Here is a 132618-nt window from a genome sequence, read left to right as displayed (position 1 = left end):
TTAGTACTCGTAAAGGTTGTAGCAAATGGATTCGCTCCGGGCTTGGATAGACATTGACAGATTTATAGAACGAGAGGTGATGCAACATAGCGGCTACAGCAAAACCGCGTCTTGCAGGGAGAAATCACTGCAAACACTTGAGGATGCTTCAGACGTATTGCCGTCTTGCGCCTGCGCCTGTGCTGAGGCTGGTCTCAGCCAGAAAGGGCTTTTGTGTCCTGCCATGTGGGGCAAGATTGTAGAAGCCAATGGGGAAAGGGAAATATACTTTTTCTTTAGCTCAAAACCAGCAACAGTTTAGTAAAATGCATTTCTAATTTTTACAGTACTGCTGCAAAGGCTGCTTTTACCCTTTTTCTTGTTTTGCCTTGCGTTTTCCCACCCTCCTTCCTCCAAGCTGCAATAACCGTGTTGCAAAATGAAGGGAAGACTCACTTGTCTGCTGTTACCAAAGGGGCTAAATTTGTTATACATTATGCACATTTTTCACGATGCAGCATTTTTTGCTGAACTTGCGAGGAATAATGTTACATAAGAAGCCCTGAACAGATTGTTTATAGAAGACTATACAAGACAAATAATTTGAAGCTGTGACTCAAACTGTGTAGCTACAAACCGAAGGCAAGACCAGTTGTGATCAACCAAGTGACAATGCAAGTTTTGTCACAATACCCTAAAACATTGCATCAACTTGAAAATAAGCAGAGATGTCAATAACCTGCTGCAGTCTTCACTAGCAAGCTCACATTTAGCTTCACAGCTCTCTTCTGTCGTCTGACATGACCCGTTCTAAAACCAAAAATAATGTGCTCTACCTTTCAGAATGGCTTATCTATACATGCCACTAACAGACTGCTCCTTCAAGTGTTGTAACTCCTGTCAGTTCTCTAAGTATAGAAGACTACAGGGGGAAATGTGAGGTATTTTCTACCAGGAAGAATGCATATCTGCTGAAAGTTTAAAATTAAAGAAGCATATGATAAAATTCACGACAAGCATATCTTGGAAATATATTTTTACATTGATTGCTTTAGTAGTCTCAGAGCTATTACATTTCTTATCATCTGTCTATGAAGATACATTGGTTCTGGTAGTACCAGTAAAACCCTAGATAATGTTTTCCTGTTTTTACTGAGACTATATTTCACACCAAGTACTTGAATATATCACTCCATTTCTTATCTCAACAGTCTTATTTTTATTCCCCTCTTCACATTTAATTTCAACTTCTTTTTTACATTTGCAGACTCATCAAATCATTCACCTTTGTCAATATTTTTGAGGACATCACTGTCAACATTCCTAATGCAATTCAGACTGGATTTCACACTTTTTGCTGAGGACAATTCATCAAGTTCATCCGAATTGCTTCCAATCTTCAAAATACTAGGCCCACTCATTCAAATACTTAGTGAAAATACTGTAAAAACAGTTTACCATATTTTTTTACTTTTGCTGCCAAAAACACTCCCTCATTTTCAAGTTCAACTATTAAAGTGCTTATCATTATTGCCTGAAAACTTGCCCTTTTTTTACTTCAGTTTTTACCATTAAAGGCTTGGTGTTCCCCATTTCACTAAGGTACTGTGTTCAATTTCCTTGACTAGTGGAAAGCATCTTCAGTTTGCTTGTGACAAAATGGAGTTGCAGTAGTGATTTAGGACTGCTGAAAAACTGCTTTTGTAAAATAGGACACTTGTCATATGAAAGAAAATATGGTTTGAATGCATCTTAGAGGTCAATAAATCTGCTGCTGGCTGGCTGTAGAGATAGCTACCTTGTCTTACAAGGTCCAAGAATTGCTTTTAGTTTATTTCAGTAAGATTGTGGGGGGTGTAGAAATATGGGAGGGGGATATTCCCCACTGATTATGCATCAGCACGTATTGTGCCAGCTCGGTTTTGGATCCCTTGTGGACTGGGTGGACAGTACAATCCCCATGCTGGAGGTTCAGGTTTAAGGCTTTTTGAGTTTCTTAGGCACTGTGTTTGTTTCTCTCCCTCCTGCCTGTCTAAAATTCACATCACTAAAGGAGGCAGGAATTTTGGTTATCCAGCAGCATCTGCCCAAGCTCTTCAGTGTTCTGGTGACATGCTCCTCAGCATTTGTACCAGCTCACTGTGCGGATCCAGTGGCTCAAATCACCTTTCATTTCTTTTGTGATCAAATTGCGTAAATAAACTTGTATGTGTCGTGATCTCATGTGTCAGCTCTCACAGAGATGTACCCCATGCCACTGAACCCCAGGACATCTTGTGTTTCCCAGCACTGGTGCATTGACTGCACTCTGGTTCCCGTGCAACAGCCCTGCACCACTGACTGCTCCAGTTTTAGCACAGAAGAGCTCTTGATCTAGAAGATGCATTACTGCCCTGGGGGAGATCGCTTATTGGAGCAGATGCTTGGTTTTGCTTTTCAAGGCAAAATACGCTGGATGCTGGAGCCCTGGATGGATGCTGGAGGAGGTGCTCCCCACATACATGCTTGCCCCAGTCCCCAGCTGATGGCTCTGCAGGCATCCGCCCAGCTTTCCTGTGCTGCCAGGGGCTCTGCTCCCTAGCAGGGCCACTTTCTGTAATGCCAGCAAGATGAAGAGTGGCCTTGTACACTCAAGTGTTTGAAGAAAATGTGAAATACTGACACATGAAGTGATCAGATGTTTGGGTAACTGAAGACCAGGCTTAAGCACAGAGACCTGAATTCCCTGAAAACTCTCCTAGAACGAACTTTGTGGCAGAAACCTGCGCACCCTGTGAGCTGTACCCAGCCCTGTGGGGTTTGCTCCCATCGCCGGCGTGCTGGGAGAGTGTCAGGGTGCTGCAGCACTCAGCCCTGTTGTCCCCACCTTGCTGGGATGGGGCCCTGGCCCGAGCAGTGTGAGAGCACTCCTGTCCCAGGTACACGTCATGGCTGTTACGTGCATTGATGGGATGGAAGAACCCACCCAGCTCTTCCTCCTGCAGGAAACAGAGGCAGAGGTTGCCTGAAATCCTCTGAGACATCTGCTTCTGTCACATTACGAGTCCTTTTTGTCCCTTGTTGGTGCACAGCTTTATTCTGGAGGTTGGTCCTTGATGAGAGGAGAAGCATCTCCTGATGGATAGCAGGGTTTCCCTGATTTTGCCTGGCTTTCCTAGGTTTTAGCTAGCCGTAGGTCACCTTCCCACTCTTCTGTTGTCGCCCCGGTGCAGACACAGGGAGTCAGAGGCGAGCAGTGCTGTACCAGCGCTGTGCCGGGTGGGATGCCCGGGTGGCACTGCCCCCTTGGGCTGCCAGTCAGAGAAAAATCAGGAAACTGGATCCGTCTCCAAAAGACTTTGATTTTTTAATTTGCTTTTTGCTTGATTTAGCTATTTTCTGAAACAATCTCAGCAGTGAAAAGCCTTTTCAGAATAGAACAGAAAGGTTTTCTTTCTCCTAAAAATGCTGAAACAAGATAAGTTGATGCTGCCAGATCTTTTTGTTTGTTTGTTTCATTTCAAAACAAAATTCCAGTAAAATGCAGACAATTTTGTGAAGTACTTTGATTTCGATGGGTCCATGTATGCTGGCTTAAATATTTTTCCGGCTATCTCCATTTGGGAGAAGCGGAGGGGGGGAAGGCAGACCAGATGTCACACAGTGTGTTGCAGAACCGGAGATCTGGCACCCATCTGACAAACAGCCTTCGGAAGTGTGGGAACATGGTGTGGGTGCGTCCGGGGCTCGGGAAGGGACACGCGAAGGAGGAGGGAGAGCCATGGAAACCTGTCTGGTGACGGGTCCGTGGAAACCACTGATGGCCTGGCTCTGGTACCAGCCTCCGGCACTGACTTTCCAAGTGACCTGAAGCAAATATCTGTGGCCCAGTGACCTGTAAGAAGGGAACAACAGAGTGACCCCTCAGGCCATCACTGCTGAGAATTTAGGCTCTTTAGGGCTGCGACACCTTTTGCATCGTTTTTTTGAACAGCAGCTTGACCAGCGCAGCTCTCATCTAGGTTGTGGGCTCTTTGCTCTATGCAAAGCAAGCAAGAACAGTAATCGCTTGGACCTGTGAGTCTTTAAGACAGGCAGTAGCAGAAGAATTTAAATGCAGATCCCAGCATCCTGCAGGCACAAAAAGAAATCCAGGCTTTGCAAAGTCAAAGAGAAGCAGTTTTGTCCTCCTGGGAGCTACAAAATAGGTTGAGGTGCCAAAAATAACCTGCTACTAGTTATAGATGCTCCAGCTCTTTTACCGAGACATGAAAACTTGAGCTGGGTTTAATACAAGACACTTGTTTAGTGTCACTGTGACCTTTTGCAGATTTCCCACCCCAGCTCTAACCAAATTACAGATGAATCCATCCTGTCACTTCATTGCTTTATTCTGGCTCTTGTGCTGAGCTGGGCTGATGCTGCAAAGCTTCCTCAGTGAGATTCAATTCGGTTTGGTAGCGGCTCTGTTTCCTCTGCGAATTCATTAGTGTGAAAACCTGGTTCCCAAGCGGTGGGTCCGTGTCGTCAGGGACCAGAGAAGAATTGAGGCTCCCATTCTCAGAAACACACAAATGAAATAGGAGCTTCTCACAGGTGGTTTTGGGGCTTGGGGTCACTGCTCCTACTGATTTTTGGTAGGGGACCCAGCTTGCTTAGGACGTTAAACAGCTTCACTCACTGCATCGACAGAGCAGCAAGCCACGTCAAATTTCAGAGAGAAAATACTTGGCCCTCTTAAGAGAGTTACAGCCCGAGGATTTTTCTGAGGGAAATTATCTAAACTGCAAATCAAGCTGGCAATTTCCTCTTCTAGAGACCACTCTGTTGGAGACGGAAAACAGAGGAAATCATCTGAGCAGGGCCACAGAGGTGGCCTCACCCTGGGGCATTCAGGTGCCCGTGGTGCTGGGGCTCAGGGTGCTGGAGTTACGTGGGGAGCGCCCACACAGGGTCTTGCAGCCGGTTCCAAGCCCAGCTCTTCTCGCCCGGTGCCAAGCCCCGCCAGCAGCAGCCGAGCGTGCCGCAAGTCTGGCTTGGTCCCACCAGAGCCTGCCTGAGCCAAGCCGGGGTGGAGCATCCGTGTGTCCCTCCATCCCAGGACGTCCCTCCGGCCCTCAGCAGGAGGGTGATGCCTCCACAGCCCCGTCTGGAGCACGCACAGACCTTCCTGTGCAAGCACAGAGAGCAGCCCCCTGCTCTCTCCATGGAGGAGATTAGAGGCAGGGGGTGAAGGGAGGGAGGGCTGAGATGTGGAGGTCGGTTCTCCTCCTCCTCCCCACCTTTCTCGTTCCAACTAGCACGTATTTCTCATGCTCCTTTCTAGTCTCAGGGGTGCTAGACCCCACTCTGTGTTTTGGAGAAGCCGTGAGATGGACGGAGGCAGGGTTTCAGCTGCGGATGGGATGGCGTGCAGGAACGATGAGCAGTCTGATACTCAGGGCTGGGAGTGATCACATCTCCTGCTCCCTCTGCCCTCAGCGGCACCGGTCGCTCCTGCAGCGCCCGAGCAGAGGTGAGAGGAGAGGCAGCGAAGGGGGTCACTGGAACAAAGAGAGATAAACAAAGGATAATCTTTCCGGCAACAATTCATCATTTAAAGCCAAAGCAGAGAAACAATTTCCCAGCTAGCACAGCATTAAACAGATGGACGAAACCACTTCAGTGGCAAGCAGGTGTCTGAGGGCTCAGAAGATCCATCTGTCCATGGCCACAGGGCGATTATCCTGGGTGGCTCAGGTGTTTCCAAGCCTGGACGGCCAAATCTCTCACCATAGCCACTGCTTTTATTGATTTATTTATTTGCACAAAGGGCCAGCAATGCCTCTGAGGATGCCTGCAGTGGTACAGCCCCTGCCTGAGGAACAAATGCTCTCCAGGCGAATTATTTCCATTTGCAAGATCTCACATCAAGAGAGCAAACATGAGCCATTCGTGCTGCCTTTGCCCCAGCCTCCTCCTCTGTCCTCAGCTCTGTCCTGGTGTTGCCCCTGCTAGAGCTACTATATTACTTCAGTGTCAGAGCATGCAAGAACTGGTTTAGCCTCCTGCTGATTCCCTTGGTTTACTTCAGACAGAGCTCTTGCTTCATCCAGGTCATGTCAGAGGTGGCACAAAAGCCAGCAAGGAGAGGGGGAAGGTCTAGGAGGTGGTCAGCGTTGCAGTCTGGCATTTAGCACATTCATGAATTTTCTGAAGCCAGAGAAGGGGCTGTGGAGCGCTTGGTTAGGTAAAATCCCCAGGTGAGGTTTGGAGGACTGCGAGGGGTTTGCATTGCACCTGGGAGGTGCCGGGCTGGCGTCTGCTCTGCTACACGGCTCCGGTGAGCAGCCCAGCTCCCCTCCTGGGCTGCAGACTGGGCGAGCTGCTGCAGGGCCCAGTGGGAGGCTGGGGCTGCGGGGAGAGGGAGGTGGCTCTGGGCACCTTGCCCTGCCTGGGTCAGGATGTCTCCATCACGGGGGTACAACAGCTCCGCAGCCGTGTGGCATCCAGTAAGCCTGAGAGCATCTTTCCTTTCCTCCTCCACCCGGGAGTTCCACGGGCAGCGGGCAGGTCAGTGCCGGGACAGCCTGCTTGTCTGCTCTGAAACCCTGGTGAGGAGGAGGAGGAGGAGGAGGAGAGCTTGGAGCTACCCAGAGGCGGCTGATGCTGCTGTTGCCGTTGGCAAGCTGTCACGCCGACACCTCGCTGTGCAGGGCTCTGACGTCAGATGCCTCTGACAAACTTTGCTGTCAGTCAAAAGCCTTTTCACAAACAGAGACAGTGACAGTTTGCAATGCAAACACCAGTCCTCGCCAGGCTTCTTTCCCTTCTTTTCTTTTTTAGCACACAGATTTAAATTTTAAGTTGCTGGTCTGTTAAGGCCATTTGAGCTAATGAACCTTCCCATGGTCTCTAGCGTGGTGTCCTCTGCTCTGCCTGCCCACTGCCCCAGCCATCGGGACGAGCCCTGGCCCTGGGGAGCCTCCCTGCAGCGAGCGAGAGCCCGAAGCTTGGCTGCACCAACACCGCAAAGCTCTTGGGAGCTGGGAGTGTGGGAGATGGTGGCCAGAACAAAATCCTCCATCTCCTGGGGCTCCTGCTTAGCGGGTGGCAGAGATCCTGCAAAGGCTCAATTCCTCCTTCTCCTCCCATTCATCTTTCTTTCCTTTCCTGTTCCCCCTTTCCTCCTTGCTGGAGGAAGCAAGGCTGTCCCCTGCTTTGGAGATCCTGGGTCCTCCAGTCTGAGGCTCTGGGGGAAGATGGAGATCATCAGGGTTTAGGGACCTGCACAGGCAGACAGAGCAGGTGGGAAGGGCAGCCGGGCTGGTACCCTTTTCTCCTCCATCCTGAGCTGTGCTGGATCCCAGGAAGTGTAATATTTGCTCAAACATGTTGGTAAATCCCCCCTGTGCTACAGGAGGTCACCTTCCCTAATCTACAATGTCCAATTGCATAACTGAGATACTGAACAAACAGCTTAAATTTAATCTTTGTTTTCTTCCATCTCAAGCGTGGCAAATCAATTCCTGGGCAAGCAGAGCTTCAGCACAGGGCTGGGAACACACACACTGGTCACTTTAACCTCCAAAAGAGCAGAAAAAAATGAGGGAAATAAACCCAGTGAGGGTTTGCTGCCTGCTTCAGCACCTCTCCCTGTCAAACATCGCTCCAGGGCTGGGGTTTCGATGCCTTCAGCAGCAGATTGGCAGCAGAGGCCAGGTCTTACTGCTCACCACGGCACCACCGCCGTGTCCAGGCGAGGTCCTTGGGCAAAGCAGGAGATGTTGTTCTGGGTGTCAGCAGATGGGTGCAGTTTTGAGCAGCCTTGTGTCAGTAGCGTGAGGCGCCAGCTCTCATCTTCCCTGAAAACCTCCCACCCCTCCCAGCACCGACCGGAGCATGGGTCCCCCCCGCAGCTTGAAGACAGCAGAGAAAGGCATGGGACAAGGGGCAGCAGGGCTTCAGCAGTGCTTGGAAGGTGTCCTGGTGGCAATGCAGACGGTGGGAGGCGGAGGGAGGGATTCAGTTCTCTTGTTTCCCTCCTGTTCATTTTGCTTTGGTTCATTAATGACCTTTCATACAACAGTAAGGATATTAATAGGATGCTTCAGTTCCAAATGTCCCCATCTCTCCTCCCTGCTCCTCCTCTCTCGCTACTTTCTGGCACACTGACAGCTTCCTTCACGTTAATTAAAACAAATAACAAGCTTATACATCTCATCAGGGTAATTCAAAAACTAAACAGCCATCTATCGCCTCAGTCACTGTAGATGGAGCAAAACCAGCTCTTTTCTCCCTATCAGTTTCTCCCTCTCACTGTTGGAATAAGGACGTGCTTTAAATGTCCATCCTCAGCCAAACACCACAATGGGTAGGAAATTCTGTGCCTCTGAGCACCCGCTGAGTCCTGCCTGCTCTGCTTCCCTGCCCTGAGCTGCTGTGACTGGTATCAAGCCCATGTCACGAGCTGTCACTCTCCTCTGCATGGTATGGGTGTGCCAAGCGCTTTGGACCCTGGTTAGCACTACCACGCTCTCTCCCGTTCAGCTCAGGGCTGTGCCTACCCTTGCTCTGCACCAATATCTCACTTACTGCCTCTGGCATGCACTTCCCAGGGTGAGGGAGGGATAAATGGTACCTGGCAGGCCGTGGTTTGTGGCTGACCCTTGAATCCAGCCTCCCACTGAGCCCCTCTGCACCTGGGGCTGCAGCTCAGCCCTTCACAAGGCAAACACAGCACAGATCTCATCGCTGCTTACAGCTCATTTCAAGCACCAAGATTCAGGAGTAGACTCATGTTGCCTGCTCCCTTAGTAGAGACTCTCAGTGTGGGGTCCCATCCAGCAGCGAGACGGGGCCAGCATGGAGGCATCCGGGGGCTCAGACCACCCTGAGGGCTGGGAAATCATTCTGCCAACAGATCCCAAGCAGCTGGAGTTTGTCTGGGCGCTTGCGTGGCAGGAAAATACCTCCATGGCTCCAAGCTTGGTGGTGCCAGCGGGCAACAGAAGTGGCCAGCATGGGTTCCCAAGGGAAAGACAGCAGAAATTGGGTGAGGAAGAGCACATACTCATCTCTCCAGGGCTGCAAGGAAGCACCAAATCTCTGCCCCTGGAGGCAGCCGGGGAGCAGGGGGCTGCTCCCCACCCCACAGAGCATCTTCTGCACATGAATTAAAAGCCTTAGCCTCAAACCTCCTAATTTAGCCTGAGTTTTTCTCTTTAATAGTATTCATGGTGGGAGCCATCTGGACCAGGTACTTTATTAGCTTAGAATAATTCAGCTGCTTTGCTAATCTCATCTCATTTCGTAGGGTTTGCTCCAGTTTCCTCGCGGTGCAGCCTGGGACAGGGCAGTGCTGCCGCCCTCCCTCTGCTGGCTGATGGCTGCTGCATCACCCAAGCACCCATGACAGGGCAGCTGCCTCCGTGCAGGTCCCATCCCTCCAAACATGGGCCCACAGATTTATTTAACGTCTCCAACTCTTTGTAGGCAGTCAGAGGGTGACAGACCCACCGGGGTTTCCCACTGGCAAGGGGGGAGGAACCACAGCGGGTCCCTGCAACCCCTCCCAAAGCCTCCTCATCCCGTGGCAGGGGCAATTCTTGGCAGTCCACCATGGGTTGGCCATCCAGTGCCACATCCCACGTCAGGGACCTTTCCCAGCTGCCCAGAAGCCCAGCAAGCCAGGCCATGGCAGCCACTCACAGCCCCAAATACTGGCCATGTTGCAAAGCCATAATTGAGCCCTTATCAGCCTACATGAGTAAATTGCCCTCTATTGAGAGAAACGAATTTGCCAGCAAATTTTCTTCTGCTCTGCCTGTAGCACTAAGTGCTCTGCAAGCTGGTGCTGAGCTTCTTGAGCATGCGCAGAGGGACAGCTCTCATGGACATTGTGTTCCTCTCCTCTCCTCTCCTCTCCTCTCCTCTCCTCTCCTCTCCTCTCCTCTCCTCTCCTCTCCTCTCCTCTCCTCTCCTCTCCTCTCCTCTCCCCCTTCCCTCTCCTCTGCTGGAGGAATAGCAGGAGCCACGTGAATGAGATCATCTGCTCCAAAATTACTCACACTGAATTAATCACCCAGAACGGCAGCAACCGCAGTGGGAGTGAGCCAGGGTCACTGGGGAAGGAGCTGGTAGCTCGGGGAGGGGGAAGCGGCCCCACAGCGGGGATGCTGCTGCCTGAGCAAATGTGCTGGAGGGAAGGGCCCTTGCTTTTCTTTGCTCGCTGCTGAGCTGGGGCTTGTGCACAGATTTTCCAGCAAGTGCTGTGGCAGGAGTTGTGTGCAAATGCCAGAGGGCACAGCAGTGGGCACAGCTGGTTTTCCTGCCCGGGAGGGCATGGGGAGCAGAGGATGCTGGCGGTGTGTGTAAGGTGGTCCAGTGCTGCATCCCTGCGGAGGTCGTATTGCAGTGCTGGGGAAGCAGCAGTGGGTATGTGGGAGCTAGCACCGAGCCTGCTGCGTCCTGATGGAGAGCCTGGCCGCGGCTCGGTGGGGCCGTTTCCCGACAGAGAGCCTCGTCCAGCAGCTCTCTCCATGCAGAGCCAGCGCTCTGCACCACGGGGATTAAGTTATGGCTGATAAAGAGTGCAGCCACCAGAAAACATCAAATTACTTCCCCCTGTCACCATAAATTAGAAGTGCTCATCCTGCTGAGAAAATCAGGCTTCTCTGATATTACTTCTTTTTACAAGCCAGCGCTGAACTAGCTGAATATTTCCCTGCCCGTTGCCTTCATGCTGCCTGGGCAGAGCAGCGGGCAGCGGGCAAGGAGGACGGTGCTGGCCCTGGGAGGATGCTGCAGGCGAGCCCGGCTGGCCTGGGAGCAGCAGTCCAGCCTGGGACAGGGCTCACAAAGCTGTTTGACAGAAACGAGACTTTGTCTGGATCAGCCTGTGGTGGCAGGTGACCACGGGCACGGTGACAAGCAGGACAAGGAGGGCACTTTCACTGCAGTATGTTATCCCCCTACTCCTCGAACAGCGATGTGTCCACGGTGCCCGCGATGCTCTCGGGATGTGCAGCTCCCGGGTGCCCACATCAGGGCAGTGTGTGCTGCTGCCCCGGCTTTCCCTTGGCCTCTCCTGATGGAAAGTGGGAAGGGGAAAAGGTCTTTGGGACCTGGCACAAGCTGGAATTGCCCAGACTGACCCAAGTTAGGAAACCATGTGAATCCCAGCACGAATAAAGCAGTTGTGCTGGGCTGGAAAGGGCAAAGCAGCAAATGGAGGCGGGGAGATTGACCTGTTAAAGAGCAGTGGGTGAGCCAGCAGCACCGCAGCGAGAGGTGACGGGGACAGATCGCCTCTCCTGCCGCTGTGCCAGCCCTGACAGTGCCCAGCCCTGGCGGGGTGTCAGCAGCCTGCACGGGAGCTGTGCCCGCGGGGAGGTGGCACGGCTCCGGCGCAGAGACGCAGCCCTCTCAGCCCACACCAAGCACCAGGCACCAGGCGAGTGCTGGAGCAGCTTTGCTCCTTGGCCGGCAGCGAGACTAGCTGGGAGCCTGAACAGCAGGAAATGCATTTCTTTGCAGCAGAGGTCGAAGTGTTTCTGGTGCCATAGATGTGACCCCAAACACCTCAGTGTGTGCTTAGTGTTTTGCTCCCCATCCCAGACTGCTCCTTCCTTCCCCTAACTCCTGGCCTCTGCGGTTTGTGTAAAGATGTGTGATCTATATCCGTGTTCACCTGGCATAGACCTGCACTCCTGGTCAATAGAACAATGCCCACATGCTCAGGCCTGGCGATAGGAGAGAGGTATTTCCCACAGAGGATCTCAAAGCACTTTGCATTTGTCACCCCACTTACAGAGGTGCAGAGACACGAACAGATTTGTTAAACATCATCCAGCAAGACGAGCACTCACAGCCAGGTAACTGGCACGAAGGACAAGCTGCAGGTAGCTGCTGCGAGGGGACACAGGGGCCAGCACTGCCTGCATCGAGCCAGGGATACTCCATGTTGCTTCCCCAAGTATTTTTGCAGGCAGTGTTGTTCTAATAACATGACAGTACCCGTCACAGAGCAGGAAAGGGATGCCACACTGTTGCTGGGGACAACCAGCTCCATTCGGCTCCAAGCTCAGCTCCCGGTCCCAGAGTCGGCTGCCAGCTGCGTAAAGCCACCTAAATCTGAGACACCAAGGGGTAAAGCATTTGTCCCAGCTCCTGCCCTCTCCGCTGCACCAATGATGCTAACTCCAAATCAAACATTTGTCTGCGCAGATATGCGTGCTGCACACCAAGACACGGCATCGGTGTGTTTGGATTCGTTTGTCGGGTGGAAGATAGATATCTGCGGGCCCAGGCACAGGCGTGAGCGCCCGGCAGCCCCCGAGCCCCCTGCTCCCACGTCCCCCGGCTGCCACAAAGCCACCACACGTGTCCAGCCGGGGCTGCGGCCATCCGGGCACAGACCCCTGCCAAGCGCATTAATTCCCTGCCAGCAGCCCACGGAATGAGCTGGGCTTTTGTCCCTTGAGCTCTGAGGTAATGGGAGCTTGCTTCCCCGAGGGGATGTTTCTGTGGTGCCTGAATACTGAGACCAGTTCAAAACAGGGGTGCTCAGAGACGTGCTTCCCAGCGCGCATGCAGGTGGAAAGGGAGGGTTCCCAGCGAGGGGTGCGTGTATGTGCTCAGGGCTTCTTTTGGTGTTTTTTAGGAACACTGGGAAAATTAGATTGTTTTTTGCCTCCTTTTGGTGCTTTCTGGAAAATTGCGTGCCTTAATGAAATGCTTGTGTGTGAGCTTCAAGTAGTCAGCAGCCCAGATAAGGTCCACATCCATTTTCTTCGTGTTTCACCTGTTTCAGAGAATCCAAACTATTTTTCCAGATTTATGCCCATCACAAAACCAAGCTCCTGTCCCAAAATATCCATAATAAGGTATAGCTGTAAATATAAAGATTTAATAAAACTTGTACAGTAATTTGGCTCTTAATCCCAACCACAATCTCTCCCCTCAAATAATTGCAGTCCCTGCAAGATTAAATTCTCCCTACATATTGTTTGTAAGTCTGATACCTTCTATCGAGCTTAGCCGGGTCTTAAGTTCTTAAATCGTGGCTCTGTAATTGCACATCTTATTCAGTTTGTGATGCAAAGAGTTCCCAAGGAAGCTTTTGTAAAGATTTCTTTCTGTCTGACAGTACTGTGTGACACTTGTATGTGTTCTGCAAGCTACGCAGTGCAGGCAATGCAAGAGGTCAAGGCTTTCTAAAAGCAAGAGGAGGCTGTGGCTCATGTTCTCATTTTACCACTGAGCAGCAGGTCCCAGAAAAATCAGGACATCTGCAAACTGTTCTTGAACTGACTGCTCTGTAAACGATGGAGAATCTGTTCCTCAGGCAGAAAGGGCTTGGGGGAAGGTAGGGATAGTCACCCCCTTCGCCCTGGGCTTCAGTTTCTTCCAGTAATTAGCAAAATCCCAATTCACATCGGCTAACTGAATAGATGTTTGAAGTGTGGGCTACAAGGAGAAACAGCCAGTGACAAAGAGAGGTGTGAAACTGAGGAGATCTGGTGCAGGGCCAGCCTCTCCCAGATGACCTTTGGCAGGTCCTTTGATCCTCAGCCCCCCTGGAAACGCCGATAAGGAGCCGTCCCTCTCCCCGCTCTGCGCAGCCCCTCGGGGTGACGCGTGTGACAGTGCTCCTCGTCCAGCTGGGCCTGCGGAGGGAAGGATGCAGGGGCTGGGGGTGGGATGCTCACACCGCCTGTTTTGTTCTGGGCGCTTCCTCGGGCCAGGCACAGGCAGCGCTCCCTTCGCAGGGCTTAGCTGGCCTGGTGCAGTGCGGGTAGCTGGCAGGACAGGCCGGCCACAGGCAGGGCTCAGCCTCCCTCCTCTGCTGCTGCTTTCTCCCAGCCCTCCCTTTCCCGGGGTCTCGTACAGGAGCCTTTTCCTTCCTCCGAAGGTTCAGGAGGTTTCAGGATCCAGAAGCACGTTGCTGGGGCTCCACAGGGATGGCAAATTACTATAAGAGGAGCCTTGCTGGTGAAGCTCAGTCTTAATTCCTCGTCTGGAGCAGGAGGTTTTGTCTGTATCAGAGAGTGCCTGTAACGTGGGCTCTTCTCAAAGCAGCTGCTGGAGAACAGTGAGAAAACACAACCTCAGCACGGAAAAAATATCCCTCAGCTTTATTGCTCTTTGCCTGGAAAAAAGCAGAATCCTGCGAAGAAACAGTCACTGCGAAGGACCAGCTGTGTTGGTTTCGTCCATCCAAAGCTCTGCTAAACACCCAGTGCTCTGGGGTTCGCTGGAGAAATGCCCCGAAAGCTGTGCCTCTGCAACAGGCAGGTCCTCTCTGCGTCTCGCTCACTCAGCAAAACGTCACAGCCAGGTTATATTTAAGTCCTCAGCTTGAATATCATTGTCATAACTTCCCGTGCGATCTGCCTGGGCAGTGTCATAATTAATAGTGCCCTTGCTCAGAGTACAAGTGGAACATGTGATGGCTCAGCTAGCTATAAATCACGACAGAGTTTCCATCTGGTCCAGCATCTATTTATACCTCACCAGCCCCAACTAACTTTGAAACTTGGGGCTGGTGGTTAAGGAGAAAAATTGTTCTTGAAAAGTGTGATGGGATGCGCAGCGATGTGGATGGGAAGGATGAGATGGCAGCGGCTGCTCGCTTCTCTGCAGAAGGAACCGCGCAGCCCGGTGCTCCAGTGGGCACCAAAACATGGCTCCAGAGATCAGGTTGGTCTTTGAATCAGTTAAACACCAGCTGTGAGGTCCCAAGGGAGACACAGAAGTTCAGGGCTGATAGTAAGCCCCGCATTCTAGCACACATCACCTAAAGCCAGACGGCTGCCCGCCTGCCCCAGGCACTGCCAGCCATGGCTCTGGTCCCATGTCTCAGCCAAAGCCAGTGGCTCTGCTGGACCAAGGGGTTGTAGACCAGGTCCAGCAGCACCAAGCAGAATGAGCTCTTTGGAAAAGCATCTATGGATGGTGGGACCAGGCTCTGTGGGGTGAGGGTCTCCTCCGTGAAGAAGCCAGTTCCACCAGGCTGATTGCACTTCACTGTCAGCCACACCAGGCCAGCCCCACAAGGCTGATGCCTCGGGGTGCTTCTAGGTCCAACTCCCCAGTCGTGTAACTGATGCTCTTTCAAAAATCAAGCTGCTGTCAGGAGATATTGGGGGACCAAAGCCCAGCATGAGCCAGCCAAGGGAACCCAGCCGAGTCCTGAGAAAATGGCACATCGTCATCCTGCACACATCGAGATTCCTTCAATCTGGGCACAAGGTTGAGCCAGGATGCCTTGGGACAATTTGAGAAAGGTTCTCAGCAAAGACTCCAGCACTGCCTCCCTTAGAAAGCACGAAGGTTTTTGTCCCGGTTAAGAGACCTGCAGTGCCACGTTCCTGATGCACACATCAGCCCGGCATCAAGCTCACAGCTGCCAGCTGTTGAGTCAAAGAGTGCAGCCTGACCCGGTGCTCGACTGGAGAAGTCTGAATTCAGCAGGTTTCATCCTGCTCTGAGGAAAGTCACAGATATGAGGCTGAAACCACCGTGGCTTGGTCTCTGCAGGTACCGCAGCCCCTGGCACCGCTTACCCGGCGCTGCTCCCGTGACGGTGGGTTCTTACCAGCAGCTGAAGGCCACAGCTCCCTGCTCTGTCCCTGAAGTATTTTGTGGTGCATTGCTCCAACCCATCTACATCTTCCTCACCCTGTTCTGGGGCTGGTTTGGGCTCAAGTCCTTACATGCCATTCCAGCAGCATTCAGGTGCGGCTGCAAAAACTTACCTTGGGACTGGCACGGGGTATAAAATGGCCCAGTGCAAAGAGGCCAGCGGAGGTCCTGTGGGCTCTAGCATGAGGGGCTATGGCTGGGTCGCAGCAGTGAGGGGTGGTACGAGGAGTACCTGGGCCAGAGCCTCCCCTGGGCAGACCCCCAGCTCCGCAGGGCAGTGGAGTGGCTGGGGAAGGCAGGGTGCATGGGGGGACCACGTCTCTCTCTCTCCGTCCATGCTGGATCAAAGCCCCAGCAAGGGGCACAGTGCAGAGATTCTGTGCTGTTGCCTTCCTAAAAAAGAGTCCAACTGCATGCCTGGTTCTTTGGTACCCACCTCCCCATCCCTCCCTCCCTCCCGCTTTTTGGCTCTTTTGCTCCTGCAGCAGTATTACTCCTGGAGTCCTGGCTGGCTCCCAGCTCAGGTAATTACACGCTGTCCTCTGGTATTTGAACAGGATATTTGTTCTCCTTGATTTCCCGTCCTACCCGCCTGTGCCGTGCTGCAGGCAACCTGTCACCCCGCGTGAGTGTATTTCCCTGGCAAAGGCAGTCATCCCAGGGTGGCCAGCTCCAGCACTAAGTGAGCATTTTGTAGAAGTGGGATTATGTAGATGCCTTCCCCAGGGAGCCCATGAGATGCTGTAGGACCACCTTGGCCGGACACAGTGCCCTGTACAGGTGTGGAGCTGCAGTGCTATCCCCATCCCCACCCCATTCAGCCTGGATTACAAGCTGAGAAAGTCTCCAGCCCCCCTGGTTGCTCTTTAAAAGGCTGTTTGTGGCTCACACCACATCACCTCTTCTTGTTTGCTGTAAACTTTCTTTTATGTTTAGGCTAGCTGTTTACGGAAGGGATCTCCAGCACTTACAGCACATACCTGGCAGGAGGGTAAGAGAAACGGGGTCAATGCGTATCAGCCCTTCTTTAAAACCAGCCAGGAGATCACAAACAGAACAGCAGCATTGAAACCTTCATCTGCACTCCAAGAGCTCGGCTGTAGCAGGCCACCGCTGACCCGGAGCTGGGGATCCTCCACCCGCCTGTGGGCTTGGTTCCACCACACTCCGCAGCAGTAAGAGCAAGCTCCAGGGAGGAAAAAGTCCTACTTTCTAGCAGATCAGATCTATTCTTGTGCTTTACTGGAGTCCCTGTAAAGGAACCTCACAGAAAGTTGGCAACAGTTTGCTTCTTTCTGCAGAGTCTCTAGAGCAGGGATGTCTCATTAGCTAAAGGGTTGCAGCACTGCAGGGAGAAAGAAGTAAGTTCTCAGAGAAAAAGTGGAGCACAGTCCTGTTTCCTGAGGGTGGAGGGGAGAAGTCCTGGATAGTGGAACTCAACCCCGTGCTGCAAGAAGCCACCTTTGCCTGTGCTACCTGACCACTGCAGAGCCTGCTAAGCCCACCCTGTCCTCAGGAAGGAATCGGTTTTGCCAGCCAGGCTGGACTTGGCATGAGCTTCTTGATAAGAAGAGTCCTGGGGCTCAATGCCTTCTGCCTTGCGGTGTGCACACAAAGCGATGCAATACGGTATCAGCTCACGCAGCTGCACTCGAGTCCCTGTTAGGAGCGGATCAGGCGAGGGACCATCCTACAGCTGCAGCTCCTTCTGCCCAGCTTCTGCTGACTGCAGCACGGCTCCGCGCCTTGCTGAAGTTGTCACGGTGCTGTCAGGCTGCAGCTGATTACTGTAAAGCTGCATTATAAAGCCACGTTTTCCTTCCTGAGAAGGAATTCGCTAGTAAGCATTTCGTAAGACCGGCATTCTTTTTTTGCAAAGTCTCTGAATTTGAGCTGGGTGGTAGACAGGTGCCAAGCAGCCTGGGAATCAAGAAGGATGCCTGGTGCAGGTTTTCTCCCTGTGCAGCAGCGATAACCCAGAGCAGCTTCTCCCTGCCACCAGTCCCAGCTTCCCAAGCGATGGAAGTGCTCCAAGAGGGTGATTAGGCTGGGCCTGCTGTTTTCTCACTCGGTTCCCACGAGGCTTCCTCGTCCTGATGCTCGCAGGCTCCACTGGCTGACGGCGTCCCTGTGCTCGGGACTGCGTGGAGATATCGCTGTCCCCAGGCCTGAGCCCCGGGGCAGGCAGAGCAGATGGTTGCCTCTGACAGCAAGGAAATTGGGAGAGGAAGGGAGAGAGTGGGGGAGAGTGAAATCTGTGACACCCTTAGTGTTCGTCAGTAACTGTTTCCTCCTAAAATGGCAAATTCCTCTAGCTCTGGGGGAGCCGTACTGGGCAGTAAAGAAGGCAATAGACCATACGTGGAACACTTGCCCTGTATAAAACAAACATTAATTCCAAGTTTTCTTGTGCACCCGTGGGAGGGAGCGGTGTGTATTTCCTGGCCGTGCTGTGGATGGAAGGCAGACTCAGTCCTGCGTCATCTCATGGGGCAACCAGGGGTCTCTGGGCTGCAGAAGATGAGCGAGGTGGGCAGAGGAATCAGCAGTTTGGTAGATCCCTCGCTGGCAGGAGGGTCGTGCTCCGAACCTTCTCGAGCTAACCAAGGTGCGAGGGTTCACACCTGCACGTGCTCCACCAGACCAATGCAGCACGGAGTCAATCGTGTTATTGTGAGCCGGAGCGCAGCCCTGGCTGCCTCCTCTCTTTCTGAAGGTTTCTTCAAACCTTTGGCAGTGAGAAAGCCACGGAAGATGAAGTCGTTTCACCCCCCATGGAGACGGCGGTTGTGTGAACGCTGCGTGCTGGGTGCTGGGCAGACTGGGCAGCCCTTGGCTTCAACCGTGGGAGATGCTCGGGGCCCGGCGCTTGCAGGATGCTGTGCAGTTCGCCTGCTGCATTTCGCAGACCGCACTCGGTACCCCTGCGTGGGGTGGCATTCGTTACCGGCCTCCTCGCTGAGCTAATTTGCAGCGCTGCTTTGCAGAGCAGCTCCGCGTTCCGGCTGTGCCCGGGGACGGCTGGTGGCAGATGGTGTGCGTGCGACGGCGAGGCAGTGCCACATCACAAGCTCTCCCAGACATTTGGCCAGGCTTCCTGACAGCTGCGTCCCACCACCAGGGAGTTCAGCTTTCTGGCAAAGCCAGCTCTCCGCTTCTCCTCTCCCTGTCACCAGGCAGAGCCGGCATGAAATGCTTTGTCTTTGATTCCTCGCGGGTGAGAGGCTCGTTGCTCGGTGGGGCTGCCTTCTGTCCAGGACCAGAGGAATCTGCCACCACGGCAAAAGCCGTGTGACCAAACAGGGAGCAATGATCCCCTGCCAGCCTGGACCACCCCCGTCTGCTGCATCACACCCGGAGCTGCACTGTGTGTTCCCTCTGGTGAGGAATATCTTATTCCCATGGTTTGTGATAAAACACAGCACAAGCAAGCCATAACTGGTGGTAGATAAGACAAATAATGATGATCATAGGAATGGTGGCATCACAGCTTCTTTGGTGCTTCTTCTGATTTTTTACGTTATTTAGATACACATGCAGAGAAGACCACAGAGCTATGACCATATGAAGAAGAAGCGGGCATACAAAGAAGCATCAAAGGAACAAATGACAAAGGACAGCAACACCAGTCCTCTGGAGACTAGAAGAGCGTAACAGCCTGGGCAGGCTGAGCCCACCTACTCAAGAACCCACGCTGTGCTTTGTCTTGCTACGTTCTGCTCCGAAGATCTGTGCAGCTGCAGTGTGAACTTGCCATTGCTGGGCTTTTGGGGCGCTGCTCCCAGGACATTGTCCTGATCTATCACAGTTATAACTTGTTTGAATGCCATTAACCGCAGTGCGATGCGTGCCCACGGGAGGTTCCTAGGCGCTGAGAGGGGGCTGTCCCATCGTGCATAGGTGGAGGCTTGGCTGCCTTCCTGCCTACCATGGGTCTTCCCCAGGACTGAGGTGCAAAATGACAGCTTTGTCAGATGAATGTGGTTTGCTAATGCTGCCGCAGGTCCCGTTTCGTGGCTCCTACGGTCACCAACAAGTTGTAGGAGAGCAGGACTGCAGCCTGTCCGGCTCCTCTGCCTGCCTGCTTTTGGTAACCTCACAGCATCCAGCTGCAAGCCTGTGCCTGGCAGTCCCAACTACTGATGGCTCTGTCAGCAGCACTGCCTGCACCCTAGGAAAAAGGTTTTATCCCTCTGCCTGTAGCTTTGGCTGGAGAAATGAGCTCTCTGTGCACTTTCGTTAGACTAAATGAGAGGAACATTTGAGACCTGGGCCCATCTACAGTACGGGCTCAGAACAGTCAGAGATGCAAATGACAGGGTTTGATTAAGTCCATTTCCCAGGCAGGACAGGATATGGTCCCCTGACAGTGGTGTAGATTTGCCTCTATTCTTACTCAAAGGTCATTAAATTAAGATTTCATGAGACCCCACACTGTTATAAATGTTGCTGAGCTCATTTCCCTCACGGGGCAATGATTTATCTCACAGGCTTGATAAAATGACTAAGCTAAAAAATGTCACCCAGTGTCACTAAGATGTAAGTAAGGTAGAAGGAACAGGAGAAGGACATGATGGATTTTCCTACCAAGGGAAGCATTAATAGATGGCTTCTTCCTGATGTTCTCATTAGTCCCCTTTCATTCATCCTCAGGACCTGCCGAGCACAAATGACACCACCCCTTCTGCACCAGAACGGAGAGGAAATGCCCCTGTGCAACCTCCCTGCCTCCAAAACCCCTGTAGACACCCATTGCTGTCGCACCCTGCTTAGTAGCTGATGTGTTGAAGGGGAAGGAAGCAAGAGATCAGAGTACTACTTCAAGAATCTTACAGTATCACATCCAGCCACGTCTCCTGAAATTTTTTATACCTACTGGCAGGAATGGTTTGGAGGAGGCAAGTGGCAGCACCACAGTGCTAGGACACAACCCATTCTCGCTCCTCATCCAGCAGTGCGGTGGGAAGCTTACAAAAAATGATGTTGTGGATTAATTTGCCTTTCTTTCTGTCTGTGAGTGGGCTGCAGATTCCTCTACTTTCTTCGATTCTAATCAAGAATATTTTTTTTGCTTGAATCCTTACTCCCAGGAATGAATGTCAAAAAATTAGCTTTGTTGCTTAGTTGTGACTGATCATGAATCACATTAAATTGCTTCTGTTCCCTTGTCGGACGTGTTGGCTGGTTCCTGGTATGTGTTATTGAATTACCGTTCTGACAGAGAAGAAGTAGCAACCGAGTAGCAAGTGGGTCCATAAGATCCAGGAAAGAGGCAGATTCGGGTGTGTCACAGGACCACAGCCTTCTTGGTTCCCTAATAATCAGAAAAAAAATCAGAATGTTTATGTGTAGGAGTGTATTAGAGGAGGAAGCAGAGCAGTGGGCTTTGGAGGCCTTTTTCCCTGGGTCTCTGAGCACCCCAAATTCCCAGCCATGTGTTAGGGGTGCATTCAGGGCACTCCCAAGGTACCTGTGCAGTCTGCCTGGCAGACTCACAAAAGGAAGGGCCTGCTGTGCTCACCCCGTGCTGATGTGCCCTGCATGTCCAGCAAGGCCATTTCGCTTGGGTTGTATCTGATGTACCAAGCATGGCACAGCCCATCTGCAGGAAAAAATGGAGAAGAGAAATATGGGAGCCCTAAACTCCAGCATAGCAGAAGGCTTCATACAAGCAGAGATACAGTCAATCATCATAAAGATTTGTCAGAGGAGAAGAGCTAGCCAAGAATGAGAGAGTACAGGCATGTTAAACGTGGTCTGGAGAAGGCCTTGTGGGTATTGGGGCACTGGAGAGGTGTTTGTATCTGAAACACTTCAGTGGGAAGCACCACGAGCCATGCTTGAGCCATTTTCTGTTTCTTTCCTCTGCGTGTGCTGTTCACAGCTTTCTCCTGGGTTGCATGCAGAATCACAAAACCTTTGAACATGATGGCAAAGCAACTCCATGAAGGCAGAAACAGTGGGCACAGAACAGTGTATGTCTGTATAGAAACTTGCATCATTGCAGCTTGCTGAGCAAAGCCACTAAACCACAGATGAGGAACAGGAAAGGAAAAGCAACTTGACATTGCACCTTTATCTGACCCACCATGCGCAGATCAAATGGTTACATTAGTTTGACAAGAGCAGAAACACTTCTTTATCCTGCTCTTCCATATTGTTACTCTGAGGAGCTTGTACATGCTGAAATGTTGGCTTTCTCATCTCACTTTACTTTCCTGTGGTGGTAGCAGTGTTGCTGTACCCTGGTGTAAGGTAATAATAAATGAAGCAAGACCAATGTTGTGATGAAGAAGCTCTTCTTCAGATCTATCTGTCGAGATTCCTTATTTCCTCACATCATCACGGCCATAACACCTCAATACCTAAAGAAGGGCATATGTGCTCTAAAGCGTGCGTTCTGCTTTCCGGCCAAATCAGTTAGTCTGCTAGAAGACCTCCTCTGCCCTGCACCGCTGAGTTTGCCTTTCCTCTGCCCACAGCCGATGGGTTGCAGGTCTGAGCATGGCTCTGGACATCGACTGGCTGTGCCAGGCTCATGGCAGTTTTGCAGTGCTTTCTGCAAGGAATCTGGCAGAAAACTGATTTAAAACAAAAAGACACATGCTGTCTCAGTTCCTGGGGCTACAACTACAGATGACTTCATTCCTTGATACATTTATATTTGCAAAATGTTTAGATATGCCTTTCTGATGGTTTTGTTATCCCTTTGCATCTCTAACTCACCCAGCTTGGGGAGCCATCTTCTGCTATTTTCATTTAATCGTTTCTTTACCACTGTTGCTCCTTTATTGAGGGCTTTTGTGTTCCAAGGCAGCTGGCATTAACACAGATAATTAGATAGTATTTTGGCAATCCAAGGGTAAATGCATTAACACGTTCCCATGTACTCTCCTGGCCTTTGGCTGATCTGTGAATATTTGATAAATGAATCAGGTCTGAAATAAAGATGTTTTGCAGAACCAGGCAGATCTTTAATATGAATAGGGAAGTCTCAGCTGGGAGTTTCAAGAAAGGCTCAGGCTGTTAAGGGCCGCAATTCTTATTCCTGCAGGATTCACCTTAGGCAAGAACCTAACAGAGTCACAAAAGAAGCAACACCCCCAGTGTGTTTTTCTGAACCTGGATAGTCTCAGATCAGCTGCAGGATACTGGCCAGAGATCTGGTGACAGTTGGTGGTTTTCTGGGAATTTGAGCAAAAATTCAGCTGTGTCTTCTCTTCAGCCTTCAATGCAGCCTATTCCTTTTCATCCCTGCTGCTCACTATTAGCCCTGGGCAGAGGAAAGAGTGTATCTCAGCCCAGCAGAATGCCAGGCTACCAGCAGACAAGATACAGTGCCGAAAGAAGCTATGTAACTGTGGCAGTCTTTTCTGAATCCATGTTTGTGCCTGCTCTGCTCTGAAGAGATGACCTGAGGCATACTGAAGTCCAGCAGATGACCCACAGCAGACCCACTGGCTCTCACCCACGCTGAAGCCTCTGGCAGCCAGTTGGGTAACTCCCAGAAACGTCCAAATAACATCCAGGCCCACAACGTCAAAATAACAGCATGTTACACTCCTGGGTGCCCTGCGGTCTCCAGAGTACACTTGCTCATTGGTAATTTTTTTTTTTTCTTTTATATAAACACTAAGAAGAGGATCAGTTGTCCCTCATTCTTGCCTAGGAATCCTGCTGAGGAAATTCGGGTGGCCCATGATCAGCCCACTGACTTTTTCTTGCTCTCCTGGAAAGTGGGACTAACCCACACTGTTACAGAATCACAGAATCACAGAATGTTCGAGGTTGGAAGGGACCTCTGTGGGTCATCTAGTCCAGCCCTCCTGCCGAAGCAGGGTCACCTACAGCAGACTGCAGAGGACCTTGTCCAGGCGGGTCTTGAATATCTCCAGACAAGGAGACTCCACAGCCTCCCTGGGCAGCCTGTTCCAGGGCTCCGTCACCCTCAGAGGGAAGAAGTTCTTCCTCATGTTCAGACGGAACTTCCTGTGCCTCAGTTTGTGCCCATTGCCCCTTGTCCTGTCACTGGTCACCACTGAAAAGAGTTTGGCCCCATCCTCCTGACACCCACCCTTCAGATATTTGTGAGCATTTATAAGGTCCCCTCTCAGCCTTCTCTTCTTCAGGCTGAACAGCCCTTGTAGGAGAGATGTTCCAGTCCCCTCACCATCCTCGTAGCCCTCCACTGGACTCTTTCCAGTAGTTCCTTTTCTTTTTTGAAGAGGGGAGCCCAGAACCGGACACAGTACTGAGAGCTTGTGATGTTACGATGTTCATTAACTGTCAAAGATGATTCATTTGGAGAGTTTCTCCTGGAGTCAAAGGGCAGTTTAAATTGTTTTTTAAAAAGCAGAAGTGAAACTGCAAAAAGCTGACTTGCCCAGAAGACAAACCTCAGGCTGCCTCAAGTGACCACTGTTGCTCGCATCAAGAGGTCGTCATGAAGAAACGTTTTGGTCACGGTGTTCTTCACTTGTGCCTGGGATAAAAATGTGGTCTGCGCTTGGAAATCATACCCTGGCTTCCAAATGCTTGTCACTAGATAAGCATCAAAGCTAAAGCGAATCTTGGTTTTGGATTCTCTTTTTTGTTTTGCCAGATCAGACTGTCTTACAGTTCGGCAGAGAGATGACATTTTGTTTTGTAAATACCCACAGACAGAACTTGAGATTTCCCTGAAAAGCTTTACAGCTTTGTGAAAAAGTAGATCAAATCTAGTAACATATTGAATTTGGTTATGGAAATTTCAGGGAGATCAGTGTGATGAAATGTCCTTATTTTGCCCTTGGGAGAGATGGTACCTTCATTATAACGAAACAGCTTTTTCATATGGAAATAGCAGGTGGCAGGAGTAAAAACAGACTTTCATTTTCAGGGAAACAGACGGAACAATTCCAAGAAAAGTGGAATAGCAGAGCTAGGTTGGAATTGTTTGCAGTTTCATTCTGTAAAATTATTCTACTTTTGCCACGATAGAAGTGAGAGAAGGTGTCACCCCATACCCTCTGTGTTCACCAGTCCGATCAGTATACCTCAAATATAAGAGTCTGCTGTAAGGATCAGAGTTTAAATATAAATTAGGAAGAAATCTAGTTCAGTTGTTTGGGAAAGCTCTAGAAAGCCTACCCCAGAGCTGCACACGGAACTTCTGGGGAGAAAAAGCAATTAAGAGCACTGAATATACAAAAGAATCCTTAGTGCCGGTGTCAGAGAAAACTGAACTCACAGCTCTTGGTGCTGTGATTTAGTAATCCTTTTATCAGACCTATGCCATCCTCTGAATTATTTTCCAGCTCTGACTGCTGGTAAGCATTTTCTTGGAAGCTGTGGACTGTTAAACTATTAATGGTCTAGTGGCAGGTGCTTATTAAAAAAGACACCTTGAACCACAAACCAGAACAAAGAACAAATACCCGGTTGGAGATGTGCTACTTCAGAGCTCTCACCCTGACTTGTCTGAGAAAAACGAAGTTTTTGAGAGTCATTTGTGTGGGGAGGTGAAGGAATGGCATCTCCTCTTCTGCAATTGATTCATTGCACACTGGAATTTGAGATTTGGGGCAGAAACAGAAGGAGGGAAATTGTTGTCCTATTTAGGAGCAGATAAAACTCCACCCTATGCTGTAAATTCTTTTTTGAAAGTCAGGGTTTGCACAGGATGAAGGCTACGTTTTTCATGCATTTATTCTAATTATAAAGAAATACTGCAGAGCTCTAGGCAGCTTGTATAGTTCTTTAAGCTTCAGATTTTTAAGCCTTCAGATAGTTCCTATTTAAAAGGAGTAAAGCAAACAACAAAAACCCAGGCTGGACGTTGAAGTATGGCCTGAAACAGATACACATTGCTGGAAGGGAAGCTGCCTTTCCCCAGAGACCCTCAGAGAAAAAAATATCACACCAGGCTCCCCTAGGCTTTATACCAAAGAAGGAGCTCCACCACTCCGTGCATTAAGAAGTTTCTCCCATATTTGCCCTACAGGGCCCAGACTTATCTCAGCTGATCCCCTCAAACCCCCGAGGGATCCATCCTCCTGCCAGGTGGTCTCTCCTTTGGCTGCATCTCCCATGCAGAAGTCCAGCTGACCTGCACACGCTGGGGACTGAAACATTGTTAAAATCTGCACAGACCTAACTCTCATCACAACATGGAGGGGTATTTCTTCCATAGCTGCTTTTCTAGCAGAAACCACACTTCAAAGGCACCAGGAAGATAGCTGGTTGTGAGGAAGCTGGAGCTCTGCGAGCGCCAGGCAGTCAAGCCTTGGAACCGACAGGGGCTTGGAAGATCTCTACAGCAGACTGGTATTAAATACAAAGAGAGAAAAAGAATGAGAAATCAGGAAATGGAACAGTATTGGTATTTCCTAAAGATCAGAGTTGCCCATACAATGAATGCTTGCCATGCAATTTCAAAATATCAAGACATTTGCCTTTCTTTAGGGCTTGTCAGAAACAGCTAATAAATAAAGATCAGGGCTTGGGAAGTTACCTCTTCAAACCTCACTTAGCATGCTGCTTTGAAACTGCTTTTTCTTAAGGTTGTTGAGTTGGCAGCTGTGGAGGGCTTGTTGTGTGTTTCTGGGCTTGAATTTTTTTTAGGTATTACCTGGCATCAGATGTACACGACAACTCTACAGGTCTCAACAGCTACGAAATTTTACAGCCAAATATTCTGTTCCACTTCTGCTTGTTTTTTGCACTGCCGCTATTTATGAGCTCAACATAAATTACCTGAGTTTAATTCATGACCCAGAGCTCAGTGCATTTCCCCAGAAATAGCATTCTCTGTTTGGGACACTACTGCCAAAATCACATTCCTGGAGCTGAATTCCGATCCCATCCAAGACATTTGTTCTACCCGTATTTCCCATCACACTGTTTTGTACTATTTAGGTCATTTATATTTTCATGCTCTCACAGTTACTTATTACAAGTTGCTGCGTTGCTTTGCAATTATGCTCTTAACTGTGTTCTTTAAAGTTACCTTCAGACCTTTAAACACCTTTAAATTAAAATAGCCCTTTGACTTCAGTCCAAATTGCATTTAATAGAAAAGCTGTGCAAAGCCACTTGCATTCCTTGGACAGAAGGAAGAACTGAAAGATGCCCAAACAAAGTATTACTTAGCCTAGCATTTAGCTGGCAGGGACCAGGAGGAAAACCTGCTGCCCTTTGCTTAAAATTTCACTTTAATTAAAGTTAATGTTAATATTAATTTTATCTTATGCAAGATGTTGATCCCCGATCCCAGTTCGGTTGTAAATTTAATTCTAACTAACCTAATTCTAGTTTTAACTTCATCACAGCTGTCTGTAATGTCACAAGCAGGTTACATACAGAGAAAATACAAGACAGACATGAACTGTAGAAATTCTTCCCTTGGTTTTTTTTTAATATGCTATTGCAGAAATATTAATGAAAAAAATACTGATTGTTTCCCTTTTTCGTGTGCCGTATTGCTTCCTTACAAGCCTCCTTCTTACTTCCACCATGTACACTTCCAAGCAGCACCACAAGCAGCACTGACAAATGATGAAATCCTGAATATACTGACCAGACTTCTGCTGGTCACAAACCACTACACTGATCCCATTTGGGATCCATCGCCTGATGCATTATTTAGTGCTCTGTGAGATCCAGCTCTGGAACAACCAAAACATCCAGGCTGTAGACTCCCATACATAGAGCAGAAGAGAAAGAAAATGAGTAAAACAGAAGAAGCAGGAAGTAAAATACAGTTAGTAGGCGACAATTACATTTTGTGAGTGTTTTTCCTACAGCATGAAAGTGCAGCACCTTCCCTTTTCATTCAGAGCAGGACTGCTGGGCAGCCAGGCAGACATCAGTTGCGGGGACAGTGATCACGCAGTGCCATCAACTGCCTGCTGCTGGTACCCACAGCATCCGACACCACCTGCTTCCAACAAAAACGACCAAAAAAAATAACAAAAATTGAACAACTCCTCCGGATTTTATTTCTGAACGGAAGTTTATCAATATAAATACAGTATTTTGCCAGAAATCTCCGGTTCACTTTCCCCGGGCAGGCAGCCGGGCGCCGGAGGGCCGGCACCTTGCTGTCGGGAGCAGCTCCAGCGCTCGTGCCGGCTGCTGGGACCAGCTGATGCCAGTGTTGCTGCTGGCACCGGGAGCAGACCCACCCTCCTTGCTTGGCAACAGGCCATCTGCGACAATGGGTTTGTTCCGCTACTTCTGTTACTGATGCTTAGTAAACTTCGCGCTAGAGAAGCATTTTGAAGACTGAAATCCTCTCTTTGTAGCGAAAGCAGTTGCAAAAGACAGGAACAAACCATCCTTTCACACCTCGGCTGTCTGCAGAGAGGCTTCTTCTGAAGGTGAAGCCTGTCGTAGCCGGGGAAGCGCACTGGTCTCACAGCTCTCCTAATGAACCTCCCTGCTAACGAGGGGTCTCCAGCGCGGCCACGGGCTGTCTCCTTCCTTGGAGCAGGATACTGTGAGTCCTTCCTTGTGGTTTTACTCTTCGCCTGCCCGCAGCTCACTGTGAGCACGCCAACGAGCGAGCTCTCAGCGCAGCCGGTCAGCCCTCCGCAGAGCGAGGGCAGGGTTAACGCTGACCAGCTGCTGCAGCCAGACACACTGGTACTCCTTCCCCTTATTTACCTGAAATGTGCCTCGCTGCGAGAACGCGGAGCAGCGAGCTCGCTACCGGAGAGCCAGGCAGGCCGGTCTCCGTGTTGGGCTGGTTTATCCATGGATCGGGCCTTTGTCTCTGAGATAAAGGCTGCGCTTTCACAAAGTTTTGGATCTGCCTCAGCTCCTTTGAGCTGCATCAAGCCGACCTGCGCTTCCTCCTCTGGAAAGTGACTCTTTGAAAGACTTGCTGCTGTTGCAACGTGTTCCAGAGCTGAGGTTTGGCGTTAGCTCCAGCCTTCACCCTTCTGTGCCTGGAGAAACCGTGGGATGCATTGCTTGTCTCTTCCACCGAACCAGGCATACAAGGACTAGGAAGACGCCGGGGTGAGACGATCTCATGGGGGAATGAACTGTATTATTAACCCAGTCATCTCCCGGTGGCCTCTGGCCCGACGGGGAGCCAGCCGCAGCAGCGGCAGCGTGCTCTGTAAAAGCAGAGGGTGGTATTTTCACCTCTGTGCACGGTGCTGAGTTGCTCTACCTGGACAGCGTGATGGAGAACACACTGTCCAAAAACACCAGCCAAGAGGGATTGCAAGCACTTCAGAGGTGATGATCGGAATTCGATGGGGACAAACAGGAGGAGCAGCATGGAGGGAGCTGGGTGCGCCTCGCTGGAAGTTGGAGGCGTGAGCTGTAACAACACGGGCAGGGCAGTGGCGAGCAGCAAGGTGAGAAGGTTGAGGGAGGTACAGCGGGCAACTAAACAGGCAGGCATCGACAGCACTCGTCTACAAGTATTATATGGGGATACACGTGAAGGGAGTGCTGAACACAAGTAATTCTGCTGTGAATCGGCACTCCCAAGGCCTCAGCAAGAACACGGGAACGGCCCAGATGGAAACCTGGAAAATAGGGGCCATGGAGAAGTTCAGAGGAAAAAACAAGTTTAGCCTAGAAAAGGACAATAGAGAGAGATGGCAGTAACTGATCTAGCTGGATCGGTGTTTGCAGCTGAAGATAACTCGTGGGTGCCAAATAATTTTCCTCCTGACTTTCCAAAGTAATTAACCTTTGGACCGAGACTAAGCAGAAAACTAATGAAGTCCCTTCCATCACCGAAAAGGAATCTGACGGTGACTTTGACAGGACCGGGATTGCATCTGAAAGCGTAAGGGCAGACTGGGCTGCAGGATGCTGTAATGGAACAGGGACAGCGCCTCGACAAGTGGTGCTGCTGCCAACACGGGGCCTGGGAGTGGCGAGGTGCTCAGTCACTTCTCCTCCAAAAGGGTACATGCGTTATAAAATTGAACTCTTTTTCTTGGATTCTTTCTTGGACACTGATGCTCATAAATGCTCATAAAATTTCTACTTACTAGAGTGATTCTAATTAAACTAAAGTAGATCCTTGCTGTTTTGAGAAGACAGGAAAGCTCTAAGATAAAGAGGCTCCTAAATAATGTTATTTGGACAGCTCAGCCTTGGGAGGGCAGATGCATCAAGCTACGGAGATAAAGAGGCACCAAGAGGGCGACAAGACCAGAGCAAAATGAGGAAAGGCTGAGGGAGCTGGGCTTGTTCAGCCTGAAGAAGAGAAGGCTGAGAAGGAACCTTATAAATGCTTATAAATATCTGCAGGGTGGGTGTCAGGAGGACACGACCAAACTCTTTTCAGTGGTGCCCAGCGACAGGACAAGGGGCAACGGGCACAAACTGAAGCAGAGGAAGTTCCAGCTGAACATGAGGAAGAACTTCTTCACTCTGAGGGTGATGGAGCACTGGAACAGGCTGCCCAGGGAGGTTGTGGAGTCTCCTTCTCTGGAGATATTCAAGACCCGCCTGGACAAGGTCCTGTGCAGCCTGCTGTAGGTGACCCTGCTTCGGCAGGGGTGTTGGACTGGGTGACCCACAGAGGTCCCTTCCAACCCTGCCATGCTGTGACTGTGTGACAATGACCTGGAAAGTCGCGGTATGCCTGATCTTAGAACTGAGTTTGCACAGAAACAAAGGTCAGCCGGCGGACACTGTGATGAGGAGTATAAGCCTTCATCTTGAGACCCCCAAAGACCACCCGAGGACGCTAACAGACATGCGTGAAAGATATTAACATACGCTAATTAGTTAGTGGAAAGTCATGAATATGATAATCGTTTCTCGGGAATATAATTAATATGTATAGTGTGATTGTATTTAACCTGAACTGACAGGGTGTTTGGCGCGCACGTCTGGAGGAGAGATCCCCCGTCTGCCCGGCGCTGTAGTAACGAATCCCAGCTTCACAGCCCTCCGACTACCGAGTCTGCAGCTCCGGCTCTTCACGGCGTCGACACCCTCACGCCCCAAGAACGCTCGCTCTCTCCATTTCCCTAGGAAACGCCATGTGTTACGGTTGCGCAGAGCCTCTCCAGCCGAGGAGGACGGCGATTTGTCAGGGACAACGCGCAGCTGGAGGGGGTGTCCGCGCTCCCGCCGGGCCCGGGCCGCTGAGGGAGCAGCGGGAGCGCGCCCGGCTGCCCCAGCGCGCCGCGTGGGCGGGGAAGCGCGGACGAGGCTCGCCCCTCCCCCCTCCCTTCCCGTCGCTATAGCAACCGAGAGCCGGCTGGGCCCACCGGCCCAATGGGGAGGCGGGAGGGGCGGGGCGCGGAGCCCCCTCCCTCCGGCGGCGGAAGGGGCGTGTCGGCGGCGCCGGAAGCGGGGCCGCAGCGCCGCAGGGTGTGTGTGCGTGCGCCGAGCGGCCACCGCGCTCCGAGTCGCCTCGCCCGCCGGGATCCAGGCCGCGGTGCCGCCGCCCCCCCGCCAGGTGAGGGTCCCGGGCTCTCCCCCCCCTCGCCGCTGCGGCCCTGCGGGAGCGGGCGGGGGAAGGCTCCCGGCCTGCCCACCGCCTCCCCTTCAGCCGGGCCGGGCCCGCGCGGCCCCGCGGCGGGGCGGGGCGTCGGAGGCCGCAGCAGGCCGCGGGGGGCTGCGGGGGTGTCCTGCCTCCCCCAAGTCCCGAGTAACGGTGTGACCCTCCCTCGGCTGCCGCCGCGGAGCCCGGGCGGGCGGCGCCGGCTCCTCCCCGAGCGCCCGGCCCGGCCCTGCCCCGCCCCGGGTGAGTCACTCGCTCCCTGGAGGGCGAGGCCGGCCGCGCACACCTGTACCGAGCCGGGGGTGGCGGGTCCCCCCGCGGCGCGGTCAGGGCCGGTCGCGGCCCGCCTCTTCCCCGGGGGTTCCTGCGTTGGCCAGCCGGCGCCGGGAGAGGGGATGGGGTGTCCCCGCAGCCACCCGGCCCGGGGGCTCGGTGCCCAGCCGAAGCGCGGGGCCTCTCGCCGTGAGGGGAGGGGAGATGCCGCGACTGCGCCGGCGGGCGTGGGGCCGCTCCTCTGGGGCCGGAGGCGAGCACGCAGCGGCCGTGAGCGCTGTAGGAGGAGACAAATTATTATTATTTTCAATTTTTGATCGTTTGTGTCCATTTGGGAATAGAGATGCGTTTAGGGAGGTCTCCAGAGGGAGCGAAGGTTGCTTCGAGCCAGCCTCAGGCTGCAAAGAGGCTGGGCCGTAGCCCCAAGCTAAAAGCCGTGGGTTTTATGTGAGGTATGTATGATCAGATATTAATTGGGATGATGAAATGTCAGTGGTGTACAGTCACTCTCTTAACATATGGGAGCAAAAATGTGTCTAATGCAGCAATCACAGTATAAATCGGTTACTTTCAGCTAATTTCCTTGTAGTTAAAATTAACTTTTCTGGTGGTAGGAAAACCAATTGCACATCATGCAGCACTGTAAAGACTAAATTCCTGTGTAACGGTATCAAAGAGTTTGAGAACATTTGTAAGGTTTGGTAACTTCAGTGGCCACAGGAGCATTTGTGTCTTTATGCGTTCACTGCTGCGGGACACCTCAGTCAGAAATTTTAATACTTCTTTATGAAAGGAAAAGCTTGCTTTTATTTTAAAATAATAATGAGACATAAAGTGGCTTAGAAAAGAGAACAAGTAAGAGTGCTGGTGCCTTTTTCACTCTTCATATTAAAGGACTGCAAAAATATAGCCTTTGTTTATCAAATTGGTACCGACAAAGCAATAGACTCGTTGCACAGATGGGCCTAGTGCAGTTTTCTCAACCTCATTATGTCAGTACCGCATGTTCTGATCTCTGCTATTTTGATGTTGAGTCTTTTTTTTTTTTTTCCCTAGGCAGGCCTTTGCCAGTATGCAGCTTTTTGTGCTGCGTGTGAATAAACTCAGATGAGGACGAGTTAAGGAAATAATTATTTGAATAATGAGGTAAAAAAGCTAGTACTCTAATCCATCTGGTATCCTCATACATCCCAGTAAGACTAGGCGTTATAGTAGTGTGTCTTTTATGTGGCTGCTTTTTTTGCCCCGCCCTATAATAGAAGTAATCTCAGTTTATTATTAACAAAAGTAATTTACCTGTGATATGAATACATGAGGTTGGCATGAAGTTTATGCCTGGGGGAAGATTTTTTGGGATAACTCACTGTTTCCACCTGGACTCTAGCCAAAACCAGTTCTGCTAGTTGGAACAAAAAGGTGTTCCCGTGTAAGCGCATCTCACTTTGGAGCTGCGAGCTTGTCCCCGCACGCAGCTGTCCTGTGCGAGGTGCCGCAGGTCTGCAGCAGGGCAGTGCTTTTCAGCCTGCGGTCACGCGTTTAAATGGCCTTGAGAAGAATAAGGCTACTGTCACGAAATTGGAGTTGTCCGTACAATGTTTCACACACGCTGTTGGTATTTGTTGTAGAAATTTCATAATTGTCTATGGAGATGGAAAACCTTTGAATGTCACTTTATTAAAAAATTATATTGGTCAGTTTTAGGAAGCAACAAGTAATGATAGCGGAAGGTGGCTAGAGCGGGTTGAGGCATGGCTTAATAGAATGTTAATTTTATCTGAACATTTGCATCAGTATTTCAGCTGAAGGCCAGGGTGTAAAGCTAATCAGTAAATGCAGAGGAGCCTAAAGTTACGTGATGCACAAGGTCAGCAAGAGTATCACAACTGTGAAGTCATTTTCCCCCTTTCCCTCATTGTTTGCAGTATGTTTTACTGAATTTGTTGTTACACCCAAGCTCTTGGCAGTTCTGGAAGATCTCACTGTTCTTGCCAGTCACGTTCATTTTTTAGTTAATTACTTGAACAAGACGTGGTAGCCTTTGAAGGAACCAAGACTGAGAAACACAGCTATCAAGTCAAGTGCCTAATACTACAATAAAGCAAGGAAGGTTTCATGCACTTCAGTTAGAGAGAGGATTCCTTTCCTATAAAGAAAATCTATTGGGAGTGATGTCTGCTTGACAGTAAATGCCATCAACATCATGCAGATACTTGTGTCAGCATGTGTGTACCTGAATTATGGAGAAGGATTTTCCATTTGTTTTAGAAGTAGCATCTCCAAAGTTCTTACTCTCTGTAATTACAGAGCTGTAATTTGAAATACCACTTACATCATGTGAACATTTAATTTTGGAACGAATTACCCATCCAGATATCAGATAAGGTACGTTCACATATTTTTGGAAGATTAAGCTACAAATTCTGTACCGGTCTGCTGCTCTTCCACTTACAATTCAAATGGACTTACAAAGTTTGTGACTGAGAAGTATGATTGCATCCCATTTCACCAAATCTGGTTTTACATTCATTTCTCACAGTGAAGTGTGCAGGTCTGTTAACCTGCATCTCTGCTTGACTCATTAGGGACGAGTATGTCAAACCAGTCACCTCACTGCTTTCTCACCCGGCTTTTTACGAAGTGGAAGTGTCTGATAGATTCTAATGCTTGCTGTAAAGAGAAAAACAGTACACAAAAATCAATGACTTAATTAGCATCAGAAGAACAGGTCATCGAGAGCAGCAGACTTCAGGCCAACGTAGGCTTATTAGTATTGTCTTGTCAGTTCAATACATTATATAAGCCAGATTTTTTTCAGTGTCAGTTTTTGAGTTCTGCAGGCTTTAAACACAGTACTTGTGATCTGTTTTGGCTTTGTCCTAAACAGCTGATTGAGATTGGAAACAATGAAAGCTACGAAGCAGATGTAGTAACTGCTGAGCAGTGGGATGTAGTTCTTCTCAAGCTCCTGCAGTTTTCTGAAGAACGTTAGCTGTCTGGTTTACTCCTCAGCCGTTACTGAGATGCAAACCTCCATTTCTGTGCGTCCAGCCGCTCTTGAAAGTTCGGTGGGTGTACTGCCTTCAGGTGCTGTTCCTAGGATGGTCTCACCATCCCCTGCTTGCTGCATCTTCCACTGAAAGTAGCAAGGCAGTTACAAACTAATGTGCTTTGGAGGTTCTGACTGCTGCCTTTGATGCTTTGTAATAGGTTACAGAGTCTTGTATACACAGGGGTGAAGCTTTTCTGGGGGCAGGAAGTAAGCACTTGTAACTTTTAGTACCTGCATACATGCTGTTCTGCGTTTGTAAGAGAGGCTGAAAGAGCTTGGGCTATATGGGAGACAGAGGGGAGAAAAAAAAAATTATTTTTTCAGTGTGGGATTTTGGGTGATTCAAATTTCTAGCAGCTGGTACTATTGGCTGCAACCGCTGGCTAGCGGTTGGCATTTCTTACTGTAAGTAGTGTCCAGCCGCCTCTTTCTGGAGGGCTACTAAGTTGTGGCTTGACAGATTCTTAAGAAGACAAGAGTCTTAAGAATTTGAAATGTATTAACACATCTAATATGAGAATCTGCTGCTTAGAACGGGCAACTGTCTGGACCCCGCCATGGCTGTGATCTGCACATCTCCGTTCCTTTTTCCATCATCCCTCTTTCCCCCTTGCCGAGATGGCATGGCTTCGTTAGTGCTAGAATAGATCATTCCTGTCGACCTTCTGTTCGTCTGTGTGTTTTGCTCCTAGCTGCAGGTAACCTTTGTCAGCTGCCTTCTGTTTGTGGCCTAGGCATATTTTTAGCTGTAGGCTTTGCTTGTTTCGGACTGTGGCACACTGATCCATTGTTAGAGCGTGGCTTTCATCTCCTCTGTGGGAGGGGCCAGTCATAACTGATAGTTGCTTCTTTGCCTTTTCAAACATCACTCCTTTCCTTGTATCTTTTTTCCTTCTGGCAAACACTTCCCTCTTTTGGAGCTCAAGCCAGCATAGCTCTGCAAAGCTCGCTCCAAGCTTCTAACAAGGTAAGCAATGGAGAATCACACAAGGATTTTAAGTGTTCCTTTATGCAGCACCCTGTGAATGAAATAGTGGTAGGCTTCCTGTCGATTGCAGATATTTTTGGTGTGGGCAATAATTTTCTTACTGTGTTTAAGTTCTGTTAAATCCATGTTATTGAATAATATTTTGTGTTTCATAGCCAACCTACTAACAGTACAGATGAATTAGTTAAACAACTCAAGCCCCTGTATACTGAACTTTCATGTCAAAACTAAGCCAGCGACATTCTGAGGAACTCCATTTTCAGTAACTAGTTTGAGTTACATTTAAGATGTGCATAAATTAGTTACATTACTGAGGAAAGTTGTTTGAGAAACAACTTGCTAATGCTTTGTGCTGGTATTTTGCCTGTGTAATTGACAAACTGGTTTCTAAATCTCTTTTATTCACTAGGTCTTTATGCCCTTGCAATTCCCTCTGTGATTTTCTTCATGTGTCCTTATATGAACCCATGATGGCTGTGAACTGACTTGCATCTAATGATAAATATGTCAGTGAGCTTGATAAAACAAACTTTGCACCACTTCTAAACTAAACTCTATATTGTTTGTAAACGGAATTCTGCATGGATGACTTGTCTATAAATTAGACCACTATTGGCAAAGTGTAGATCAAAGATAAAAATGACCTTTCAACGGTAAAATGTAAACTCTGTTGGACCTACTTGCCTCTGGACTTCAACAAGCAGGCTTTTCCTACATAATAATCACATTCCAGAAGAAGAAGAGGAGAAGATAAGACGGTTGCAATGGAAATGCTTCTAGAAGCTGTGCAGGCTGTGAGGAAACTAGAACTGCTCTGAAACTGTTTTGTTCAAATGTCCTGTTATTTAAAGTTGGCTCTTGTAACTTAAAAAGTATTCTTCAGTTGTACTTTGTACATGTTCAGATTTTAGTCAGTGGGTGGAGAAATGCCACTCACAAATCACTTCCTGCGTTAAGCACATAGTCTAAGTTTAGTGCTGAGTTAAGGGAATAGTTTACGAGGTTTGATAGACTCAAACAGTGAAAAGTGGGATGGGTTCTCTCAATGGTAAACGGTCTGATGATTTCCTTAGGCTCGTAATACACTGGTAGTGTGATATGCGCTGCAGAGTAGGGAGGAAAAATGCACATCACAAATTCCACTTAGCGCTTTCCATCCTCAGGAGCTGTCCTTCTGGTAAGCCTGCAGAAGCCAATGCTAATTTAGCATAACCCCATGGTAAAAGCCTCTTGGGGAAGACAGAGCCAAATTAATCGTGTCTTACAAGAGCTTGTCACACTGCTACCCCCAGTCAGTCTGTCTTGTTGAGGGCTTCAATCTAAAGTCTGTGTGTCCCTTTTTAATAGGTGTCAGAAGCTACCAGTTTAAATGCAGTGTTTGAAATGGAAGCGAACTGCAGCCCAACTTTCCTTACAAGTCTGCAAGAGGTCTCTTTTCAAGAGGCTGGATTTAGCATTTTGTATCCTTACTGAGCGTCCTAGGTGGATGGAGGCGTTAGGCTAGATCTGCGCATGCTCAAACACAAGCCAGAGTGAGTGTGACTTGCTAATATGTAGCAGGTAGGACCTTGGGTTGCTGGGTTTATTTCAAGAGTGATTGAAGTCTTGATATCTTGGGTAGGTTTTGGTTGGTTGTTTTTTTGTTTTGTTTTGTTTTTTTTCCTAAAGTGGAGTATCTTCAGCTGGAGTGAATGAATAGTCTCATCCCAAAATAATTGTGTAGTTAGGACTCTATTCTTGGCAGTAGGAAACTCTGAGACTGCTCATACACGCAGTGGGAATTTGGGTCTGCCTCTCAGTGTCCTGGTTGAGGATTCAGTATAGGGGCCTGGTTTCTCTGTATAATAGTGTGCTAGGCGATACTTAGATTAAGATACAAACTGAGCAGTGTGTGTGAGATGTTCTTATCACCAGCCTGTCAGACTGGGATCTGCGAAGGAAAGGGCCAGGGAAGAGGCTACAGCAATTGCTTTCAGCCTGTTGGTTCTTTCTAATAGGGCTGTAGATGCTTGTCTAATGAACAGAAGCTTATGAAAGACAACTGTAAGCTTATTTGCTTGTTTGCTTTTTATTGTTCTTTTAGAAGTTTTTTGGGCTATTGGTTCTCAGCCTGGAATCACAGAATCAGAATCACAGAATAGTAGGGGTTGGAAGGGACCTCTGTGGGTCATCTTGTCCAACCCTCCTGCCGAAGCAGGGTCACCTACAGCAGGCTGCACAGGACCTTGTCCAGGCGGGTCTTGAATATCTCCAGAGAAGGAGACTCCACAACCTCCCTGGGCAGCCTGTTCCAGTGCTCCGTCACCCTCAGTCACTTCTCATCTGGACAGTGAGAGTCCTGACTGGGATTTAGGGAGCTCCGTACTGACAAGAATAACAGTCTGGGTCCATCTGAAAGTGAACTTATGCACCTGGACAAATTTTACAGATTAATTTGGGGTGTGTGGGAGTTTGTGAGGTATTGAGGTCCACTTACTTTGATAAAGGCAAAGAAACTTGTTTAAATTCTCTTGTGAACCTGGCCCTAGGTGGTTGAGTATAAGGTTGGTAGCTCAATGACTGAGTTAACTAAGCAAGTCAGCTGCCTCACTGACACGTTCCTTACTAACTTAATTTTTCATTGTTTAAGCTCTTCAGGGGCCTTGTGGTCATGTGATGTGTTTTTCTTGGCTTCAGTTGCTAAACTGCATTATCAGAAATGATAAACAAGTTGTTTCCATGTAAGCAATTAGTTTTGCAGTAGTGACTGTCACGTGGGCTGTCCCATTTGGGTTTTTTTGTGAATATCAATGTTATGTAAAAGGTTTTGAAAACCTGAGGCTGCAGCCATGCTAGCTGTGCAGAGTTGTCCATCATATGTATGTTGATGCATGTATGAGAAAAAACAGTTTTCTGGCAGGAGAGTATAAATGTGCTTTCCATAGTTTCCAACAACTACAGCTTTACAGGGTATGGTTTATTTAAACCCACAGAAACATCTCCCGTAGTGGGCAAAAACTCTGCCGCGTCAGGAGGAGCTGTCCAGTGCTTCGAGGCTCCGAAGCAGTTGCTGTTGTATCGCAGCAGTGGGGAAACAGGCAAAAAACCACCCCCCAAACGAAACTGGTGGTTTCTGAATTAGAATATGCAGTGTCTTCCAGGGTGAGCTGTGGCCAGTATAGGAAAGGGGAGAGATTTACATGGGGAACATAATGATATGCTGTGCTTAATGCCAATAGAAATTTTGCTTCATTTTGAAGAATAATGCTTACATATCTTCAGGATTGTGATTAGTCATATACACATAGAAACTATACATATTTGGCAAAAGATGAAATTTTTGAAAATAAACCCTTCATACTACTTTATTAGGGTTGATAGGTTTCCTGCCTGTTAGTGACTGTGAGGTCTGCTTCACCCTTCAGCATTAACTGCAACAGTGCAGACAATCAAGAGCCATCTTTCTCTATTTTTATTCCCTGTTAATTACAGGAGAGCCATGGATAAAAGTGAGTTGGTACAGAAAGCCAAACTGGCTGAACAGGCTGAGCGTTACGATGACATGGCTGCTGCTATGAAGGCTGTCACTGAGCAAGGGCACGAACTGTCCAATGAAGAAAGGAATCTACTCTCGGTTGCCTACAAGAATGTGGTTGGTGCCCGTCGCTCGTCCTGGCGTGTGATTTCCAGCATTGAACAGAAAACAGAGAGGAATGAGAAGAAACAGCAGATGGGAAGAGAGTATCGTGAGAAAATTGAGGCTGAATTGCAGGATATCTGCAATGATGTTCTGGTAATAATCCAACAGCGAAAATAACAGTAGTTAGTACTGCAGCACACTTCAGAGAGGCTTAAGGAATCTCACCAGTGCTGGAGACACTGCAGCACCTTAGTAGGGGAATAATTTTGCATAGCCGTGTGCTTGGGTCCAATTCTAGCTCTTAAGTCGTCTAGTTTGTTTCTTAGGGAATTTGTTATAAAATAGCTTTTTTTTTTTTTTTGTTAGTAGAAAAAAAGCAAGCAAGGTGATGTTGAAGACCCCTAGCTGCTGGTTACGAGTCACCATGAAAACTAATTTAGATCTGGAGCACTGGCACGAGTCCTGCTAAAAAGCCTACCATTTAAATTATTTTGTTAATGAATGCTGACATCCTGAGGCTTGTTTAGTACCTTTCTGGGATGGAGAAGGTGTGTACTTCTCCCTCCAAACCAGGTTAACTGTTTCTTTAACTTACAGAGGGATTCTTTTTATTGCTGTTCAGTTTGCTACAGATCTGTCAAGAGCAGTTGCTGTCAGCACTGTCAGTCTTTACATCTCTCTCTGAATGCACGTGCTGACTGTGCCACTATTCAGCTTTTCAGCTGGTGTTGCAGATAAAATCAGTTCGTTGTGGATAATTTCACTACTCTGTATAGAATTCAAGTTTGTTGCAGCAAAAGTGAGCAAATTTAGGATAATGTCAAGCTGCTGCTTTTCATTAGCTTGGTTGTGGACACAGGTTTGCATCAGTGTATTTCAAGGAAAATCTCTGCAGTCTTAAGCCCTGATAGCCATTACGTTCTGCAGGAGTGAGTTGTGGATAGCCTCAATATAGCAAGTTTTCTGCTTTCCAGGGATTAGGATACAAGCAGTTTTTCTTTTTTTCTGAGTTTAGACAACAGTAGGCAAAGTGATTAACACATGATTAATGTAAGTCATTGTTAATGTTTTAACAGTTCATGCTTACCATTGTAACAAAGGCTCTGTTTCAGACATTAGTTTAATGACTTGGGGGAGAAAAAAAAAGTGATGTTTCCTTTCTCAGGATCTCCTGGATAAATACCTTATTGTGAATGCCACGCAGCCAGAAAGCAAGGTCTTCTATTTGAAAATGAAAGGCGATTACTACAGATACCTCTCAGAGGTGGCATCTGGGGACAATAAGCAAAGTAAGTAGAGATGAAGTCTCTCATTCTGCTGGGGGCCAAGCAAAATAAAATATAAAAAATACTTGTGTTCTTTTCCCCTAACATGAAGTATTTCTTTATTTTTGCTACTGCTCTGTAGTATTGAAGACGGGTACAGTGCAAGTCACTTTTGAGAAAGACTTCACTGAAATTAATAGAAGTGATTGTCAGACGTTCATCAAACCACTCACATTCTGCTTGTAGCCCCCGACCTCAGTGACTGATTTTCAAGATATTTGACAGTGTAAAATCCTTTCCCTGGAGAATGTGTTTTTTCTCATGGAAAATGCTTTGTTCCTATTACCTATTGTTTCAACTACGAATTTAGCTTACAAGTCACTGTTAGCAAGCTTTCTGCGTGCAAATACGGGATACTGGGTTACTAGGTCCTAAGACAATTAACCCTGAAATGTTGTCCTGGGTTTGGCTGATGAACCCGGGACAAATGTTAAAGTAATGCTGAACTGTGTCTGAGTTCCTGGTGAGTGTCTGATACAGTCCACGTCTTGCAAACTTAGTTTGATGCCATTCTGGAGCTTATTGTTACCCGTTAGCCAGGAAGGGGCTGTTGTTTTTCCTCTGAAACCCCAAACTGAAATACAAAGTTCATGACCTACCTGCTAAATGTTTCCTTCAGTTTAAATAGGTAGTTTAGGTATCTTTGCTTCCCCGTAGGGTTTTGTCTGGATTTATTACTCAGAACTACTACTTCTTCGGCTAGGCTGGAAGTGAGTGTTTAACCACAGTACACTTTGACTTAGGTAGAGCTTATGTGCATTCAGATTGGTTGGAATTTATTTGAATAAATTTCATTTTAAGTCTCTCTTAAAATGTTGAACTGAATTTCTGTATCTCACAGCTTTATCTGAACAATTATTTCTGCCTTAATAGTTCAGCAAGTGGGAAGCTTTTACATCTAAAAACATTGAAAGAATCCTCTGTGCATATGGAATTGTATGAATTTCTGGTGGCACAATAGTCTAGACCAAAAATATAATAGCTTCCCCTGTGAAGTACAGTGGTGTACTGTGCATTAATATGATTGTAATTACGTCTTGCAGCAACGGTAGCAAACTCTCAGCAAGCTTACCAGGAGGCATTTGAAATTAGCAAGAAAGAGATGCAGCCAACACACCCCATTCGACTCGGTTTGGCTCTAAATTTCTCTGTCTTCTACTATGAGATACTAAATTCTCCTGAAAAAGCCTGTAATCTGGCAAAGACGGTAAGCAGACTCTTCATATTGCTAATTTTTATGGAGGCTAAGCAAGATAATTACATGGTTGCAGTAGCACTTTGTAGATGAGTATGCTTTTTCATATCAAATTCCTTAAAAATGCTGTCATCTTTAAACTATTGTTGTCGTAGTGTGTTTTCAGGTAAGTTAGCTAGACTAGCTTAGCTTGAAGAAAAGCGGAGTGGTAGTGCAGTTGATCCAGTGAAAGGGGAGACAAAGTACCTCGTCTTATGGTCATGTAATTCTCTTAGAATGTGCTTGTGTCAAATTTGAAAATGCTTGGATTAATTTAGCACTTCTAAAGTGAAATCTTTACTTAAATTGAACACTTAGCAAATACTTGAAGTGTTGCCTTTGTGACTATGGGTGTAGCCCTCAATGTCCTTGTGTATCTGTGTGTGGAAGTTATCTGGTAGTAACTTGAATAATACGGCATTAGGTGAATCTTTGTGTTCTTAATATGCACTTTCATAATGCTTCATAACAAGTAATGTTTTGCTGTGCATAGCCGCTGTTTTTTAATTAATCTGCTTACATCTGTTTGAAACCTGAGTGAAGAAATAGCGCTCAGCTCTCAGACTTGCAGCATGGGCTTTCGCGTGTAACAGATCAATAGGAAGAATGGTTTTATTAATCTCTAGTGGAACATACCTGGTTTCCTGTGCTGTTTTGATGGTTTCCTATGCTGTTTTGAAAAGAAATTGAAAATATTCCACCCCACCATCAAAAAGCCCTTGTCTTCCATTTTCTTTCCTACTTACTCATGTGCAATACGTAGATCAGTTTAATGGTACCTTTGTCTCTACTGCCTGTTTTAAACTAATGAGGCCTTCATTTTTAATGAAGGTATTGCTTTTAAGTGGTGTTGTTAAATGTGATTTCAAGCTGTGTGAATCATTCTTCAGTGTGACAGAGTGCACTTGCCTCTTCAGTACTCAGTGTTGGTGTGGTAGTAAAGTTGTTCTGGGCTTTCATCTGGACCCCCTGCAGACTTCTGTTTTCCCACCGGTTGTGTAGTGATCTGCTGTTCACTTTGGTCTCCATTGCTCCTCATGGTGGAAAAGAAAAATACTGGAAGCTTTTGTCATGGATTTTGGATAGCAATGTGGCAGGTTTGTAAGCTCTGTGTAAGCAGGAGTGAATCCAGAGAGCAGAGCGTGAAAATGCTGTCTTGCATATTTGTAGGCGTTTGATGAAGCGATAGCAGAGCTGGACACGCTGAATGAAGAGTCGTACAAAGACAGCACTCTCATCATGCAGCTGCTTAGGGACAACCTCACTGTAAGTACCTCGGGGCCGACCGCTGCGCTGTGCCCCGGTGCTGCCTTAGGCTGCCGGACGCCATGGAGCGGGGCTCGACATCGGAAGACTTGGGTGGTTCTGTGCCATCAAAAGCCTTTTCTGAGGCATTAGCTGCATGTCTTCATGGTGCTGCTCTTTGTAATCAGACCAGTTAGACTTGCTTGGTTAAACCAAAAGTCACTTGTTAACCAGCGTAACAAACTCAGCTTTTTTGTAACAGAAAGTGCAGTTTTCTGTTCTCAACAGCTAACTTGTCTTTGTGTTGAGCTTGCAAACTTTTGCTGGCTTTTTACTTGTAATCCTCTGTCTGTTTTCTAAGCTCGTTATTTTTTAGCTTTACTGTTAAGGTCAGTTCTGTATTGCTTTTAGCTGAGAAAATTGCACAGCTACTGGTAATTATGCTGTCTTCCCTTTCCTGACAAGTGTAATTAACTGTGTGCTTTCAGCATAAACATGTGTTTGCATTTTCTTACAGCTATGGACGTCGGAAAACCAGGGAGATGAAGGGGACGCTGGGGAGGGAGAGAACTAATGGCTGTCACGCTTCACTATATGTTCAATGTCACCCTGTATCCTACACATATATCCCTTTGTGCGACAAGCAAAAAGAATAGTACATCGACTTTCACAACCTCAACGTAGCAGAAACTGTCTGTGGGGTAAAAACGGTGGGTTGGGTGTTTTGTGTACTTAAAGCGGAGGTCGGTTATGATAATGGCATTCCCAACTTTCCTATTATGAACATTTACAGTTATGATTACCGTGTTTATATTTTTAACTGAACACTGTGATTATGGGTTTTGTGATTGCAATTGACTTTACAAAACTCTTATGGGTAGAAAAGTAGACATCAATTATGTAACTCTGGCGAGCTTAATTTGGCACCAAAATAGTCGAAGTACAATTCTGTTGTAAAGTTGTACAGAAAGTTATAGAGATTCTATTGTGACACTGGGGCATGGAAGGAAAACGATCCGATGTGTGGCATTCCAGTTAGTAACACGCTATGACTTAGTTGAACAGGCACACTCTGTAGACATGTGTAACCGAGTCTGAGGCACTGCTTTCAGTCAAAAGCTCACGTTGTCGATCCTGTCTTTCTGGGGGTGGGGTTTGTTTTGGGGAGGAGGGTAATGGGGGAGCTAGCAGCTTGATTTCCAAACTCTTTACACTGGCAGATAACTGGGATTTGACTTCTAAAAGCGCTTTCATGCTTATACAACATGCATGACTAAGCCCCTTCCCGCAGCAATAATGTACCCAATTATACCTTAGGTATTCTTCAGTAGTGAGAATTCTTGGTTCACTGCCATGGACTTGCAATAGGAGAAGATTCAATTTTTTGAATGGCCTTATTAGTTTGGATGATACCATGAAGTGATCTGCCACTTCTGCATTACTTTACTCTTAGGTGAATCGAAATCTCCATGGTATTCCCATTTTTGAATTTATCCTGAAAATTTCTTAACTAATCCACTGAGCCATCTTTATGTTCACTTTATTGAGTTTTTTCTCCCATTGGACTCTGTTCATCCTTGACCCTCTCACCTGTTTAAACTCCATTAAAGCAATTTTGGACTCCCACATACGCGCCATCCTTTCTTTGATTGTGGGTGATGTCAGGATGGCGGATGAGACCTGAGCCTGCTCAAGGACAAGTTGCTTGCTTGGGTGTTTGAGAGCTGCCAGTGCTGTTGCAGTCTTCAGCTCCTGTCTGCCATTTTTCGGTAGTACCAGGATCTGGCTCAAATATTCAGGATTTCCCATTTATTGTGCTGGAATGCAGACCTACACATTTGTAACGCTTGTAACTTGAAATATTTGAGCTCCAAATGTCCTCACCTAGTTATGTTTCAAACATGTCCCATTAAATAAAACCTAATAAGACTTGCGTGAATAATGCAGTGGAAAAGATTAGGAATAGTCACCTATCAGTCTCGCGGTATCATCCCCCTGCCTTCACATTCCACTTAGGTATAGGATCCATCTGTTTGTCTGTCCATCTGTCTGCTGAAGAGAATTTCATGCACTGATTTTAAAACTCCCCTCTACTAGCTGAACAAATTGTGCAGTTAATACTTGGCGCTTGATAAATGCAGTAGTGAATGTGGAACCGAGCCTGTCTGTATATCTGGTAGCTCTTTTCGCTTTGTTTTTACTGACCAGTATTCTGCCTAAAGTTTGCTTCTGTGACGGTTATATTGCCTAGCACACACGTGGTTGTGAGAATAGTATAGCAAAAAGAAATACCTGGTTATTGATGTACTAGATTTGTGTATGTCTTTTAAACAGTTCTAGTTTCACCTTACACAAAAATAATCAGGAAAGTGTAAAAGAATTCAAAAGTGAATAATAAAAAAAATTTTATCAGTTGTTTGTGCCTATTATCTTTGCTGTACCTAGTGGCAAAAACAACAAAGGTAGTAAAATCACCACTTTTATTAAATGCTCAGATCTTGGATTGTGTGCGTTGATTTGTGGTCTCCAAATGGTACAGGTACTTCATTACTCGTTGCTTTGCAGAGAGGCTTCCCCCCACAACCTCCCGGATTTGTGGTAGAGAATACTTCTCATTTTTGTTGAGGTCATACATTATCAGTGCAGGACTTCAAAGAAGTACAACTATAAATATCTGTTTAACATGCTGTGAGTCATTGCCTATTGTGTGGTTGAACACACCATGCACGAGAAGGCTGCTGGTTACACTTCGGGGTTTTTCCTGGGGGAATCTTTGCAATGCACACTTGTGAGCGCAGGGTTAGCTCCTCAGCTGGCTGCCTATCAATCATCTGTCTGGTGAGCTGCAGCCGGCGTGCGCGGCGGCTGGCTCGGCTCTGCTCTGCTGCTGAGCACAGCGCACGCTGAGGGGGAGGTGTCTGCCTGGAAGCCCAGTGCTGGAAGAGGTGGGTAGCGATAGGCTGGTTGGTACCAGTCAGACTAAAAGCGCCGAGGAGGTTGGTTAGGGCTGATGCACGTGTCCTTCCTGCTCTCGGAGCCTCTCGCTCTTGCAGTGAGATGATGCAGAAGCGTGCTCTGTGGATAATGTCACTCGGCTTCTTTGGATTGACGCTGCAAAGGCATGATGCCAACATCTAACTAGCTGCTGCGCAAGCACTGATCTGTCCTGTGCCATGGCTGTGAATGGTGGGTCCCTCTGTTGGAGACGGCCAGCACGGCTTCACCAAGGGCAAGTCCTGCCTGACCAACCCAGTGGCCTTCTGTGATGGAGTGACTACATCAGGGGGCAAGGGAAGAGCAACGGATGTTGTCTATCTGGACTTCTGTAAGGCCTTTGACACGGTTCCCCACAACATCTTTGTCTCTAAATTGGAGAGATACGGATTGGATAGGTGGACTGTTCAGTGGATGAGGAGTTGGTTGGATGGTCGCACCAATGGCTCCATGTCCAGGTTGAGGTTGGTGACAAGTGGTGTCCCTCTCAGGTCCTCATCAATGACTGAGCAATGGGATTGAGTGCACCCTCAGCAAGCTGAGTGGTGCGGTCGACATGCCTGAGGGATGGGATGCCATCCAGAGGGACCTGGACAAGCTTGAGAAGGGGGTGTGTGTGAACCTCATGAGGTTCAACAAAGCCAAGTGCAAGGTCCTACACCTGGGTCGGGACAATCCCAAGCACAAATACAGGCTGGAGGCTGAAGGGATGGAGAGCAGCGCTGCCAAGAAGGACCTAGGGGTGCTGGTAGATGAAAAGCTGGACATGACCCAGCAATGTGTGCTCGCAGCCCAGAAGGCCAGCCATGCTCTGAGCTGCATCCCCAGCTGCTTGGGCACAGGGCGAGGGAGGGGATTCTGCCCCTCTGCTCTCCTGAGACCCCCCCTAGGAGTCCTGCGTCCAGCTCTGGAGCCCTCAGCACAGGACAGACCTGGAGCTGATGGAGTGGGGCCAGAGGAGGCCCCAGCGATATCCGAGGGCTGGAACCCCTCTGCTGGGAGGAAAGGCTGGGAGAGATGGGGCTGCTCAGCCTGAAGAAGAGGAGGCTCCGTGGAGACCTGACTGTGGCCTTTCAGTACTTACAGTGGGCCTATGGGAAATACGGGGACAGGCGTTTAGTAGGGCCTGTTGTGATAGGACAGGGGGTGATGGCTTTAAACTAAGAGAGGGCAGATTCAGACTGGATATAAGGAAGAAATTTTTTACGATGAGGGTGGCGAAACCCTGGCACAGGTTGCCCAGAGAGGTGGGAGATGCCGCATCACTGGAAACATTCAGGGTCAGGTTGGTCGCAGCTCTGAGCAACCTGAGCTGGTTGAAGATGTCCCTGCTCACAGCAGAGGGGTTGGACTAGATGGCCTTTAAAGGTCCCTTCCAACTCAAACCATCCTGTGATTCTGTATCTGTAATTATTGCCACTTTGTCATTTTCTTCAGCCCTTATAGACTTACTTGCTCTTAAACCATCTGACAGTGTGCACCGACTCCCAGTTTCACTCGTGCTGGTGACACTGTCAGCTTCAGCAGAAAAAATCCTGGGTCGTGCTAGCTGCCTCTGTTTACAGAGCACTTGTCCTGCCTCAGTTCTTTCAGGTGACATCTCCCATCCTTACTGTCTCTTTTGCAGGAAATTATGAGCCTAGGAGACTGGTCTGCAGCAGTGATGAGTTCAGGGAATATCTTAATTTTTCCAGGAATTAAGTCACTTTGGGAAAGGGCACCCCAGCTGGCCCAGGCACAGTAAGGCTCTGGGTGTGCTCTGCGGGTTTAAACGGATCTGACTGGCGCTGCTGCAGCTTCTGCTTCCTGGCACCGGCGCTCGTCTGACCTCTGGGTGAGGTGGTTCGGGGTGGGAAGCCGCCAGAAGGCTTTCGGGAAGGTCAGGTTTCCCCGGTCTGCACTGCCGCTGACCCTGCTGAGAGCGCGGCATGGGGTGGAGCTGAGCAACCACGCTTCCAGGAGTTCTGTTTTGATGTGGGGGACCGTGGTGCTGCCTGGTGTGTCCTGCCAGGGACTCCGTGGCAGCAGGGGAATCGCCTTGGTTCGTGACATCCAGCAGACCCGCGCAGCTGAAGCTGACCTGAGACGCTGTCCTGCTGCACGACCTTCTGCGCTTCAAAGCAGCAGAGGGAGCGTGACCACGAGGAACGAGCCTGGCCAGCGCACGGAGATGCTGGTGCCCCAGGCCCGGCACAGCCCCGCGAGCGCAGTCGTGGTGGAGAAGCTGCTGGTGGAGCGGCCGTGCCCACCGCCCTGGGCTCCGGCGCCTTCCCAGCCGCCGTTCCAGCCGCCCAGCGAGGCGTTCCATGGCGAACTGTCGCCCCTCGTCCACGCGCCGTCGAGTCCAGCGCTGCTGGGCCGCGACCTCGGTGGATGGAGGCGACCTTGCAGCCCTCGCGTCCCACCCGGACGGGAGGTGACGGCGGGGACCGGGTTCCGCAGCCCGCGGGTCTCAGCTGGGCGCCGGGGGGGTCTGCTGCGGAGCTTGTGAGAGCGTCTGGCGATGGCGGATCTGCACCGGGCCGCCTGTCCCGCACCGGCTCCCGCCCGGGCTCGGCGCTTGAGGAGCGGCCCGGGCACCGCCGGCTCCTGCGCCCGGCGTGGAGGGGACAGCGCCGCGGCCGGGACACGCAGCGCCTGGTCCTCCCGCCTGGCTGGGGACGCGACCAGCGGGCTCGGGAGGGGGAACTGGGCTCCGCGGGGCTGCCGGCTGCGGCCCTGCCCGGGCCCTCCCGGCCGCTCCCAGCCCCTCCCGGCTGGGCGCAGGCCGGGGCGGGGTCTCATCAGCTGGTGGGGGCGGGGCCGAAGCTGGCGGGGGCGGGGGCTCCTCTGGCGGGGGGCGGGGCGGGAGCGGCCCCGCCCCGGCGGCGCGGCGGGAAGAGGCGGGCGGTGGCAGCGGGCAGGCGCTGCACCGCAGAGCTGAGCCCGCCGGAACGCCCGGCGTGAGTGCGGGGCTGCGGGGGGCCGGCGGTGCGGGGCCGGGCGAGCGGCTGGCTGCTCCTGCCGCGGGGCGTCGGCGGCCGGCGGTGACGGGGCCCGGCTGCACCGCACCTCACCCCTGCGGGCTCCCCGCCCGCCTCGCCGCGGGCCGGCTCTCTGCTCGACCCCCTCCTTCCCCCGCGGCCGCCCGACCGGCTGCCCGGGAGCGCTGCCGCTGCCGTCGGTCGGGTGTCTGCGCTCACCGTCGCGCTGCGGCGAGGCCCGCGGCCGGCGGCTCTGGGTTGCGTGAGCAAGGCTGCCCCGCAGCGCGGGTGCGGGGCCCTGCCCTGTGCCGCCCGGCGGCCGCGGGACTGCTGCGGGCGCCGCTCGCCTGCGTGCGCGGTGGTTACGGGCACCTGTAGGGTCTGTAACGAGTGTCTCGGGTCTCCCGAGCCTGAAGGTGAGAGCCCCGAAGACGAGCTGGCAAGCTGCCAGGGTGGGAGCTGCGTTCTGTTTCCCCGGGCAGTGCCTCGGGGGTCCCAAGCAGCGGCTGACGCCTTCGTACCCAACCGCAGGCAGCACGGGGCCGAGCACTGCTTTTCCCGCTCCGGGGGTCTCGTTGGCAAGCTGAGGCGTGGTTTTTCTGGGAAGGGCTGGCTAAAAAGCCACGTTTGCCTGGTTTGAGATGGAGGTTTGAGGAGCTACTGGAGAGGGTCCAGCGGAGGGCTACGAGGATGGTGAGGGGACTGGAGCATCTCTCCTAGGAGGAAAGGCTGAGGGAGCTCGGCTTGTTCAGCCTGAAGAAGAGAAGGCTGAGAAGGAACCTCATAAATACTCCTAAATATCTGCAGGGTGGGTGTCAGGAGGACGGGGCCAGACTCTTTCCAGTGGTGCCCAGTGACAGGACAAGGGGCAATGGGCACAAACTGAAGCACAGGAAGTTCCAGCTGAACATGAGGAAGAACTTCTTCCCTCTGAGGGTGATGGAGCCCTGGCACAGGCTGCCCAGGGAGGTTGTGGAGTCTCCTTCTCTGGAGATATTCAAGACCTGCCTGGACAAGGTCCTGTGCAGCCTGCTCTGGGTGACCCTGCTTCGGCAGGAGGGTTGGACTGGGTGACCCACAGAGGTCCCTTCCAACCCCTGCCATGCTGTGACTCTGTGAGGTGGTTGCTGGGAGCGTGGGCTGCAGCTGTGGTGGCTGCTGGTGGGAGCTCATCCCCTGGCAGGGCTTCTTTGCGCGTCGAAGCGAAGCCGCACTCCACATGCGCTCCGGCTGAGTGGCCAGCTGGAGGGAGCGGTTGAGGAGGAATTAAAATGAAAGTCTCTGATGGGGAAGGACTGTTCAATTTCCGAGGAATTAAATTCCATTTTACTTCTCTTGGGTTTTGAGTTTTGAAGGGCACAAATCGGACTGTGCGGTGTGTTGTGTCCCCCTGGCCCCTCCTTGGGTGCGCAAGGGCTGTGACGTGTGGATAAGCCCAGCTCAGCTTTTGCACCAGCACTGAAATGTCCCCGAAAAATCTGGGAACTGCAGCATTCTTGGGGCATTCCTGGTCCTGTTGCTGCTGGTGGGAAGGGCATGGCTCGCTGCTGCCGTGCAGCCAGGCCTGGTGTGGGTCCACACTTGCTGCCTGTGATCTGAAACCCACAGTCTGCAGCCCTGGGTCTGTCTTCTTCCACAGCTGAGCTTTGTGGTTGACCATGAACGCCAGCGGCCCTGGCTATCCGTTAGCCTCTCTCTACGTGGGGGACCTCCACCCGGACGTGACCGAAGCCATGCTCTATGAGAAGTTCTCGCCTGCTGGGCCCATCATGTCCATCCGAGTCTGTCGGGATGTTGCCACGCGCCGATCGCTGGGCTACGCCTACATAAACTTCCAGCAGCCCGTGGATGGTGAGCTCCCTGCAACGCAGCCCCGAGGAGCTGCCTCGTGACAGGGGCGTGGGGTATGCGAGAGAAGGAAAGGCAGGCGGTGGGAAAAGGGGGGAGCAGTTGTTGAGTGGATGCCTCAGCTGTTATGACTTGGCAATATTCTGCTACTGGTGGGTTTTGGTTGTAACTAATCCCAGTCTGCTCTCGGACGGTGGCGCATCCCACTCCCATCTCTTCTTAGGGACTGGGAGAGGAGGCAGCACCTGGGCTTTGAGCTTGTGGGGGGAGGAAGGTGACTGGCAAGAGTTTCCTCCCTCCATGAGCTGATGGAGAAGGGCACCAAAACCCCTTCTGCCCTTCCCTGGGGCAGCCAGCTGCCTGCTGGCTCATGGCATGAAGTGAGGCCCATCTCCCGGCAGGCATCGCGGCGATAACGGCGCTGCATGGCATGGTACCCGGCGGGCGTTTCATGCTGGAGCGAGGCAGTGGTGATGGGAAGGTGTTGGGTTAGTTGCCCTGGAGACCAAAATCCTTACTGAGTAAATGAGTTGGGCATCTGCCAAACTGGAGCTTGCGGTGAAATGAATGATCCTGTGGGAGTCGGACATGCTTTGGAGAGGGGAAAAAAAAAAAAGGAAAAATAAGAAAATTGAGGAGGGAGTGGTGTGGCTGGAGGGGAGGGGAGCAGCCCCTGCCTGGCCCTGCTGCCCAGGGGAAGCAGAGCTGCCGGTCTCGTTTAGGTTAATGAGCTCCAGTCCAACGGTATCCCTGATCCTGGGTTGGTCGCAGCTGCTGTAAGATGTGAAGGGGATCTGTGTGTTACCCTCCCCTCTCCCCCTGTCTCGGCTTCTTTGCCAGCTGAGCGAGCCCTGGACACCATGAACTTCGAAGTGATCAAAGGCCGTCCCATCCGCATCATGTGGTCCCAGCGCGACCCCGGGCTCCGCAAGTCAGGGGTTGGAAACGTCTTCATCAAGAACCTGGATGACTCCATTGATAACAAAGCCCTGTACGACACGTTCTCTGCCTTCGGAAACATCCTGTCCTGCAAGGTATGCGCTCCCCTGGGCGCGGGAGGAGGGGGCTTGCTGCGGAGCTGCCCCGCGTTCCCAGCAGCGTGCTCCAGCCAGCTGAAATTCGCTTTCTTGTTCTGCTTCCTACAAAACTTCCTCTAAATTCCCACTTGCTTTGCAGCCCAAAGGCCCTGCTGTCTTTCTCCTGGGAATGGGGGTTTTTGCCCCTGCTCCCCTGACCCTGCACGGAGACGTTGTGTGTCGTCCTGTCCGAGCTCGGTGCATCAGTGGCACTCGGGTCTCGGTGAGCCACGAGCTCTGTGGCATCACGTAAAGCACTGAGAGTCTGGCCTTGGGCTTGCCCGGCTCCCTGACCCGCTGCCAGCACCCCAACACAACTTGGGGGGAGTGGGCTGTCGGGAAGGGTAAATGTCCCTGAAAAATGAGGGTGGGTTTTCCTGTGACTTACTCGTGTGCAAGCATGGAGAAAACCAGCGTCTGTCTGTTTTGTTTTTTTTTTTTTGCTTTGCTTTTTTTCCTCCTCCTCACTCTCTGTTTGTAGGTGGTTTGTGATGAAAATGGATCCCGTGGCTATGGCTTTGTTCACTTTGAGACTCACGAGGCAGCAGCGCGGGCCATCGAGACCATGAACGGGATGTTGCTCAACGACCGGAAGGTGTAAGCGCTGGAGAGGAGAGCGTCTCCTCGCTCTGCGCTTGGTCCTCCCTTGCCTTGGTGCACGCTCGGGAGCAAACGCCTGCCCTGCTCGGGTTCCCACCTCTTCCCCTTCTTCTGCTCTCTTCCTGTCCGTCCCCGCTGGGCACAGCAGCTCTGCTGCTCCCGGGGGCAGTGAGTCGCTGTGGTCAACGCTGGTGAAAGTGCAATGGTGGGTTGGAGCTGTTCCTGACGGTGGGGAAGGAGTCCAGCCCTGGGCTGTGTTTTGTTGCTGAGGTGGTGTAACAAGTGCCCACAAAGCAGGGCTGGTCCTTGGTCCTTGGTCTCGGCTGTCAGTGTCAGATAATCTGGGTAGGAAGAGGTTTTGTTGTCCTTCAGCTCTCTGCTTCCACTGCATCCCTTTATTCTCTCCATCCCCGTCTCCACAGAGGCAAGCGGCTGCCCGAAGGGCTTGGGGCTGCCTTGAGGGAAGAGAGCTGGCACTGGTGCCATCCCTTGGGGTCTTTTGGGGTCTCCTGGGGTGACACCCCCAGCATGGGGCTGTGCCCTGTGTTACCACACTCCCCGTTTTGGTGGTACCAAGTGGGGTCTGGGCGGGGGAACCGCAGAGTGGGACATGCTGAAGTTGCTGAATGTGAAGCAGATTGTGGGTTTACAGGTGAGCAGAGCGTGGCCTGAGGTGACGGGGTCTCTCCTGGCCTCTACCGAGACAGAGGTTCCTGTGTCCATCTTCCCTCTGTGGAGGATGTGGAGGGTTTCAGGTCCCTCGCCTTGCTTCCCGCAGGTTTGTTGGGCACTTCAAGTCCCGCAAAGAGCGCGAGGCCGAGTTTGGGGCTCGGGCAATGGAGTTCACCAACGTCTACATCAAAAACTTTGGGGATGACATGGATGACGACAGACTGCGGGAAATATTCTCCAAGTTTGGTGAGTGCAGTTGTTGAAGTGAAATATCCTCGTGTCTGATAAACTGGAGTTAGTGTGACTGCAGAGAAAGCCGGGGAGAGTACTTGACTGAAATACCGAGCCCCTCTCTCGACGGGATCAGACTTCCTTAAGCAGCACGTCACCAAAGGGCTGCAGTGGCTTAAGTAGTCAGGATTACCCTGCAGGGATGGAGGATAACTTGTTTTGGGTGCTCTCCAGGAGAAAAGAGTGTTTTACTTTCTTGGGTAACAAAAGTGGGGTTTTTTGTTTTGTTAGTTTTTGAAATTTTCTTGAAACCAGGGTGGTGTCTGGTTGTAGGAGCCCCAGGAATAAGAGATGCTAAGTCTGAATTTAAAGCAGAAAGGGCTTTTCAGGGTAGTCCGTTACTGGGGGATGTCTCTTGCAACAGGGTTTAGTGTTGTGCCAACGCATGGACCGTAGTGCCCGTGCTTGGCCAGCGCCAGCTCAAGTGACTTGTGAATACCCTGCATGCACGCCCAGTGTGTGCATTCACGTGTGATGGTGGTGAGAACTTCTGGCCAAAGGAGCTGAGTGCCCTGGCTGGAGGAACCAAAAGCCAAGAGCAATGAGAGCAGCATCGCGGGTGGGAGGGATCGCCCTCACCGACACGCGCAGCCCCCGTTCCTGCCTCGCAGCGCGGGTCCCGCTGTCTGCCCGCCCGCCTGGCTCTGCTGCACTGCCACGGCTGTCCGCTGTCCTCGCTGGACTCTTGGTGGCTCCCGAGCATGGTGAAGATCCTTCTTCAGACGCATACTTCCCTTTCCTCTTGCAGGGAAAACGCTCAGTGTCAAAGTCATGATGGACAGCACTGGCCGCTCGAAGGGCTTTGGGTTTGTCAACTTTGAGAAGCATGAAGAAGCCCAGAAGGCAAGAGGCTCCTGGTTGCCTGTCTACTGTCTCAGCCCCAGGCTTGTCCCCTGCCGATGCTTCCATCTCCCCTTAGCACAGGGAACCTCCCCGGCTTCGTGCTGGCCCTGGCAGGGCTGCCAGGACGGGCAGGACCTGGCGAAGGGGAGCAGAGCTGCTGCCCTGCCCTCTCCCAGGGAGGTCTCTGCTCGTGGTGGGGCTGGACCGGGGTGGTGGATGAAGAACAGGGCTGTGGCCGTCAGCTGCCTGCTGTGCTCAGAGCCCTTCCCTCCGCTGGCAGGCGGTGGCCGACATGAACGGGAAGGAGATCAACGGGCGGCTGGTGTACGTGGGCCGGGCCCAGAAGCGGCTGGAGCGCCAGAGCGAGCTGAAGCGGAAGTTCGAGCAGATCAAGCAGGAGCGAGTGAGCAGGTACCAGGTAAGGGGAGAGTGGGATGCTCCGTCCTGCAGGGCCACACTGGGGACGTGCTCCCCCGGGTATCCAGGGGACAGCGCAGGGCTCTCCGGAGCAGGTCAGCGTGCTGGGTCCCTTCTGCAATTAAAAAAGATGCGCACAGGGGTCCGGTCACTGCCTGGTAGTGTCCTGGGAAGCAGTATCAGGAACAAGGAGAGAGATCCAAGCCCAGGGTGATGCTGGCAGGTGAACAAACAGATCTGCTCTTTTCCAGAAATTAAAATATTAGTCTGGAAGTGAGGGAGCTTCCTGAGGTCTTGGAGCAGCTTCATAGCGATGCTCTGGGCACCCTCTTCTCTTGGGGTGTCTCGCTGGTGAGTGGAGCACACGCATGGTCCTGGCTGTTCTACACTGGTGTTATGACAGCTCCGGAGATGTGTTTGTGGGATGTCCCACTCTCGGGCTGAGCTGTGTGTGAAACATCCATCCAGCTTGAAAAGCTGCTGTGAGCTTTGGGAGCCTGGAGGCCAAGCTGCTTTTCTGCCTGTTTGTAGGGGGTCAACCTGTATGTGAAGAACCTGGATGATGGGATAGATGACGAGAGGCTGCGGAAGGAGTTCTCTCCCTACGGCACCATCACCAGCGCCAAGGTGAGGGACCGGGGCTGTCGCTGGGGCTCCCGGGCTCGGCTGGCCGGTGCGTTCAGCCCTGGGAAGTGCATCAGGATTATCATCCTGTTACGGTTCCCTGCTGATGGCTTGTTGCAAGCCAAGTGTGAAGGACATGCCACTTCCACCCCATGCTGTCCTGAGGAGCTTGTTGATGGTGTGGAATGGGACCTTAAAGCCACATCATTCTGGGTATTGCACAGCTGCTCTGTGGTTTGGGACCGATGTGTCACTGATACAAATGTAAATGACCCAAAAGCCACCTCACTGTGGGGAGAGCGGGGCTTTCCTGGCTCACAGGCTGGCGTTTTGCCCCTTGGAAAACCGTACAAGTGTCAGTCTTGCCACCAAGGCTGGTGTCAAGCTTCTCTTGAAGGCCGTGCATACGGGTGCAGAGGGTTGGTCTGGCTTTAAGGTCACCTGCCACAGACAGACGCCGCATGGCCCTTGGGCAGGGCACGGTGTCCTGCTGATCCCCAGCCCTTGCTGGCTTCTGCAGCGTTGAGCACCAGCGCGTTGCTGGTCCGTGGGCTCTGTGGGGCTGGGGCACCGACCCCCTGGGAGATCACGGGGCTGCAGACCTTGGGCTTGCCCAGACCCTGCCATCTTCATTTCCCAAGCCTACTGGTTTTGCCCAAGCAAATCCTCCCCTTCCCTGGAGAAATGTCTCCTTGGAGCCCCCCGGGCACAGCCCCATCCGTCCCAGCCTGGGTGTGGGGGCTGCAATGGGGTGCCTGCAGGTCCCACATGGCCCCCCACCCCACTGTGCTTTGGGTGCTGTGGCGATCTGTGCACTTAGCTGTCTTGTTCTAATCCAATTTTAGGTGATGACAGAGGGTGGCCACAGCAAAGGGTTTGGGTTTGTATGTTTTTCCTCCCCAGAAGAGGCTACCAAGGCCGTGACGGAGATGAACGGGCGGATCGTCAGCACCAAGCCTCTCTACGTCGCGCTCGCTCAAAGGAAAGAAGAGCGGAAAGCAATCCTCACCAACCAGTACATGCAGAGATTAGCCACCATGAGGGCCCTGCCTGGCCCTCTCCTGGGCTCCTTCCAGCCCCCCCCGGGGTACTTCCTCCCCCCCATCCCTCAGGTGAGTCCCCGCTCGCAGATGGCAGCCTCCCGTGGGGACCCGAGCTGGCTGGGGCTGGAGGAGGGGGTGGCAGTTGGGCTGAGGAGCGAACCCTGGTTTGTGCAGACCTGGGTGTGCGCTGCCGTGGGGTCAGTGGTACCGGTGGGGTCAGTGGTACCGGTGGGGTCAGTGCTGGGCTTCCATGTAAGCAGCAGGGCTTGCCAAAGCGCTGGCGGGGTGCGGGTGGTTCAGGCAATGGGCTGGGGTTTTAGTAGCCACCGACCACTCCTCAGAGGAGGGGACCAAGGATGAGTTTGGTGGCAGAGTGCAAGTGTGGAGAACAAGTCCCCTGATGAAAGGAGGGGGGGAGAGAAGGGCTGCAGAGGCACAAAAGCTTGTGGGGAGAAGTGTTGCTGCTGGAGGACATGCAGGCAGGAGGACTGGAGGCTGATCTTTAAAGTGCTCTGGCACGCTGGAGTGTGGCTTTGGCTCGCTTGTCTGCGTGCGGCGGCCGCCGAGATGCTGCGGGTTAGATCTGACTCGGCTCAGCTCCCAAGTCACCTTGCATGATGTGTTCTCCTCCTTTCCTAGCCACAAACCAGAGCTACCTTCTACAGCCCCAGCCCAGTTGTCCCAGTCCGCCCTGCCACTCGCTGGAGTGCGCAGCCCTCCCGGCCTCCCCGTGAGTCCGCCTGCCTCTCCCTGGGGCGTCGTGGTGAGGGTCTGGGGGTCTCTAAAAGCAGCACAAAGCCTGTGACCACGGGGGGCTGCTGTCTGGGGAAGTGTGCGGGGGTTTGGTGCAGGGGTCACGGTGATGGGCACCGGGAGATGAGGCATTAGGGTTGACCCCAGAGGTGAGGTGCTCCCGAGATTTCCCCGGCTGTGGTCACTCCCCCTCCACATCTCCTCCTGTGCCTTTGCTACTGAGAAGGTTCATTAATGGTGCTCCATTTCCTCAGCAGCGTACCCTGCAGCTACCCCTGTGCTGAGGGCCGCCGTGCCGCCCCGGCGCCTGCTCTCCAACATCAGCACCATGAGACAGGCCTCCACGCAGGTGCCCCGCGTGCACCCCCAGGCCCAGAGAGTGGGTGAGTGGGTGAAGGACCCGCCTCGGACATCGCCGTCGCGGCCACGCGTGGGCGAGGGTGCTTGCTGCAAGCTTGGGTCTGCCCCGACCACAGTTTGTGGGATTGCTCGTGGAGGAGTCCAGATGGTGCCCTTGGATGTGGTGGGAGTGGAGCAGTGTCTGTAGTGAAGGAGTGTGTGAATCTGGGGGAAGGTTGTGGTCTTTCAGGTAATGGGGTAGGTCTCCGATACGCAGTTTGGCCTTGTTGGCCACTGGTCCTTGAAGATATTAAAGATGGTGGTGATGATGATGATGATCCTGGGCTGCATCAAGAGAAGCATGGCCAGCAGGTCGAGGGAGGTGATTGTGCCCCTTTACTCTGCTCTTGTGAGGCCCCACCTGGAGTCCTGTGTCCAGCTCTGGAGCCCCCAACAGAAGAAGGACATGGATGTGTTGGAGCAGGTCCAGAGGAGGGCCATGAAGATGACCAGAGGGCTGGAGCACCTCTCCTATGAGGACAGGCTGAGGGAGTTGGGGCTGTTCAGTCTGGAGAAGAGAAGGCTGCGGGGTGACCTTAGAGCAGCCTGCCAGTGCCTGAAGGGGCCTGCAGGAGGGATGGAGAGGGGCTTTTCACAAGGGTGTGTAGTGACAGGACAAGGGGCAATGGCTCTAAACTAAAAGAGGGCAGATTTAGATTAGATATTAGGAAGAAATTCTTCACCATGAGGGGGGTGAGGCCCTGGCCCAGGTTGCCCAGAGAAGCTGTGGCTGTCCCCTGTCTGGAAGTGTTCAAGGCCAGGCTGGATGGAGCTCTGAGCACCCTGGTCTAGTGGAAGATGTCCCTGCTCATGGCAGGGTAGTTGGAACCAGATGATCTTTAAGGTCCCTTCCAACCCCTTACCATTCTACGATGAAGCCACGGCACCCTAGGCTTAGTGCTCAGACTGCGGTGGAGGCTGGGAAAGAACCTCTTGGGCAGAAGAGGCTCTCATGGCTCTAGCCGAACTGCTGCCAAGGCCAAGCCTCCAGTGAAACGTGTTCATGTTAGGGGTGTTTGGAGCTACCACCAAAGAACCAGACCTTGCTGGCCTTGCCATGCCTGGCTGTGCTGGGGCTGTCCCAGTGTCCTCTCCGGCATGATGTGGCTGTGCTCCTGCAGGGCTGGTGACAGAGCTGCTGTCCTGCACGCGGTGCCCAGGGCACTCCTCACCCCGAGAGTGCTTCAACCCCGTGTCTGTCCTGTCACCCCTCTGCCTCTCAGGTGGGTGAGGAAGAGGAGGATGCCCACTGGGGCTTGCAGAGTAGCCCCCTCTGATGCTCCTCCATGGGTGGGCTTTGAGGAGAGGCAGAAGTAGCCCAGGGTGGAAGTTGCTCACCTGGTGAGTGGGTGAAGGTCTGGAGGAGGTCTGAGGGTCTACAGCCCTCTTGGCTTCATGTGATTTAGCCCAAGGTGGTCTTTGGTGTTGAGTGTCTTATCACTGAAATGAGCAGGAGGGCCAGGAGGGCTGTCCTTGGTTTGTCCCCTCTACTTTTAACCCTGTCCTCTCGTTCCTCTGCCCTTGCCTCGCTGCAGGAGGGGAGCTGGGGGCAGCAGCTCTTGCAGTCCCCCCTCCTCGGTGCTGTGCCCATCCTCCAGCTGCTGATGCAGACAGGCGTTTCTGGAGGAGAAGGTGCCTTTGCCAGCTCTCCTGCCCTCTGCAGAGAATCGGAGCAGCCCAGTGGGTGGGATGGCAGTCCTGCCTGTCCTGGGGAAGCTGCCTTGCACCCAGGGGCCACTTTGAGCGTGGTGGGGGGATTTTTTTGGGCCTTCTGGCTGAGCACGCTGCCCTTCTGGCTTCGTCCTCCCTGGTGCAGCAGTGCATTTAACAGGCATCTCCTTACAAATGTTCCCATCCCCGTTGCAGCCAACATCGGGACGCAGACGGTCAGCAGCCGGGTGCCCTCCTCGCCCAGCCTGCCGCGGGGTGCCCCGCAGTACAAGTACTCCTCGGCCGTCAGGAACATCCAGCCGATGGGGCACGTGGTGGCCCCGCAGGTAACAGCTCTGTGAGCTCCCGGCTGCGGCGTGGCCGCCGCAACCTGCACCAGCGCTGGTCCCGCTCTGGGCTAACACGGCTGCTGGCCCTGGGCAGCCCCGGAGCTCTTTTGGACTGGGGACCTTTCCCGGGGGCTGCTGGGGTAACTGGGGCTATGGATCCAGTCACACAGCCGTGATGGCTGGCTCTGGCTTTGCTGGAAGCCAGCGTTTGGATACAAGCAGGCAATGCCAGAGTCTGCGTTGGCAGCTTGGGAGGGTCCCCACTGGGCTTGGGGACGAGGTAGCTCGTGCATCGCTTCGGGCATGTCTGATTGCTCTTCTGTGTTTGCCTTTTTTTTTCCTCCAGGTAGCAGAACCGGCTGTGCACGTCCAGGGACAGGAGCCGCTGACGGCATCCATGCTTGCAGCAGCCCCTCCTCAGGAACAGAAGCAAATGATAGGTGGGTGTCAGGGCTGCTCTGCTGGGGTGGGTCCAGCTGAGGGGCTGCGCGTGTCAGGGCGTGTGGGCTTGCATGCACCAGGCAAAACCTAGCTGCTAGGAGAAGCTGTAAGCCTCTGTGGGATTGCTCTGGCATTATGCTGCTGTAAAAGAAATAAACCCGGGCTGTGTTGGAAGGGTATGGAAGCAGCAAACCCACTCCCTGTCTCCATTTGCTGCCTGGCAGTGAGATGGTGTCTGGCGAAGCTCAGCAGGAGAGGCAGGGCTCCATCCTGCCCGTGCTGCCAGGCCAGATTGCCCTGAACTCTGAGCCATCCTGCGTCACTGCTCTCGGGTGCCGATGGGCAGCTCGGTGGCCATGGGAGCTGGGGTCAGCTCTGCCCAAGAGAGGGCTGGGAGCGGAGTAATGTGGGGAGGGAAGAGGGAGGCGTATGCACAGGGCTGAGGCGCTGTGGTGAAACTGTGCTGGGGAATCTGGCAGTGAAATAATCCATGAGCTGGAGGATGGGATGGCAGGAGAAGGGCAATTAGAATTGTTCCTGGCCAGACAAAGGTGGCTGTCCTCCCCCACACCAGTTTCCCTCCTGGGAAGCATGTCCTGTAGATAGGGCTAAGTCTCCCAGTGGTATGGGGGTGCTGCAGTGGGACTGGGAGTGTTTTGCCTGCAAACGGTGTTGCTGTGACGTGCTGGAGTAGGTTTGCCTGCAAGCAGTGATTTTTTTCCACCACCATCACCACCCTCATATCCCTTTCCAGTTGAAGGACAGAGCTGGGAGGGCAGGAGGGTTTGTAGTGGCTTTGAAAATGCTGGAGGTCTTGCATAGCAGTGATGTCGTCCTGGTGTCTGGAGCAGGTGAGCGCCTCTACCCTCTGATCCATGCGATGCATCCTTCGCTGGCCGGTAAGATCACCGGCATGCTGCTGGAGATAGACAACTCCGAGCTGCTGCTGCTCCTGGAGTCCCCCGACTCCCTGCGCTGCAAGGTAGGAGGCACTCGGTGCCCAAATCGCATCCCAAGGGGACAACTGCCTGCTGCTGGAAGGAAGGGTGGTCATGGCCCGGAAGGTGGGCCAAGGACATCGATAGCCATGGGAAGAGCAAGTAGCTGCTGTTTGTTGAAGTGAAAAATGAGCAGAAAGGGCCCCAGGTTAATGGCACCGCACCCAGCGCCTGCCCACCTTCAGCGAAAGGGCCAGGGTCTGAGGGTGGCTTGGAGGTGGCTGGGAAGTGAGAGGGGAAGAGAAGGGTGGGTGTTGCTGCCCAGAAGGAGAAGGGGAAATGCTCTTTCCTGAGATTAGAAACCAGATAAATGCTGCCTCTCCGAGGCATTTCTTCAGTTTCCTCCTTAATCCTGGTGAATATTTAGCTTTGGTTCCCATCCAAACAGCTGCAGTAAATTGACTGCACGTCCTTGTTGCTCCTTGGAGGCAGGATTCCCTTGTACCCTTTCATGGGCATTTTTGGAAGGAGCATGGGCAGCCCCATCTACAGAGAAGCTTGATTTCTCTCTGGACAGTTCTGACTCCTATAGAAAAGGAGAGATGCCCCAGCATCTTCCTAGGGAAGAGACAGAAGAGGTCTGTCAGCTGATCAGTATTATTGAAGTCTGTTACCTCTTGGAAGTGGGTCTGTGCGGAGGACAGGACCTGGAGTATTGCATTTCTTGCGCAGTGTGCTCCTGTGCTGGAGCAACTCAACTTCTTCCCCCCCTCCCTGTGCTCTCTGTTGTAAGATCGAGGAAGCGGTCGCTGTTCTCCAAGCGCACCAGGCTACCGAGTCCTCGCACAAGAGCAGCGCCGTGGCGTTCCTGCAGTGACCGCGGGTAGGTGCGGGGAGCTGCTGCAGGCGTCGGCACCCGCGTGGGGTGTGCAGGGGGGCCGGTGTCTGACTCTGAAACCAGGGATTGGGGCTCTTGTCCAGACCAAATACGGCTCAATGAGCAATGTATGTATCTTTGACTGTAATATTCCACTTCCTAAATTGCATCCTCCTCTTCCCAGCCTTAACTGTACCGCAGAGACATGGTTCTGTGTGGTATTCCTGTGTTCACAAGGACTGTGCAACCACGAAGGAAGATAGGAAACGACCTTGCTTTTCTGTAGGTCTAGTGGGGACCAGCACAACCTTTCCTGGGATTTCCCAGTGTTTTTTGCAGAACCTTGTCAGCAGATAGCCTGTACATTGTTGGTGGTTCTGTTGGCTTGAGCAGGAGAGCTGGCCCTGCTGCTGAGGCTGGGACAGCCCTAGCAGTTCAAGCTCCCACGTACCCCTTTGAAGATAATAGTTCCTTGACTTGTGTTCACAAGGGAACTGTATGTTAATCCAAGTTGAGATGAATTCTTGTCTGGATGAAACTGTTCCTTTAGCAATCGAAATTGCATATGTGGGTTCTTTGGGGTTTTTTTCTGTAGTCTTGAGGACTGAGAGTGAGCCCTGAGAACGTTGCCTTTGAAGAACAGCAGCAGCAACCCCACCGTGCTTTTGGAATCGTGCCTGTACAGTGACCCTGGCTTGTCTTCAATGCCCCGTCCTATTTTTTTGTGTGTATTGTAAACCTTGCAGAATTGCTTCCTCCTGCACCTGTAGAAAATCCCCACATTAATTCTCTTCTCGCTACTGAAAGCATATTGTGAAATGTAGTGTGGAACCCAGCCTGGTTCAGTTGCCCAGGAAATGACAAGTGCGGATGAATCATCATTTTTAGTGAATTTATTGGGTTCTGTAGTTTTATTTGTTCCTGTAGCTGACACTAATAAAGAACTGATGCTTCCACCCCCAAAGCATGGGTTAGTTCCCTTTGCAGAAAGACAGCCAATACTTTGTTTCATGCCGGTGGACCTGGGTCAGGCTGCTGTGATGAGCGTTTGTAGCTTGTGATGCTGGTGGGACGGCAGTCAGAGAGCTGACAGGGAGGGATGTGTACAATTAAATGAACGAGCTGCCAACCAGCAGGCTCTCCTGATCCTTTCTGACTCTCTAGGACAGCTTTAAGCAAATTTCACACCATCTACCTGAATTTTTTTTCCTTTCTAGCTAGCTGGTTTTAACTTCCTTTTCAAAGGCATCATCTTCCTGTGGTTCTCCTTTTGTAATGGACCCTGTATGCCTGCGGGAATACTGGCACCGAGGGTCTTCTGCTGGTCACCACACCGTGTGTGTCTGTGGTGTGCAGGACCCAGCTTTTGAGGTGTTGGGGAGCAGCTGTTAATCAGAAGCTGCTTCTCCAATATGTGTTCCTGACCAGTGGTTTCAAGGAGCCACTGATGGGTCTGAAGACATTTGTAACTGCACTGCATTCCGCTGGGATGCTCCCTGCTTGCAGGAGGAGCTAGGACCCATTATTGCTGTGTTCTGCTCTCTGGGCCTCTCCTAGAGCATGTCACTGTCATCATCCTGGCCTTAATGCTCTGCTCGTCCTAATTAGGGAAGGAATTTCAGTCCCTAGAGGCCCCTTGGTACTTGAGACTGGTGATGTATTGACCTTACTTGACCCTGAGCTGGCAGGAGTACACCTCCATCAGCACCACCTACCTTCTTTCCATCCCGCTGTGTTGCTGTCTCGGTCTTCCTTCTGTGCTGTATCATACTCTCACTTCAGCTCGCTGCTGAGTCACCTCTCCTACCTCTTGTTTTCCTTCCAGCATTTTAATAGTGTGTCTTACACGTTTGCTCCTGCGTGGTCTGCTCTCCTCACCTGCGCCTCCTCCCTGGGGCTTTTCATCATTCCTTTTTCTTGCCTTTATTTTGCCACTTCTTCCTCTGACCTCCTTAAATATTTCTTTTCCTCATAGCAGATCCCTCAGCCTGAATTGTGCACTATTTAGATATCTCCTTCTCAGAGAGGTGCTTATAAAGGACTTTAACCTACTTAATATCCAGGACCTTCATTTAAGTTGTCGTTTCTCCCAAAGTGTAACCGCCTGGAAGCTTTTATGTCTCTAGAGGAAAAATGCACGTTTGCATGAGTGTAATGCATGTAAGAAGCTGGAACAGAACTGTACAGGTACACTTCATTCAGCTGTTGGCTAGTGTGTCTGCAACCTTTTTTCAGGTGTCACAGGCCAGTTCAGATGTGCCTGTGACACCACCTACAATGCCAGATGCCTCAGCTTGAGGAGCTATAAAGCTAGAGGGAATTCGGAGTGGGGCCAAGGAACCCAGGGAAAGCCTAAGAAAGGATGTGAAGGAAGACCAGGGTCTTGTATGTTTCTCAGAAAAGGTGAAGCTGTGCCTTGGATCCCCATGTATGCTGGAAACCTCTCAGAGTAGCTCCCTGGCTGAACCCCTTGGGGATGTCTGATGCTTTAGGGAATTGAGGCAGGAGCAGCAACGCGAATGTCGTCTGGAGTCTCCAGTCTGGAGCAGTTGCTGTGGCTTTTGCAAGGTGTGGGTGAAGGTGTGCCTCCCACAAACTCTCCAGCTGCCCGTGTGGACAGCACTACCTCTGCGTGCCCGGGCAGCGTCCTGCACAGTCAGCAGCATCGCTGCTGGAACAAGAGAGCGGAGCAGAAGTGACCCTGGGCTTGAAGTAGTCTTGTTGCTGTGCTTGACCTTTGCCTACCTGGTGGTATTGCTGGGGAAGTCTAAGAAATAAGGTACAAAACAGCATTGCTGCTGAGAGGGGAAAGAATGGTGAATGCTGCTGCTCGGAGGCGGTGTAACATAGTTGAACAGTGCAGGTATCTGCTGCTCCAGACAACAGCAGGGCTGTTAAAAGCATAGCTCTTAACTAAGTGAAGCCAGTCTTCCTCCTGTATTGTGATCTTCCTCTGCTTATCTGTGTACTGCTGGCCTCTACTTCCCCACCCTGCAATCCATCACACTGACTCGCTACAAGCTCAGGCAGTGCTGGTGGCAGGACCAGGGGAGCGGTGGTGCTTGGGAGGGAGTGAGTGAATGGAGCAGTCTGTGCCTCTCAGGGAGGAGCTGTTTCAAGCCCTGGCCCATCACAGCTGACAGAGTACAGCCCTGGGACATACAAAAAGCTACTTAATGGCAGGCTGAGATAAGAAGTCTTTGTCTCTAAGGGCATCAGAGGGATGTCTGCTTCCTAAATTCAGTTCAGTGGCACCTGCCTGAAACACTGACTGCTGGGAGAAGTAAGGTGGGAAACAAAGATCTCTGAACCCTGACCTGCGGGCTAGGTTCTAGCTCCTGGTCTACACTGTAAGCTGGCTCAGGTCTAGTGTTGTCCAGCACCCTGACGTGGTGGTTAAAGCACTCTACCCCTGTGCAGTGTGCAAGCAATGGTTAGAAACCCTGATGTATTGTCACTACCTTGCGGAGCAAGGCACTGTACAGCAGCACCTGAAGTCCTCTGACAAAAAGGGGTCCAGTATGAAGTGGCTAAAGTGTTCCAGTTTCCCTATACCATCCATCACAGAGAAAAAACCACAGCTTTAAAGTGAAAATAAACATGGCTTTAATGAGAACTGGCTTTAACAGTTCATAGAATAACTCCCAATGTCTCTTTACCTACCATTTTAAGTCAGTGCCATCAATACCAGATAAGGAGATCAAAAAAGTATAAGCATGCATTGAAGTAGTAAACCAGACCTCAGCTAGGATGTCACTGCATATCCCCCTCTCTGTAACACCCTGTAGCAACTGCTCCAAAAGGCACAAAGGAGCTGAACTGGTTTTTAAAAAAACCACAGAAAAACAACACACAAAAACCCTGTAAAATTCCCAAGCACCCAGAATATCAAAGAAGTAGTGCACAGTGTAACAAGGCAGGCTTAACTTGCTGCTGTTTTCTTAAATGTGCAGACTAATTAAAAGAAAGCTGCTACTGCAAACATCTGCCCAGCCACACTAAGCAGCAGAAATTCAGCTGAGGGCCAGCAGGCACTGAGGGGGAGAGAACAAGCTCTGCCCTGTGCAAGTAACTGTGCCTCCATTACAAGAACAGTATGTGGTGCTCGGGCAACTGCAGCAGTTCCTGCAGCAACCTTATTTAAGTAATAGCAGCACAAATGCAGCAAAATTGTCACCTGGATAAGGACTAAAAAAACCTCTGTAGCTCTTCAGAAAGAGAATGGCCACTTCACATGCATATTCACCAATGCGGAAAGAGTCCCTGAGGCTAATAGTTACAGGCAAGTTGACTTCAACCAGGGAAGTTAGTTAACCTACATGCCTCTCGGGGAGGGGCATTAAAACTGAATCTTAGAGCTGGATAATAGTTTGATACAGATTGTGTGTCTTAACATTCATTGTGCTGGCACAGAACCGGTTGCATCTCAGCAGCAGTGGAAGATGGATTTCAGTAACGATTCTGCATTAAGATTGGTCCCTGTAACTACATCAGCACGGAAAAAGCTTTCTTCTGCAGTGGAAAACAAAGCTTTCCTTGTTGCTTGGTTACCCTAGGCTCTGTTCAGTTCTTGCAGTAATCTCAGTGCAGCTGTGTTCTTTGGTTCAGTTTTCAACAAGCTCTTGATATCAGCAATGCTCGATTTGTAATCCTAGAAGGAGAGTATTTTTTTAAGTGTTAGTACATTGAAAATGCAGTCTAAGGCTCTGTCTTGGTTTTGGCTGGGATAGCATTGATTTTCCTCCCAGTAGCTGATGTGGTTTGGATTTAGTACAAGAATGTTGGTAACTGATGTTTTCAGTTGTTGCTACGAAATCAAGGCCTTTTTCCAGTCTCCCATGTTCAGCTGCTGAGCTGAAATATTCCATACCATAGATGTCAGGTGGAATTTGTAAATGGGGGTTGGCCAGGGGACAGGAATTTCCTTCTCCCCCCCCCCCCCCCAGGGGAGTTTGAACTTTTCTAGGAGTTTGGGTTTTTTCCCTGGAGTTTTGCGAAATCCGTGAGTTCTGGTTTCCACGATCACTGCTTGTGGACTGGCTGCAAATCTGTCATCGGGTGGTGAGAAAAATACATCGTGTATAGTTTGTTTTGCATATGCATTAGTAGTAGTAGTAGCATTTCCTTTGTTGCATTATTAAACTGTCTTTATCTAAGCCATGAGTTTTCCCTTTTGTCCGTTTCTCCTCCACACCCTGCTGGGGGGGAAGGGGAGGGGTGAGTGAGCGGCTGGCTGGTGATCAGTTGCCGGCTGCCGGGTTAAACCTCGTCAGGCTCTTGCTGCAGAATTACTACCCCCAACACAATTAAGCCCGTGACTCCTCTTGTGTAAGTGCTTAAGCACTGGCATCAACGTAGCCATTCTAAAACATGCTTAAACTAGGGCTGCGAAGACAATTTCATCACTCGAGTGGGTTCCAAGTCCAACACCAACACAGTACGTCTTCCAGTACTGCCTAGAGAATCTCTCACCAGACACGAAAACATCAAGCTCAACACAACGTGCAGCTGCTTCCAGCATCTCCAGAAACGGGACCTGGCACTCAGAAACTCACGAGATCCGACCAGCAAATAGTGATGTGAAAGAAAATCCCCCCACTTCACACAGGTCTTGGCTATCTGATGGCAGGTGTTGTCTAGCATAGAAATGAGTTCTACAGGGCATCTCTTGCCCTGATCATGTGTAAACAGGCTTCCAGTCCTAGCCTAAACCCGTTCAAAAACTCCTGACTTACCTTCAGTTCTTTAAGTGCTTGAGCACGCCTGTAGAGCGCCTTAACGTTTTTGGGATCTAACCTCAGAGCTTCCGTGCAGTCCTGCACCGCGTCCTCGTATTGCTTCAGAGCCAGGTAACAGAGCGCTCTGCAACACAGACACCTGGTGAGAGACCGCCAGCTAAAAGCAGCCTCTGCTGCCGCCGCCGCGCGCGTAGCAGATCTGCACGCGTAGCAGACCTCAGCCAGCCCCGGTGCAGCACAAAGCTGGACTCCAAAACCAGTCTTTAGCCTCAGGGATGATGTAGTCTTACTTCCTGAGCTCAAGTTTGTCTCAGTTAAAAGGGAAGGGGGAAAGAAACAGTTTTTCAGTTGGGGAGGATGAAAAAAAAAGAGTATTTTTAAAGTACCACGTTCTGAAGCTATGAACCTGCACTTCGAGGATGCAGGTTCCTGTCCATACCAGTCCAGACTATGCTCTGCTTGCTGCAATTGCCTTAGAAGTACTTCGAGTCTTTAAGTATAGCAGTCTGCAAGTTGTGGTTCACAGGGCAGCAGACACTACTCCAAATAACAGAGTCCTTGCAGACAAGCATTAAAGGGAGAAATCCCTCCGCAGGCCTAAGCTGAGCGTCTCCAAGGGGTTTTTGCAGTACCTGATCAAAGAACGTTACACAGGCTACAGGGCAGACTGCACTTCGGGCAAACACGTGGGTGTTCTTGTTTTATTCATTTGTTGGGGATCAAACATCAGACAGCTCTGCCAGAAGCACCACGGTGGCTTTTCTAAAGGGCCAAGAAGTACCTGGGCAAAGAGCTGAGTAGTACCTGTTGGTGTAGGTCGCACATTCCTGGTTGAGCTTTAAACTCTCACTGTACTTCTCAACTGCTTTTTTATGGTTTCCTTTCTTCACAAGTTCATTTCCTTCTTCCTTCAGAGTTCGGGCTCTCTCTGTGCCAGCAGCAGTCTGGTCTGGAAGCAGCATGAAAGAAGACAGAACGCTATAAAACCGACAAGATCAGCACAGCCTCTCGGAAAGCAAATATCCCCGTACCAGAGGCGAGATACAGGGACATCAAAGGATCCAAAATCAATCAAAGAGGCTGTGGCAGAACCATGCTCAGGTTTCTCCAGGCCTCAGCCCCAGCTGCAGACATGCCAAGCAGGCATGGCAGCTGCTGTGTTCATCACCCTGATGAGCTTCAGGGCTCCGTGCCTGGCCCAGGGGCACGCTCTCACCTGGCTCTCCCTGCAGGGCAGTGGCAGGAGGAGTGTTTGCCCCAGGGGCTCCGGCAGAAGGAACGCTCCACCTCTTCTGGGCAGAAACGGGGACGGTGGGGATTGGCGGGAGGTTCTGGCGCCAGTTCACACCATCCCTCTCTAGCAGGGCTTTAGCCATCCTGGAAGAGACGGCGGGCAGGCACCCGTCTGTCAGCTGCACGGGCCGCGCAGCAGCGGCGGGGACACTTCTTAACCCGGCTCACCTATCAAGGACAGCATCTCCCCACCAACCAACCCCCCTTTATGTGCACCTAAACCCAGTTCCTTCTACAGACAGGACACCGGTGAAAGGACCTTCTTCACGTCAGCAGGGCGAAAAACATCGCAGGACAAGGGCCGGACTGTCCGTGCTCGGGCGAGCGAGAGCTGTGCGTGGAGGGGAGAAGGGCTACAGCAGCGCGTCACCCCGCCAGCGCAGCGGGGCTTAGCAGCGCAGGGCCCTGGGAAAACTTGCAGTTTATTATTTCCTTTAAGCTCCGGCTCCGAGCGGAGCAGGACCAGGCCCGGGGGACGCGCTCCCAGGCCCCTGCGAGGCAGCACGCCCGGGGCCGGGGAGCCTCGGCCCCTCAGCCGCCAGCCCGCGGCCGGGCCGCCCGCCCCGGTACCTGCCGACGCCGTCGTGTGCCGCCCGCGCCGAGCCGTCCACCTGCGCCGCCGTCCGGTAGTCCGCGTAGGCCAGCCCGTACCGCTCCAGGGCCTCGTAGGCGGCCGCCCGCCGGAGCAGCGGCTTCAGCCCGAACGGGGCCAGGGCCAGAGCGCTGCGGCAACGGGAGGGAGCGGCCCGCGGCGGGGTCAGCCCGGGGCGGCGGGCAGGGCCCGCCTCGCCTCCCGCCCCGACCCAGCGGCGCGGGGGGAGCGGAGGAACCCCGGGCCCCGCCGCCGCTCACCCGCTGCAGTCCTCGACGCAGAGGCGGCAGGCGCCGTCCTTCAGGTGGCAGGCGGCGCGGTTGGCCAGCAGCACGCTGCGCTCCTCGGCGGCGGCTTCCCCTGCGCCGGGACACGGAGGGGTTCAGCCGGGACCCGCTGGGACCCGCTGGGACCCGCTGGGACCCGCCCGGCCCGGGACGGCCACCTCCCCCCCCTCCCCGGTACCTGCGGGCTCCAGCAGCGCCAGGGCGCGGGTGTAGAGCGCGGCGGCCGGGCCGTACTGCCCGCGCCGGAACTCCTCGTTACCGGCCCGACGCAGCGCGCTGGGTGACGCCGCCATCGCGCCGGGCCGGGGACAAGCCACGCCCCTCCCTGCCGCAGCGGTGGGGCGGGGCCTGCTTAGACCACGCCCCCCCCCCCGGGGTGGGGCGCTCCCCGCTGGCTTCCGCCGGCGGGCGGAAGCGGCGGCGCGGCGGGCTGCCATGGAGCAGTGAGGGAAGGAGCGGCTGCCCGCCCTGCCGCGCCATGGAGACGGTGCAGCTGCGGAACCCGCGCCGGTGAGCGGCCCCGCGGGGAGCGGGGGTGCTGCGGGCCGGCTGGCTCCGGGGGGGGGCGCGGCCTTCCTGTGGCGGGTGCGTCCCGGGCCCCGGTGCCGGCGGGAGCGGGGCAGCCGGCCGCGCCGAGCGCTTCCCCTTCGCCCCCTCCCGGGGCCGTCGCCATTAGTGCCGGTAGGTTCGTGCCGTGACAGCGCCGAGCTCCGGCGGTGGAAAGGCGCCTGGAACCGAAGCACCGGAGCCTGCGTGAGCGCGGAGCGGGGGTGCCGACCCCGTGCCGCCGTAACGCCGGAGCCCGCTCCGTCCTCCCGCCTCTCCCTGGACGAGTTTCGTGCGGTTTGACCCGCCCGGGGGCCCGGCCGGCTGCGGGGCGGAGCGGGGGGGCTGTCGGTCCGCCGGGCGGGGCCGGGCCCAGGAGCGGCAGCGGAGAAGGGGAGACGCCGGCGCTGCCCCGCGGTGAAGCCGCCTGTGCCGGTCAAGCCAGGAAAAGCGAGGAGCCTGCCGTTCTGTGGGTGCCCGAGGGGCGGCTCCGGGCGGGCTGCCAGGCTGCAGCGGGACCCTCTGCTGCGGGGGTCTGGTGGTTGTGCCTGGCTGTGGGAAAACCTGGTGGTTTGGTTTGTTTTTGATAGAGCGTAGGCCTCGTGGCTGCAAGGAGGGTCGGTCCCTTGCATCGCCACTTTTGGGGCTCCTTGGAAATGGCGGCTTGCATGGCCAAGGATGCGTTTTGTTCTCTTTCCCCCTTTCTCCTCTTCCCGCACCTTCCTCCCTCCCCATTTTCAGGAGGACGAGTCGCGTTCTGTTGCCGAACGCTTATCTTTGGAGGGAAGCTGGTGACTGCTGTCGGAGTTTCACCACTTCCTGAGTGCGCTTCGTTTTCTGCTTCCTTTGCTTCAGGAAGCCATGGTGTGCACCCCGTGCCTGAGCGGCTCCGCCGGCGCGGCTGTTGTGCACACACAGAATAGCTGGGGGTCAGTGAGGGGTGTCTTAGTCTGTTTCTGAAGAAATGGGGGGAAAAAAAATATGTATTTAGTATAAAAATTAGCATGGCCGTGGCTGGAGTTGTGGCCTTTAACAGCAGCAATAAGAGCTTTCAGTAGCAGTTTGCAGTTGCAGACAACCGCGCACGTTTCATTTCAAACAGTGCTCGCAGAGAGACCAGTAAGTCCTGAAAACTCTAAGAAGTTTCTGTGTTTCAAAAGCTTATATGAACTGGTTTGGAGGTTTTTCAGTTGGGTGATTTTTGATGGTGGTGTTTCAGATTTTTTTTGTTTGCTGCCTTCATGTGAAAATGAAAGAGCGCTTCTTTGTGGGCTGTTGGATACTGTTTGTTCGATGGTAAAATACTTTGTTTTCAAAACTTTTTTTTTTATGTAGTCCTCAGCTGTTTCAGGAGGCTTCTTGGTGAATAGCTGTCCGGTGCGGTGGAGGTGGGCTGAAGCAAATGCGGTTGATCTTGTTGCGTTGTGTACGGAATCTCCCTGGAAGTTGTACTGGGGGGAGGGGGCGAAGTGAAGGATCGCAGTACCTAGCGTGTTCTTTTTTCCCTAGGAAGTATTTCAGCTGACTCTTGTTAGCAATGTATTTAAGAGGGATGGACCAAGCAGCGTTAAGATCCTGAAAGAGTCAGATATCAGTTTCCTTTCCATTTTTTTTTCCTGATAGAGTTTTCCTAGTAAATGTCCAGGCCCACAAAGTCGAGATCTGATCTTCTGATGCTGAAAATGTACAGGTGAAATCAGTACTGCCTCTTTCCTCCCAGCAAATGCATTCCACACATACACTAAGGCAGCAGGGAAGATGATGCTCCCTTTTGCATGGCCTTAGTACGTATCCTTCTATTCAACATATTGAACTTTAGCAGGTATGTTCAGTAGCTGCAGGACACTGAAGTGGTGTGTTGGGATTTGACTGTCAACATATAGATCCTCAGATGCATTTCCACGAAGAGGAACTGTAGATTTGTGTGCCTGATCAAATTCTGTTCTCTGTAATTCCCAGTCCTCTTTTGCGGTTGGATGCGAATAATATTTGGTCTTCTGGTCACGTGAAATAAGCTTACTTCATAATCAATTTACTTCATGCTAAGCCTTGCATACATTTAAGCAGTGCTATTTATTCTTCTGTTTCAACAAAGCTGAAACTGCCATAAAATTCAATGTAATAATTTCTCTATTCTTACATACACAGGCAGCTGAAGAAGTTGGATGAAGACAGTTTAACCAAACAGCCTGAAGAAGTATTTGATGTATTGGAGAAGCTTGGAGAAGGGTACGTGTTCTGTTACAACATGCCCAGTGTACGTTTCTCTAAGAACAAATTGGTAATGGGTACGTTTTCAGTGGTCTCTGATTTTTCACTTTTGTCATCATTGAATTACTGCAAAGGTATCTACTAACAGAGCGACAGCATTTGGTTCGTAACAGAGTAAAAAATTTGTTTCTCAAGAGTGGGATATCTGAATCCAACCAGTAGCTTATGGCTCAGCAGCAGGGAGTTAAAACATTGTTGAAAAATGCCAGTCGGGAGTTGATAGGGCTCTGTGGGAGCTCGAGAGGTTTTGCAGATCATCCCTGGTACCTCCTGTGGAAACGAACTTCTGTTGCATTGTGCCACTTGGTAAGGCAGAGCCACTTCGGAACGCTTGGCAAGTGATGTGTTTGGCGTCTTAAGCCATTTGAAAAAAACAAGTTGTGAATCTGCTTGGCTGCTGTAAAGAAGCTGGAAATAAGACAGATAATATCTGACAAGAACGAGTAAACCTCTCTAACCAGAGCTGTAGTTCTTACTGATGCTCAGCTGGTACTGCATGCTACAAAAAGAGAGAATTGTATTTGTTGGGTTTGTATAAAAAGCCGTTCCAAAGCTTTGAGCAGTGTGATGGTGGTTGGCTCCTTTCTGACTGTCGCAGTGTGCTGTGGCTTACTTGTATTATTATAGTGTTTAGAAGCAAGTGCACTAATTATTTACATTAAAATACAAAATATTTTTCGCAGGAGGATAGTTAATATTTTACCTGATGTCTGCACTTGCAAAAAGCAAAACCATAACGTGTGCTGTTTTAAAATGTTACTGTATTCAGTGTTTGTTTAATGTTTTGTTTCATAGTTCCTATGGCAGTGTGTTCAAAGCCATTCATAAAGAAACGGGTCAAGTTGTTGCAATTAAACAAGTTCCTGTGGAATCTGACCTGCAAGAGATTATAAAGGAAATATCCATAATGCAGCAATGTGACAGGTAAATGTATACTGCAAAACCCATTATCGGTGTGCAAAGAAAAGTATTGTCTGTGATCTGGCGTTTAATCAAATAAACGCCATGATGTTGCCTTAAATGTTTTTTAAAAGGCTGGACTTGTACGATCAAGTTACCTCGTATCAACTGAGTCACGTTAACTGACCGTTTGGGTAGTGTTAACCCAAGCAAAGGTAAGACAACAAAAATTTAGCTTGCACCGAGGGAGCACTAGGCTGAGTTGAATAACCTTGCACTTGCTGCCGGCCAAGAACCAAGCGTGTGAGCGGTTCCTGCGGTCCTCCCCACGCGCCATCACTTGTTCAACAGCGGTAACTTGATTGTGTGCTAGAACAGCAGTTCCCTCTCCAAAGGGGTAATGAATTCTAAACAAGTTTTGGTATGGATGTAAAAAACTGTTAGGAGAGGAGTTTGTTTTTTGGTTGTTTTTTTTTTTTTTTGTAATTTGAGACATGTGGATGAGAGCCACTAATGCATGACTGCTCTTGCATGTGCGTAATCTACAGGCTGTCAGCTGCTTGGGTGGCAGAATTGTCCTTCCCAGCCATTTTCTGCCTGTGCAGGTTCTACTGCAGTACAAGCTGTCTGCTGATCTGAGCATCCCCAGAATAACTTGGCGGCAGCTCTGTGGGCTGGTGGATGGCTCTCTGGGTTGTCTTTGCATGTTCCTTATGGGAAAAGATGTTGTAATGACTCGGCTAATGAAGAGCTCTTGGGTGCAGAAGACCTCCTCTCAAAGTGTGTCCTAGGCTGAAAGTTTAAAATATGCTCATTTCTTCCAGTATTAGGAACTTAGCCTCAAGAAACACTATTTTGGTGGACTTCAGGCAGTCATGAAAAACCATTTAAAATAAATGACATTAGCAATATAGTCCCAGTCACTTCACTCTCGCGATCTTGAAATGAAGGTGACTGGTGAGAGACAACAAAATGTAAGTTGTAAAGAATTTGTTCATGAAAAATCTTACTGTGTAACTTTGAAAGCATTACTAGGCATGTCTTTCTTAAAAGAAATGAAGTATTAACATTGTAAGGCTGAAAATGAGACCTTACAGTTATGATCAGCAGAGGGAGTGAATCACTGGAGCATCACACTTTCTGTGCAAGCGTTAAGGGACACTGTGTGATGCGACTGACTTGGTTTTGCTAGGTTTGCAGTTTTTCATTACAAAATATTTGTCAGAGAATAGATTAAGTGCACTGTTGTTCCTTAGGTCCATTCCCATAAAATCAGAAATGGTCTTTCTGTTAGTTTTCTCCTTTACCTTTTCCAGAGGACAGCTGGTTATTCTGATCAATATTCCTTACTAGGCTGTTTGCTTTTTGGGCAGCCAGATAGCTGACTGAGAGAGACAGCCTTAGTTTGTGCTGGTGTCCTAAAATATATCCTGAATTAATTGTAGGAACAGGTAGGCGCATGTGGTAGCGGGGGGACATTCCTCTTGGAGAACACGATAGCTATTTTCCAGCAAACTTTGGACCTTATTTAATGTTTCCATTTGGTTGCAGGTGGCTCTGCAGCAGCTTTACCAGGGACCGCCATGGTCTGTTTCTCATTCCCTTGTGCCACCTTCTTGCTTCCCACAGCACTGACCTTGTTGTAATCCAGTTCAGGGAGCTAAACCAGATTGAAGGCTAATCGCTGCTTATTTCTATAGGATTTATTTTCAGATGGTTTAGCTGCCTGAACTGGCTTTCTGGCAGGTCAGATGAGCACTGCTGTGGGAAAGAGGCTTGGCAGGACTGCAGTAGCCCTGTGCAAGTTCAGGCTGTTTTGGAATACTTTCGATCAGGGTTTCAGTGGCACTTCAACTCTGAATTTCTAAAATATACTTAGGGACTCTGCAGTGTGTTGTGCTTACTCAGTCATGCTGGTTACTGGTATTTGACCCTTTGTTTTCTTCTTGTTTTTTTGCATTTCCTTAGTCCTCATGTGGTGAAGTATTACGGCAGCTATTTTAAGAACACAGACCTCTGGATAGTCATGGAATACTGCGGCGCTGGATCTGTGTCTGATATTATTCGATTACGAAATAAAACTGTACGTCCTTTATCCTTTGAATGTATGGATGGGAAGTGCGGGTGTCCGGCAGCTCAAGGAAGCCGAGCAGTTTGGGCGTAATTCTCACGGTGCTCAGTGCCTGACACAAGCATTGGCCACAACTTGAGATGCAGGTCCTTTGCTCCTCTGAAAATGAGAAAGCTGATTATGTTGGTGGAGTTTTGGTTATCTGGATAACGTTATCAGTGGAGCAGATTTTGATTTGTTGGCTTTCCTGAAAACCCAGACTGATTCCAAGTAACAGACTCTGCTGTGCCTTACTTTGGTTATCCCAGAGTAGGAATTTCTAGTTGAGAAAGTTATCGTGTGTGAAATATGGCATATGTATGCTAGTTTTAATCTAATTCTACTACATAATGCTGCAAGTCACTAACTAATCTCCCATTAGTATGGCAACCTTTAGTGAAGGCAATTAAATGTGACTCTCGGGAAAACACAGACCGCAACACAATAGTGTTACATCTCAGCAAGTGATAGGTTGGCAGTAACTCGTCTTTTCTTTAGCTCACAGAGGAAGAAATTGCTACAATAGTGCAATCAACACTGAAAGGACTAGAGTACCTGCATTTTATGAGGAAAATACACAGAGACATCAAAGCTGGAAATATATTGCTAAATACAGAGGGACATGCTAAACTTGCAGATTTTGGAGTGGCAGGACAACTTACAGTAAGTAAAACTGAGATGGCTGTGTACAGTTCAGTTTATCTTTTTAACCTGCGTGCAGGTATGACATGCTTGTGAAGACTCAGAAATTGTTCTAAACTGTTTTTTAGCACTTCACATCAACATAACGTGATGCTAAACTAGCAACAGATTAGAGCAGAGCTTCCTCTGTGGAAGCTGTTGTGTCTAAGTAATGGTTTGCAATAGCATTTGCTGTTTTCTCCAGGATATTTATGACTTCTGTAAGCACACTTCAGTTCCTCTTTGCAGCCTTCCATATCCCAGCCTTGCTGAGTGTAATAATGTGCATGCGTGCAAGTGGAAGATAATTAGGGTGATAATTCATTAATGAATGTTTGTGGCTAATACAACTGCTGTTGTCTGGATCTTTATCCTTCTCTTCTTCCCAGGACACCATGGCAAAGCGGAACACAGTTATAGGGACCCCATTTTGGATGGCTCCAGAAGTGATTCAAGAAATTGGGTATAATTGTGTTGCGGACATCTGGTCTCTGGGAATCACTGCGATAGAAATGGCTGAAGGCAAACCGCCATATGCAGATATTCATCCTATGAGGGTAAGGACTGTGGCTATTTAGAATGTATTGCTCTATGGAAAGGTTTTGCTGTTACGGCTGGCTGAATAACGTATCAACATGCCATCTTGCTTTTAATTTAGAGTAAATGATTTGTTTTCTGTCAGTTCTTTGTAATGTTGATTAAATGAAGTCTTGGAGAAGGAGAATCTGCATGTACAAGCACAAATTTTTAAGACTTAAAAATGGCAGGTTCACACTGTTTGGGGGCATATAATTACTCGGACAGAAGAGTAAGCACCTGGTGAGAACAGTTGATTTCTTGCTTCTTGATCCCTCTGAGCAAATTTGTGTATAATATTGGCACAAACTCTTCAGAAACAGCAAACTTGAAATGTCTGTTGTTCTTTAGTACCAGTGTATGTTTGTGTGTATTTATGTTGTGTTGTTGGAAAGCTTTAAACTTTAATCTGGAATGCTCTTCTGTTTTCAGGCAATTTTCATGATTCCTACCAATCCGCCTCCAACATTCCGGAAACCAGAGCTCTGGTCAGACAATTTCACGGACTTTGTAAAACAGTGTCTTGTTAAGAGCCCGGAGCAGCGTGCCACTGCAACACAGCTTCTGCAGGTCTGCCTTTTCTTAGGAGGACGTAAGCTCTAGAGAAGGCTTGCTAGGGCAGGCAGTGCTGCGTGTCTGTTATGATGTTGGTTTCATTTCTCGCTGCTTCTGCTCATCACAGATTTTGCTTTTTAATATCTGATTTAAAAATCTTAACACTCAAAATTTTCAGTTGTTCTTTAAGAACCAGTCTCATGTCAGCTCCCCACCTTTGTCTTCTCTGGGTTGTTTTTTTGTTTGGATTTTGGAGGTTTTTTTACTTTGAAATTCTCACCAGAACTGACAAGAAACTGCCTCTTAAAACACTGAAGAGGGGAGACTAAATGAAAATGATTGCTCAAAGTGGTCTAGGTGCAGTGATGATCTGTGTAATTGGTTCTCAACAGCTGAGCTGCTAAGGAAAGAAATAAGTAGTGTTGTGGGAGGGGAATGAGCTCAAGGTCTCACAGCAGTAGTGCCTTTGGAGCATGATCTTGTCTGGAGTGTGGGAGGTCTCCCTCCTGTGCCAAACAGAAATACTGGATTTTTATTTTAGTAATGTATTGAGTTAAACCTTAACTTTGATTGGAAGTAGGCCATAGTAACAGTGTTTTGCTGTTATGTCTTGGTTCAGATGCAGTGCTTATTTGTATTTAAAATATTTTTCAGCATCCGTTTGTTAAAAGTGCCAAAGGAGTGTCAATTCTACGAGACTTGATTAATGAAGCAATGGATATTAAGCTGAAACGTCAAGAGGCGCAACAGCGTGAACTAGATCAAGATGATGAAGAAAATTCAGTGAGTATTTAATACAAACAGTGTACAAAGTCCGAACTCTTGCTGCTTTCATAAGGCTTAGCTGCTTTGGTTTTTGGTTTTGCAGTATTTTGTCCAATTGCCCAAGGATTTGACTTAGTTCTTGAGTTTTCTACTTTATGACTGCTTAACCCGATGCTTGATCCCTGCTCAGTGTTTATATTTGAGTGGGATAGCAAGCATGTATTGCTCACTGCTTAGCGTATAGTGTACCTAGAGACCTGTGGTTGAACAGGTCTACAAAGCAGTGTATGCAAAAGACTTAATACATTTTCCCAGTTCAATTATATTATTTATGCAGAAATGAGAATTTTTCATTGTAGGTTCAGGTCTTAGGCTGCTCTTCTAGCATATAATAATAGTATTGCTTGTGATGCACTGTGATATAAGTATGTTATGTTGTTTTACTATTGTTATGCTTTAGAACTCCCCTTATAGAAACTTTCTACTGCACAAGAGCAACCGACAGAAACCTGAGGTGAGGGCATGGCAAGTGTTCAGAGGATTGCTGTGAATTTAAGTTCGGGCTCCTTGTTTCAGTCATTACAGCATGTGGATATGGAAAGCATGTTGAAAGCTGTTTTTGAGACTCTGCTTGCTTCAACCTGAATAAATGAAATGGGCAGCAAAAGGCATTGTATGCCAGCCTTTTCCAGAGGTTAGGCTTGAATAGCATGGTCCACAGTATCTATGCTGAAGACGTTGTCCATCTAGTTTTGCAGTTTAGGACTGCCTATTTGTTCAGTGTGGAAGTAACTTTACTGGTCATGTTGCCATGGTGTTGATTCTAAGAGTGTTGTCCTTACCTTCTCTCCTTCGTTTCTGACTGATCTGGAGTCCCATTGCTGAGAGACGGTGTCTATGTAGTGAAGCTGGGCGGTCTCTGTTGGCGTGTGTGTTTTGCTGAAGCTTCTCTACTCCGTGTCTGCTAGCAGAAAAGTGTTCCCAAACACTTCCCAAGTGCTGTGGAAATTTCTGCTATAGTCCTTCGTTAAATGATGTGTAGCTAACAAATTTATTACTTCCTCTCACCCACTCATCTCCACATAGAATTACTTTTCCTCCATTAGCATCTTGTGTAATTTTCTCCTGCTCTTGCTATTGGTTTTGAGGTTGGGAAGTAAGTTACAGAGACACCCTTGACACAACAGATAAAATGTGTGGAACACCAGAACATGGAGGGATATACTTCTTTCTTTCAATGACATTGAGATGGAGTATTACAGCTTGACGTGCAAGACCTGTGTTTTTGCTCTAGCACTAATAGAGATCTGTAACGCCGTGGTCACACATAAAGAACTGTGAACTTTATCCTTACAACAAAACATGAGCATCTCGTCCAAGGTGAGATGCCTAGAAACTCTGCTGTAAACGTAGGAAGTGACTTCTATTGTGGTAGCTGGATACCTGGTCCACATTTCCAAGAAACTAAATAGACTGTGGAAATTTTGATCTTGTTCTTCATGAAATCATGGTCACAATATATGAAGCACACAGTCTAATGAAACCGCTACCTCTGGCTAATGTAACTATCTGCCAGGAAGCTTTCCTACTAGGATTTGTTTCAGGAGCTTGTGTTTTCCTACTGAACTCTCTCTTGAGCCTTGACAGCAATAATTCAAACCTCTGTAATATTAGTACTTGTTAACAAATGGAAAGATAAAAAATAATTTTCATCTGAAAAAAATAACTAAATTTTGATAGTTTCATTCCTTTTTAAATATTTTAAAATTCAGATAATTTTTCTTGAGTGCTTCTGAAGTTTGTAGCAAGTAAAACTACCGAAATTTTGAAGACAGACTCCTAAAAAGTAGGGTGATTGTTTTTCTTCAGTGTGCCACGTGAACTCCAGACTTAGACCTGATGCTGTAGGATAACTAATGACTCCTCAGTGAAGTGCACCACTTGAGTTAGGGGCTTTAGATCAAAGGTTAAAACTGGCAACATGAATAGAAACGCTAATGACCGAGTAATCTACTCTCACAGACAGGTCACCAGGTCAGAAATGCAATGCAACTTGCTTTGAGAAGCTTCTGCAGATTATTTATCTGTTCTCGTATTTATGCTGGCAGAAAAGTATGAAGACTTTTCATAACCTGTTTGGAGATGACAGGGAGAGAACTAAGAGCGTAAAACAAAATGTCATTTCTAAGTGTATTTGTAAAAAAAAAAAAATCTCTGAAATAGTAAGACTTGCCAGTGTCCTTGAATACAGACATTCTTCATGGAACTTCACCACTGTCAGTAAAAATGCATTTGTGGCATCCTTGTCCAGGAAGAAGATGAAACTGATTCAGGTACCATGGTGAGGGCGAGTGGAGATGAAACGGGTACCATAAGAGCTGTCAACACCATGAGTGACGGAGCCAACACAATGATAGAACATGATGGCACCTTGGAATCCCAGTTGGGTACAATGGTCATAAACACAGACGAGGAAGAGGAGGAGGGCACCATGAAAAGTAAGGAAACATCTTTAACTTCTAGAATATTACTTAGGACCTAAGGTGAGCTATGATATGCGTTCCCAACCTGCTTGGATATTTTTGGTATGTTATTGTGATGTCCTTGTATAGTAGGAAGCTAAAACTCTTAGATTAATGCCCTCTGGCAATAGAGAAGAGAGACGTCTCCTTTCTAGGTCCAAGTTTCAAGCCACTCTTTAGCCTTGCACTTGGTATAGCTGATGAGTTGTGCACAATTTCCACAAGCTTCTGTGCTGATCAAATACGAAAGATGTGATTCTAGCTAGTGTGGTTTTTTGGTTGGTTCTTTTTGTTCTGTTTTGTTTTTTTGACAGAATGTAGAAGAGGGAGACTCTAGCATAGCATTAATAAAAAAATTTATGTTGCTTTAGAAAGTGATCCAGATGTAACCTGGCATTCTGTTTCAGAACTGATGCATCAAATTAAGGGCTGCATTTATGAAATTACAAATATCTTGCACACTTCAAAAACAGCAAGGCACACAGTAGGAGGAGCTAGCATGTCTCCAGACTTCTGTGTTTCTTTAGTGTTACTTTAATCGATAAGGGCAACTGAATACACTATGTGTTGCTTTTCTGAGATATTCAAGTTGAAATCCATTCCACCCTAAAACACAAAAGGTTACTAAAACTACAAGTCTTGTTATAGGATGTAAGATTTAAAGTGATGTGACTTTGATCCCTGGTAGTCTGTGGAAGACTTCACAGCTTGACCTGGAAAAGGGTTAAAAATATTTTTTTGATTAGCGAGATATCAGGGAGAGCCTCCTTGGAAAAGTATAACTGGAAGAAAAAGGATCTTTTCTCAGTTATGGATTCGCGTAGAAATCCGTTCCCACTGATGGGGAGTCATAGGTGACTCAGCTGGCCAGCATCGATGTTTGTTCGAGGACTGAGGAAAGTGCTGAGCGGGGCCTCAGCATTAGTAAAATACGACCATCATAGGCAAGGCTTGTGCTTCTGGCTCTTGCACTGCTTCCAAAGACTTCCTTGGTCATCTGATTTTTAACCTTTAGCTCTTGTGGAAGAAGAAAACAAATTCTCAGCAGCAGTTTGGAAAAATCCTGCTGAGGAATGTCTGTGTTGAAAGCTTTTCCCATGGGGTGGCCCTCTTGAGCTTGTGGAAAGACACTGTTTTCCCCTAACAGACGAGAGTGAAATTTCAGCAAAACCTGCGTAAAGAATTTTCTGAACTTTGGCAAACTCTGGTCCAGCGCATTAAAAACCAGAGGTGTCAGCCCATGTAGCAGCTTGTGGCAACAAAGGCAATGGGGCGATGCCAGTGGGTGCTGTGGAACGAGGTAGCACTAGCAAGGAGACGATGGATGCTCAGGGTAGCTTAAAAGGTCATGCAAGGAGTGGGACGTGTTGACAGCCTTAAATAAGCCAAGTGAAGTTGCTGTTGCTTTACAAATACACAACACTGTTCGTTTCTCATCGTCAGTGTTCTGCTGGCTGTGGTGCTTCTGTGCTGGCTGAAGGTAGATACCGAAAGTGGTTCTTTTGTTCATCTTCCTGTGTTTAACGTGTGCTTATCTTCTCACCATCTTTTTACGATTGCAGCACTTGTAACTCAAAAGCATCTAATGCTCTATACAAACTAGCGTACGGAGTTGTGAGGAGAAGCCTTTGATAATATCTCCTTTGCAGGGACATACTCGCATTTTGAGTAGAATCAGTTTTGAGGGTGTTGCAGTGTCTCTGACACGGTGTAGTATGTAACCTCAAGAGGGAGCTCCAGAACAAGCTCTGAGAGCTTTAGATCTCTGTGACTAGGAAGCTGAGGTTTTATTTTAAAAGCCCCTCGGACTTCAGACTGCTTAAACGCACTGTTCTTCAACCGCTGCCGTGTAGCAGTGCTCAAATCTGAGCATGCGTCAGAAGTGCTTGAGCAGCTCTGCGTCCTGGAGGAGGCTTTCTGAGACCCTGAGCGCAAGTGGAGTTCGACGCTGTTGTGGCTGTCATGTCGGCAGGTTCGGTGCAGTCAAACCTCCTGAAACCGAGCTGCGCTCAGCGCTCTCTCTGCAGGTTATGCTGCATTTTAGTAACTTTAATTCCAGGAACTCTGATGTTAAGGAAAACTAGTGTACCAGGCTAAAACTTAACTTTTCCATAGCACCTTATTCTCCTTCTTCCCCAGTAGCATAATGGTGAAATTATTCCAGCTGCACAGAGCGTTTTGTGTTTGCTTCTTGGACGCACTGCGAGGCAGTGTCTGAGCAGCTTGCCCTTGGTGTGAATTGCCTGTAGCTCCATTTTTCACCTTGCCATTTCTGTATTCGTGTTCTCTTAATATTTCTTTAAATTGATTTAACTATAAAGCTCATCAACCTGCTGCAGAACTCTGGAGCAAGGTCTTTTTGTAATCTTAAATATAAATGTAATAACGCTGTTTGGAAACCACTGAGTTTGAAGAGGCTTCATTGATTCATATTTTTAAAGTAGTCTGTATTTCATTTGGCAGCTTGTGTTATGACTCAGATAAAAGAGGTTTTAAGTCAATAAAAAAGTTCTGATTTTTTTTCTTGCGTGGCATTAGGAGGAGAATTTAGCTTTCCTAGGTGTCTGGGGCTTTTTAACTGCAGGCTTCTGAGCTAGTGGTCTAACCCTTCCTCCTGATTTAAAAAAATACATCTGTCTCTTCACCAGTTTTTGGTTTGGTTTTGTTTCTTTTTAATGTAAAAAGTGTTTATAGGACATTGAAATACGATGCTTTAGACAGGATTATCTTAGAAATCTCTAGCAAACAGCTTCAAATAGCCTTGAAAATGATTCTGGCATAAATCAAGTCATAACTTTTCAGGCTCAGAGGAGAAACATTCCTAAATTCCAGTATTTTACATTGTAGGGGAAGTTTTGTTTTGTAGTCAATTGAGCTGTAATTCTGTTCGCTTAAATTCTTTCATTTGGCTTTTTTTCTGGGCACTCAATATAAATATTCAGGCAGCATTAAATACGTCACTCTGACATTCTGTTATGCATTTTGAAAGCACTAAAGTGATTGCCTGAAACCGCAGATACTGAATTGCACTGTGACACATTTTACTTATGAATCGATTGCTAACAGATACTTATGGATTTCAGTGAAACTATTCCAGGAAAACTTTGGAAGTAGCTGAAGAACTATAGATGAACAATGATTTGTAATAACAGACATTTCCATTGTGCTTGAGAGCTGGAATAGCTTTTGAACTGTGAATATGTCTGAAATCATATTTTTTAAATTTTTCTATGAGAGAATATATAATGCTAGTAAATAGTGCAGCGGTTTTTACTCTTTTTGCTTTCTCTGCTGTGTTTGCTGTAGGTCTTTAGATAGTGGCAACTTGGCATGTGTTTGTCTCTTCGATTTGAAGTGGAACATATTTTTATAAGAGAGCAGATAAACATATTGCAGTGTGCAAGGAAGGCAAAGCGATCAGCTCCAAGTGAAATAGGATCTAGTTTTTCTAGTACTGTAATCTGTCCTATTTTCTGTGTTACAGTACCTCTTGCTTGTTTAAGCGCCAAATAAAAAGACACTGGAGAATGTAGAACTGCCAACAGTGGTGTGAGCTGGGCTGCCTGGTGCTTGGGCTGAGACGACTGAGGGATTTGGAGAGTGGAAGAGTTGTGGGTGTGGGGGGTTTGTGAACGTGGCGTGCATTCAGCAGGGCGTCTGGTGCAGAGGTAGACCAGAAGCTCTAATAATGCTGTTGCCTCTACCTTGATAATATAACATGAAAGTAAAAATTCCTAATAGTTTGTGAATATTTAAATCAAAATATTTTGCTTAATTCTTATAATACAGTTAGGGGTGGTTTGGATTTTGTTAAGCTTTTACCATGCCCATGCCGCTAAGCGTGCTTGTGTCCGTTTAAAAAGATATTTTCCCTTTAGAGGGGAGATTGGGTTTCATTAGCAAATTAAATGAGCTGAGATGCAAACTTGGCATTTTCCTATTAGAGAAATGATTCAGAGTAAGCTTGTTAGACTTGGTGGCTTTGTGAGACATCCAGTGGGTGACATTTAAGCCTAAACCAGAGGAGTGTTACTGCCAAGACTCCGGAAACTTTTTGTCTGCACTAATTAACCTGTGATTTTTCATGCAAAGTAATGACTGTAAAAGCTGTAACGTGAACAGCGGAATGAATATGGATGGCAGAACGTTTATGTGATTGCGTGATTATTATAGTTGAATAAAGTATTACTGGTATGTAGCTGAGGTAGCTATAGGTGGTGTAAAATCAGTAGTTGTCCAGAAATGTGCAGATGCAGGTTCTCCAAATAGCTAGCGCAGGTGCTGCAGAGAATAGCTCCACATTTTGTCAGGATTTACATCACGTGTATGTCAAAGATATTGGCTGTTTAACCTCTTTTTTCTCCTTAGACAACAGCTCTTCATAGCAGCTTTCCACTGCTTAGTGTTATTAATGTCCAGTGGTACAGTTCTATCTTTAAAATAAATTGATCCATTTAGGCCTAATTGGACCATAAACCACTCTTAGCGTTACGCATTTAAATAACACGCTGTTTATAGAAACACCTCCATTGATTAAATTCTTCTCGAACCGTAAGAAGCATTGTGTTGCCACTCCTGAGGTGTGGAGAATGTCTATCTTCACAGTCTTCCAGCTCTGTTACTTGCTGACTTCTATCTCAACAGCAACCTGGCGGGCAAACTTGACATAAAGAGTGGCCAGCACGGTTTGTTTAAGAATACGAAGTTGTGTGACCATGCAGACAGTATTTCTGAGCGATGGGAGGAGTTGTATATGCTGTCATTCTGTTACTGGGTTTTTGCTGTGGGTTCTGTTTTTTCTGTTTGAAGGGTGGTGGGCTACTGGACTTCTGTGCAGTGTTAGCAACCGAAATAGTGATTCTGTGCAGACTGAAGCTTGAGGAAATGTTAAGTCCGGGATCTAAGTTGGATGCTTGTCCATGTTTGGTTGTCCTGAATACTTGACAAAGCTTTAACACTAAGACAAAGTTAATAATCCGTGAATACTGATGTTTTCAGAGGCACTGAAATTGGAGAAGGAGATGTATGTGTTCAACACAGCTATTTGTGCTGTTCCTAACACTTGGTTATTAAGCACCTCTGCATTTGTCATGGTTGGGGATAGAAAGTAGGGGGATTTTTTTTTCTGGACAGAAGCATTGTCTTAAGGAAGATGGGAATTATGACTAATGGAGTCATACAGGAGGCAATACGTTTCAGGAGACTCAACGACGAGACAGAGTAGTAGTAAATGACTTGGTAAGTATATCTCTGTCCCATACGCATGCATAAATTTGCAAATAGAGGCAAACTGTAACCTACCTGTCTCCTCTAAGAATAAACTCGCTTCCAACTGGATCAAAATAAACCCTGGAGAAAGCTTTCCTCTTGGGCAGGAATGAGGAAGACTCTTATACACTATTATGTTCCTTAATTGCAGACATTTAAAACCAAATTCCCTTTTATCAGCAGACTTTCAAGCTTCAGGAAGAAAATGTTCATTGCCATGTTGTGCTCTGTTCTCTCTAGATAAGCAAATGAGTTTCCGGGCTATGAATAGAAAGGGTGTTAGCAAATGCTGACTGGGTTCTGTGCCACTTGGGGAGCCTGAGCTGTTGCCCACAGCATGCGAGACCTGAGGATCGCAGCCCTGTAGGTGAGGTGGTTTCTCATTCAGATTCCTCAATCTGAGCCAGATGGTGCAGGATGCGAGAAGTTCACTTTTTTCCTGATACACCCTCACATCCCGCTGCCTGTCACGTACTGTAGTTGCTGGATTAAATTAGCAATTCGGGCTAATGAGGCAAAAGACATAGGTGTTCAGGGAATTTCTTTGATGGAGGGAGGAGGCTGCTGTATATTTATGATCTTTTCTGAGTTTTTTCTACAAAAGAGATCCAAAAAGAGGTAACGTGGTCTTAAATAGCTTTTGTTACTTTGAGGATTTCCTCCTCTTGCAGAAAGAGTCCTCAGTTATATACACCACAGCTTTGAGTAAGTGCTGGTAGTGCTGGTACTCTTGTCTTTAGATGACTTTGATGTCTTATATTCATTAAAAGACATTAGTTAGGATACCTAGCATTGATTTTTATGGTGATTTAGGAGCTCCTTCATAATAGCGGGGCCTGTCAGGTGTATTCTGCTTTGATTTAGTTTGAGATAGGCCATAATTATGGGAAGACTTGTCCTCATAAGTTTCAATAGATACGAAGTGTTACGTGGTCTGCTTTTAATGTGAGGAAGTCTCAGCTTGTGTTGCCATGGGGTGAATTCGTTAATGATGGAGCACTTTTTGCTCTGGTTGAATAAATTGGCATCTCTCTGCTCTGCTGCATAAAATGACTCAGTCCTGTTCATACACTACAAATTATGCTGTCCAGCTGCTAAAGTTCATCTGTGATCTCTAAGAAATAGCCTGAAGCAAATAAAACTGCAATTCCATTTGAAATTTAATATTAATGAAGTGTTGCTTGCACATAATCATCAGGCACTGTTTTGTGCATCCTAAATAAGTGTGCATTTTCAGCCTTAAAGTTACGTAATTCAATCTAAAGCAACCAGAGGAGCTTATGAAGACTACTGGGGACTAAGCCTGTTACGTGAGAAGTCAGAGAAAGATGTATGCTTGGTTAGACCAACCAAATGAACGATGACACTGGATATTAGAAGTCTTTTTTTTTAAAAAAAAAAAAAAAAAAGGCAGGGAGGGAAGGTGAATGCTCTAGGGGATGATGGTTAGAGTGCCTGAGAGCTGAGACTTGCTCAAGAACAAGTGTGTATACGCTGGCTACCCATAAACTGCAGTCTGGAAATGAGAGGGTTGATAACTTCAGGAGAACAGCAAGCCTGTCAACAGCAAGGACAGTTGCAAACCAGTTGCTTTACAGTAGAGCTCGATCCTTCTGTGAAAGGGCCTAGATAATCGTGTCTATGATAGCAGAAGACTGTGCTGCTTGTCACAGGGAATGCTTTCTGGCCTTGTGCCTGACAGAAGGCACTGGTAGCTCTGCTTTCTGTTGATGTGAGTGCTCTTCACTGCGTCTCTGCAGGGCTGTTTTGAGCTCCTACTCACTGAGGTGCATCTTCTTGAGCTTTGCGCAGGGCATTCGTGATACTTCCCTAACACAAGTCAACTTAAAAATTTGTGATCTTGTTGCTGCTGACACCTCGTTCTCATAAACACAAGTATTTTCCAGAGCCAAGGCCAGCTGGCTTTCCAAAGATTGCAGCCTTCTGAAATCTTGACAAATACGTGTACAAAATATGCCATTTTAGTTTGATATTGCTAATGCAGTAATTGATGCACTTCGTTGTTGTTGATTTACGTTACCTTCTTTGTAGATTAATTTGTAGCATGAACCCCTGACTGTTCCCAGCCACAACTCTAGCTCCAATTTTTGTGATACAAAGGAGGAAATCTCTTTTTATGGCTTAAGGATAGGTGTTTTAAGTATTAACTGACTTGAGTAAAGAGCACACAAAACATGCTTCTGAGGTTAGCTGACTCTCTCTCATAACAAGCTTTGTGGCTCTAGAGTGTTCACTCAAGGTAGATAATGGCAATCTCTTTCAAAAGAAAAGAAGAACAAAACAAAGATTATTCTGCTGTCAAGTTTTGAGTAGAGAAGAATTATCTTAGAGAAAAACAGAAATTCTAGTTACAGTACTCAGCAAGCTTGTTTAGATAGATAGGACTTTGTAAATCCCATTTTCCTTTTGAAGGCATCCTTTGAAGCTCGTGAGCTTCTGAAAATTTTGAAAAATGAGAGTTAATTTGACAAAATCAACAAAATAAGTGCTTTGAGTTCTGGGACTAGATGATACTGAATGATCTGGTTTCATGGATATTCTTTGCTGCTGGGGAAAAAAGTGAATGTCTTGCTGGTTTAATTGACTGTGCTGTTTCTTCTTTATCATTCTACTTTCTCTGCAGCATCATACGGAAATAGAAACATCTGGGAGACTCTCCATGCCTTCTTTGTCATCTTTTGCTTGGTGTAAGGAATCTGTAGGCTGTAGGCAGTACTTAAGACTGACCTCTTCCATTCCCTCAAGTATTCAGACAGGTGATGGTTTTTGGGAGGGAGCACATATTGTTTTAGTTTTTCCTTAAAACTTGCCCTTGCTGTAGTCTAGCAGAGGAGCGGATCCGGTATGCTGAGGCCACAGGCTGTTGCTGGTGTTGCCTCGCTGGCTTCTGGCAGTGCCCTGCCTGTATCTGTCAGTCTTCTTTTGGCTTGTCTGGGCTGTTTGTGCGTTGGGTAAGGACTGTCCCAGCTTGTGTGGTGCCACATGCAGTTGGACTTTGCTTTCCAGTGCTGAAAGAGTAATACTATTACTGAAATCAGTGGTAAACTCCTTCAAAAATCAAAATGTAAGGGGATACTTGTTGCTCACAACATACAGTATTCTCTATCTTCGCATCCACCAATTTCACATCTTTTTCTGTTCCCACACACAACAGTACTGATGTTCTTTCCGAAACATGACTTTATGCAAGACAGCACTGGGGAGTTTTCTGCAGAGGGCTCCTGCCCTTCACAGCACGGCAGGCTGAACAAGGAGCGGTCCTCCCAGCACCAGTCACTCTGTACAGCTAGCCCAAACCTGCAATTCTGCAGTCAGCTGGACCAGCTCCAGCAGAGCTGTGGTGTTCCATTTGTGTAATTAATACAGCTCCTAAAAGATGACTGCGTATCTAAGTGGTAGACTGTTAATGGCTCCAGGGAGCTCTCGTGGCTCGTCCTTATAAGCAACTCTTTAGGTTCCGAAATAAATGCATGGTGAAGCCCTTCTTGTTACTGCAGGGTGACCTTCTCATGAAAGGCTCTTCTCTGCCACAGTTGTGAGCTCACGTTCTGTCAAATGTTCACATTTTTGTCTAACCCTATAAAACTAGGAAGTTAAATGCTTTTTGGCACAGATGCGTTTAGTGCAGTGTCATCTTTAAGCAGCATCCGCTTCTGCAAATAGCAGTGATCGATTTTTGTCTTCAGCTGCCTGTTATCAAAATCTTAAAGATATAGCGGTGTGATTCTTGTGTTGAATTAATAGCGGATCATCTTTGGAAAGATGACACTGCTGTTAAGTGCCAAGACTGACGAAAAGACATCCAGTCGTGCTGGGATGATAATTGATTTGGTGTAACGTCTTTCTGTCTCCAGGAGCGTTTCTGTCATTCCTGCTGCATACGCACCCCTACTGAGACAACAGCAGCAACTAAAATTTCAGACATCTTAGATCTATATTCCAGATAGTTTTCATTTTGTATTATCTTTTTCTCCATTTTTTGTTTGTCAGTTAGCAATCTCTATTTTAATCAGTTTAAACAAAACCCAAACCAGCAGTCAGTAAAGATGCAGTGTTACATGTTGACGTGTAGAAGTGTGCTAATACTGGTGACTAAATGCTGCCTGCGTTTGCAAGGCCTAAGGTGACCGCGGGGTTGGAGGTGTCTGGCAGCGCGTGCCAAGAGCGTGAGTCGCAGAAGAGCTTGGCTTGGCAGGGACTCTGGAGGGCACTGCTCCGGTTCCCTGCCTGACGGCTGGGACCAAGTGCAGTGCCAGATGCGGTTGCTCAGGGCCTTGCGCACTCGCCGTTGCTCCAGCCCTGCTCTGTTGCACAACCATCCCTGTTGTGAAAACTTTTTTCCTTATGTTCAGCCGAGTTGCCTTTGCTGCAGTTCAGACCGCTCCTCTTGTCCTTTCACTGGGGAGAGCGGGGCTCTAATGGCCTGCTGGGGTGGAAGACCACAGGTGGACCCCCTCCTACCCTCCCCAGGCTGAGCAAAGCCCCTTCCCTGCCACCCTTCAGTGTCCTGGCAGCCTTCTGCTGCAGCCCCCCAGCTTTTCCATCACTTGTACTGGTGGGGCTGAAAATCCAGTTGTCCTCTTCGGGATTATAAACTACCACCACCACTTCATATGCTTCCTTCTTTGTCTGTTTTGTTTCTGCATGAAAACAGAAGCTTTATTAAATAAAGCTTGGGTTTGGATATGGCTTTCAATAATTCAGTGATGCTACAATAGGTTGTTGTTCAGTAGACGTAACTAGTCCTTTACAAATATTGCAGTTCTTGGTAAAATACACTATGTGGGGGAAATGAGCATGGTTATTTTATGTGACACTGCATTAAGCTCTGGTAAGAGCGAACAGTCTTTTTTTAAAAAAAAAAAGAAAGCGGAGAACTGAATAAGCCAATGTCACTGCAGTGAAACCCTTACTTTCAGAGTCTCCTGTGCTGCAAACAATTGTTTTCAAAACATACAGTACCAGATTGATTTAGATTTTTTTTGTTTGTTCGTTTTTCCCCTAGGAAGCCTGAATTACTGACGCCTAGGCTGGCTGTCAGTAAGCTGTGTGTAGATTAGCCTAGGTAGTTACGAATCCCTATATTTCTACAAAATCTGTTGGTGTTCAACTTTGCCATGATTGGCAATAACAACTTACCTCCTGCTTCAAGGGCTGGACTGCAGCAGAGCACAAGGGGTGTATTTGCTTCATTCTAAATAAATTTTTTATCACTTAGCAGTAATTGGATTGCTATTGTATTTCAGTGATTACTCTGTTCTCCGCTTCGCAGATGTGTTTCCTAACTGACCTTCACGCAGTCTGTCTGAAGGTGTCTGTCTTGATCTAATTCTGTGCAATCAGTTTTTGTTGTTTTTTTTTTTTCAAAAAACAGGGGAACCACTGCCAGGGGTAGAATAATTTGTCTTTGCTCCAGTTGTTATGTTGCAAAAGTATAAGCACTTCAGTTTGTGCTGGAGCTTTCAGCTGGCCCTGGAGAGGCAGAACGATGCGGTGCTTTTGCAAAATGCATCATGACATTTCAGGCTGTGTAGAACCACACTTCTCTCAGTATCACAACCCCAATATCCTGCCAAGATTTCTCATACTTTGCGGAAATTTGTTCTGTATTTAACATGTCTATAGACAAATAACTTCCTGAAGTATCTCATAGCTGACCAAGGAATTCAAACACTTGTCCGAGGATCAGACAGAGTCTGCCAGCGAAGTCCTGGATCACTGGATGGCAATTTTATGTGCGAGAATAATATTCGGTGATTAAATCTTAATGGGTTTCCAGAGTAGCTAGTATTTTTTCTAGAGGAAAGCACCGCTGAATGTCCTTAGTGAGGACTGTCTTGTGATAGCCTGCCTTCTGTACAGACTCTTGTAGGAGAGTCTCTGTGCTACTCAGACCCAAGAAACCCCTCAAAGGACGGCTCCACCCCTTGCGTGCTTGTCTGGTGATGGATTGTATTTATTTCAAATGTATGGCATTCAACAGTGAACTGATTTCCACAGCCCAGAATTAGGCTATTCTGCTGCCATTTTCTGTTAACTCTAGTCTTAGCGTTGCTTTGTGAAAATAATGGTTTCTGCATCGCCTAAAATGTACGTTTCAAGTATGATTAACGACTCCAGTGTTTAGAGAACCATATTTTATCAGAACAAAAACATTTCACTGGATATTGTTACAGTACTGACTGCCGTTATGCTCACAGGTTTTTACCATAAAAAGCAGCCCAATGGTATTATGCTGCGAGTAGTCTTTAGCTGAGTTTGTGGCTGTCATGCTGTTGTGGTGCAGCACTGTTAAAGGACATTTTCTATGCAAGCTTGACTGTTCATTTAGATTGAGACTCCGTACAAGATATTAGCTGCACTGTAATTCACAGGACAGGCCAGTTTCAAGCATGAGCAGCCTGGGCAGCATCTGATGCTCTACTGGTTGCACGCGTAAAGAAATCTTCCTTTGGAGATACTGAAGGTCTTTTGGTCTTGACTTGCTGTGAAGTTAAATTTTGTATTTTCTTCCTGTATGGGCTTTTATGGAGTCTCTGCTAGGTACAGTATGTTCATCCTCTCGCTGCTCATCACTTCCTTCCCTATTGCGCTGTCGCCACCCTACAGCTGACGCTGTCTCCGTTCATAGAATCAGTCATAGAGGTTTGGAAGGGACCTCACAGATCATCTCATTCCAACCCCCTGGGGGACACCTTCCACCAGACCAGGTTGCTCAAAGCCCCATCCAGCCTGGCCTTGAAACTTTCCAGGGAGGGCGCAGACACAGCTTCTCTGGGCAACCTGGGCCAGGGCCTCACCCCCCTCAGAGCAAAGAATTTCTTCCTTCTATCTAATCTAAACCTGCCCTCCTTTACTTTAAAGCCCTTACCCCTTGTCCTGTCCCTACGTGCCCTTGTAAAAAGTCTCTCTCTAGCTTTCATGTAGGCCCCTTCAGGTACTGAAAGGCCACAGTCAGGTCTCCCCTCCGCCTTCTCTCCAGGCTGAGCAGCCCCAGCTCTCCCAGCCTTTCCTCCCAGCAGAGGGGTTCCAGCCCTCGGATCATTGCTGGGGCCTCCTCTGGCCCCGCTCCAACAGCTCCAGGTCTGTCCTGTGCTGAGGGCTCCAGAGCTGGATGCAGGACTCCCGGGGGGGTCTCAGCAGAGCGGGGCAGAGGGGCAGAATCCCCTCCTTTGCCCTGCTGCCCACGCTGCTCTTGGTGCAGCTCAGGGCATGGTTGGCCTTCTGGCTGCGAGCACACATTGCCAGGTCGTGTCCAGCTTTTCACCTACCAGCAGCCCCAGGTCCCTCTGAGCAGGGCTGCTCTCCATCCCTTCATCCCCCAGACTGTACATGTGCTTGGGATTGCCCCGACCCAGGTGCAGGATCTTGCACTTGGCCTTGTTGAACCTCATGAGGTTCGCATGTGCCCACCTCTCAAGCCTGTCGGGGTCCCTCTGGATGGCTCTGCATGGAGGCCACCTCCTCACTCTCCAAACAGCCCTGGGGATCTGCTTTGATCTCGGCACTCATAAGCTTGCTTTTTTTCCTTTAGTGATTGAAACCTGTTTGCTGAATGGGTTGCTAGATTTATGTGTATGTAATGGTACTTAACTCGCGTGAGCAGAGGTTCGGATGGTGTGATGGCTGAAGGAAGAAGGGATGCGTAAGTGCTCGTATCCCTAATCCCACCGACTACCGAACATATCTGGGCACCCTGTTTTACTAGCTTGTTGTTGACTCCTCTCTCTCTTTTTACCCCATTTCTTGTTACCCCAAGTTTCTGAAATACAGTCTGGAATTGAATGGTTAATCTGTTTTATTTGAGTAATCCACTAAGTGTGTTCAGAGGAATTACAAAAAGAAAAGTAGAAAACTTACTGAAAATGAGAATCTTTAAAAACTAGTTAATCCTTTCTACCCAAGAAATGTAGGACTTGACTACTTCTAACCAAGGCAAGTTATGTGATGTTTGTATGGTAGATGTGGTCTTTGAAAGCCTGGCTTTTGTACTATTCCATTCATAAATATAAAGATGAGTTTCTGCTTGTACAACAACGCTGTTTAGTTTTGGAACTTTGTTTATTTTGTGCATGCAACTGGCTGGGATGAAAAAACCCCAGCCTCTCTAGTTGGTAGCAGTTCAGTTCTAGCGTTCAGTGCCTGAAGCTCGTTACCTGGAAGTGTGCTTTGATGGATGGGTTGCAGGTCTAGAGGCTAAGGCCTCCAGCATTGTAGTCACTTGTGTGGTGGGCTTTAAGCTTCCCTTCTACAGCTTTCTCACTGTACAGTCAGTTTTATATTTGAAAAGCTGCAGAAAAAACAGTACTTTAGCAGTACTACGTGATTTAGTATGTGCTAAAAAAATAAAATCACTTTTGGGCATGATGTAAAGCAGTATAACCAAAAATATATTTGTCAAAACAACTGGGTTTTTTATTTTTAATATTTCCAGGGAGGGATGAAACGATGCAGCCAGCCAAACCATCATTCCTTGAATATTTTGAGCAGAAGGAGAAGGAGAATCAAATCAATAGCTTTGGGAAGAATGTGTCTGGCCAGACAAAAAATTCATCTGATTGGAAAGTACCACAGGATGGAGACTACGAATTTGTAAGTCTATAGTTTGAAATTCAATCAATGTGACAATCTTTAAGAGTTCTAGTCAGAGCTGTTCTAAGATTATTTCTTGTTTTGACAGACTAATGGAAACTTGAGAAGATTCTAATTGCTAATGCATTTGGATGGGGCATTTTGAAAAACTCGTTTTCTTTAGGTATTTCTTGGTAATCATAACCAGTCATTATCTGTATACTTTCCTTGTTTAAAAACGAACAAATGAATAAAAAAGCCTGGGGACATGAAGGTACAAGCTATGTTGCTTTACTTCCACATTATACATTTAAAATTAAAAAGTAGAATTCTAGATGGCAGTTGAAAAATGCAGATCCTGAATGTATAGTGTTAGAACCATTGAATTTCCTTGTGTTTTTGTCAAGTTTTGGCACTGGATTTTGTTTTATTATATAAACACTGAGCTTTTTTTCATTTCTCTTTCAAATCCTCAATTTCAGTCTTCCTAGCTAAGATTCGTGTGCTCAGAATTTTCAGGAACTTTTCAGAAGTCCAGAGGAAGATCTATTATACATAAATGTAATGATTTATTTTTTTCTGTGAAAGTGGAAAATTTCTAGTTTGAGTTCAAAAAGCCAGAAGATGCATGCTCTGCTAAACACGGTTCCCTACACTGCATTTTCTTTCAATGATGCTTCACTGGCAGCACTTCTTGCTTTAAGTGCGTTGTGCGCCCTCGTGACGCCTGTTCGTGTTGCCCGTGATTCAGGTTGTCACGCTGCATTCAGTAGTCGGGGAGACTCACTCCACCTTCACAAAGCAGTGTGGGAAGCAAAATCCCTCTGCCAGTAACGACTTGAGGAGGTGCTTACTCTAAGGCTGGAATAATAGCTGGAGCCTTTCATTCTCTTTTTACAGATTGTATAGACTACTGCTATTAAATATATTTTGTTGTCTTTGCTGCTGCATCTCAAATTTTCTTGTTTAGACTGAAAAGGATGGTCAGCTGAGGGGACCCACTGCATGCTCTCTCTTGTAGCCCTTTGCACTATGTTATGTTTAGCCTGAAGGCTTAAAGTCCCTGCATAAACATGTTTTGCAAAAATAACCTACAAGCTGCCTCTGTATCACAGGGTGTGGGCCAAACACATGATTCCAGTCAAGTCAGATACTCCGTTTATCTCATTCACCTTACATGATGTAACTTAATTTAATGCTGAACAATTCTTTGTCAGTGTATGGTATTTCCCAGGAAAGATGGGCTGGTTTGGGGTATCTTGGAAGTCTTTTGTAGTCTGCAGAAGGTGGCCCAAGGGGAAATTCACTGTAATTATTTTACTTTCTAATTTGGTTGATAACAAGTTTAGCAATTACGCTTATTTTGACTGAGTAGGATGTATTCCACCGTGCATACCATGAGCGGTAGGTGCAGGCTGCACCCGGTCAGCATGGATGACACAAGGAGAGGTCGGGGCCATTCTAACAAACAGGACCTACAAGTATTTTTAGAATGTGCAAAGTGACTGTTTGACACGCACGTGACCTTGTTTACTGATTTCCATTAGTACTGAAGTATTGCTGTGTGCGTAGATTACCAGTGCGCTGGAAGCAATAAAAGCAAGCAATAAAAGCTGGCAATAAATCGGGCTTTGGGTCACCTTCATGTAGTAATTTGTAGAAATTTCGCTTCCCAGCTGTATGTATTTCTCCAGTTCAACTGTATATGAATCTACCAGCCTGTCTTGCGTGCAGATTTTGTAACAGAGCTGCTTTCTTTCCTGTAGGACAAGAAAAATGCTTGAAAGCAACCTTAATAAATACATGTGGGTATTTGTGTAGTGCTTATCTGAGGGTTAGTAGCAGTAACCTCAGGTTGTCTAGTGTATTCAGAGACTTAAAATCAGGTATTTTTCCTGTTTGGCTAAAAATGGATCAATTTGGCTAGCTGTGGGTAAAAGTCATGGTTATTAATGCATGATCAGTTGCAAACATCAATGCATTAAGCATTGTGGAATAAGAAAATATACATTCACTAGTAGGTGTGACAAGTACCTCTGTCCTAAACTTGCCAGCATCTATAACTAATTTCTGCATTGTCAAAGTGGACAGGTTTGAGCAGACTTTGTCTACAGAGTTTGCAGGATTCAAGTAAAGATGAGATCAGTGAGATGCTGGATGAATATTGGTTCCTCCTGGGCCTGAAGAAATGATTGAAATATTGCTTTGTGCTACTGCAGAATAGACAGATACGCCATGTCTTCTGTGTTCCTCTTCCTCCTATGTGACTGGCACCTGGAGTCTCCTAGCTTCAAAAAATAAAGGGCAATATTAATTTACAAAAGAAGCTTGCTCTTCCCCCTCCCCCCCCCCCCCCCAGTGGCAAAACCATTTGACCTTTTCTTGACTAACATTGTTCCTCTGAAGCAGGCAAATAAGACACTATTTATATCGCAATGGCAATGTCATGTTAGATAAGGGTTAGACCGAGTCAGCCCCATCCACTGCAGAGCTGAACACCCAGAGATCCTCTTCCAAAAGGCGATGAACTCCGTTCCTCCCAAACACGAGGCTCTGGCTGTGTCCTGGTTGTGGTCCTGGTTTATACGCACAAACCCAGCATATTTCCAGCCTTGGATTTCTGAGGTAGAAGTTGTTATTAACTGATCAGTCCATGCCTGATGGTGTTAGTGTTTATCCCCACTCATGTTTGAACAAGAATCTCTAAAGATTTAAGCCCTGCTTGATTATGAAAAAATGTTTTCAAGAACACTATGATTTATTTAACATGGGGGAAAAATACTAATTATGGGCAAAAATTCTTGCTTTAGATAGACTGTAAGAAACTCTAATACGAAAGTGCTGCAGGGGTAGGCTGTTAATGGGCAGGCTGCATTGTATGTAGAATTCCTAATTGCGATAATCAGATCTCAGAATTTTTGTAGCTGAATTTCATTTTGCCAGTGAACATTAGTCACATACTGTTGCACAGACTTAAATTAATAACGGTAGAAGATTTGTTTAGACAATGTCATAGATTTTTTCACTTTAATCTTGCAGTAGTACTGTAACACATGGCAAAATTAATTGTGCAGTGTTTCCTGCCCTTAGACACAACAAACCCTGTGCTTATTCCTGTTTTAAGAGCCTGTTAACTGCTCTGAGCAGGTCAGTGCACTAATATCACTTGTGGCCAAAGCGGGATCACTTTTTGTTATGCTGTCTCTGCTTGAAAGTCCTTCAGTCCTGCCAAACCTATTGTAGTAAATATTTGTGGATCATCCAGTCGTGAATGTTGTGTATTATATCACTAACCATTTTATCAAAAGTCTGTTTTGTTACCAAACTAGCAGGTCCCGTCCATTCATGTCTACGGTAGCTATGATCATACTGAAACCTTTTCAGTTTTGTTGCAGGAGTGTGGCTTCGCTGGGGAAAATGAGGGGCAGTAGTGCCCCTGTCAGTCTCAATTTTTGCCATCGTGATGCAACTGCTGGTTTTTTAATACCTGTAGTGTTGAGCTTTGATTTTGCTGTAACTAAAATTCATATCTTTTCTTGTATCTCTGAGTCTGTGCTAATGAAGTATCCTAGTGTATTGTTTTGGATGTGGAGTCAAATAGGACGTGAACTTTGAGCAAACACTACAGCAGGAGTACTGCAGGACATCAAGTCTTCCAGCAAGCTTTACACAAGGGAGTTGTAGCCGTTTGCTCCAAGGCTTTTTTTGGTTCCAGTACCTGTATGTCTGCTGGCCGTTCCTGCCTGTGTGAGGCAGCCTGTCAAGAGCTTAACTGGTACAGACTCTTTTACATTGTCTTTAGCTGCTCTTGCTATCTGTGCTTCGCTGGGAGAACACCAGGTGATGGCTGAGGATTTGAAGGAAAGTGTTGCTGTTCTCCTGCAGGACCTCAGCTGAGAACTGCAGCCATCAGCAGTTGTTTTCTGCACTGGCGATCTCCGTCCTGCTGCCGCAGCTCTGGGGAGGAAGCTGACATTCAGAGCAAGGTTTCTGTCTCTCTCCTGAGAAGTATCCTGCTTCCTTTGGGAAGACCCTGATTTGCTTGCCTCTGCGAAGTCTCGGTGAATCAGACCTTTCGTCTTCCTACAGTTATTAAGTCAGTAGTTTGGGTCTTTCCTTCTCACTCCTTGGTTTAATGAAGAGATTCTGCTTTCGCAGGTTTTCTCACTGAAGCAGAAAAACTTTGGAGCAGAACTTTTTTCCTTACAAAAATAAAATTACTGTGTATCCTGGAGAGTGTCAGGGTTCGCAGAACTAGAAGTAGACACGGCGAATCTCGCAGCTTTCTGTGGCAGCTGGCTCTTGTCGCGGCCTCTGTTCACGGGTTCATCATGCTTAGTCTGCTGTGAGCAAACCTGTGTTTCAGGTCTTCCCTTTCCGTGCTGTGAGTGCCGTTCTCCACACTGGTGCATCTTTTGAGCTCCCTTGGAGGAGTGTCTTGCTGGTTGCTGATGGGAATTGCTTTGGACAGGAACGGGTTGGTGTCACTTCCCTCAGTCCCAGAACAGGCTTTATCATTTCTCAGTGCGCAGTGTCATCTGTTTGCTGCTGGGGAAGACTGTCCTGCAAACAGGAGGACTCTTGCTTCTGAAATTTTTTCAGGGCAAAAGAAGGAAGGATGAGCAGGTGGTGTTAATTGCCTCTAATTAAGGGCAAGAATGCAGGTTCTGATCAGCTGCCACTTTTGTCAGGGCTGCACACTCAGAGCCCTCCTGTACAAGCAACTGTTCCTGTCTCCACCTCACCGTCTGCTCTGCAGAGATGGGCAGGGAAAGGACTTTGCTGAGTTACAGGAGTTGGAGAAGGGCTGGGTTTGATCCCACAGCTGCAGATCACTTTCCAGTAAAGTCTCACAGAATCACAGAATGTTTGGGGTTGGAACGGCCCTCTGTGGGTCATCTAGTCCAACCCACCTGCCGAAGCAGGGTCACCTACAGCAGGCTGCACAGGACCTTGTCCAGATGGGTCTTGAATATCTCCAGAGAAGGAGACTCCACAACCTCCCTGGGCAGCCTGTTCCAGTGCTCCGTCACCCTCAGAGGGAAGAAGTTCTTCCTCATGTTCAGCTGGAACTTCCTCTGCTTCAGTTTGTGGCCGTTGCCCCTTGTCCTGTCGCTGGGCACTACTGAAAAGAGCTTGGCCCCATCCTCCTGACACCCACCCTTCAGATATTTGTAAGTATATATTAGGTCCCGTCGCAGCCTTCTCTTCTTCAGGCTGAACAAGCCCAGCTCCTTCAGCCTCTCCTCCTAGGAGAGATGCTCCAGTCCCCTCACCATCCTCGTAGCCCTCCGCTGGACTCTCTCCAGTAGCTCTTCATCTTTCTTGAACTGGGGAGCCCAGAACTGGACAGAGTACTCCAGATGAGGCCTCACTAGGGCAGTGTAGAGGGGAAGGAGAACCTCCCTCGACCTGCTGGCCACACTCTTCTTGATGCACCCCAGAATGCCATTGGCCTTCTTGGCAGCCAGGGCACACTGCTGGCTCATGGTTAACCACCTATCGTCCACCAGGACACCCAGGTCCCTCTCCGCAGAGCTGCTCTCCAGCAGGTCCACCCCAAGCCTGTACTGATGCATGGGGTTGTTCCTCCCCAGGTGCAGGACCCTGCATTTGCCTTTGTTGAACCTCATCAGGTTCCTCTCTGCCCAACTTTCCAGCCTGTCCAGGTCATGCTGAATGGCAGCACAGCCTTCTGGTGTATCTACCACATCTCCCAGTTTGGTGTCATCAGCAAACTTGCTGAGGGTACATTCTAACTCTTCATCCAGGTCGTTGGTGAACAAGACTGGGCCCAGTACTGACCCCTGGGAGACACCACTAGTTACCGGCCTCCAACTAGACTCAGCGCCGCTGATGACAACCCTCTGAGTTCTGCCATTCAGCCAGTTCTCAATCCACCTCACCGACCACTCGTCCAGCCCACACTTCCTGAGCTTCCCTAGGAGGATGTTATGGGAGACTGTGTTGAAAGCCTTGCTGAAGTCGAGGTAGACAACATCCACGGCTCTCCCCTTATCTACCCAGCTGGTCATGCCATCGTAGAAAGCTATCAGATTGGTCAGGCATGATTGCCCCTTGGTCTCTTTCCAGTCTAGCCTGTTGCTTCCAAAGTGCTTGGGCCACAGCTTGCTGTCAATATCTGACTGCTCTGTGGATTCTGCTCCTTAAAATGCACTAATTTTGAAATGAGGCATCGTTGTTTCAAAAGTGTCTGTAGGCTGCTTACTGTGACCTTTGGTTTCGTTGAGAAACCCTTGCCTCCAGACAGCTTTCCTCTTCCTTACGCTGAGTCCTGCCAGGGGCTCCTCGGAGCAGAAAGCTGTAGGAGTTGGATGGTTCACCACGCCGGTGGGACAAGGGAGTGAGCAATAGAAACGTATTTCACACTTCCGATTGCAGTTTGTGCAGAGAAGAGACAAAGCAAGAGTCTGGCAAATGATTGAGGCAAAGCATCAAGAAAACACTTAAATTTTAATAAAGCCCAGTTTCTAAAAGTATATTGACATCTTTTGGAGTTGGTGAATTATCTGCGCTGCAAGAGCTGGTATCGCAACTGCAGCCTCCTTTAAATAACTTTGAATAACTGTATGTCCATTTATACGTACTCGGTAGGAAACTGTGGTATTCTGTTTGTCTGTAAGGAGCTTCTAGACAGAGCTTTTAACAGCTACTGCTTAGATCTTTCTTTTTTACAGGTATAACATAAATGAAGCAAGCCTTCCTCTTACCTGAGTGGAGCTATAATTCTTTTTCTTGAAGTAGTAAAGAAAAATATAATTTTCTGTTTACTGAAACAAAGTTTCATTATGCTGCTTTCATCTGGGATGCACTGTTTTTATTAACATCCAAATTCCTATGCTTTTCCTTTGTAGTTTGAAACAGTATATTAGAAACAAAGATTTTTAAAATAAATAGGTAAAACCACTTCTGGTATCTTTACCAGAAGAGAAGGAAAGTGTGTTGGGCAAGTGGTGTCTTCAGCTTGTTCAGTTGGACAAATGGCTGTTATTTTGCAGCAAAATCACGAGTGTGAATCCTTTTCCTTCTAGTCAGGCAAATTAGGTATTGGCGTGATAGCAAGAGATTGAAGTTCCTACTGCAAGTTTGTAGAGAGCTGAATTCTTGCAAAGCAAATCAGACCACGCTAGGATGACATTGTGTGTTTGAGTCTGGTGGTAGGCACCAGCCTGACAATGCCTGCAGCTCGGAGCCCACTTATGCGTGCCAGCGGTGGTCCGGGCGGTAAGAATGCCTGCCGCGGCGGGCTGCTGCAGCCTGGGTCCAACCCGGGGAGGTGCAGCGGCGGATGCATGCCGCAGCTCGGCGTGCTGCTCAGCGCTGCAGCGGGCATCTCCCGGTGCGCAGCCTGATGCCTCTTGCCTCGCCCTGCGGCTTCCCTGCGCCGCTGTAGAGCGACTGCGGTTATAAATGGGTGTCACTCAGCACAGTGTATTTCTTCTCCCAGCTCAGGACTGTGGTGAAGAATGGCTGTGTACTGGAACCATCTGTTTCTTTCATTGGAAGTGATTTATAGGGAGGAACTGTTAGAGGGCGGGTGATTTATTGCTTATCAATAACCGTAAACAAGTTCTGCTTTACAATGACCAGAGTCTCTAATTTATGGTATTCTGCCTGTGAAGGTGTCGTTTGTCTTGCGAACAGCTTGTTGTCTGCCAGTACCTGGAAGAATCAGTGTCTTTGGTTTCTCTTGAACATTCATTTGGACACCATTTATTAGCAATCTAATATGGATGCTTTATAGCTTTACTACCTTTTGTTCTTCTAAAAGTTCAATCGATTAAAAACTTGGGACTATTTTCTGTATGGTTGCAGCCTTTGAAAGTGCTGGCAGGCTAAATAATTGGCTCTTTTTTCTTTTAATTGGTGTTTGGGTCTTTTCTAGCAATAGGAAGAAGGCATGCTGAGGGTACATGGATAAGGCAGATGCTAGAAGAAAAGTACTTGCATCGTATGGGCAAGCTGCTATTGTGTGACTTTTTATAGTTTATCATTTTATAGCGTTTCCTGACTCTACTGTGATCCTCTGAGCTTTATCTTCTTTTTATCTATGTCTTTTAAGCATCTTGGTAAAGGTGTCAGATGCAGGTCTCTGCGCTAATCTTTCTATTCCTCCTTTCTCCCATCCAAATTACTCCAGTGAATAATCCAGGCTGGCTGTTGAGACTCCAGAAGGTCTATTCACTTGGACAGGAGCGAAAAAAGCTTTATTAGAGTGTGCATATTTGCAAGTCATTTAAATGAGCTTATTTGAGAATCAAATAATCTTGAGACTTCTGTTGAATTATTCTGGAACTTGCAATACATTCTTTCTTTTCTAAGAAAACAAGTTACTCTGATCCTTGTATGAATGAAGATTGACTGTTCCAGAAATTCATTTAAATATATATAGTTTTGTGTAGAAGAAAAAAAAAAAAGGTTTGGTTAAAGTAGAGCTTTTTTCAATAATGTTTTTTCAAAGACTAAACCAAACACTTTGAGTGAATCTTCAGGGATTTCTATATTCAAATGTTTCTTCCTTTCATCTGTCATGAACTCCCCCTGTTCCCAGTGGTGGCTGGAACAAAAATTACTTCTTGGGCACTGATTTTTTCCGGTAGTCTTACTTTGATTGTAAAGTGAACTTATTTGCTATGGCATTCGTTAGTCTGAGAGATGTAGTTAGATTTGGGATGGCTCATAGACATTCCTGTCTAGGCCCTATGGAACTATGGCTGATTCCTAGTTGGGAAACAGGTAAACTTGAGGTACTTGTTTGTGCTGTGCTGAATCAAAAATAAAGCTTTCTTTCAATGGGAGAGCATTAAGACCATAATTTGGGGGGAAAAGAAAACCCAGACTCGAATAAAAAGAATATGTTTTTTCTGATAACACAAGGTAGTCCAGAATGGACAACCGTTAATTTTCAAAACTGAAACCGTACCCCCGTGATATCTCCTGCTAATTGAAGGAGATCAGGAAGTGTAGGACCTAGCTGTAACTTCTACTGTAAAGTATGATTTATAAGAAGAGACAGGTTTTTGTGATGTTTTATTCATTGGTTTTAAATGTCACCTGCCTTGATTCATAACATTGATGTCCCTTAAATGGATTTCCTTTTTTTTTTCTGCAGCCATCTGCCAAGAATTTTTAAAGCTCTGCTAATTGTGTTTCTTTTAAGCATTACCTTTTCAGCATATTTAGGACGTCCTTCCCAGCAAATACTTTTAATTTGTGACATCTTTATTAAGGAAAAATGGTTCATTTTGTCACCATGTAATCAAACATACAGTCACTTTAAAAATAAGCCCAGGAAGAGCTTGTTTATCTCTTTTATTGTTTGTTAAGTGGTCTTGAATCTTCTGGAACATTTGCATGAGGAAGACACTCTGAACCTTACTGCAAACCTCATCAAATTTGTGGCTGCTTCAAACCACCAGTGTGATTTACAACAAGCTGTATGTATGTAGATTTAATAAACCTTTCTAAATTCCTTTTATAACCACAAAAAAAACACCCACCAGAAGATACCACATTTGCTTTTAATATTTGTTAGCAATATTTGAAGTTGGAAAAGGTAATTCAGTGGCTTGACTGTCGTATCTGTTGTGGAAGAGAATAGATTTCTGCTGCCTTCCGTTTGGTAACAGGGTCATCGTTCACCACCTGCTTTCACTTTGGTGCATACTGACATTGATTGCAAAGCACTTACTGCCACAACTTGCTGTCAAAATTTCATTTTTTGCTATATTTTTGTATATAGCAGGCCTTCTGTGACATAAAGCTTTTAAATGAAACTTGCGGTGAGTGGGAGGTAAAATGGGTTGCTGTTGTTTGTGTTGAATTGCTTAGGTCATAGCCCTTAATGGAGACTGAAATAATGTAACCTGAAATCAACTTTATATGAGAGTATTCAGACTTGTGAATTCAACACCCTGGACTATCGTGGAGGCCTCTTTCCTACGGTAGCTTTTCATCAGTTGAGACGTTGACTGAAAGTTTTGTGGATGTACTCTTAAGTAACTAACAGAATTTTGTCCAGGGCCTTTGATCATGGGATTTGTTCCACTATTGCTGTATGCTTAAGGTCAGGCTGCAACATGCATTTCTGCTTTGGGAGAAAGGGAAGAGGAATTAATAATTGAAGTTGTGATACTGGAAAAATCTGTGAGCATACTGAATTCTTTAGAAAACCTGTTTGAGCCTTGTTATGCCTTGAGATCTGTTTTCAAGGCTGGGTGTGTTCTTGGCACAGCATCTCCTTTAAAGAAAGAACACTGCTGCTCAAATGAGATCTATTTGAAATGCTTCAGAAATCTTCTTGCAACTCATCTGTCACTACAAATGTTTGTAAAGGGTAATGTAGCTTAAAAAGACGAGCTTGTCCAGGCTTTTCTCATCTGTAGCAAAAAGGGCATCTTTCGGGGACTCTTTGCATCAGGAGCCTAATATAGGTGCTCTGGATTGCCTCTTGGAGGATGGAGTTTCTGGACCATAAGGCAAACGCCTGGGGATAAAGTCTGCATCAGGCCTCTGTGAATACTTTCCAATGGGCAGGGTCTCAGCCAGATAAGTGCCTGAAATGATGTACTGTGGAGGAGCAAAGCTGTCTCAGCTCTGACTTCCAGACCTGGAGTATTTGCCTTTGTGCACCCTCTTCTTCTACTACTACAAAACCTGCAGAAAAATCTAGATATTGCTTATTGCCAGTGTTACTTGATGCATGTAATGACTGGGTGTCTCCCTGCTTGCCTCACCAGGAGGCTTTGCAGGGGGGAGTTGCATCATGTGTGAGACATGTTTGAGGTCTTGCTCATACAGAGAAGGTAATGCAGTTTGTGGTTGGCCATGGCTGCTGCCGACGGCTGGGGCATCCTGGGAGGTTTGCCGTAGCTTTTATTTCAGTAACCTCGGTGACCAGATGGCTTCAAAACCCAAGTTTTGACCTTCAAGGAAGAGTAGCGTAATACACAGACTGATATAGTCTGAAAGGAATATTATTCAGAAATGAAGTGCTTAATTCCTTCTTGGTTTGTGTCTTGCCATCATGCAGAATCATCATAAGTAGATGTCCGAGTAATAATGAACACTTGGGAGAACCTTGTATGGTGAGGCGTGCAGCTTCATGTGACATGGATTGTATGGAGGTGGCTCACTGGGAGATTGTTGCAAAAAATATTTGCCTCTGAGATACTAAACGTGTGTCCCCGGTTTTAAAGGCGACAGGCTCTCCCAAGGTTGTGCTGCTATTCATTTTTCAAAATGCCCTGGCAATCCCTGCAGTTCAGTCTTTCCTCTGAAAGCTTTTGATTCTCTCTCCTGTCTCCCTTGCCTTCAAATTGTGGCTATCGCTTCCTTTCCCTCAGTGAAGGAGGGGAGGCAGAGCAGGGGCAGACCGGGGTTTTGTGACAAGCCTTGCTTTTGGGGACACAAGTTAAGGAACTGGTATGGTCTGCCTGGAAACAGACCCCCTTCAGCAGCTCTCCTGGAGTCAGTAGTAAATTGGGAGATGAAGACTCAAATTAAAAACATTTGTTGAATAAAGGCTAATACTCTGAAATGTTCAGATCGTTTTAAACAACTTTGGCCTGTCTATAATGCCTCCTTACCATGGATGGCACAGTCTTAAGCCTTCATTGTACTTTGCAGATTTAAGTGTGTGAAATCTTCGGAGAAGTTAATGATGCTAATATACCAGTAGTGAACGTCTCCACGTTATTAACGGAAGACTGCATTCACATACTAATTTATCATTAACTAATTGGCTGCCACTTCAGTTAAGTTTGTGTTTCATGGTAATAGTACACTGAGCAATATTGTATGAAGGAATCACTCTTACTTCAGGTATTCTTACTTTTACTTCCTTAGGAGTTCTGCTTTGTTCAGGGTAAGTGATCCTGAATAAAGAAGTGAGCTGTTAATCCTTAGGTGAGTAGAGCCCTTAGGAGCAAGGGAGAGAGGAGGAAAGGGTAGGTTGGGTTGGAAGGAAGCTCCGTTACACACCCACGTACCCTTCCTAGAAGAACTCAGTTCAACCTCTCAGATTTATATAAAATTTTATTTGTTTTAAAGGAATTAGCATTCTCTGACAGATTGCTTTTCTTAAAAAAAAGAAAAAAGCCCCAAGTTGGTCAGCTGCGTAATTTACAGCCTATTTGTGCAGCTAGCCAGATCTTCAAAGCCCAGTGACATGATTTATTTTAGCATGTCCAGAGGTATTTTGGTATTTTTACTTAAGGAAATTAAAGCATAATCACTTAGAGTAGGAAAAAAATTCTGTGTTTTTCCTTAATCAGATCTCTGGCAACCTTTTTTTATAAGCAAGCGATGCTCTTTTTTTGCTGTTTTTGAGTGGCTTTTTTTTTTTTTGCTTGTCCAGACAGGCTGACCTTTCATCTTGGTTTCTAATTCAGTTACTGAAAAAAAAACCAGTAAGATAACTTGTCTTTGTGGTTACAGGATTAGTCAGCCACTTTCTAAGTCCCTAAAGGATTTGAAGGTTTGGACTCCTTGAAGTTTGGTGCTGCAGAATAACACTGACGTAATTTGTCATTTCCTTTGTTTAGATAAAGCGTGTGCGGTACTGGGATGATGTTGGAAGTGAATAAGGTTATTCATACTCATAATTGATACTAAGGCTAAAAAAGGAAATGTAATCTTGGAGCTCAGAAGATTAAAATGCGTTGCGCTTTTTAAAAAAAACTTTTTTTATGACCACTCCTATCAATGAGTAGAGCTTTGGCTGGGTTTTCTTGCTTAATACAACTTCTGTACAATGCTGAGGATAACAACAGTGTTGCAGAGGTTATATGGTTGTGCTGGCCGTAACACCAAAACTTTCTTCAGCCTTTTAGGGATTACAGTAAGGATTGACAAAGTGCAGTTCTTGGCTAAGAGCAGCTCAGGGATGCCAGCGTTATTGATGCAGGCTACGGTGTTCCCGCAGTTGTGCAATCTTCTCTGCTCTGTGGGTAACCGCTCTGCATAATCGCTGCGTAGTTACCTCTGGGTAGCCAGAGTAGCCAGGGAGATCTGGGTGTTTGCTGTAATCCTCTGAAACTGGTTTCTGTATTGGGAATTTTCTGACATCTTGCCAACAGCAAAGCTCCCCCCTGGCTCTTACAGACTTTGGAGAAATGGGGGAAACTTCCAAACTGCGGGGAGGGTGAGAAAGCCAAGCAGAGATGCCTCTTAGCTGGTGAAGGAGCAGTTGTGCATCTCAAGCGTGGGTGTGTGTGTCTCCTCCGTAGCAGTCACAGGAATTGGCTACTGAAATTATGCTTGAGGACGGTGCTTGCTGAACCAGCAGGATCAAATGTGATGGGTGTAAATACACCCTTAAATAAGAGATAGTTCAGTAATAATACTATGGCAGCTTTTGCCATGGAAGAGACAGATCCTGAGGGTGGAGTGGGACTTAGAATGCGTGTGCACACTCGCACACTTTTGCTGTCACACAGAGTCTTTAGACCCCCTGAAATCAGAAAATCAAATACCGGCGCAGTGAGGCTCCGTCACTGGAGTGGAGGGGCAGCTCCCCAGAGGCTGTGGCAGCTGGAGAGAGGCCTTGCTAAGCTGAAGAGACGTCTTGGCAGCCGTCCTTCCCGCAGATGCGGGACAGAGGGAAGTTTCCATTTCAGAGGTGATCTTCACAGTGTGTCTGGCAGGGAGCAGAGCAGGTCAGAGAATGACATGCATCGCCTTCCTGTAGTTCTGTCGGAATAATACAGACACAATGGTCTGGTATGCACCTTGATTTTCGTCAAGTAAGCAGAGCTACACAGAAAATATCTTGGATTCTTACTGGTATTGTAGCAGTAAGGTGTTTCACTCTCAGTAGCCATAAAACTCCATTTGTGAAAGTAAAATAGAGCTAGCCCAAACACGTCACCGGGAAGGGCCAGGGACTCCACTGGTACAACTCTCTGAAATACTTTTTTCCCCTGTTTGGCTAGGGATCAAATGCTGAGTGGGTGTTAGTGTCTGTCTGTCCTCCAGAAAATGTCGTGTTGTGATTGTACTCGTGAGCTGTTCCAACTGCTTGACTTGCACTGACTGAAGTTGGCCTGGCCTCTAGAGCGTAGGCTGGTGTAGTTGAAACGCGAGTGTTGCTTCTTTGTGGGAAGTCGTCACTGTCCAGATGAGGTGGCCTGAAACAGCTGTCTCCAGATGTGCACTGATCCCAGAGCCTGTTCACCTGCTTTGTGAAGTTCTAGCCGCAGTGCTGTTCTGACTTGGGCTGGATGCTGCAGCCCATGATGTGTTTTGCTACCACATTGCCTAAATAATTAAGATGCATTAAAAGCAGAAGCTTGTGCTGCTGAGACTTATTTTTTAAATCCTTTGAAAGATTAATATCTGTATTTTTAATCTTGCATGAAATCCCACAGTGAGTGCATTTCATCCACTGCTTTCATAACAGTGAGAAACTTCACTGACATGCTAATGTTAAAAGGGGAGGAAAATCAGGATAATTAATGTTTGTGTAGGCAGCGGGGTTTGTGCTGATTTACTGTAGCTCTTCTGTAGCATGACTTCTTCACAGATTTGTGAAGTTGTAGGGACCTGACAATCATGATGAAAAGCGGGTGGTACGTGCCTGTAGGTTTTTAGATTCTTGTGTCACTTGCACTGGACAACTTCCAGTGGATAAATAGTTAATGCCTGCTCACACGTTACATTGAGGCCTCCTTATGCTAGAAACATAAATGACAACAAGGCACTTAATTTTTAGATCAGTGATTGAAAGTATGCCAAATGGTGTTGAGCCAGCATTTCAGGAAAAATACTAAGGAAAAAAATGGCGTGCTATTCCGACAGCAATTTGTATCACTGTTTGGAAGACCTAAAGTCTGGAGCACTGCTTAGCGTGAGAAATCACCTTCTACGTTTAATTTTGGCCACATAAATGGAATGCTTTTTTTGCTGTTTTAAAAGAAGTGCATAGTACTACTCAGTAATCTGTTCACTTAGAGTGTATTTGATACAAGCATTTAGCTGATACTGTGTTTAACCAGTCTTTCAAGTTACAGAAGGCTAATTCCAGAATAATCTCTGTTCTTATGCTTGTCAGAGCTTACATTCATGAATCTTTGAGATCTGACACCTCTCCCTGTCTTGTAGTCTTCTGTAGCACCCATGCACTCTCGCCTGCCGCAGGCTGGGTTGCACTCCGAGGTGGTTGCTACAAATAGTCGCAGCGAGTGGCATCCGATGGGTGATCGGCTCCCAGAAATAAACCCCTGCTTCAGGAGGTGGTAGAAGAAGAGTTCAGAAGTTGAGGTGGATATACATCAAACTGATCTGCAGGATCCTGGAGAGGACGTGTGGTTCTGCCCTTGGTTTTATCGGAAGGGAAGCAGCTTGATAGCGTTGCTGATAGCCGAGGTCAAGTGAAGCAAAAATTTAATTAGTCTCTTCCGTGAAGAGCCTCCCTTCCCAAAGGACATCTGAAAACTTAATAGACTATTTGTAGGGATTCTTTGGTACTTACCTCTGGTACATATCCACTTCTGATGTCGAGTGTGATAATTGATAGCCTCCTGTGAGGGGCTCTGATGTGCTTCCATACAATTGTAGCCCCAGTTGGTTGTTTTGATTTTGTTCTGTTCTTCCAAAGTAGTCTGTTGCTACACTGTTACAGAGGTAATTTTTTTTCATTATTTCTAGCAGAAAATTCCTATTTGGTGTTTAATATTTAGTGTAGCTTGTATAACTTAGTGTGGATAAAAACCCTTCTGAAGCCATGTTTAGATTTTGCGTATCTAAATACACACAAGTAAATGAGGAGTTGTTCTTCATACTAATATGATTCAAGATGTCTTGAGTTTCTTTGGGAGTCTTTGATCGCTGGGCGTGCAATCACGAACTGTTAGATTGTGGCATAAAACTAGGCAGAAAAGGAAGATATAACAATAAAAGCTATGCTAAACAGACAATTAATTTGTTTTTTCTTTAGCTCCCATCTAGCTCATATCTTTTCCACTAAGAATTTATTTCCCTGTGTAGCGTGGGAAGCTGCAATTTTATTACTTCTGTATTTTAGTCTTCAAACTCCCACTGCCCCTTACGAAGTGATAATTGCTAAAGCCAGTTTTTTCTAAAGCCTATTTAAAACTTAGAAGTTTGACATCGAGTTATGTTGAACATCAAATGCCACCTGGAATATTTGAGTGGAAGGCAGACCGATTGCTGCTGTTTCCATTCTAAAAAGCCACAGGCTATTGGTGGTAAAGGTGGGAGGATATTCAGAAAACACTCTGTGTGAGCATGTGGAAGACAAGTGTTCCAACTCTCAGAAATTACGGTAGAGGGGTATGACTAGAGGGCTAAGGAAGGAGAGAACAACTTCCTAATTTTGTTTGTAGAATTTCCTGTAGTGTGAAGACTTGAAAATATCCCTCTTCTGCAAAACCGTTCAAGTACTTTCACTGTGAGGAAAGTAACCCCATCTCACCAGTGTCACATATATTCCTGGTTTGTTCCAGAAGTCAGACTCCATCTGCATGTTTGAAAGATGATGGTAGAACAAGTGCCTCCCCTCCCTGGAGATGGAGGGTTCGTGTCTGGCACAAGCTGCAGGGCTTCTAAGGCGGTATCTGAAAACAAAGCCCGGATAGCATGAAAAGATGCAGAGAAAAGGCTTTGTGCTAAATCAAAGGATCAGGTTCAGTGCCAGCAAGTAAAAAGGAAGTTGCAAGAGGAACTTGTTTTTCGCTTGCCCCAAGATAATATTTTTTGATTCCTGTGCAGCCAGTGAATTAGTGCGCTGCCGAAAGTCTTTGTTGGGGGAGAAATGTGTGAAAGCTACTGGGAAACGGCTCATTTCTATTTGATGCTTATAATTCATGCAGCAAGAGGATTTTGCTGGCAGTGTTTTTGGTACAGGAACAAATAAGAATGATAGCTGAAGTGACTCAGGGGTTACTGGACGACATCATCTTCATGTCGGTAGTGCAGACTGGTCCAGGTCGATGGCCTTGTGCTGCTGAAGGGCCGTGGAGGGACCGGAGGAGGATGCTAGGGCCCAGACTGGTCAAGCTACAAGACCCCGCTGTAGGAAAACCAGGCAGGGGTGCTCTTCAGTATGAGGACTGTGGTACCAAGAGAACCGTGATAAATCATTCACATCAGCTTCTGATTCAGAAAGTTTTAACAGTTTGGGTTTTCTCTTTGGGTTTTTTGGGACAGGGAAGGGGCTGAGCTAATGCTCTAGGCTTTGTGTTTTACAGTAGATCTTGTGTGAAACAAAAATCTGGCATGGTCTGTTTAAAAATAGTGCGGCAGGGTTTTAGACTGCCTCTTGCTCAGGACAGAGCCGCATAGGTATAAATTTCAGACCATGGTGCCCTTGAATATCAAACCTGTGGCTATGTCTAACATGTCTGCAGACAACTTTTATTTATTCTTCTTTTGCTGCTCAGATTCATTTACATTCAGTAGGATATCATGTTGCAGTGACACTTTACCTGACTGTAACAAATGCAAGTGGTATTTCTTTTGCTCCCTATTTTTAAAACGCTGATTTGAAAGGACAGCAACTCGGACGCAGTGTGCTGAGGTGAACACTGCTCAGCAGAGTCGTTATCTGCAAGTCTGTCCGAAATGCTGGCAAAGGCATGTCACGAATAGCTTACACATCTTCTCCTTCAGGAAGAAACTGCGTATCAGATGATCTGGTCCTGATTTGTCCATCATTACTGCGTATGCATGGAAAGGCCGTAGGTTGTGTCCTTCTGAAGGATATAATTGTGTATGTCCTTCTGAATTGTATGGTAGAAATCGTCAGCGTGTTAAAACAAGATGTTGGTGTCAGTGCTGTCTGCAGCCTGCAGAACACCGCACAGCGTGCGCGGCCGTGGGCGAGGGGCTTTCAGGTGAACACTTGCACCTCTGACGTTTGTCTTCAGTTGGGCATTTTTACAGAGTTAAGATCGTTCTCAAAACCCGGAGTAAAAATACAAATACAACTGTTAATTAAATGGTTAAAAATTAGCTTTCTGCACATGCAACCTTGCTTCAACAGTTTCGCTGCACTGCCACCCCTCCCTGTTGATGGATGTGTTTGACCAGCCTTAGAAGATGTATTTTGGATCAGTCTTTACATTTGAAATGAGATTCCTCACTTTACAAGTTTGTCTTAGCTATTTGATCATTGTGGACAAAAATAGATAGCTTTTACAAAGACACTTCATACAACAGAAGAAATGCTGAGGAGAAGTGAGGAGTGGGACTGAGCCCATGGCTAAAACCAGCTCTAATTGCAGCTGTTCAGGGCTGAAACTTTACCCTGAGTAACCATCTGTCATGAGGTGCTCTGTCCTTGTCCTGTTTTTCTTATTTTGCCCCTGGCGTTTCTCTAGGAGAGTAATGTCAGTATCCCAGGAGTCTGCCGCTGCAGAGACAGCTTTGCTAGAGTTTAAAAACTTCATTCCTGGGAGGAAGCCTGTCTGTGGCGTTGGCTGGCAGTGAAATGCCGCGCAGCACAGTGAAATGGAGGCCGGCCCGTTTTAAGCAGTTCTCTTTGTTTTTGCTTTCAAAGATGAGTGTGCAAGTGGAAGGACAAGCTGAGTAGCAGCCCAGCCAGGTCCCAGGGCTCATGTTGTTGTTGGCCTGACAGAGCACAGCGGGTGTGGAGGGCTGCGCGTCCTCTGCAACTGAGCAGCCGCTTGGCTCGCTGTAGTGACTGGACGGCTGTCAGTCTCGCATCAGCTCTTCTATGGTTAACAGTCACGTTCTAGACCTTTTACTAGTGTTTCCCTTTGGCTTCTCTGCCTCTTTGAGGAGCAGCATGGCATTCACAGCCACGCTGACATTACTCTAGATGAAAACTCTGTAATTAATTCATCCTCATCAACACACAGCATCGCACCCAGGATGTGTTTCTGTGCCCTTAGGTTTTTGCACTCCATCGATTTGCCTCGCTTCCTTCTCCCACCATCCCTATTCTGTTTAGCCCATGATCAGTCTCACAGAATCACAGAATGCTAGGGGTTGGAAGGGACCTCTGTGGGTCATCTAGTCCAGGCTGCTTTGTTCTGCATCACGCGACTGCGCAGGTAACCCGCTTCCCGATTAGTTCGTATTAATATATGTCTGTAGGCTCTTCCCCACTCCAGACTTAGCTGTACGCTGAGCACCTTCCGTGCTGTTAGCCATCTGTCCTGACAAACACAGTCCCAGGAACTGTCAGTGCCCTTGTGTCCCTTGGCAAGCAGTTGCTTACAGTTAGCAGAAAGACTTTGTGTGTCGGTGTCCACGGAGGATGTCCCATGATGCTAGGTCATGCTCAAGAGCATTCACAGGGCAGTTTTTTTCTTCCTACTGCTACGTTCTCAGGGTCTGGAGAGACCACCGCTGTAAATCGGCTCTGCCCTCTGGTCTGCCAACTCTGGCGATGTGTTTCTGGCTGTAAGCAGCCCCCAGCACTTTGTGAGGATGATGGGGAATGCTCCAAAGGTGTCCATGAAGGCTGCACCCCCAGGATGATTTCTGACACCTGATAGTTGGCTTAAGCCATGAACGAGGTGGTTTAGATCCGTTCCAAAACTCTCCTTTACTATTCTAGCGCTGGGTACTCTGGGAGAGCTGACAGCCATTTGCTCTGATGTAGCTGCTTGGTGTATGTGTTCAGTACTTGAATTAATGTTTTTTTTGCTTTTTTGCATTTTTATTTGACTGTTCAATTCCCTGGACTGTGAGGAAGGAGAATGTTGAATAATTACCTGCTCCATAATAAATTAGTGTGAAAAGGCAACGGGTGCCATGCATCAACTTAAACTGCTGTCTGGTAAAGTTGCATTAATGTGAATAAATAATGTATATCTTTGTGGAGGAAGTGCTTTGTCTTTCTAATGAGCAGTTGCCTGATTGGAGTGGCCGAAAGACTGTATACCCTTGCAAGGAATGTTTTGTTTCGCGTGTGCCTAGATTATTAAGGTGGATTCGTGATCCTCTAACTGCAGCTAGGAAATACTTTACGAGCAGAATATGCTAAAGAATTTCAACAGACCTTGTGAGAAATTGGCTAACGGATGAGTTTGTGATTTGGGGACTGGTATCTCCTCCACCTCAGGAAGAAGGATCAGGATTTCCGTATTTTCGTATTTACATATGTTTTAAGGACTGACGCAAACTAGACAACTGCCATTAAACAGCCGGTAATTCAGTTGTTACCTTACAATAGGCAGCAAGCGTTTCACTGTGTGTTTTGGTTCAGAAATGGATTGACTAATAAACAGCTAAACCAGAACAGCAGCATCACTTGCATTTAACTGAAGTAAAGAGAAGTCACTCAATTACGACATTTGTTGAAAGTCTAAAAATTGACACTTCTTTGTTCACAAAAATTCCTGATAATTTTGCATGTTCTTACTGTCCACAGCAGGTGGTCACTGAAAGCAGGTGGTGCGAGTAGCCATCCCCAGCCCACTGCAGGGGCTGTAAAACAGTGTCTCCTGTGGGTTTCTGAGGGTTGCTCGGTGGTGGGTGGGTGGGAAAAGGACTAGTGCTTAGCTGAACATCTGAAGCACTTCCAGGGTCTGTATTTTTTAACAATATCCCAAAATCCTGTCTGTTCTGCAAGTTACGACGTTATGTAAAGGGTGTAGCTGTGGACAATCTAGGCTGTCCCAGAGACTTCACATCTCTAATCACAGAATAAAACTTTTCTCTGCCAGTTCTCAGCAAATTGGCACGTACAAGAGAGCCAATTAAACAAAGGGCAGGCAGAGAGGGAATTCAGTGAAGAGAAGCTTGTCCAGACTAACCTGACATCTTCACATGTGCAGTAAAATACAAATTGTACGTACGTATTGTATCAGTATGAGGCTGACCCAACGTGACCTGCTGTGTGTGTTCTGGGATTTCTAACTTGGAGGAGTCTGCATTCCTCACCGTGACTGAGGTTAGGCCTGATTGTATATAAATGCTTCTTTTGTTTTCCCAAATGCAACTGTTGTCAATGTTTTTTTCTTCCTGTTCCCTTCTGTCTCGTTTTGTCACTTAGCAGAAGGAAGTTTAGTTACAAGGAAAGGGGAGGGGAAGAGAACTTCACTTTTGTTCCTTCTCAGTACAGTATTTTCGTTCTAAGCCTGCAAAATGAAGCACTAGAAAAATAGCTCAATGGGGGAAAGAAACATTACACTGGTTGTTATATACACTCACACTGTCACTAACAGAGCATATAATGTATCTGTAAAATGAGCGAAAGCAGGCCAGTATCCTGAGGCTTGTGCGACACTCACTGAGAGCAGCAGTTTGGAGCAGAACTCTTGCACCTTCTCTTGCTGGAAGACGTGTTGTGGCCATCAGATGGGCAGCAAAATCCCTGTAGATGTGGGGGTGGTGGCTGTACCGATGCCGATGTCTCTTCTTTTGTCTCCCTGCTAGCTGAAGACATGGAGTGTGGATGAACTTCAGAGGAGGCTCTCAGCACTGGACCCCATGATGGAGCAGGAGATCGAAGAAATCCGCCAGAAGTACCAGTCAAAGCGGCAGCCGATCCTTGATGCCATTGAAGCCAAGAAGCGGCGGCAGCAGAACTTCTGAGCCACTGGTAGAATATTCTTCCATCCTCAAAACAATCAGCTCCTTGCTTTTGTGACTACTAAACAGATTGATTTCTATTGAAATACGCTAGCAAAATAGAGGGCAATACTTCTGCTCATTTATTTTTCCATAGCGCCTTTGTGAACTCAGGAATGCCAATAAGTGGAAAATCCTGATGGTATGTTTTAACGTTAGACGTGTATTTAAAACGTTATTCTGAAGGAGTTTTGTTACTGTTTTTAGGGGGACTGTTTTTATATCAGAGGAACGGATTGAAATAGGCTAATGAAAGTTGGCTCACTCTCTTTTCAACTGAACTTTCAGTAGTCCGTTTTGTTTTAAGTTAATATGGATTGTGGTATTTAACGGCTGCATCTTTTGTGGTGTTTTTGTTTTTCTTTGTGAATGCACAGACTCAATTTCAAGCTGTTAACTGTATCTGTTGTTAAGGTACTGGTAGGTTTTAGGTCACTGAAGAGAGCAGGTGAGAACCTGTACAAACTGTTCCAGCCTGCTGAAAGAAACTTCTATCTCATTTTTTAAAAAGCCTGTGATAAGCCCCATGCCTTACACTGTGTGCTTTAAGCAAGCGTGGTTTCTTCAAGACCTCAGTTCTGTCCTCTTTTTGTGTACTTTATGGATTAATACAAGTAGATAAAGCATGTTGTGCCTCCATCAGGAACTACATTCTGTAATTTAAAATCCACATCGACTTAAAACCAAAAGGCAGTTGGTGAGCTGATTCCCCTTCGTCTGTTTGGAAATGTCCTTCAGGGAGAGCCTGCTGACAGTGGAGCGCTGGGAAAAGGAAGCAGCGTTTGAATGGGTGGGAGTTGTGTGAACCTCTCTCAGGAATTAGGTACTTCTGCTGTGTCTGAGAGGACTTAAAAATCTCCACAGTTCATGAAATATTTTATAGACTTCATTTCAGATTAACGTCGTTAGGTGCTTGAATAAAAACTTAATTTCACAATCCTTCATGTTTCTGCAAGGTTTAGCACATCAGAGAAGTTGAACTGAAAGTAAAGGCTTTGTTGAATTAATAAAGGTGCGCATTTATGGTGGTAGAGCAAAGGTGGAGTTGATCTGGATTAGAAGACAATTGCTGATGTCCTTCTGGAAGAGATTCAGTCTCTCCTCTTCCCCTCTTGTGTTCTTTCTTTCAATTTCCCTGCCATTCCTGCCCAGTATAGCTCAATCGACAAAAATGCCCCAGCGTGTACAATCACTGTGAGGATGGTGTGATGAACTCACACCAGACGAGCGGAGAGTAAAACAGGAGAAGCAAAGAGCCTGGCTGCATGGCAGAGACCAAGCAGTGCCTCTGCTCCGTGGGCTGTCACAGCAGAGCTGTGTGGTTTCAGACGTGTCTAGCATATGATGAAATATTTGGACAGAGCAAGCATTTCTACCAATTTATTTTTATTTTTCTCTGATAGAGGGAACAGTTTCCATGTCATTCTTCTGAAACAGGCCTTGGTACATCACCTAGATAATGAAACTAAATAGCAGTGTCTCCTGGATCAAATGCTACTAGAGGTGAAGTGTTCATTTCACGCCTCTGTAGGCTCTTTTTTTCCCCTTGGAGCAGAGTCTTGGCACTGTTAACAGGTATACTCCATTGCTGTGAAAGGAACCAAGCCATTTTTACCCCCCTGCAGATCTGGTTGCGTCGATCTGTCTCGGTTTGATACGCAGTGCGAACACGGCTGTTTCGGAGACCGGCAAACCAGTTACCCCTGAGGGAAAAGGGAGGCGGTGAGCCGTGTACCTAGGGTGCTGAGGCCAGAGTACATCCTGGGGTAACCAGCTATTGGATAGCCTCAAGTGTTGGGAAAATCTTGGATTCGGGAAACCAAGTAATTAAACGCTTCGTTGTTGTTAATGGACTAAAATCCCTTACTCCGGTCTCTCCAGCGAGGTCTAGTGAAGAGCAGAGCTCGCACAGTGCTCGTCTGAAATCTGTGCAGTACGTTTCGCCCTAAACACGTGTTTATTACGAGCAACATCGTGAGCACCCTTTGCACCAAAGAAGCTCCCACAGCTTAGGAGGGCGTTCTCTGGTCAAGTGTTGGACCTTGTGTTATTGTGTTATTACTGGATGGCGCTAGCCCAGCGCCTCTGGTGCGACAGGCGTGTGGATGTGGGACGCGGTCAGTTGTGCACTGCTTGCCTGTGGTGTGGATCGAGCAGATTCTGCTGGGAGTAGTTTTACCTCTGCACTGTGTAGGTAACTTTCTAGTGATCGGAGGGCATTAGAAAACCCAAGTTTTAGGTGAAACGCCACAGGGTGGTGTTTATTTACAGAATATGCAACCTGTGACTGCTGTAACTGAATGTAAGCACTCTTGAAATACTCTGCTGATGTGATTGTCTTAAAATACAGCAAAGGAACCAAAATAAGTAAAACTCGTCCAATGGCTTAGCTGTCTTTGAACCTTTCTTAAATGCTTGCGGTGGCTGAGACTTGATGATGTTTCTTGCACTTGGAGCTCTAATGCGGAGGAATTATTTTCTCCTTCACTGATTTTCAATCTGTTAGAGAAAATAATTCCCTTTTTGCTCCCTTTGTAGAGTGCCTGGGAGCATAGTACCTGCTCATTTCTCAGAGTCCTCCGGGTGGGCTAAGACCAAGGCTCATACCCTAAGGGAAAGCTGTTCCAACAGAGTTTTAAAGCAAAATGCTTTCTTAATTGTGAAGCTGCCTTCGTGTGCTCCTTGGGTCCATCTGCATTGCTGAAAGTGTTCTGGACAAACCGTTATCTTTGCTTCTAAGACCCAGAGATGGTGATGATGTCAGTCATGTGAGACTTAAAAATGTGAAGTTTGTAGCTTTAACTTTTTTGTAACAAAGAAATTTGCAACACTGGCATAAAGTGCTGACTTGAAATGCTATTTTGTAAGATCTGGCTGTTTGTATATAATAGTGTTGGGTCATTAGTTTGTATATGTATGCAATAGTAACTTTTATTGCATTCCTCTGAGTTTGATACAGGAGGTTTTGTTTGATCTTTCTCAAGTATCTTGCCTTATTTGTTCAAAGGGGCAAATAAACTGTCCTTACTTGAAAGCGTCGGTGTCGTGACTCCTGTTTACGCATTAGAATACTCTGGTGTGTTATTGCTGATCAGGAAAGTTTTAACGTGGCGTGCCTCTTGCCAACCAATGCTATGGAAAATTCTGGAGGTGCATACAACCTTTAATAAACACAGGCAGTAAATATGTCAGAAATACATTTTTGAACGGGCAGTTCTTTAGCCTTAAAATGTTGCTAATTCTGGACTCGGGAGAGATTTGCCTCATGCTGGGGCAGGTCTGGGTGCTGCCAGCTCTGCAGAGGGGTGCGCGGCGGGGGTCCGGGCTGTCCCTCGCGGCAGGGGGCTTGGCAGCCCTGCCTGGAGCTGCAGGCCCCAAGGGGTGCTCCGGCAGACGGGCAGGGTGAGCTCTGCTGTGGTTACTTGCTACCTCTGCTCTGTTATTTCACACTGCAGCAACTTTGTGGAGCCTGCAAAGCCCTGCTTGGGGCTGGGGACGTATGGATTTGTTCTGTGATTATCCACCTTGCTACACGGCAGGTGAGGCTGGAGGCTCGCTCTCCTAACTCTGGCTGACTTGCTGCACTTTTCAGCTTTCTAGCTCGGAAGAAGGATGAAGTTGACAGTGAGTGGGTGCTGCCTTCCAATGGTGAACTGTTGGCGTCTGTGGTTTCCCTGAGCAGTTACTAAATCTGTCCTGAAGGGATGACTAACCGAAGCAGAGACAGAATTCATTCAGGAGTCAGCTTTGGTTCGCAGTCCCGGAAGAAACAAAATAGATCAGAGCTTTGAAACGTTAGGAAGGAGCGTGGAAATCAAAGGGAGGGAGTCTGCAGGCATTTCTAGTCACTGGGAAAGCCTGGAGCTCTTGTGTATCCTCGGCATCATTTTGGGGATATCGTGGAGCCCCGGCACGAAGGGGGGTTGTTCTCCTGGGGCTGTGCCAGGGGACTGTTTGTGTGTGCTCCCTTCATGCCGGGAGCAGTGCACCTGCTGCACAAATATTAATTGCGTGTAACTTAACAAATCCAGCACTGACAAGTAGCCGTGAGCTGGGGCTGATGTTTAGCCGGGTTTTTCTCCCCCATGGGGGAAAACTCAGCTTTCCACGTAGCCGTGACACCAGCAGTTTTTCTCTTCGCGTAATGATTATCGGTACTAAGGTGCAGGTTGTTGCTTTGTACCCAGCTACTCTTTCTGTACCCTCAGTTTGTCCCGTTTCCTCCTGTCCACAGGCCAGAAGGGTCCACGCATGTGCTTTAGGTAAATGCCTTGAGCGTTGGCTGACAGCCCTGGCTTGAGAGTTGACATTTTTTCCTTGCTTTAATCACTCTGGCAAAATTTTAAAGAGTCAAACCAGGAAACACCTAGCAGCTTTTTCCAGACTGAAAGTGGCTTAATTGCCCTTTAATTTAAGAACCCAGGAAGACAGCCAACTTGTTTAAAAACTTTAAAAACAGTTCCGTTCCGTCTACGAAGCAGGGTCTGTTCCGCTCCCCTCTAGGCTCTCGCTGTTACAGTCAGCGCAGCGCTGGAAGCGGGGGGAGCCCCGAAGCCCACCCGGCGTGGTCCTGGCAGCGGAACAGCCGCTCGCAGAGCTGCCTCTGCACGGTCCACGGCCAGCGGAGCTGAGGGCGAGCTGGGGGCCTTCGCCCCTGCCACAGAGGGGCTGATGTGGGAGCAAAGGGCGGTTTTCCCTCCCTGCTGCTCTCGCCGGGTTCGAGGTCTGGGTGTGAAGAGGCGTCGCTGGCGCTGTGCTTCCCTGCGCGCCTGGCCTGTGTTTCCCTTTCCTGAGGCTGTCACCTGTCTCAGCGTATTTGGTTAGCTTAATTCCATGCCCTCAAGGCTGTTCATTTAGTTATCTCAAACCGTTAGAACCAAAGCCTTGAGTTTATGTGTTTCCTACAACGGAGCTGATAGCTAGAGTTCAGGTGAAGGCTAAAGTGAACCCATGAGTATACGCAGACCTTGGGGCTTTCTTACCACGAGGAGAAAGTTTTAGCGTAATTTTGTAAAAAAAAAAAAAAACCCAGAACTCTAATTACAGCACTGTTTGTCTTTACTGGTCTCCATACATAGTTCAGCAAATACAGGAATTATAAATAATGCTGATTTAACGTGTACATGCTCAAGCAGTTAGCTCTGAGTTTTGACTCCCTGAACGGAGATCAGCAGGGCTGTAGGAGCCTACGAGCAGGACGGATCCCAGAAACGCTGCTGGCGAGGAGTCTTTCTTCCTACAGATCAAGCCCTGTAAAATCTCCTGGTTTTCCAATAACCAGCCGAGTGCGCAGCCCGTGCTCAGAGATCTGAAAGTTGGCAAAGAAGTTTTAAACAAAAGTAATGACCCTTACTTTGTCTCTTTGAGCAGAGTTGTCTAATTCTCAGCTGCAAGAAATAGCTTAATAAGGTCACTCCTTAATCACCATTCCCTGGAGGCAAGAGAGTCAGTCTTTCATCAATCATTTTGTGAGTGGGGAGAGCAGCTTTTGTGGAAATAACCTGATAAAGCGTTTAATTGATTTACCCACTGTACCCAATGAAAACGCAGTCACTCAGGAAAACCGGTCAGGGATTAGCAAAAGAACATGAATTTCCTACTTGCCTTAGACATAGTAAGTCAGGCCGGTGCTGGCAACCCCTCGCTGCACAGAAGTGTCTTGCTGACACGAACGTGGGCTGTGATCACCCACTCCTCTGGTGCTGGGCACCTTTCTGCACCCAGATCTTCCCTGCTCTGCAGAACTCGAGCTCTGCTAGATCTGCCTGCACGGCAGTGGGAGGATTTTCCCAGTGCAGTTACTCATAGCCATACAAATCCTAATGTCTTCACAGAGAGCGGGAGGCTAAAAAAAGCAAAACATCTTTCATGGCTTTCCCGACCCCGAGCGTGGAGCTCTCGCCCGCCAGCCCCTTTCCCAGGGCGGCAGAGGGGCTCACAGGAGGTCCTGCCTTGCTCTTAGCCCCCAAGCTGGGGGAGCTTTTGCCTTGGAAAGATTAGCAGCGTGTGGATTTTTTTTTTGTTTTAATGGAAAAAACTCCCAAAGGAATAAAGATTAAACTCTATTTTTAATCCTCCCCTCCCATCACATTTTGCAGAGGAATGCGCTTGGTGCAGGGAGAGCCGCAGAAAGTCTTCCCCCCAGCCAGTCCCCTGCAGACAAGCAGCCCAGAGACCCCCCCCCTCGATTCAGAGCATCAGGGAGACCCCTTGGAGCATCAGGAGCTGGCTCAGCCTCCTACGCTGCATTCGGGGGGAAGGATAAAGCCCGAGCAGCATCAGAGCACGAACTGCACCCCCTGAAAGACAGGAGAGCTGGCTCCCAAAGAGCAGCCACCCCCTTGGAGCAGCGGGGCGTTCTGGGGGACATCTCCTCTTTGGAGAGAGAACTGGCCCTGGGCTTGCTCAGCGTGGCTGGGGACGCTGCTCCCCTGTGCTCGGCCTCTGCTTGGGGGGTGAAAACCCTCTGCAGCTGCGAAGGTATTGCCTTGGGCAGCCTGCTGCCGTCCTCAGGGCTCTGCAAAACCTCCCCAGGGGCTGCTGAACCCTGCCAAGTCTGCAAGCAGTGTTGGCCAGAGGCAGCCTGTGACAAGGTAGCTTAATTAATGATAGCTCTCATCTGCTGATGACTGCAGTCCCCATCACGGGCAGTTTGCTGGCTGGGTGCTGGAAGCCGGTCTGAGCTTTGCTTTTGCAGCAAGGAAAGCAGCAAAGGCTGGATGTGATTAGGGCCACTGAAGCCGAGGGGACGTTCTCCACGCCAGGAGATGGGATTTAAACACAGCTGTGGTATCTGAGCAGCTGCTGGCCTGCCCAGGCGAGCCTGGATTTGTCTGGGTGGGCTTCAGCCCTCCTGGCTTTAATACCTGGAGCTGACGAAAACAGCAGAGATGAAGGGGGCTGAGTGCCGCAGTCGGTGTGATGGACCGGCTCCTCTTGGGTCTCCGGAGCTGTGGTGTGCTATATCCCCTCCTCGTCCCGGGCACGGTTCTCCTGCCCTTGCTAACAGCCACAGCTGCGAGGGAAGTGGCTGGGAAGCCGGCAGGGAATGTACGCACAAGTCCTCCAGCCTTCTGCTGGCAAAGGTGCGCCTACAAGGTTGTTTAATCAAGTTAAGCTACTAACACTTGCTACCTGAACTGTATTTTCTTTTAAAAGGGAGCCTTTTCTACTTCTAGTCCAAAACATGGCCCACAAGCCTGGGGTTACAATTAGTTTCTTACAGCAAGAGTGGCTGTGAGGGGGAATAATGGCTCCCAGCACCGGGTTTGCTCACGCCGGCGGCTCAGCTCTCGTGGCCCTTGGTGTTGCTGATGGCGGTGTGTGCGTTCCTGTGAATTTCTGCTCCTCCCGTCTGCTTCCCAGGTTTCGTGGGGGTGTAAGGAATGAGATGGAGGAACGAGCCATGCTTGGATGGGGCGAGCTCTTTGCTTTAGGAATCATCCTGCATTTTTAATGTTAATTGTGATCCTTTCCTCTCCCTCTGAAAGCTGCTCTGCACTTCGCTCCCTCCCAGCCGCAATGCCTGGCTCCCTGTGCGGCTCTTCCCGGAGCCCGCCGGCTCCAACCCATTCCCTCGCAGCCTGGGGACGCCTGGTTCATCCACGCCTCCAGGGAGATGGGTTACCCAAAACACTCCAGCTAAGGTGACGCCAGCGGTCCAGGCACGACGTCGGGGCGGGGGTGACACAGGGGCAAGACGGGTGGGAGCTCGGCTGTGCTCCGAGACGGTGCCTGGAGCTGGCTGACGGGGACCTGCAGTTGCTCCGGGAGCAGCCTGGCTGCTCCGGCTCCCCGGGGGCTGCTTGCACCCGGCCCCAGCTCAGCCGATGCGCTGCACGAGCACTGAGCTGCTGCGAAACAGAAAACCAGCCTCCAAAGCGGGTCACTTCGGTCTTTAATAAAATATACAGTATGCATCCCATGCATAGATAGAAAATTAATTTACATGCTCTTTTTGTTATTTGCATAATGCTTTTTAATGAATACTTGTAATTTAGTCTTCACATTTTAGTACGTTTTGCTACTGGAATATTTATGGAGAGAAGAGGAAATTCCTTCCTTTATTCAAGTAACAGTGCAGCTGGAGCTGGTTGGAGCAGAGGATGGAGCTCGCCGGTCCCAGCTCATGGTAAGAATGAGCGCAGAGCAGACCACAAACCGTTGATACTGGAAGACTCGGTGATGCCAGGAGTGTGAGCAGCCTCCCATCCCCCACCACTGTTCCCTGGGGACCCCTCCCTGAGTCCCACTGGGTTCAGAGAGGCTGGACCCGCACTGGTGCTGGTTTGCCTTTTCTTCCCCGCGATCAGCAGATCGCTCCGGGCAGAGCCAGCACCGGCGACTGCGGCTGTGCCGAAAGCCAGCCAGGACAACCAGCAGCGAACACCACGATCCAGGTGCCTGGGGCCACCCTGCAGCCATCAACGCGTTTCCGAGCTGAGCAGGCGATTGCAGGGTGCACGCTTCTGCTCGGAGCAGCCATGGCTGCGCGTGTTCCCCTGCGCGCAAAGCGGCTGCGCGTCCAGACAGAGAACCGGGGCTCAAGGAAAACACTCGGCAGGGAATTCACGCTGTGCTGGGAGCAGCCCCGAACGTGCCCAGCCGGGGTGGGGATCCGGGCGGGCAGGGGGCCCAGCGCCGCGGGGGACCCCCTTGCCCGGCTGTGAGGTGCTCCGGGGCGGCAGTGACGAGGAGCAGTGCGAGGGTCCCCTCTGCCCCGGCTCTCCTCAGACATGGGGTGCTCCCTCCCCGCAGAGGGAAGGAGCAGGGCTCCCTGCAGGGACAGAGGTGATGCCGGGGCAGCCTCATCTGCCTCCTTACAGCCCTCCTGCCCCTGCCTGGCCCCAAGGCGGGGAGGGACGAGGCAGCAGAGCCAAGCTGGGCTGGGGGTTATGCCGAGTGGGACCAAGGCACGTGCCGAATCTGTCTGGCTTTGGTCACCTTCTCCACCCCATCACAGGCTGCCGCAGCCCCTGGGCTCCCTGGCAGCTCTTCCCACAGCTGAAATCACGAGCATGTGGCGATGGCAGAGGCAGCTTCTCTGTGCCCAGGAGCACCCCTCCATGTCTGCTCCCTGACAGCCCTTGGCAGGTGCTCGGTCTCCTCTCTGCCCCGGGGTCTGGGTGCCAGCAGCCGTAGGAGCAGCCGCTCCTCTGAAACAAATGCCCGGTGGCGGGGGAGCCCCATGGAGTGAAGGGCCTGAGGGGGAGACCCCCCACCAGGGATGGCCCCTCGGTTTCCCCCTGCTTGATCCCCTCTGGCTGTTCCTGCCCTGGAGGACAGCATCCTGTTTGCCCGGTCATCCCTGCCCGGTGTCCCCCCTGCACGGACAGTGTTCCTGGCTATGCCACACTGCTGGCACAGCCCCCAGACCCACATCCCTAGGGGGTCCCGGCAGTGGCAGCGCAGGAAAGCAATTAAACCCCACCTGCAATGGAAAGAAGATGAGGTCCAGTCGGTCCCACTGCAGGGGCTGGGGACAGTGAGGCTCACCCTGAGCTGGACACCACACCTCCTCCCATACAGACTCATTTCCACCCCCTTTTCCCCCATGGTCAGTGGGGCAGCTGAGCCTTTCGAGGCCGTTTCCAGCTGGGGGTAGGACGAGGCTGGGCTGGAGATGATGCCAACCCACAAGGGCAGCCAGCCTGCTCGGGGACTGCCTCACCCTCGAGCTATTTAACCTCACCCTGGACAACACAAAACCTCAGGGCAGAGGCAAATCCCCCTTCTCGCAGCCGGGGCAGTGCCTGGTCGGGGCTCACATGTGTTTCTTTTATTCTCACTCCCTTTCTGTCAGGGGTCTGTCCAGTGCCTCAGCCTGTGTTTGCAGCCACGGGGGAGCAGGGCCGTCGCTGGGTGAAGGCAGAGACACGTCCAGGTGGACCCAGCCACTGTGACCCGGGGGCTGGAAGCGGACGGCACCCGCTGGGCATCTCCTCCAACCCCTCCTGTCCATCGCAGGGCAGGGGCGATGCCCGGCGCGGTGCGAGACGGGGAGAGCCCGGCTCCTCCACCATGCCCCAGTGCAACAGCCGCGCCGCAGCGCGGTGGGGTCAGGGTGCGGGGTGGGCACCGGGGGTCAGACTGCGGCGGTCGGGGCTGCGTCTGCCCAGGGAGGTCTCGCTCAGAGCCTCCGAGTCTCGGTCGCAGCTGGAGGTGCTCTCCATGTCCTCGGGATCTTTCTTTCCGCTGTTCCTCACGGCTGCCTCCAGCGCCTTCTGTTTGCGGTAGAAGTGGGAGAACTTGTTGAAGATGATGGTGATGGGCAGTGCCACGACCAGGATGCCCCCCAGGATGCAGCCCGAGGCGGCCAGCTTGCCCGCCACGGTGACGGGCACCACGTCACCGTAGCCCACGGTGGTCATGCTGACCGTGCCCCACCACCAGCACGCCGGGATGGTGTCGAAGCCAACATCTTCCTCCTTCTCAGCAGTATAGGCCACGCCAGAGAAGACGGAGACACCCACGGCCAGGTAGAGCAGCAGGATGCCCACCTCCCGGTAGCTGTGCTGGAAGGCAAGGCAGAGCGGTAGTCAGTGCGGGCTGACGCACCCGTCACGGCCAGGACACTGGGATCCCGCAGCGCGAACACGGCCCTGCACGCAGACACCCCGCGTGCCCGCGCCGGGGAGCTTGGAGCCTCTATCCATCTCCGCCGTGGGACATCCCGCTGCGGGGGCTGGGCTGGGCTGGGTTGGGGTGTGTGGGTGACCCACACCTGGCGCAATCAGCCCCGGCACCCAGAGCTGCAGTGCCGGCAGGGAAAGGGGACCCATGCTTCCCAGCCGGGGTTCCCAGGCAGCAGCTACTCCCCTCCTCCCGCACTCCCTCCGTCCTGACCCCGGCTAACAATATTTAGACACATTTTACTTTCATCTTGGCAGGTCCCCAGAAACCACCGAATAGGCAGCCTCTAGGTGAAGCGATTTGTACTTTCCCGAGACGCCGGTGATGAGCTTGCAGAGAGGACGCGTGCCCTGGCTCCTCAGCCCCGGGCTCCCCGGCTGCCAGGCGACCCCACAACCAGACCCCAGGGACCTGATCCCCTCTATACCCCAACACCAGCTACAACCTCAGCATCCATTTAACCCTTGGTTACACGCATGGGGGGAGTTTTCTTGCAGAAACTACTCTTTCTGAGATGATTACATTTCCCTTCAGGTTTTCGCTCTCCTCCATTGAAGACTCGAAGCGAACCTTGGAGCTGACATGGATCCGAGCAGCCCTGGTCATCAGGTCAGTCCAGGGATCCACCCAACGTCAGCGTGGGCTGGTCTCAGCACCCATCCCCGTGGGGTGCTGCACCCCCCGGCTCAATGAGCCCCAGCCCGAGGGGTCTGGGAGCCCACCGAGGAACGGGGACAGGGGACGCCCAACCTCTCAGGCGAGTGTGCGGGCCCTGGGGGGACAGACTGACGGCAGAGGTGTGCAATGCTCCTTGAAGAAGCCATTGTTTCTCTTGTTTCAAACTAAAACATTTTTGTTGCAATTTTTCTCTGGATATTCCTAATTTTTGAGCAAAGTATAAACCTGTGCCAAAAGCCCGAGGGGAAAAAAGGCCGTGGGGACTTGGGGGACAAGGCAGCAAGCGACGCTGGAAAAGGGACTGCGCGAGGACAAGCTGGGACCGGGCAAACTGCCATGGGCCAGCACTGGGCCAGATCCAGCACCCAGCTCCTGCCCCTGCTGGGGTGTGAGCCCAGAGCCCTGCACGCAGCGGGGACGGGGACCAAGGGCCAGGCTGTCCTTAAATCCTCGCAGAGCCCCCGTTTTCATCGGCTCACCAGCCACCAGTGCCAAAGCCACCGCCGGCCTCACAGCGCGGCTAGCCACTCGCTTTTTGATGTCACAAGTGAATTTCTTGGATGTTTCTGCCCACTGATCTGCCCGCTTGCTCTTCATCTTTTGGGGAAAGGAAAGCAGAGCTCTGATTGTGGGATTTTTTTCCCAGTCTCCTAACAGCCAGAGAATGCTTTATTGGAGACCACATAATGACTAAACAAAACAACATTTGAGCAAAGCAAACAGCAGAAGACGTGGGAAAAGAGCTTCCACAGTCAAGATGAGACATAAAAGAGGTGGATACGCGGCAGGGAGCGAGAAGACTTTGCTTAGACTGCTGGCAAAAGCTGCTCAGCTAATGCCAGTAATAGCAAGGGGAAATAATCTCCTCCCCCCCGGCCATCGCCTGTAGCTGCAAACGCCCTATAGCAGCTCCGAGGGAGCTCCTTGGGAGGACAAACAGCTCAGAGCCACCGAGTTGCAAGGCTGTAGCACTTGGCCATGAAAGGCTTGTTCCTGGCTGGAGCATAACGGCACGTCTGTATGTCCCAGCTGGGGAGCGGGAGCGCCGAATAACCTTATACATTTTTAAAGACTATCAGTTGTGGCCCTGGGATGTGTTGGAGGGTGAAGGCGAGGGGGAAGTCAGGCAGCTCGACAGCTCCTAATGCTTTAATTTACAAGCCGGGTCAGGGCTTGCGGCACAGGGGGGGCTCCAGGAATCTCCCAGCTGATCCTCAGGCACTGGCTGCCACCTATTTGCAGCCATTTATCCTCAAAACATGTGGTTTGCTCATTAATCCAGGGGCAGTCGGCCGCAGCTGGGGTGTGGGTGGGATGCAGGCTTAGCAAGCAGCCAGCCATGGGGGAGGAGATGGGGGGTACAAAAGGCTCCAGGGAAGCAGCCACCCCAGCAGCAGTCTTGCTGGGCTCCTGCCTTGGCAGGAGGTCTGCCCACCCCTGGGACAGCTATGGGTCATGCATGGGCTCCTTCACCTGCTGAATGTGGATCTTTCCTCCAGTGCAGAAGGAGGTGTATGTAAAAGAAGAGCCTGGTTTGAGCCTGCCTGGAGATACCAGCGTAGGGACCGAGCACGGAGATGGCCCGTGGTAGCGACGGCAGGGTGATGCGTCCACTGTCTGGGGACCTGCAGCTCTGGTTCGTCCAACCTATTTGTGTACTTAGGCCCCTAAGGGGACAGACAGCAGCTCCTGTAGATCCCTGCAGGTGCCTAAATTACTGGGTGCCTACCACCTATTGACTGCCAGCGGGAGACAGGCGCCAGAGCCGCACCCGGGAAGCTGCAGTAACGCGATGGACGTCGCGTGTGGCAGGGAGGAAGAGCAGAGACGTGTGGGAAGCCGCTCCTCAAATTAAACAGACCCTGGACCAGGCCCCAAGCAATCTGAAGACCGTTCAGAGTTTATGAGGCACAAATGGCAGAAATCCCTCTGCTAGCACTTTCGTGGCAGGGGAACAATTACTCGCCTTGCCAGAGCCATCGCTCGCGCTTCCTGGCCGTTAACAGCCTGTACTCCTCTGCTGCTGCTTTATGCTCTTGCAATAGGAAGTAAATTATGATTAACAAGACACTGTAATTTATGTGCCCAGTAAATCACAATGCCAAGCTGCTGCGTCAGATTTGTGTCTTCGCTCATCCCCATTTACAGCTGGCTCCGGAGTCCCCGGGAAGCGGCACTTTCCAGCACGTCACTCGGTGAATCAGCGGCTCGGCAGAGGCCGGAGCCGGGATGCTGCTGGCTCCCCGGATCTCGTCTGCTGCTTAATAACATGCAGATGAACCCATCGGTCCCTGCTCTGCTGCAGTGTGCTGTTCACGCTTAAATGGAGCAGAGAAAGTGTCCAGGGAGCCCTGAATTCACAGGTCTGTCACTTGCTAACTGCTCTCTCAAGGTGAGTATTCAGAAGTAAGCACGGTGCAGGTAGGACTTCAGGCATCTTCATTTCAAACAATCCTCCCTGGACTCCATTTTCAGCAGGCTTTGAGGATGCCAGGAATTTATTCCGATGCTCTGTGGGCTTTGCAGGATTAGTGCTGGCCTGGACCGGTCCTGCTTCACAGCAGAAACCAGCAGAAGACCTTTCCTGCTGCCCATCCTCACCCCCCAGCCACACCTGCAGGATGCTTTTCTCCATGGCTCACCCACGGGAATGAGTCCAACCCTGGCACTCGAGTCCTGCTGGCACCAGCGCATCCCATGCCAGCCCTGCCACTGCTGCAGCAACGAGGAGCAGGGTGTCCCCAGCCACCGCTGCGCCCACTTCAACCCTGCCATGGCCCTGCGGTGGGAGCAGCACCAGGAGCTGCGGCTCTGGCCCCTGCCAGGCGTGGAGTGAGAGGTGAGCACCCCTTTGGTCGAATTTCAAGCTCTGTTATGAAGATTGCTTTCCTTGGTCATTTGTTGGCGCTCCCTTTGTTTGAACAGGGAAAAAGCACAGGGATATTTGTGTGAGCAGTGCTTGGAAAACCAGCCCTCTGGTTTGAAGGTGGGCACCAGAGGTGGTCCCTCAAGGAGAGGAGATGTTTGCTCTGATGGGCTCCTCCCCATGCTCAGCACAAGCCCTGCGTGTGGTAGGGCATCGGGAGCATGTGTCACTCAGCATCTTGGCAGGTTGGCCTTAGGACTTCTCTTGGTGTAGTCGCCAAGCATCAGAGACAATTAACGGCTGAGTTTAACTGGTCTCTGCAGCAAGCTGGATTTTCTGTGTAAGTGCAGGAGGTGAGGGGACAGTTTTACCCTCCCTACATTCGAGTACATGGACTTCAGCAGGAGGAGGGAGGAATGGTGGGGGAGAGCTGAGAGCTGCACAGGGCACTGTGGCTGCTCCATCCCGCACAGCTGAGCTGCAGTGACGGAGGTCTGGGCCTCAGTGCCAGGCGGGTGAGGATTTCACGATAGCTTCACACTTTGACACTTGTCTCAGCTGGTCTTGGTCTGTCTAAGGAGGCTGGGGCTGCTGCAGAGGGGGTCTGGAGAGACACAGCCTTGGGGCACACCATGGAGGAAGAAGACCTCCTCTCACCATACCTGCAGCAGTGCCACATCCAAGCATGCCTGGACCCTGGTCCTTCACTGTCTCTGCATCTCCTCATCCAGCCCGTCCTCCTGATGACTGTGTGGTCCTGCAGCCAGTTTCCCCCAGCCCTGCATGCCATGTTTTCTGTAAGCTTTTCCAGCACCCTAGGCTCTGCTGGGGACATGCACCCTGCCTTGAGCTTGTTGTCCCAGGCCCTGCAGCAAAACCTTTGCTTTTCTGCCACTGCTCTGTGCCACCCATGGATAACCATGTGCCAGTCTCAATTTCATCATACCCTGGAGCATCGAAGTGTCAGCTCAGCTGGACCAGGAACTGCATGTCTCCCTAGATGGGCAGACACCACGGGTTGGACACTGGCCTCTGGCCAGCTGGCAGCATGTCCTTAGGAGGACCCCCTTCTCCCAGGCTGGGGACAGGAGCAGCTTGAATCCGCACACACTGGTGCTGGCAGACCCAGCAGCTGCTGACTGGCCCAGTCCCTGCTCAGCAGGTCTCTCACAGCCTGGCTAGGCACTGGCCCGCTTCTGGACATCACCATCCACCCATGTGCAGCTGAGTCCATACCACAACCATGCAATGGGGCTTGCACACCGTGGCAAGGAAGGGGTGGCTGAGTCCCTGGAAGCACCAGTTCTGCCTGAAGCAAAGTCTACAAGCACTGGGGTGAATTCCTGTCTGCTCCGACTGTGTGTACAAAGGGAACTCACGCAGTGCTCCTCACACTTGCTTGCGTTAGCAGGCATACAAGCCAACAAGCCAGCCCACCACCCCAAGCACGCTCACCAGACACCACCCAGCTCACTGAGAATGGGAATGTCCACATTCCCTGGCTGTACCAGAGGTAGGAGTAGATAAGGAGATAGAGAGATGGTTTACCTTCAAGGTGGCCCCCAGTGACCTCAGTCCAGTGGAGTGCCGAGCCAGCTTCAGCACCCGGAATATCCTCATGAGCCGAAACACCTGCACGACCTTACCCAGGTTGCCCAGCTCCGAGTCACTGCCCATGGTCACATCCACCAAGAGGGTGAAGTAGAAGGGCAGCACTGAGACAATGTCAATCAGGTTCAGCGGGTGCGTGAAGAACTTCCTGGGGTTGGGGGAGAGCAGGAGGCGGGAAGACACTTCGAAGGTGAACCAGGAGATGCAGAAATACTCCAGCTTGTGCAGGACGGGTTCATCAAGCACATTGCCGTTCTCATCCTCCTCCTGGTATTCGGGCATGCTGTGGATGCACATGGTGGCTATGGAAACCAGCACCACGCTGATGGACACAAAGCTGAAGAGCTTGCTGGGGATGGAGTAGCCGGGGTTCTCCATGGTGAGCCAGAGGCGTTTGCGCACATTGCCGCAGCGCAGCGTGCTGTAGCGCAGCAGGTCGTGGTTGATGTCGGAGATCTCATCAGGGGACGTGTCCACACTACTGACTTCACTCTCCTCGTCCCAGTTGTGGTGCCGGCTCTCCAGCTTGCGCTCGTGATAGCGGTAGCTGCAGCAGGAGTCCAGGAAAAACTCGTTGATGCCCCAGTACTCGATCTCCTGGCAGAAGGAGAAGACACACAGCTCCTCCATGACGTGCAGCTTCCCTGTCTGGTAGAAGTGGAGCACATAGAGGAAGAAGCCAGGGTTTCGGTCAAAGTAGAACTCCCTGGCGCTCACGTCGTAGTCATCGCAGAGCTGCAGGATGGACTCCTCCGAGTCGCAGGAGAGCAGGCGTCCCAGGCGGGTGTCAGGGAACTTGGAGAGGGCGCTGGAGCTGAGCCGCCTTCTCAGACCCCCCACGTTGATGTTGATAACGTCCTCCTCAAAACTGGGACCCCAGTAATTTAAGGTCTTGTTGACCATGATCAGCAGAGCGGGAGCTGGTTCCACCTGCGGGCGAGACACAGTGGGGTGGGGGGGATGCAGGGGTCCCACCGATCCGGGTGG

The 132618-nt window shown here is 49.0% G+C and overlaps 5 protein-coding genes across 13 annotated transcripts in view; 3 read left to right on the top strand and 2 right to left on the bottom strand.

The window, feature by feature from the left end:
• Positions 1–30922: 30922 nt before the first annotated feature.
• On the top strand, positions 30923–45200 carry YWHAB (tyrosine 3-monooxygenase/tryptophan 5-monooxygenase activation protein beta). Of its 2 annotated transcripts, XM_075438632.1 has the most exons (7): positions 30935–31006; positions 32381–32470; positions 38833–39133; positions 40146–40269; positions 41349–41512; positions 42710–42805; positions 43302–45200. In XM_075438632.1, the coding sequence occupies exons 2-7, from the start codon at positions 32466–32468 to the stop codon at positions 43356–43358; spliced, it is 747 nt and encodes a 248-aa protein (XP_075294747.1). In that variant the 5' UTR covers positions 30935–31006; positions 32381–32465; the 3' UTR covers positions 43359–45200. The 2 variants fall into 2 exon arrangements, with proteins under 2 accessions (XP_075294748.1, XP_075294747.1); XM_075438633.1 differs by lacking the exon at positions 32381–32470 and having other exon boundaries at positions 30923–31006.
• Positions 45201–50399: 5199 nt separating this feature from the next.
• Positions 50400–62336, top strand: PABPC1L (poly(A) binding protein cytoplasmic 1 like). Of its 2 annotated transcripts, XM_075438596.1 has the most exons (15): positions 50400–50592; positions 51430–51623; positions 52147–52262; positions 53044–53183; positions 53977–54071; positions 54352–54489; positions 55020–55115; positions 55958–56224; positions 56795–56885; positions 57163–57291; positions 59174–59304; positions 59654–59747; positions 60600–60730; positions 61480–61569; positions 62159–62336. In XM_075438596.1, exons 1-14 carry the CDS (start codon positions 50400–50402, stop codon positions 61561–61563), a joined length of 1899 nt encoding a protein of 632 aa, XP_075294711.1. In that variant the 3' UTR covers positions 61564–61569; positions 62159–62336. The 2 variants fall into 2 exon arrangements, with proteins under 2 accessions (XP_075294711.1, XP_075294712.1); XM_075438597.1 differs by lacking the exons at positions 61480–61569; positions 62159–62336 and adding an exon at positions 61419–61478 and having other exon boundaries at positions 57166–57291.
• A 2809-nt stretch (positions 62337–65145) lies between these two features.
• TOMM34 (translocase of outer mitochondrial membrane 34) lies at positions 65146–69791 on the bottom strand. The gene is made up of 7 exons (XM_075438886.1): positions 69652–69791; positions 69447–69546; positions 69165–69317; positions 68518–68678; positions 68106–68250; positions 67299–67425; positions 65146–66214 (listed from the first exon to the last, which is right to left on the bottom strand). The coding sequence occupies exons 1-7, from the start codon at positions 69764–69766 to the stop codon at positions 66116–66118; spliced, it is 900 nt and encodes a 299-aa protein (XP_075295001.1). The 5' UTR covers positions 69767–69791; the 3' UTR covers positions 65146–66115.
• Positions 69792–69859: 68 nt separating this feature from the next.
• STK4 (serine/threonine kinase 4) lies at positions 69860–118944 on the top strand. Of its 4 annotated transcripts, XM_075438635.1 has the most exons (12): positions 69860–69983; positions 72168–72248; positions 73086–73214; positions 75159–75273; positions 75799–75963; positions 76371–76538; positions 76990–77127; positions 77767–77895; positions 78338–78391; positions 80189–80375; positions 94123–94280; positions 115650–118944. In XM_075438635.1, the coding sequence occupies exons 1-12, from the start codon at positions 69952–69954 to the stop codon at positions 115806–115808; spliced, it is 1515 nt and encodes a 504-aa protein (XP_075294750.1). In that variant the 5' UTR covers positions 69860–69951; the 3' UTR covers positions 115809–118944. The 4 variants fall into 4 exon arrangements, with proteins under 4 accessions (XP_075294750.1, XP_075294751.1, XP_075294753.1 ...); XM_075438636.1 differs by lacking the exon at positions 78338–78391; XM_075438638.1 differs by lacking the exons at positions 69860–69983; positions 72168–72248; positions 73086–73214 and adding an exon at positions 73329–73405 and having other exon boundaries at positions 115650–118943.
• A 4788-nt stretch (positions 118945–123732) lies between these two features.
• KCNS1 (potassium voltage-gated channel modifier subfamily S member 1) overlaps positions 123733–132618 on the bottom strand; it is a 15109-nt gene continuing 6223 nt past the window's right edge. For all 4 annotated transcript variants that reach the window (XM_075438906.1, XM_075438908.1, XM_075438909.1 and 1 more), the window contains exons 2-3: positions 131569–132561; positions 123733–126358 (exon numbers count right to left, since the gene is read on the bottom strand). In XM_075438906.1, the coding sequence (XP_075295021.1) occupies positions 125903–126358; positions 131569–132534 (1422 nt within the window). In that variant the 5' untranslated portion in view covers positions 132535–132561 and the 3' untranslated portion in view covers positions 123733–125902. The remainder of the gene's footprint in view (positions 126359–131568; positions 132562–132618) is intronic.

The sequence above is a fragment of the Opisthocomus hoazin genome, chromosome 18 (genome assembly GCF_030867145.1).
Source record: "Opisthocomus hoazin isolate bOpiHoa1 chromosome 18, bOpiHoa1.hap1, whole genome shotgun sequence".
NCBI lineage: Eukaryota > Metazoa > Chordata > Aves > Opisthocomiformes > Opisthocomidae > Opisthocomus > Opisthocomus hoazin.
Note: the sequence above shows the minus strand (reverse complement) of the source record. Positions and strands in the feature narration are given on the sequence as shown.

Coding starts and splice junctions, on each gene's coding strand:
- YWHAB (XM_075438632.1), top strand. Junction 39,134..40,145: donor ATATCTGCAATGATGTTCTG/GTAATAATCCAA, acceptor TTCCTTTCTCAG/GATCTCCTGGATAAATACCT. Junction 42,806..43,301: donor TGCTTAGGGACAACCTCACT/GTAAGTACCTCG, acceptor ATTTTCTTACAG/CTATGGACGTCGGAAAACCA.
- PABPC1L (XM_075438596.1), top strand. CDS start 50,400: ATGAACGCCAGCGGCCCTGGCTATCCGTTAGCCTCTCTCTACGTGGGG. Junction 55,116..55,957: donor GCACCATCACCAGCGCCAAG/GTGAGGGACCGG, acceptor ATCCAATTTTAG/GTGATGACAGAGGGTGGCCA. Junction 59,748..60,599: donor GGAACAGAAGCAAATGATAG/GTGGGTGTCAGG, acceptor TGTCTGGAGCAG/GTGAGCGCCTCTACCCTCTG.
- TOMM34 (XM_075438886.1), bottom strand. CDS start 69,766: ATGGCGGCGTCACCCAGCGCGCTGCGTCGGGCCGGTAACGAGGAGTTC. Junction 67,426..68,105: donor TGTGCGACCTACACCAACAG/GTACTACTCAGC, acceptor TCTGTGTTGCAG/AGCGCTCTGTTACCTGGCTC. Junction 66,215..67,298: donor AAGCACTTAAAGAACTGAAG/GTAAGTCAGGAG, acceptor CTCTCCTTCTAG/GATTACAAATCGAGCATTGC.
- STK4 (XM_075438635.1), top strand. CDS start 69,952: ATGGAGACGGTGCAGCTGCGGAACCCGCGCCG. Junction 72,249..73,085: donor TTGGAGAAGCTTGGAGAAGG/GTACGTGTTCTG, acceptor TTTGTTTCATAG/TTCCTATGGCAGTGTGTTCA. Junction 94,281..115,649: donor AGGATGGAGACTACGAATTT/GTAAGTCTATAG, acceptor TCTCCCTGCTAG/CTGAAGACATGGAGTGTGGA.